Source organism: Mercenaria mercenaria, chromosome 3, assembly GCF_021730395.1.
Source record: "Mercenaria mercenaria strain notata chromosome 3, MADL_Memer_1, whole genome shotgun sequence".
Taxonomy (NCBI): domain Eukaryota; kingdom Metazoa; phylum Mollusca; class Bivalvia; order Venerida; family Veneridae; genus Mercenaria; species Mercenaria mercenaria.
Genome location: NC_069363.1, coordinates 41,363,234 through 41,507,412, shown reverse-complemented (window position 1 = coordinate 41,507,412; position 144,179 = coordinate 41,363,234). Strand labels below are relative to the sequence as shown.

The following is a 144,179-nucleotide window of genomic DNA, read 5'->3' as shown; positions in this document are numbered from 1 at the left end:
GTTATAGTCCAGACACAAAAAATGATGTCAATTTTCTGACCTCTAAATGTGAAGTTGTCATTTAATGAAAAAAAGACATGTCGGCTTCTTATAGTGAATAATTATGTCAAATTATTTGAATATGTATGCATGCTTAAAACGTTCAAGAGCGGACAAGAATAATGACCGTTATTTAGAGATGGTACCTAAGAATTCAAATTGCATCGGATATTACTTTCTGTTGAAAAATTAATACTGGAGTACCTCAATTATATAATTGTTTAACTTTCACACTTCGTTTTTCATGCTGAAAGGAAATATTTAATCAAAAACATTTGGTCCTACTTAGAAAAGTGAAGCCAGTGACAGATAACTCTTCTAGGACTATTTAGTTATCTGAACAAAGTATGCATAGATTCGGATGTGTTTCCCAAAGCTATAGTTTACTTCAAGATCGATGAATAATCATTCAAACAAAAAAGTTGAGCACTATCTTTCATGTTCAAACGAACTCATTTAAAGACATTCTTTTTATTTATTACTGCCGATAATTTACATGTATGGTATGATCATAGAAAATAAAACATTATACATGAGGAAAAAATATAAATAGACTATATGAATTTTACGACATCGAATCCCTCAACAATTTACAAAATTTGTTTGCCAAGAATAATTTATGCCTCAAAATGTATGAGTTAAAAACAGAGCGATATAAAAATGTATAATCTATCTCATGGTCACACCAAAACCATACCAAAAACTGTGCCGAAAGAAGTTATTTCACTTTTTATGACACGCACCTTGTGTTTACAAATGTACCTAATTTGCATATTGACCGAGGCGTGCGGAATCGCATTTACCTTGCGGAATTTACCGTTACAGAAACTTCGGTTAATATAATGCAGACATTCTTTAGTATAAATAAAATGGTAGTGTTAATTAGTAAGAAATGACAATCACCTTTCGTTAGCTAATCAACCAAAAACAACGAAGCCGATGTCGCTGTCAAAAATCCCCGTATTTACGGCACGGTGCTATGTTAAATTATTGCAAGTGTGAGATAAGCGATATGCGCTTCAGTTTTGCACACGATTTGTTGTTGTTGTCGTTGAATACATAGCCTTAGGTACCATCTCTACGTTATTAATTTGATTTTTAAGGTATTGGACCCCTAATAGAATTGTTTTAAAAATGGCATTTGCTTGGTATATCCTTAAAGTTGACAGTGTATCGCACTGTGTTGCAATTTTTCAACAACTTTTACCGTGCCGTTTTTTATAAATTTTGTATAATTTATGGTATTTCCTCAAGCTAAACTAGAGACACATTTCAAAGTGATGGCCACTATCTATAACGTTTGCAGAGAATTCATTAAACCATTAATTTTGATAAAAGAAACATCAAACTATTGGTAATCAATTATAAAACACAAAATAAAACTGTTATGTTTTCTAGGGTGCCTCAAGTAAACGATCTAATGAGACAGAATTCTAACTGCAACATTGAAAAATTAAAGGCGGAGTCCTACGGGTCTGTTTTGAATTTTGCTCACTTCATTCAAAAATAACCTTCACAATTTGTAATCTAAGGAGTGAAGGCAAAATAGAGAACTTTTACCGCATGTAACTCAGTATTTTTCAAGATGTCTAACTCTCCCCACTTCTGTTTCAGAGGTAAATTCACTTTGAACAGCAAGAAATCGCTTATCAAATGAAATGTTTCCACTTTGTACAATAAATCAATAATAAATCTTGGAAGAAGAAAAAACTTACTAAAAAGGGGAAAAGAAGGCGGGGGGGGGGGGGGGATGGTCCCAGTGGGGCTTGAATCTACGCCCCCTGATATTTTCAGTTCTAGGTGTGTTTCAAAAACAAATCATTCGCACAATCATTCGTTTCATCGCTCTCATGAGTGCATTTTACAATAAAACGTCTTGAAATGTATTTTTGAAACAATGACATCTAGATTGGCATAAATGTTAAATGTTGCCGGCGAGACTTTAGATATCAAGGGATGATATCTACATTTCAGTGATTAATTTCAGCTTTTTAGAAAGAAATGCCAAGGGAATGGACGTATATCGAAAAGTAAAAAACTAAGTTTTGTGATAACATTACATTGCTTTATATGCAAACATGTGTAAACATTTAAAAGCAATTTGTTGGAAATGATATTCCAAACACGCCACTTTAATTTTATACGCACGATAGACTGTTGTTATTGTTATACATGTACATGTTATAAATGTACATCCTATAATTATAAATACAATAAATGTAACACAATGCCTTGAAATATAATCAAATTTGGTGGAAAGGTTGCTCTGGTTCCATGACATAGAGTTTATCAATTCAGGTACAATTTCTTTCATCAAAACAATACAATAAACTATAATTATTACATACCACGTTACTTATTCTCTTACTTTTTTAAAAAGAAAGAAAACGAAAAAAATACATTAAACGTTTTCGAAGTTTCATTTTTCATTCATGTAATGCATGTCAATTAACGTAACAAGCGTCGATGCATTCTGTGTTTTCCGCAACAGACAACTCTCGAAAGTTAATCAGACTAATTGTTAAGAATAACCTTTTGAATTGCTAAGAAATTCAATTCATGGCCTTATGATTTTAACCGTTTTGGTCTATTCACTGAGAAAATAGATAAAACATAGATTATAAAAGCAGCTATATGGGAGACCTGATAAAATTCACGGAGCCGAATACATAATCAAAGTTCTAGCTACTGTTATAATGACCCTTTTATTATATACCTCCATCTATTTGTTTGTTGCTTTGTTTTTGACCAAAGGAACATTGAGTTTTACTGGTGTTAAAATAGAAGTGAGTAGTTTTTGTATGTGCGCTGTTTATAATACTGTCAATGGTCATGAATATTATTGAAAGTAGTCAGGCAACATTCACAAAACAGGATTTAGAGAACAATACGTATTGTTCTCTGTCTGTTCATATCAACGTTTAAAACATAACAAGTCAGCTTTGACTATCCACATTGTTTTGTCTTAAATTATTTTTATAGCTGTAGAAAAGCAGTCGCCTATTAAAAACATCACTTACCACGACAGTCGTCACATTGGCTTGCGGGAGGACGTTGGGTCTAAAACGTGGTGCTCGCCCATGCCTGATAAAAGATCTAGCTTGAAATTCATAATATGACCTAATTTTGTTTGTTTTGTTTTGGGTTTAACGCCGTTTTTCAACAGTATTTCAGTCATATGATCTGATTGTGTCGGTACAACATCGAACATGATGGAACATGTTTTAATGATTTAAGTGAATTGTGCTTATCCTTTGAGTAAACAGCTGTCTGTTTCTTATTCGTCTCAACTTGATTTTATATTGAAAATATTACAACTTCGTACAAATGTTTTAAATCTCACTTATTAATTCTCAAACTTAATTGTTAAACTGTCTGTATATGTTACAATGATATATATCTTAGCTGAAGCATGAAATGCAAATAATGATATCCATAGTTTGAATATATTTTTTTTTGTAATGTAAAAACCTTAAACCTTATCAGGATATCTGACTAGATATGTTGCAACACTTTTTATAAGTATATACTAGTATGATCTTAGACAATAACTGCATAAAATGTTATCATTTCATTTTCATTTTTTTCTGCTATGAAATGTTAAGTAAGCACTGAGCCACACTATATAGAACAATAATAACTTATACATACACCCTGCACTGGCAAAATGTTTTTAGAAAAATAAGATTAAACATATATATTTCATGAATTCAAATGCTTATGCTATCATGGAACTGACATAAAACACATAAAATGTGATATATGCAAGACAGAAAGTCCTTGAGCAACTAAATGCCTAGAACAACTCGGTAAACCTTAATAAGATTGACTTTTGGAACGTGGCATTCCCTGTTTGATTTTTATCCTGGCTTTTTGATATGCTACAGCAAAATAAAATACCATATACAAAATATGTCCCGCTTTCTTTGTAGCGGCGCCTTAAGGACTAAACCGGATTGACTAGTTTACTTGTGTAGGAAATGTTACCTACAATCATGGTCGTACTGCTCTAAGACTTTTAAGTTTTGAGCTGTCTTAGTAGAACAAACGACAGTCCACAATCAAGCATGAAGAACAAATCACTGAGCAATCAGTCTGGATGGGGTCAAGTCGTCTTTATCAGAGAGATAAGGATGCAGCATCACAAGAGTAGTTAAAGAGTGTGAACATTTGATTGATGCATATATGCGCATATAAAAATACATACATATCATTTGATACTTGCAAATAAATATATTATTGATGCAACGTAAGCTCGATCAATTCTATTGTGGTAGACGACAATTAAGAGGTAACAGTCCCATTTCAATGATCTATATAAGCAATGTACAAAAGTACATATGTGCGATACATAACGAAATTGAGTTTTACTTCACATAATACAACATTCTCTTCAATTTGTGAACCAGTTGGAGAACAAAAAACCCACAGTGAAACAAAATCTATCCTTGAATCAGAGCGGTTATATTTCGATCACTTCTGATCGTTCAGCACGACATTAATGTTGTGTTAGTGTACTGTTTACTTTTTCAGCTTGAACATTTCGGCTTGGGTTGTTCCAATACTCCCTCTTTAAAAGCTTTGGTTATTGTTTAATCACCCCTTGGATATGGTGCCTACATTTTAATTTTGTCTCTTTGGCAGTTTCTGTTATATGCAAGCTCCATAACCTCAGATCCCCTCTCTAAATTCCGGTTTGTTTAGTTCTGCTCATTGCTTTCTCATTTAGGGCAAAGCCATTATTTTATTTGGGGACGGTATGCCGCTTTTCATGGAATTGCACTCTGTATATCATTGAAGGTTCCATGTGCACCGCAGTATGAGTACATCTATGGATGTCTCTAAATTATATTCTTTACTTATAACATGTGTAAATGTTGAGTTCTGCTCAACCTGGGGCTAGAGTGCTTGGATGGTAGCTTGCATTTTCACTACCGTCCATGAACAGGCTCAATCAAACCGATCCTGCAGCATTTTCGTTTATGTCGCGTTGGGCGACCTGTGGTTTTCCACATTTTACATTGTGTGTCAAAATAATTACAATTCTTGTCTTTTTGTGCCTAGAACTTTACTGTACTGTTACTCTACGGGACGAAATATCAATAGTTCGCTGGCTTTTATTTTGACACGAATGAAAATCCCATTGAAAGCCCTTGAGCAGATTGCATATCTTGACCGCAAGTATACAGTTTTTAAATCTTCCTTCTGTTTGATCTTTGTGCTTTATGGATCAGAAAATTCATCCGTCTGAAAAGAAAATATACCACTTATATGTTTAAGGATCTTCTCATAGGTTTTATCAACCCTCACAACAGTAATCTTAAAGTGTCGTGTGGTGGCCCTAAAAAGTCTTTCCTGTACTTGGATTTAGCTTTGTTATATTGTCTGGTCATTTGGGATCATGCAGTTCTGTCAATACTTGTGTAATAGAATTCCGCTTAAGCCGGTGCTAGGGGGGCGTGAGGGGTGTTGCATTTTCCATTACCTCTCATGAGCAGAATAAATCAATCCGGGTCTGCTATTAATTTATTCGGTCGCACTCTTACAGTGCCGTGTGACGTCTGTAGAAGATTTCCTTGTACTTGGATTCAGTTTTGTTATATTTACTGATCCTTCGAGTTCATTGAGTTCCATCAGTATCTGTGTAATTTCTCTTTAGACGGTGCTAGAAGGCGCGAGGGATATTACACTTTCAATAACTGCTCATGAACTGAATTAATCAAACCGGGTCTGCTATTGTTTAGCTTGGTTGCATTTTATGTTTTATAGATATTATTAATTAAAGTGCATTCAGGCCTGTATCAAATATTACTCGCACAGAAAGACACAGTGGCTTTTATGTGAATTTTAGCATTTGCAATGTATTAAAATAAATGTATGTGCTTCAGTATGATCGAAAAATACAAGCTTGACTGATTGTACATCGCGTGAGTATTCCGAAATATCATTAGATTTGAATATAAAGTACGTTTTTGCAATGGTAATGTTCCTTTTGACGATTCCATATGATAAAACTTTTACCAAGGGTTAATGAACTGTACAATCATTTACATTCTTTTGGCTGAAACATTTATTTACACATACACAAGTTTATTGAAATATCTGGTTATTTAGATAGTCTTTGCTGTTTCAGATGTTGATCTGTAGATAATGATGATCTTGTTATAACAGAACTAAAACATAAATGATAATCAGAAGTTAGCTGGACTGGCAAACATAAAAAGATGGCATTGAAAAACGCATATTTTTTATGTAACATGTTTTGAAAAAATAAAAACCTAATATTCAAACAAGACGATCTTTTAACAAGATTCTCATGACAAGGTAAAGTAGATCTATTCATTAGAAAAAAAAGTTAAACAAATAAAAAGTACAATGTGAAATACAATGTACGTTAAAACAATGATAAACTATGACGAAAATATTCTGATATTGATTTGTAGATGAAATTAGTTAGTAATATAGTCATTTAAATGGAATGAATAAGCTGTGTAGCAAAATAATTTTCGAATAGTACAATTTGTTTTTATCACTTACAAAGAAATCGTAGAAGCTTATATGTAGTTATTGAAAGTTAGTCTGCACAACAGATTTGTGTAACACTTCCAAACAGATAAATGTGTGTGAAAATCATAATCGATATTATTCATATTGTTTTGCCATTATTAATTTACAAAAAGCATACGTACGACATGAAGACAAAAAGGTTAGAGTATACTCTCATCGCAATGTAGGCCACGTAATAAAAACTATAGTAGAAAGATGCTTTGCTTCAAATACCCATCAGCTTGTACATTTTAACTATATGAAAGATATACAAAAGGGATGGGATGGGATAAATAATGATGGATCCAGCGCTGTACTGAACTTTTTCTATTCATCAACTTTTTCCCCTTTTTCCTCCTTCAGTACTTATAGTTTGCTATTTGTTTCCACTTTGTTCAAGGCTCCATTTAACTTTGTAAATGAGTCTTGCAACAGACTCTCACTGATCTTGTCTCCTTTTTACATGTTTTTTTATGTGGGTTTTTTTTCGCCCTTATATGTCTTCCTATATCATAAATTGACAGAAGTAGTGGTATCCTTTTACTGTTGTAGTGTACTGTCTTTGTTTTTGTTTTTTGTGTGTATGTGTGTTGTCCGTTCTTTTTTGTGTAAAAATTGGGTAGACATTTATTCATAAAAAGTTAACATTAAGATCTGTCAAAAGTAACATGGAAATCGGCCTAGTTTGAAATGCTTTACTATTATCTCTTAAATAAAAGCAACTTTAATGTAATACAGTTGTATCATTCGCCTTTCACCATCTATAACAAATTAATGTCTAATAGTAAAGAACTTATTTTATAACTTAGTATCTCCCTTAATGGTTGCTTGAAAATATATACTTTTGGTTTACATCTTAACCCTTGACTAGCTGGGCGCGGTTGGATTTACCTTGGCTGGCTGTGTGGAGCATTGTCAGACTGCATGGATGTGCAGGCTGATTGTGATCTGCACTGGTTGCGGGAGCGGAGCCAACAGTGTCCAGCATGGTGCAGTCTGATGGTTGTTTGCATTGATCTCTATTCAGCCAGTACCTTTTTTGGTAAACTCCCCTTAGAACACATTAATATGGTACTCTGCACTTAAATTTATTACAATTATAATGTTTCCTTAGAAAAAAAATGACAAAAAGTCATTTTGGAAAAAAAATTTGCTCCTGTGAAAATGAGACATGATAAAGGTGATCAAGGTCAGTTTGACATGTACATTGCTTCAAGGTCCGTATTTTTTTTCAAAACAATATTTCCTTATCAATGATTAGCCGCCGTGTTTTGGGCAAAAGAATAATCCTTCAGAAAAACCTTACGTCAAAGCCTAGTTCCAAACCGTTTACGCATCACGAGCGAGCAACGGCGTACGAAGCGATAGTGATTTCTCCAACCGAATAAATCCCACATATTTTTCACACCGAAGTCTCCCCCTAAAATATATCAAGTACTTCGTCCCAGTCAAAAATAACGTTACAGCGGTCAGAGCAGGCCAAATGCAAACTAACAAGAACGAACATCAGGTTCAACTCTTCGTAATTACTTACAAATTCGCTGTTTAACTTTTTTGCTTTCGCAAATCGCCCCCGCCTGCCATGATTTTCGATGACAAGACGGGAGATGTAAAGAACGTTTTCATTGGCGAAGACGATTTCCGGATTGGTTCCTACGTGCTTCACTGTACATTCAGGTAAGTTCGGAATCAAGTAGTCCCGCCTTGTGACGCACAATCGGTTTGTAAACAAGTAAAAAAAAGTGTTAAACCCGGAACTTTAACATGCAGTAGATTTGATGAAACGTTTATATAGTATATAAAAAGAAAATCGCAATTTCAAAAATTGCGGATTTGAATTTCAACAAAATTTTGCGGCCACATTTTTAGTGCCCGCTAAATTTGAAGGGGCAAGGGACTTGCCCTTGTCTGTCAGTCAGAGTGTCCGTCCGTCAGTCCGTTCGTCCGAATTTCTCAAAATGTATTTGACCAAGAGTCCTGAAATCTCACATAATTGTTATTCAGCACAAGAAGCTGGCATCAGTAGTACTAATTCGACGCGTTCAGTTTGTTTTATATTGTGCAGTCAAACTAAAATTAAAAAGCAGCCACTCAGCGACAGTATGCTTCTCTACTGGACCCAGGGGCTTAAACCTGGATCAAACATTGCCAGGCCAGTTTTATGGCCCATGATCTAGTAAAATATGCCTAAAAGGCTTAAGTGTGTGTCCCATGTATATCAAAAAGTTTTTTTACCCAGTTTTAAGAAAAATTAAAGGACAATTATTCAGCATATAATATTGGGCACTTGGGGATCCTCAGCAAGAGTTCTTTGACACATAAAAAGGTATAAAAGTTGTGTTTCAGATATCTCAAAAAGAATTTGACCGCCCTTTTTTTATTGATCTAGGGTCAAGAAACATGTAGAAATATTATTCAGCATGTGAAGTTGTGTATGTCAGACAGACCAGAGTTAATGTCCTTGACTGTCAAAAATATGGCATTGCATAAATGTGATACCAGTTATGGACCATAACTTAGTGAAAAATACACATAAAGTGTTGATAACATTGTGTTGTATATATCTCAAAAAGTTTCACCTGGAGTATTGAAACCATGTAGAAATATTATCCAACATGCTTATTTGTGCACTTGAGTATTTTTTATTTCACTTTGCAAGACTGGAATTATGGCTATGCACTTTGACAAACAATAAAAGTTTGTTCCAGGTGTATTTGAAAATGTACTTTATTTACAGTCATACAAAATAATAATATGCAGTTGTGCAACAAGTGTTCTCTTTGGGATTTCTCTCAGCTAGGCCACTTATGGTCCTCCAAATAGTGAAAAATACACATAGTGTTTTGCATACATCTTAAAATCATGTGCAGTGAAAGACTGTGTGGGGGTGAGGGACCTGTGTTCTATGGACATGCATCTAATTTTAATTTGCTAGGTCCAAGTTAATACCATACACCTGACAAAAGGAAAACTACACTGCACATTCAGGAAAGTTTTTAATGTACTAAGAGAACTGGTTTACAATGATATTTATTTCAAGAATACTAGTTTCGGTTCTTAAGATGTCAGTTATGACTAAAATGAAATTAGTTAGATGTGTTATTAAACCAAGCAAAGTAAACATATTAACAGGAAAAATAAGAGTTTTCATAAAATTTGATGACTGTTGTCTTTATTTTCTAATCAGTATTACATGTTACTGAATTGTTATACTTTTGACTTTTTGATAAGTTTGTTTCATTTTCTGTTTCTCAGATTTTTTAAAGAATTTCAACAGAATGAAGTGGTGGAGAGAGAAGAAGAAATATTACTGAATTTTACTGAATTTTACTGAAATACCTCTCAATGTTTAACGTTTATATGGTTTATAATTTAATTTTAAAAGGCATATTTTCATGGTAATACATTGGAAACTTCATTTCACTACAATAATGAAATAGTTTTAATATCAAATATTTAGAAAATCCTGTATTGTTCTATTTTGTATAATTAGGTCAGAATGTCCGAGAAACAAAAAAGAAAAAATCTTATTTACAATGGTGTAAAATTGTTATTAGAGCAATAATCAAACATCTCTGAAATTGTCTTCCTGAAAAAAATTATGTTTAAAACATATCTACAATAACTGAACATATAATATTCTAGCAATATGATTTCTGACATTTTATTATACTACATGTCACAGTAACATGTTACATTAGCTATATATATATATGCTATATTTTACTACTTCAGCCTTTACCCTACTAAATTTCTAAAGTGGACTGGTCCATCATTCAATTTGGGCAGTGCCTGTTATTATTCGAAGGGGTGTTCAATGAAAATTTACTGACTGAATAGTGAACAGTGCAGACAATGACCAGCCTGCACATTTTGGTATGCACTGGTCACAAAGGCAGAATAATTTGCTAACATTATTTAATAACCAAACAGAAGAAATGATCTAACAAAAATTGTCTTATTAACTTCTTCTTATGCTAAGAAGAAACTATTCATTATACTGCTGAAGCATTGTGATTAGACAGTGCCTAAACTAATTAGAACTGTATAGCACATTAAAACGTCTGGTGAACAAAATGCTAATAAAGAAGTTCAAGTCACAAAGAAATGTTGCTTTTAATCAAAGAAATCTTTTTTTGTAACCAACCTGTTAGTAAATCATCATAAGTTATATTATTCTATCTTATACTGAAAGCTGGCTAGTAAAGTAACAGGATGTAATTAATATTAGTGTCAATTATAAGAAACAAAGAAAATACTTAATGAGTGGCATTTATTTCTGTTTTGTATATTCTTCAATTTGATCATAGTAAGATGATAGTCTTTTTTGGTAAAACCTAAATTTAGTTTGTCAGAAAATGGAATTAATAATATGTCAAAATGAAATGATATTGGTGCAAAGTATATATATATATGAGCCGCGCCATGTGAAAACCAAGATAGTGGCTATGCGACTAGCATGGATCCAGACCAGCTTGCACATCAGCGCAGTCTGGTCTGGATCCATGCTGTTTGCTTTCAAAGCATATTGCAATTAGAGAAACCGTTAGCGAATAGTATGGATTTTGACCAGACTGCGCGGATGCGCAGGCTGGTCTGGATCCATGCTGGTCGCAAACACACTGTGTTTGTTTTCTCATGGCGCGGCTCATATGTATATATCATAGTGATCAACAGTTATGATGTTTTTTTTCTTGTTTTTAACAGGCATTAGCATGTTACTTATTTCTTTATTATATCTTATCCATATGCCGTGCTCATAAAAGGAACATCTTCCTGCTGAAACCTGTCCAACTTAGCTTTTGCTCTGAGGCCAGCACAATTTCTGTGTAACCAGAGGTTACAACCATCACACCGAATCCACTGAATACCTTTTCTCCACTTTTTCTGGCACACTTTACATAAGTCCTCATTGTTTTCATATGCAGATGGACTGGATTCTAATGTCAATGTACTTTCCGATGGCCCTGGGACATTATATCCTGAAGTACTTGGTTCTGGTTCTTGTGTGTCAGTGTGTAACTGCAGAATTTCTGTGTTAGACATGTGTTGTGACTCAATAATTCCTTTGGTTAGAATGTCAATTATTTCAGATTTTTTAAGCTTTGATCTTTCAGGAATATGATATGCTTTACATAACAGGTTTAACTGCTGTTTTGTCATGTGCTCCAAGACTGCTGACTTTCTCAGAAGCATTCCCTGCAGTAAGGAATGTGACATTTGTTTTTGTTCTGTATTGTCATCAACAATGTTTTTAAATGTTAGAGACTTTACAGAATCTTCTTGTTTCTTTTTCCTCACTTGGACCTGTTTTCGGTGAGACATTGTCTTTGCTACATCAAATGCCTGTAGCAAATCACTCCTAAATTGGACTAACATCACAAAAAAGAAATTTTCTTGATACAACTCTGAAAAGATCTTCTGTGATGGTATGCTGTCCATAACTTCTTCAATTTCTTTACTTTCATTTTCAACCAAGAGATGGCTGGAAGACAATTCACATCCCTTACTCGAACATGCATGCATAAATAGTTTTGCAAGCTTTGTTGAATTTAGGATTTCTGATAAACAGTAATCAAACAGAATTTCAGCTTTCTCATTTAAGTTCTTGTCAATCAGGAGATTTAAACAAGTTTCACACAGTTTCACAAAAAGAATGATAGAGTTTATCTGATATCAAGGGCTTAGAGCGAAACTGGTCTATCTGTATATAGAAATAGAAGCAGATAGACCAGTTTCGCTCTAAGCCCTCGATATGTGTGTGGGTCCTTTATTTACGTACTGCTTCCTTACAGTGTCCATTAAAGAATCTGGATCAGATGTAGTTGATTTTAGATACTCCTCCTTTTCTCGGAAGTTGTCAAGTACCGATAAAATATCACATGCTTTCTGATATTTTTCCTGAGAATCTCCTGATTTAGAGTACATATGTGTTTTTAACATAGAGACCTGCTCTCCTTTGATTTTATGGATATCCACCTACATATCTAATTCTACCTTTTGATGCATTTGTTACTTCTCGTTTAGCTGAAGGGAATATTTTTTCTTTTCTGGATTAAAGAAATTGTCTAATTGCTACAGTTAGCTTATATGTAATATACCAATGTGCACTGAAAATGTTTTGATTTGGAAAACACAGCATGCAGTTTAACCTGTACTGAGCACTTATTTGGTGTTAATGGCACTTTTCAATGAAGTTCGTGATGGTTCAGGTTTTACAGGCACTGGGTCAGTAATGTTCATTTCATCCATTATTGAATTAAGCACACTAAACTCTTTTTCACAGAAACGTTTTAGTTCCTTCAATGAACTTGGAGTCAAACCCCCTATGATTGTATTCACTTCCTTCTGCTTAGGTGTAAGAAGTGGTTCAACTGCTTTTACTGATTCTAATGTGGATGACACACTGAACCCCTCAGGAATTTTTGGAACCACTGGGTCTTCTGTATCTATTGTCTTTAGAACTTCATTGAACTCCTCGTCAAATTCTTCCTCAGAAGCATCCAGATCATATGGCTCATAGTCTGCGTCTATAGTAAATTCTGTCTTATCTTGGTGAATGTATCTGAAATACATGTATATATTGTTACTGTGTTCAGCATATTATATAGGTGTAATTTCATATTGAATTCAATTAACAAGTTGCATCTAAGTATTTAATGTGAGGCTCTGCTGAGCATTTCATGTAATTTATTAAAAGAGTTTAATAAATTCAATATAGAAAGTCGCATAATATTCATTATTAATACACGGTACTTTTTCCTGCCTAAATATAAAAAAAATCTACTTTCTGTAAGTATTGTAAACAAGTCAATTCAACCGATGTATCCTGAACACTGATGTCAAAGCTTTATTACACTAGGGTATAATCAATTTTATATAATGGATTGATTTCACTCCTGCGAAATCAAACGTGATAAAACAAAATGTGATAAAACAAAATATTTGAAATGCATTTTTTGGGTATCTATACCAAAAAATCATTAAAATGCTACAAAAAGTTTTTAAAAAATATAAAAAATGTACCAATTAGAGAATTAATCAGCACACAAATTGAAATTGCTTGTTGAAATTCTTTTAAAACTAAATGATTTCCTTATGTGTATAAAACCATTAAAATATTTTCTTTTAATTAAAGCTTTAAAGTATTAAATAAAGACATTTTTTACAAAGTTTAAGTCTTAAAATGGGACAATGTCTCCATTTTTTGCAGGTATATTATAAACAGATTTTCCCAGTAATAGTATTTAAAAACTATGTACCTGTGCAACAAAAAAAAAATGAATTAAATTTCTACATCCTGTCAAAAGATGATGAACAGATATAAACATTTTGCTGCATTTTGATTATAACTGTAGGGCCCAAAACTTTGACAAAATATTACACTTTTGAAATGATGTTTATATTACAAAGGAAAATAACAAATGAAGTAAAAACTGTAAATGATATTAATATGACATTGTATTTATTACATGAAGAACAATTATGTTCTTACTTTGTTTAAATAGCCTTATTTATATAATAAATACTAATGGATCTGTTTTATTTCTGTAAATTTCAATGTTACTATTCAAAAGTGTACAAGTCAGAATGCTTATTAACTCAAACTATAATTTCATTTCAGGCTGTTATCAAGGGTGGAAAGTTCTGATGGTTATATTGAATCATCTCAGTTATTTGAAACTTTTAAGTTTGAAACATTGGAGGCAGGGTTAGAAATGGATTTGGAAAAGCGTGAGTTTTCAGAGATAGTTCTACATTTATTCGATGTGAGGAAAATTACAAAAAGGATAAGCCCAGAAAAGACAATATCTGTTTACCAAGGACTAAAACTGAAACCACTGGCAGCCACGGTCACACTTACAGACAACTCAATCCGAGACATGAATGAAGTTTCAAAATACAAACCAGAACATGTTAAAGTTATTTCATGTGATAGTAAAATGGCAAGTTTTTCTTTGTGTACACAATACACATCAAGTGGAAACAGAGTTGAAAAGGTTGTTACATTTAATGAAAACCTTCACTGGAAGATAACAGTTTGTGAAAAAGAAATTGACCTTAAGTCCTATGGTATAAAAGATTCTTTTAATCTTGATCTTGAAAGTATTCAACTTGTTTTTGATATTGTTGAAAAACTGAAAGTCTGTTCTGGAATGTATATTTAGAAGTCTACAGTATGTTCCAGATTGCACAGTGTGGAGAATTGGAAGAATACAGACAGTGACACCTCCACTAGAATTCGGAGATCAGTTATGTGCTCAAGGGTGGTTAAGGTTAATTCAAGAACCCAGACCTGTAAAATATGTCAAAAAAATGACTATTGTTAAAAATAAAAATAGTGATAAAGAAAATGCTAGTGAAATCAACAGAGAATTTCTATTAGATAAAATTCCATCTGCTTCGAATGAAATGATTGAACTTCTATTAAGTCAGGTTCAGAATGTAGGTAAACACCCAAAAGGGAGGCGATGGTCAAGGGAAATAATAAATGTTTGCCTCCAATTATATACAAGAAGTCCAGTAGGGTACGGACTGCTGAGAAGTAGCCAAATGCTAGTCTTGCCATCACCACAATTGCGTGTACTGTATAAGAGTCGGGTACAGCACAAGATTGGATTTCAGGATGAGATATTTAGGTAAGGTTATCACCATTTTTATTTCCATTTCACAAGTTACTAGATGTTTTACTTGGTAGACACATCACACTATAAGTAAAGAAACATTGCATCAACTTTTACTTTATTTTGACTATTTCTTTTAACATCATCTAATTAATTAATTAATATGTTATTTTTTCATTTTCCCCAAGTAGATAATTGCTCCTTGTATTTAGATTAAAACCCCTGCTGATACTGTATTGAAAGTTAAGTCCAAAAAATTTAGAGTTTTCAAAGTTTAAATCTGCTGATTTTTTTTAATTAGGTGAGCGGCCTTGCTAATGAACTCTTGTACATGTCAGTTAATATTTAAGCTCTACTGCACACATGAACATTACACTTCTATTGTGAATCAGACCTGGATTTACCTACCAGTGGCAAATTCCACTGTTCGACTACTGTAAAGTGACACACGTGTACACATGCATTATAGATTGATGCACTCTGTTTCATCCAACAACTTTTACAAGTACATGCAATTAAGAGAAAAGAAAATCACAAATCATATTAAATGTAAAAATAAAACAATGGAAATTATTTCTATATGAATATACAAACATGTGTAAATACTAAACAGACACCTACAAATAAAGGCCACCACTGCAAAACAAGCTTATAAGTACCTCGTTTTTCTACTCACAAGTTAACCGACAGAATTTTCTAAATGTTAGCTGGAGTCATGCTGTTACTTAGAATTAAAACATTTGAAGTCACTTATACACTAAATAATCAATTCAACATAATTTCTTTGTATACAGTCATAACAGTATTAAGTCAGCTTATGCAGATATTTCTGTAGCAACTGTGAAAAGCTCATTCATGCAAATTTGCATTTCTGTATATACTGGTTGATCAGTGGTAAATAAGCAAAATCAGAAAATTTAATGATTATTTAACTTATAGTGTCTGTTACAGCATTCTTTATATTTTTGATATTTTACACTATCTGATTTAACTCCCTTGAAAATGCATTTTTGCTCTTTTAAAGCAGTTCCTTCAACATTTTTTTTAAAAGCAATCGTTTTTAAATTGCATGACAGTCTGTTTATGCTTATTTCAATATAAATTATTCTAGCTTGCATAAAAAAATGTTAATGAATACAGGTAAATTGCAATTCATTAATAACAATACTTTTATTTCATACAGATGGATGCATACTGAAGCGCTAAGACTTGAAATTCCTGTTTATGGCTGGAAAGGAGGTATCATCATAGACGAAATGGACATACAGAAAGACGTTCAGATTCAAAAAAAATGGTGATATTGTTGAATTAGTGGGCTTGGTAATAGGACATTTCAGAATATGAACATTGGTAAGGACCCACAGACAATGACTGCACAATGCCCAGAGGACCCAGACAATAGTGTAGTTCTGATGATGGATGTTTCTCATGTCATCAAAAAAATTAAGTCTGGTATAAGTAAGGGTTGTACAAGAAATCTTATTCTTCCAGATGATTCATCTGTCCAATGGCAAATGTGGGTAAATGCATTTGAGTGGGATCAAATTAACAGTCTGAGAATTCATAGGAAATTAACTAGAGAACATATATACCCATCAACCCAGTCCAAGATGAGGAATCACCTAGCAAATGAAGTTCTCAACAAAGGCATGCTTTATTTAATGTGTCAATATCAGGCCAGTTTGGAAAATGGCTTAGTTTTAAGTGGTTTTTTAGAAAAAACATCAAAAATTATTGAGATATTTTGTGACGGAATGCCAGTTCGTTCAAAAGATGACAGCAGGTTGAAGGACTTGTCTGAAGTAAACGGCTGGTTTAGTGCTTGGAGCAACAAAATTAATTCAGAAAGTATAAGCTCTGCTGAAAAGTCAAAGATGTTAATGTCAGCTCAATGCAGAGATGATTTACATTCATGTCTTTTGGGGTTTTGTGAGCTCTGCTTTAAAGTCCTTGCATGCAATGATTCTGCTTATGTAACACCATCTATTATTAATTCAGATATTATAGAAAATCATTTCTGTCAACAGAGATCAACATACAATGGGGCAAATACCAACCCAAGTGATCTGCAATATCGTAAAAACCAAAATGCAATAATCCTTGGACAAAACATTATTTCGAAGAAATGCAATGCTGGAACAGCAACGCTTAAGCAAGCAGCTCAGTCATTCAAGTTCCAAGACATTAGTAATAACAAAAGGAAAATAAGCAATCAATCCGGCAGTGATCTTAATAAAATAAAAGTATTGAGAATGTTATGTTGTAGATAACCTTGTACAAAACATTACCATGAAAGACATGTTTCTTTCTATTGAAACTTAAAAGCTCAAAGCTGAAATCTGGATTAACTAGATATTACTCAAGTTAACTCAGCTATACTTTTTCAGATTCTAAGCATATGTTGGTAAACAAAAATGTTCAGAGAATGTTAAGAAGCTTCTTGCCAAACTTATGAAGAGAAAATATTATTTACCTTAGTATTTTGTTCATTTTGATCAATAACTTGTATAAACACATTAATAAGCAGGGTATATTAAAAACATGCTTATTTCTTTTTTTTTATCGCATCTTGATCCAAAACATGTGGCAGGTTGCTTTATATCATATCAAGAAGAAAATGTGTTTGTTTTCAGTATGCTTAGCATACTGAATTTTATGCATTGTTTTTAAATCATAAGTTGTCAATATAACAGAAAATTAATACCTGGAATGTTTATATCATGAAGTGTCATGAACTGGATCCTTCGAAGGTTCTTGTAGAAACACGTCAATGGAAAATGGCTGAGGTAGACAATACTTGGGATGAAGTTTTTTTATTCTCAGACCATCAGCTGTTCTAACCTTGCCTATAGCAACTCCTAGTTGTTCGGCTTTAAAAATCTGGTTGCAGTCAATCTCAACACTTGCGACCAGAATTGATCCAGACCAGCCTGTGTATCCACGCAGTCTGGTCAGGATCCATGCTGTTCGCTAAAGGTTTCTCTAATTGCAATAGGCTTTAAAAGCGAACAGCATGGATCATAAACAGACTGTGTGGATGCGCATGCTGGTCTGGATCCATGCTAGTCACAAATGCACTATGTTGGTTTTCTCATGGCGAGGCTCAAATGTTCTAAGAATATCGCAAAAAGGGTATATTGATTGACAGAATGATTTTAAGTTATCAAAGAATAGTCCACATTGTTTTTGTGAAATCATTCAATTGTTATAGCGATATCATTACATAAATATAGATATCTTAATTACGATTAGGATATCACTAAATGTATTATTATTGTATGAAAAGTAAATATATTTTACAGCATCCTCCATTCTATTCTATGATATTTTATACATATCACAAAATAATTAATTGATATATTTTAAATAGAACTAAGAATATCATTAAACTGAATGGAGGGTTAAAATAAAACTGATTTCAGAGGAAAAAATCTGATGAAAGATTTATATGATATAATTGATAAAATGTTAATAATACTATTTATTCAAATTATTTTATGAAACTTTTCATATTTTTGGTAAATGTTTTCAGTGAAATAATTGATTAATATCAATCTGAGTACGAAAAGCGTTTGAATGAAATATTTTATCGGCAAAATTTTTAAAAAGAGCACCAAACTCTTCTAATATTGAAAGTTTTATTCTAGTAATTGAAATCAGAAGTTTTTATCTGAAATAGAAGGAATTGTGTTGTTCTGTGAATATATCTCATTAAAGTTTATGAAATATCAATTTCTTTGAAAATGACACAGGTTACAAAGACCTTTCTAAGATATTTTTTGTAATAAATGATAAGGTATGTTAACATTTTGCCAAAATGCTACTGTGATATAGTGTGAACCTTTGTGTACCTATCAAGAGTCATTCCCTGTGCTTTATGAATAGCCAAGGCATATGCTAGCTTTAGTGGTATCTTCCCTCTTGTTGCAAGGTTTCTTCTCATTTTTGGACTGTACACTGATAAAGACATTTATTACTATGAGTATAAAAAAAATAGCTATGAAGAATTGTGTCTAAATGTTTATTATAACCTCATTTCGCTAAGATTTGATAGTTGATTGATGAAGCTTTTTTTTGGTTTAAATTGAGAATATCTTTGAAGGAAATGTCAATCTGCAAAATGTATAGAAAAGGAAAGTTCTGATATACAGGTAATATACATTTTGATTTATTCAACAACCCATTTTAATATAAAATCAAAGGTATATTTTCTTCAAATATGTCTTACTTTTATATATATTGTACTTCAATGTATTAAATCAATAATATATTAAATATATTGACCTGAACATTACCAGAACATTCTGTCTTTTTTATTGTGATTGTAATTCTGACTGAAGGAAATTCTACAACAGGTCCATCTGGATCAAAATCTTTAACAGTTCCTGTCAGTCCATTAACAAGGACACTAGAAATGTTTCGAAGGAGGATCACAGGAGATCCCTGCTTCAGCCATAAAGTTTGTTGAGCACTGATATTTACCAAATATCTCTTCTCACCATGGTCTATTGCCTTAAATTCCAGAGTATCTCCATCACTTTCCGTTAGTTTCGAGCGATTGTATGTGTCAACAAGAAGGTTGTTTGCAAAAAGTTTAACTAATGAAGTATCATCAATTGGTCTTTCTAAAGATTTTAAATAACTTATTGCGCAATCATTGAGATGTCCTCGGGATACTTCACCAATAACCTTTGCAAGATCTTCATTATCTTGTCTAATTATTTTGGTAAGAATTACTTTGTGAGGAACTGCTCCTTTGAAGACGTTGCTTTCGAAACAAAGTTCCCCATGGTCATTATATTCTCTATTGAGAACAGGTGGAAGCTGGTGAAAGTCCCCACACAATATGACCTGAAGACCACCAAAATATTCTTGAGACTGTCTTACAGATGAGCAAATAATCTCCAATTGTTCGAACATTTTTTGGACAGCATATATATTTCGTCTTTTATAAGTACATGTGTGTTACATATCCTGTTTAACGTCTGGTGAAACTGAGGGCTTGTCTTGATAAGTTCAGAGGTTTCTTCAGCCGCATACCTTCCATCGTCCAGTCCAGACCACCTATAGACTGTTATTGCCTTCAGGTCCTTAGGAAAGCATGTAGAAACAATACCAGTTGTATTTGTTACCTGTACATTTTTACCTGTACTTGCTCTAGCAATTTGTGATAATAAAAATGTTTTGCCAGTACCTGCCTGTCCTGTAATGAAAACATTGTGTCCACCAACACGAATGCAGTGTTTCATTTTCAACATGGTTTTGTTGACATATGGCTTGTTTCCGGATTAAAATTCCCACGCTGTTCGTAAATCGTTACAGTTAACTTAAAACTAAACGTATGACTGGAACCAGCCGTGTTGTCATCAGACACGTGTTGACATTGACCAATCCGTGGCGCGGTTTCATATTTTTCATTACACAATGATAAAATCCGATTCTAATCCGAGTGTACAAACAGCGATGGCAGGCGGAGGCGATTTGCGAAAGCAAATAAGTTAGATAGCGAATTTGTAAGTAATTACGAAGAGTTGAACCTGATGTTCGGTCTTGTTAGTTTGCATTTGGCCTGTTCTGACCGGTTGTAATGTTATTTTTAACTGGGACGGAGTACTTGATGTGTTTTAGGGGGGAGACTTCGGTGCGAAAAATGTGTGGGATTTATTCGGATGGAGAAATCACTACCGTTTCGTATGCCGTTGCTCGCTCGTGATGCGTAAACGGTTTGGAACTGGGCTTTGAATTAAGGTTTTTCTGAAAGATTATTCTTTTGTCCAAAAGACGGCCAATCATTGATAAGGAAATATTGTTTTGAAAAAAAATATGGACCTGGAAGCAATGCACAGGTCAAACTGTTTAATTTTGTCTTTTGGCAGTTTCTGTGATATGCAGGTTCCATAACCTTAGGTCCCCTTTCTAAATTCCAGTTTGTTTAGTTCTGCTCATTGTTTTCTCGTTTAGGGCAAACCCATTATTTTAACTGGGGACCCATACGTCGCTTTACATGGAATTACACACTTGTGTAGCATTGAAGGTTCCATGTGCACCGCGGTATGAACACATCTGCGGATGTCTCTTAAATTGTTTTTTGTACTTTTAGCATGTGTAAATGTTGAGTTCTGCTCAACCCGGGGCTAAAGGGTGTGGACGGTAGCATGCATTTCCACTACCGTCCATGAACAGGCTCAATCAAACCGAGCCTGCAACATTTTCATTTTTGTTGTGTTGAGCGACCTGTGGAGTTTCCACTTTATCTATTACTTACCTTTCTCATGGCTCATTGTCATTGTCACAGGTGCAATTTTTTTTTCAAAATGGCTTTTTGTCATTTTTTTCCTAAGAAAACATTATAATTGTAATACATTTAAGTGCATATGGCTCATGGACCCATACTGTGTCCTAGGAACGTTACTGCCACCTGTGCTCTTCCCATGATTGGAGAATGACAGGTCCATTATAGAAATTTAGCTGTCTTTATAAAAAAATATAATAAGAGGTAGTATGTAGTGTTATGATATTTTAACAAGTTTAAGTAGTTCCATATCAAACATTGTTAATGTAGTCTTTTCAAAAGCCATAGAGACTGTATGTTATTATATTTATGTGATTTGTGGAATAAAATATATGCCCATAAAAAATGAAGATGGAAAAGGTTAAATGAAATGAGAATGGAGTGCTTAAAAGTGGATGAAAAAGAGGATGAGTGAAGGGAAGTAGCACTACCAGCATACAAGACAATATAGTAACATATAAAAAAACAAGTTGAAAATAAGGGAACAAACTTGGAAAGGTCAGTAACCTATATAAAGGAAACTAGATGTTTAAAAAGCGTTCTGAACATCCAAACTCACATCCAGTGTTCAACTAGTATTACAAGACAGTTAAAAATGATTCCCAGCTAAGATAAGCTTTAACGCAAGTGACAAAATACTAGACCGTATTAGGTAATACATAATTCTAAAGGCCGTCAATCCAAAGTATCAGTACAGGAACGTACACAATAAATCTTTAGTCTGAGCACCTAAAGCATGATTTTAAGGGCACGTTAAGGCATGCTCCAAGACAAACTAAACTCCCTCCGTCCGTTTGTTGTATGATTCAAAAGAAACTGATCGCGTAATCTCAAAGGTAAGTAGCCATCGTACCATCAATTACGAAAAAGTAACGAACAACTGTAGAGGAGTCATGCAGTCACCAAACATAGACTGAACTTTCCTGTTTTTGGATTGTATCCTCTGTTTCTAACAAAATGATAAAATCGGGTTTTACCAAGAATATTTTTGTATTGGTTGGTAGACTTAAAGGCACTCGCTACAGTTTTTCCGGACGGGTCGATATTTACCCCAACACCGTGCCAATTTGGTTTCGATGTAGCTCACTGCAGTGTTGGTGCGGTCTTCTGCGCATGCCCGGAAGTGATTATCTAATGTCGTGTACGGCAAAAATTCGCAAATTATTTTATGTTCGCATGCATTTAATGTACAAAATGTATAATATACTGACTAAAGGTTAGGGTACGTATCACCATGGTTACAAAAAATATACATTTAAAGAACGTTTAGTTCAAATTGCTTCAATCTGACATATACTGGAGTCTGTTATTTATACCAACGCTCCAACTCTGCATAGAGTCACAGCTGTTTCTAATCCCGTACCGTACCGGTACCGTACATTCGTAAACTATAGGTTTTGTTTAAAAAAAAAAGGCGGAAACTTTCATCGTTCTATGCCATCAAAATGCTTCAGAAACACCTTAAAATCCGATTATTAAGAAATCTGCCCTTTGATAATTTTATATATACATTTCTAAGTCATTTGCTCAAACACTGAACGAGTATTTCGTGCCAACCTGCGTTGTATAAATGCCGGCCACACCCCACCTCGTTGTAATTTGATTTAAGCGAAATCTAATATGGTGACCTATCAATATTCTTTTTGTTTTAGATAAGGTACACATAACCAAAGGTATGTGCAGAGTTTGATTAAAGTCTATTATGTGAAACTAGATAAAATAGCAGAAGTACCAACTTAAAACTGACAAAAATATGCAAAAATAGCCCTTGGGTCTGCTGAACAAGTATTCCTTTCTTTACAAAATCATGTTCTTTTGATTTCTCTGAGCATGTTTCAAATAGATATATTGTTTTCCGTTATAAAAATGCTTAGATAATCAAATTTATGCTGATTATTGTACTTAACTGAAATATATTTTAGGATTAGAGAAATTTTGAAAAATGTTTAAAGTAGCACCATATCTAGGGGCAAATTAAATTGGAACAAAGCTGGTGACCTAGTATTTTTATTTCATTTTTCAATACATCATAACATGATCTTTTAATACAAAACATTTCATCAAAATCTATTATTGAAAAAAAAAATACGAAACTGTAGCGAGCGTCTTTAAATACAGAATTTACATCTCGCAGCAACACGTGATGACTCCTAAATCAGTCTTAGCTCATATATTGGGCGTCTATTACTGCAATTCATATAAGTGGATTTGAGGACGGTTTCATTCTTCTAGATGCAATTATGTATAATTTATACTCACACTATGTTCTTTAAACTACAACGAATGGCATACAAAATAAGTTAATATATATCTGTTCCTTTAATCGAGCATTTCTATAAAACATTTAATTATGTTTACTTGCTTTAATGTAAGAAAATTGATATTGTCTGGCGGAACGATATTACCGTTTTTAAGAAAGCGAAAGGCATGTGATTTTGTACGAGGAAAGAAAAAATAAAAGGTCAAATGTTTTGTTTTTATTCTGTTTAGCATTTGTGTTCTGTAAACATCTCTGAAGCAATTCCTGGAAGTACTGCAGTCCTTGAACAAAAGAATTTGTTTACACAATCGACAAGTCGAATATTACTTTGAGAGAAACGGTTGATCAGAACGAACCTGATAATCTCCCACTTTTCAGTACAATTTCGAGACGTAAACGGCTATGAAACGTTTTTCTGATTACCACAGTGTATATTATTGCATGACTCCTTTTATAAACCTTCGTATCATATTTTATTCTATGTCTTTATTCAACAATTATTAATTCTAGTATAAATTAGAGAAACATAAATTATTAAATTTTGTTTCTTTTGTAATGTCATAAAACACTTATTGAATGGCCTTCCAGTCAATAGTCAATAGTACTGACCAAAAGCTATTCAATAAGTAAACACTGGAAATATAAAAGACCACTTGTACACGCATCTTCAGAGAAGCCAAGACTCTTTTGTAAACAAACATATAAATCATTACATGCGTGGCCTTTATTATTTACATTAATTTCTTTGCCAAATAAAGAGCATGATAGCCACTGTTCTTAATTTTATGATGATATCAGCATGTTCGTTATTTAAAGAATTTGCGTGCTACGAAATAATTTGCATGTGTTATTTTATTTTCATTTTGTTACGTTCGAGTGATTTAGCACTCCTGCAGATATGTTTATAATGACAAGAGTGAAATCATAAATTGTTAAGTAATACAATAAATGATTATATGAAAATTGCTCTAGGCTAAAGCACACACAAGGGTAAGCAAATGATAAATATTAATGGTAAACAGCACGTACTACTGGTAGAGAGGGTAAATTCAACAACCAGTGAGTTTTCAGTATAAAACCGTCATACTATTCAAAGCAAAGTGGTGGTTAAATTTAATCTGTTGTTAAGACAACTTCAAAACATAACGCAAAGTAGACTATGAATAAGATTACAAAAAGTTTTCAGTCCCTGTGTAAAAGCAAGTTTTTTCGATAGATGCTAACACTAAATTACGCAGTCTCGGGAATAGAAAAAATAGATCGGATACGGCAATAAATATTTACTGAAATTAAAAGAATATAAATGTAGAAGGACAACAACAGTGAACTAGAAAATGCGCAAATAAATCTCATTTTGATATTAATTGAAGTATCCAGGTATTTAAACCAAACCAATAAGTTTTAGTTTTCTCTATAGATGTGTTTAGTATAAACATTTTAACAAGTAGTTGTGATATTAAAACACGTACTGTTCTGCCAAGATACCAACAGATACAAATTCAACATTTGATGACGCACATACTATAGTTTTATCCTGTCATTTGTAGCTGCAGCCGTAAAATATTTTTCGGCGTTAGCTGTTTAACATGGACTTTTGGGACACAAAACAGGTGCGCGATGTAAAGATAAACTATTTATTAAGTCTTAAATGACATTGAATATCAGAAGACACATATTAAATGGAGGATAGTTAGTAGTTTTGATACCCAAAATTAAAATTATTTATCTAATTTTAAAGTTTTTAGTAATATATATCATCGCAAGAGAAATCGAAAGTAAACTTCTTCCCCTGTTGCGTACCTCGCTTACTGATGAATGAGTGGTGGCTGGTTGTAACTGTAGTCAGTGTAGCAGGTTCCTGTACGAGGTTTCGCACACACGGCAAATGCATGTTCTTCGTGAAAATAAAGCAAAACATTAAACAATTCTTTGTTTTTTTTTCATGAAACTGAGTTATTAACTACATAATTTGACACCAGCAGTCGCTCACCACTGGAGCCTTGCAGTATTCAATCTTCAAATCTAAATGAGTTGAAATCAATGATCCCGAAGGACCAGAAAATATAACAACACTGAGAAGAAGTCGGGGCGACTTTTTACGGCCGCCACACAGCGCTTAACACCCGCTGTTCTGAATTAAAAAAAATCTGGAAAGTAGACCACTCGGAAGCACCGAGAACACGGCAAACAGTGAAAATTGTGGACTCGGTTTGATTGAGTTGATGAGCAGTAATGGAAAATGCAACACTGTCCACGCCCCCTAGCACCGGCTTAAGCAGTATTCAATCTTCAAATCTAAATGAGTTGAAATCAATAAAACATCTTCGCACATGTAATATGAACAAATCTTAATTTCTGCTCAACCCGAGAGCATGTGGACGATAGTATGCATTTTCACTAACGTTCATGAACAGGCTCAGATAACTGAGCCTGCGACATTTTCATTTTTGTAGAGTTGGGCTACCTGTGGAGTATGAAGATTAACTCTGTATCCGTCTCTTAGCCTCTTCGGAGAACATTGTTAATAAACTGAAATACTTTCAATGACACAGCTTGGTGATTATGCTTTTTAAACCACTCCCAATTTGTCTGTTTGGTTTAATGACAACAAAACAGCAACTAGCCGAAACAAGAAATAAGATCTGTTAGAGAGTTCTTTTGAAGGAAAGAATGCACCCAAGCAAAATAATAGCAGACTCTATTAAATTGTGTGTGTTTATGGGGGAAAATGAAAAATGCAACAACCCGCACACCCCCTAGCACCGGCTTATGCGGAATTATATTACATTGATATTGAACTTACTCTATGATCACAAAGGACCAGCAAACATAACTACACTGAATCAAAGATGACACAAAAGCATTTCTTCAGGCTTTCGCAGACAAGATGGATGGCTTTTTCTCATGCATCTCATGAATGCGGATTGAACCTACCTTTCTGGTGAGTATGTGATTCAAGTCATTCATCTTAGCTCAGTGATCCAAAGGACCTTCTACTGCCAATTTAGTATGAACAATTGTATGCTACCATCTTAAATAAAAACTAAGTAAGTATAATTTAATCTAGATAATTCTAAGCAAATTTCCTTTTGATTCAGTTTTGATTGCGATATACATGAAAACAAGATTGTTTACACCCAATTTTTAATTTCTATGTGAAAACGACAATGGTTTAAATTATACGTTGTTTAATAAAATTCAGACAAACGTGGCTTAAATGCTGTAAAACATTTTACTTGCACATATGATCTGCTGTATATGACAAAACGAGTCCCTAGTGATCAGACCGTGTCATATGAAAAGAGAAGTTGTGAATTACTGTAAACTGTATCTTTTAATTGAAACTATGTAAGCAACAATATTTATAATCTATTGAAAACATATCATTTGCCACTTATAATAATCTCCTGGCCAACACCACATCGGAGACAAATCTCTTCTGGGCACTTATTTCCTGTTTTCAGTAGAATGTTTTGACTTTCTCGTTAAAACTACCACTCGACTTAGCTTCCACGCACGAATTACATTGAAAGGAATTACTAATTCAACACTTGTTTCAATGTTTGCTGATTTGTACTCTCTATTTATCTCATTAGTATACACTGATCATTCTTCCCACTAGTGTGTTTTCAGACACTGATATGTCCACAAAAAAATATCATTTTATTCAATATTTGTAAAATTGCAGTCATTAATATCTGCTATTTTTCATTCAACTGATTCTTACTAATTTGTACTTATTGGCATTGTTTATGTACTATTTTCTTCTTACCTGTTCAGTTGATTAACATTCGTATTTCAAATCCGTCACAAAATGTATCTATTTTGTTTCTTTGATTATCTAATCAATTTTCCCTCTTTACGTCTTGTCACTATGCAGTGTGGTATATATTTGTTGTTATGTTTCCTTTAGTCTATTTTTCTTATTATACCTATTCAATTTCATGATGACGTATTTACTTTTAAAGCTATCCAAAGCTTTCTTGTAATTGTGCGAATTACAGTTAACATTTATTCTTTAACCACTTCTACATTCCTTTAGATTTTGATGTTTTCGAGATATTAAACTCTTTTCATAGAACTTCATACTACATATGCCTATAAGGATTAGTTTGTTTATAAAAACATAATTTTAGTGCATGTCCTTCTTTCAATGTCTTTGTTACATATTAATGATCATTGTGTTAGAGAACAATACGCTACGTGTATCTAAATATAGTATCATCGCTATATAAAGCTATAATTTTCATAATATATATCATTGTTAGTGTTTTTATAACTTGAAAATTTAACTATCTTATATGTAATAAAACAAAAGTTTTACTCGACATAATATTGTTTGATTAACATATTTACACTTCATTAATAGTGAAGTGAATACAAGGTCAAACTATGATATGGTGCTAAACGTATTGAATACTCATAACCAATAGACCATATAACTGTTCTTTGAAATACTATTATAACTTTGTACCTGTAAATTTGCTGAACTGTATTTGTTTAAGTTCACAATATACAGTGCAGCGGTTAAAATCTTAGAGCAAAAAATTATGTTAGGTGTGGGAGGTTCGACATATCAAGTGATATATTTACAGTTATTTTATTATTTTCAAGTGCCAACAATTTTAATAATCTATAGCAAATCAAACACTGTTGCAATATCATTTGAGTAAATATGGTTCTTTAGCAATTGTTGCGAATACTTTTGGCATGACAAGAACTTTCAATCTTTTTTTTTTAACTTAATACTGAAAAACTAGGATCATAATTCAGCACAGTATTAGATTTGTATCGAAAAATATGCAGTTGTATTGCAAGTGCGAAATATCGCGAAATTTAAGGACAATACAAATCTAATGATCTTTTATAACATACATGTACCATCTACACTCATGATTATTATATAAAATATATTAGTTTTTCTTTAGCACGAGTTAAGATGAAAGTATCGTCTTGAAATCAATTTTACACGCGACGACACACATGAAACTGACGTCATAAATGACGTTACACACTAGAAATAATATGGGGGGGAAATGACGTTTCAGGCCAATTGTAACTTAGTGGAATTTATAATTTAGTAAATGATAAATAGGTTTGTTAAAGAGGTGTGATTCATGTATTAGATTGATTGCTCAGGTTTGATACAGACAGGTTAAAAAACAAAGTGAGTTGGTGACGTTTTCACACTATTGTATGGTAGGGCAAACTTTATTATATAAATATAATATAAATATGTTAATCAAGCTGACGAATAGAGCAAACTTACATGTACCTATCTTTAGCTAGAAACAATTCGATGATACAATGCTGGAACACTCATCGGCTTTAGGAACAGCAATGATAATTCGGTAAAGACGATATTTTATTCTTAAGATATTTCCAGTAAATTGCAAACATTCTGTAAAATTGCAAATAAACTAACAGAAATTGCACACAATTTCAGTAGAAAGGCATTAACTAAATACTTTAAAGCAAGCACTTTTGCAAACATTCAATAAATCGACAAATAAAAACTCCAATCTTGTAAATGTATGGCAAGAGTTTGCAGCCGTTTTCTTCAAGAAAGTGAGAGGGGTCGAACTCATCAAAATTAGCATGCAATGTCAGCTGAAAATGACATTTTTCTTCGAAACGAACCAAAATCCTGAAAGCAAGCTCAATTAACGAATGCACGAATGTTAAACTGGTGTGACAAACAAATACAGAGTTTCAAATAAAATTTCACTTTCTTGCATCGGTTTGTTTATTTTAGGAACACTATCTACTACAAAAGATATCAAAAGAAAAATCTTTTGAACACTAATTGTTCATAGCATCACGATGAATTTTGCAAGGGTCCAAACTGAAAACCAATGATTTACTCACCACTTGATTTTCTCATATGTTGCTGCAAACGCAAAGACGCATTCTTGTGAAAACCGTCTTCTGAATGGACAGAAGATTATCACCCATTCAACATAACATTAGGTCGAGAGGGCCAAGACGCTTTCCTACGAAGGTGAAGGGCCCGGGTTCGATTTCTGGCTAATCCAAGTGATGTGCATTTTGGTCAGGCACTTTAGTTGAACGAGCTTTAAATAGGTGCAAGCAAATTGTTGGGGGTATTTAACTTGGTTTAACGGTTCTTAAAATAAGGTCACTCAAAAGCTATACAGAGCCTATGTTTATTGTTTCAAAAACGACTTAGGATGACCTTTTAGGTGCTATGCTTTTATTTAAATACATATACAAAGGCTGTAGCGTAGCTGTCAGGATACGAGTTATATGACCCAGGGAAGTGCCTACGCCTTCATATCTTGAACAATGAAATCGATCCTATCGCTAAGGTGACTATGTCTTAGACTACCTGACAAACGATGTAGAATGTCCTTTGTTAAAACGTATAGCTGGTGAGACCAAATATCTCGTATATAAAATTTTCCTCTGGCTACCTAGCCTAAATAATTCGTGTACCAATGATTCGTAAATGATTTCAGTTATGAGCTAGATAATTTCAGGGATCAGGCAAAAATTATTCAATGTTTCAACTATCAACCTTCACCTCAAAATCAGCAGCTTAAACTCCTATAGGCTGGAGATACTCTACATGACTGGTCTTTGTGTCGAAGTTCTCTTCAGACAATGTCTTTGAACAACAACGTACGAGTCCTATCGCATAGATGTACAGCCTATGTTCTCTTAATTAAAGCTGCAACTCAATAAGATTGCCCTGACTCCTGGATGCTCAGCGCCTATATGCTATCACATGTAGCATTCAACTACCATACAGGTATATCCCCGATGGCTTGGCTGTACTTCGCCAATAACGCTGAACCGTCTATAAGCTGGAACTCTCCTACTATCTCATTAGATTACCAAACTCTGGGTATCTGTCTCAGCTTTCCGATGCTCAGTTTATATTTGCTATCGTCTGTAGCATTCAACTACCGTTAAGGTAAAACTCCTATGCGCTGGCCCTATAGCGCGAAACCTTGTTGAAATTCTGCAACTCTTCTTTACTCTATGAACTTAAAACGTCTTCTTTTTAATAATTTATCCGCCCTGACAGTGTTGTTGCAACAACCTCCTTATCAAGGTACTGGGGTAAATTATTAGTTGATTCCTTGATATGTCTTCGATCGCTGGATACCGAATGATCTCTCTGTCATCCATCTACCTATTTATACCTTAGCAGACGTGAGCTCTGATTGGTGCTATTTACAGAACTTGTTTCTGATTGGTCCAAATTTGTAATGTGTGATGATGGGATCCAGCTGTCAACATAATGAACCCAAATCAGCTACAAATGACCGAAATCCTATTATTAACAGCAATGCAACAATAATTATAGCAATGATAGCATGAAAAGGCAGTCAAGCACTATATGTGCTTATGTGTTACGTTATCAATATATCAAACATACAAATTATTCTGACAGTAGCTTTATATTTGTATTTTTCTTACTACCTGATCAGTACCACAATTGATGTTACTTTCATATAGCTGCGGTATATACATATATTTGAACAAGGCAATATTGATACAATGCTTCAGAGATGATGCTGCATTATATAGTTTAGAAGCAGTGGAGTTTAGCTTTTAAGAAAACCCTTTTTCTCTAAGATTGTGCCAGTTTCATTTAAAATGAGCAAGCAACCCAAATGCGTGAAAAAAATACAAGGCTTTAGCTTGATACCAACAGTGTGTAAGGTTTTATGGCATTTTCTGTAACATAAGACAACGCATCAGATTCTGCCAAAAATAGTTGTCGCGACATAATTATCAATCAGTTATCCTAACTGTAGCCTAGTTTTGTCCTGTTTTATCATTTTCTACTCTGATATGCATACAAATTACGCATTTAAACTATTAAATATGTTCAATTTTACCTCTGACTGCTAGAAATTAGCATTCTTTAGGCTACAAATATGCTGTTTTTGAAACAAAAAATACACACAAAACAATGAAAATGTGATATTTTTAGTTTTATCCATATTTACAGCAAAATTGCAATATATTCGTCATTTTCTATCAAATTCTAATCAAAGTAGCCCATTTCAACCCTCATCTGGCCAGATTTCAATTTTCAACAATGTTCCTTTATATAAGAAAACCTTTTTTCTATAAGATTGTGCCAGTTTCATTTGAAATGTGCAAGCACCCTAAATACATGACAAAATACAAGGCTTGAGCTTGATACCAACAGTGTGTAAGGTTTTTTGGCATTTTCTGTAACGTAAGACAACGCATCAGATTTTGCCAAAAATAGTTGTCGAACATAATTATCAATCAGTTATCCTAACTGTAGCCTAGTTTTGCCCTGTTTTATCATTTTCTACTCTGATCTGCATACAAATTACGCATTCAAACTATTAAATATGTTCAATTTTACCTCTGTCTGCTAGAAATTAGCATTCTTTAGGCTACAAATATGCAGTTTTTGAAAACAAATACACACAAAATGTGGTATTTTTGTGTTTTATCCATATTTACAGCAAAATTGCAATAAAGTTGTCATTTTTATCTAATTCTAATCAAAGCAGCCCATTTCAACCCTCAACTGGCCAGATTTCAAGTTTTGCCAATATTCCCTTAAAGGTTACAACACACTAAATTTCTGTTCTACTTTATTCTATATAAAATTGACATATTTCCAATGGCTGCAGCACACATCAGGACCAATTTTTAATGTCTGTAACTTACATTTTCTTGAAGAATATTGTCAGTGCTGAATAAAAATCAAAAGATATTTGGGGGTCATATTTGATGCAAGAAAAATATTTTCAGTCAAACACACAAACTGCAAAATCAGCTGAAAAATGTGACCCCAAATTGTAGTGGTGGTGTATGATCTATGTAGCCATGACAAATTTTGTCACGTTATTTTTCATTATGAAAATGCTACCTACATGTCAAGCATATGTCTGTCACGTGATTTCAGCAAAAACAATACAATGAAAGTAAGGAAAATAGCTCTACAAAAAATCTGAGGACTATTTGAATCCGCCATTATGCGATTTAGTGTCTGTATGCCTATAAGAATATAAAATGTTATTGTGTGACAGAATTAGTTTTGACAAAATTATTGGTCATATGGCGACTTGATTATGAACATTACAACTTCAATATATACTCAATTCATTTCAGCGATAAATTTGTGTATGATACCATGTCGTTTTTTGACCAGTTTGAAGTGAACATTAAGACTAAAGCAATTGGATTTCATGACACATTGCTTTTATTTTCTTAGGTTTTCACTTCAGTAGATTATTTAATTGATATAAATAAGTGTATACATTTCAAAGTTCGCATTAAAAAATAATTATTTCTGAGAAATTTCTCAAAGAGTCTCTTAATTGTAAATACACATTTTTTTATTTTCTTAATTGACAGCTTATTTCTTTTGTAATTAATAAGTAAATTCTATCATATGCATCAGAAACAAACGTAAAAGTCATGGGTTTAAATGCTTTTTATATCAATACTTCTCAAATATAGGTTCATTTTTGCCAGGGGCGCTAATGCCACTATCTACCTACCTTCCATCCTTTAGTGTTTGGTTTGTAATAAAAAACGTCATTAACACACGTTTTCCAACAAACGCTTACAAATGTTTAAACATAAACTGGGATTTAAATGTAATTGTTATTCGCAGCTACAATACCCACTGTGTCAATCCATAACGGATACCTCATAGCGCAATTTACCGTGCCCAGTACCTCGAAGCGTAGGCACCGGAGTCTTGCAACTAAAAACAAGCGAGTTGTCAAGAACGACACACGTAGTAAATAAAAGTTTACTGTTTTTTCACTTTTTCACAGCGTGCCTTCACGGAACTTACAATATATATTTCTTATGAATACATGGCTAAAAATGAAACTTTAACAATTCAATTTCATAAAATAGTGAAAACAATTGACAGGTGTAAGCTGTAGTGGCTGTGAACACGCATATTTTTCCATATTATTTCGATACATGTCACGTTTTCGTCAAGCTCATTGGTGCCGGTATACAAACTTAACTTGTAATAATAAACGATCCGTGCTGTCGTTTGAAGAGCTACAGCAACATGCAAATTGAATCCAAACGAAATGGCAACGGTACAGGAGTCCTTTAAAACTATTGCACCGGAGTCCTTTAAGCGTGTGATGTTCAGTTTAGTGAGCTTAACTGCCTATGTACAAGTGTTTTAATATTGATGGTATTTATGCATTGTGGACATTTCGGCCGAAGTTATTATTGTCATTTTTGGTTTCTTTTGAAACATGCACTGAAGTTTCTGCCCCAAACATTTGACAGTTTAAAGACAAACTGTCAGTTAAATGCATTTTACAAACTTGGATGACGTCAGAAAAGTCGTATATATAAGCAGTGCATAATGACGAAAACTGTGCACTAACTGGAGTTTTATTTTTACAGTTGTTAATCTATCGAAAATGCAATCTTGCTATATTTGTTTCATGGGCTTTCCCTTTCTGGCTGTATTCTGTTGCGTTGTTTTTGCGCTATTGACAAATTGATCACTCAATATCTCTTTGTCTCTTGTTATAATCACGTAACTATTTAAATTTTATAATTGGTCATTAGCACCCCCTCTGTCATTTATACGCAACAGAAGACGTGTAGTTCATATAATTCTATATGTTACTATAAATGGTGTTTTGTATGTAATAACCCCGTGGTGACGAGACAGTTCCTCGAAAAATGACATACAAAGCCTATCATTTTATAATTATAACCAGTGCGGGAAATCAGTTTATGGCTTTTCTCTACTTCCTGAACTGGAAACTTGTTACTGCGAATATAGTAACTTGTTTCCCGTTTGGGAAGCGAAATCATCATTTTTGACTTGCTTCCATCACATGGCCCGGTGCATAAGAGTAGCCTATACATGGCGTCATTAAATGAGATATTCTAATTAAAAGTTAGATACTTTATCTAAATTTCTATCATTCCGATTTTTAATGTCATAACAAAATTTTGTTATTTAACTTATATATTTTTTTTCAAAGCTTCCCGAACCGGAAATGTAACTTCCCGATCGGGAAACAGATATGTATATTTATATTGAATCTGTATTCAGTCCTTTCCACACAGTTTTTTTGTTATTTGCTTAACTTAAGTACTCTTTGAAAAACGAATAATTCAAGATAGATCTATATCATGAGCTTTCCGATGAGGGAAGTTACGTTTCCGTTTTGTGAATTTTTGAAAAACAGTAATTTCAATGGTTTTTTTCTTAGGATACTTGGGATATATGCATCGACTGGGTTTTTGCATTTTTCTCTTCTTAGGTTGCATACAGCTATTTTCTCGTTCTAAACTGTTAAAATTTTTTCCAGTCTTACATTATTTATTTTTTTGATTTATGCAACAACAGAGTGAACTTCGTTTTCTTACATTGAATCTAAAATAAAACAATGTTTATTTTTAAAGAATGAGAAATCGGTATTGTTCAAGGACGTTTATTTCAGTATGTTAGAATTTGGACACACCTAAATAGCGTTTGTATAATACATGAGTTCACTCATTAAAACAGCTAATGAAGCAAAGATTTTGTGAGTTAGAAAAACCAACGAGTTTCTCTTTATATAGAACACATTAAAAATATGTAAGTACTAGATATTTATATGAAAATCAGTGTGTGTTTTTCAGGAACGCGTATGTTAGCACTTTTTCTATACAACATATAATGTCAAGTCAATATGTTATTATGTGTTCGAACTTTTTTGTGAGTGAAGATGTAAAATAAACAGCTTAGGCCTGATTCTATATATCGTGTTTCATAGACTCTCAACAAGACAAAACACGGCATTTACCTTATCTAAGTGTTTAACATTGTAAACAGGCATCTTTTTCATTGCATTTGTCTTTGCTTTAAGGTAGTGGATCCGTAATGGGAATCGGCGATTTCCATGATTTCCATACATTTACGTATTATCCATTTGTGATGTTGGCATTCTCCGGTTGTTACAGAAAGCTTTGTGTTCGTTGAGCTATTTATCCTACCCTCATATAAAATATAGCACAATATCGGACTGCCTAATAAACTTTGCTTTATCTAGTCAGTGTCAAGATATCACTTTTGCGGGAACTTTTGAAATCACATATTTTATCATATTTTTGACAAACCTTAGTTTTGGATGGATAGAAGGTCTTGTGGTCAACTCTCTGAAATAGTAACAAAATATCACAATAAGTTTTCAGGAGAAAGTTTTGTCTTTTAACACTGTTTAACTCTTGAATGAAATGTTTTGAACTACTAAGATGAACTTTTACGCCAAGCTCTTTCAATGTCCGTCTTAAATGTCCGCGTATTTAAGTGTTGCAGACTAACGGCATTAACTGCCCTAAACCTTTGACCTTTACTTTGATCTAGGCACTGAATAGGATGTATATTCCGATACTTGAAGCATATATTTCTGTTGGAGGAAGTTTTTATCAAGTTATTTTAAGTCACATCGATTCGTAAACAAAGGAGAATAACAAACACGACAAAAATATTTCACTTATTAACCTCTCTGTGTTTACAGAGGGACCGAAATTTGAATCTTAAAAACGTCACTTTAACTTGTTATAAAGAATGATTACCAATCATTTTTAGAAATAAGTCATTCTATAAAGTCTTCAAACATATGCACAAAACTCTGGGTTATAACTAACAATATAGGTAATATAGTGTTACATATCCACTTTCTGTGATACTGCTTGATGTTTAATGTTTTATTTGTTTCAGCAATGATATTCCTTTTTTATATTAACCAGCTTTATTCAGGGAGAAGTCATTTATATAGTGTCCAGTTCCTGTTTCATGGAAATTTGTCATTCTAGTATTCTAGTATCGACAAAACGTCCGTCGCATCTTCTACTTCAAACAAAATGAGAAATATTAACCTTATTCTAACTAGCCACCTTCTCCTAGCGAAGTCTAATTATCTACTGGCCTGTGACGTGGAAATTTCTGTTACGGAATAATAATGACTTGTGGGAAAACCGCAGAAATGGGATAAGTTATACTTGAGATACTTGCTAATGTTAACAAATTGATATTTGAAAAGGAAAGTGATGTGACAGATGACCTTGTCCAGTATTTCTGTTTAATTTATACAATATTAATTGTTTATGTCATTATGTTCTTATAATGTTTCCAATTTATATTGTTTTTAATCGTACATAAAACGCAGGAAAAACTTACTTTTAGATATTATATTTAGTTTACATGACACTACCTAATATCCCGCAAATTTCATAAGCTACCTTTTCTTCAAAGACTTACACTTTAATGCTTACCTCAACTGCCGTTTTTGGCACACTGATCAGGCTTCAATGCACAAGCCAAAAACTTGTGATCAAATATATGACTCAGTTTCTAGTTAGAAGTAACCACCCGGAAATGCAGAGAGTCATGTAATATTTGGGGGAAAATGCATTTACAAGTTCCGGAACCTATGTCTTGCGCTTTTATAATGATTTGTTTTGTGTTTTTAATAAAATCATGATGAAATTGCAAAACTTCTCTAGTGTAAATTGAAAACAAAATTATCTACAACCCAATATTATGCCTGTCTACCAATAAAAGTGTAAAACATATGCATATATATATGAAACCAATTCTTACCGCCTGAAAAAATACAGGATTTCCTTCTTTGTTCATTTGTTTAGAGTATTGTAAAGATAATGTTCATAATGTTACTAACGTCTGTGTATTCATTGTACCACTAGTATAATCTAAACGTCTCAAATCATATAAATTGGCATAAGATATTAGATATTAATGTTAGAAATATTATGGATACATCCTATTTCTCAGTGTTGCTTTGCACTATATGAATATAGATCATAATATAATTGACTTTTCATATATGCCAAGAGGTTATATAACTGATGACTTTATTTGCTTATGTATAGAGACTTTTGGGATTTCAGATACAATAGTTAAAACATTTCAACCTAAATATTTTAATTCCAAACTATTGTTCGATGTTTTTTGATTACCAGTTATGTCGTTATTTCCTATTAATACGGGTTTTATTTATATTCGTCGTCTAACATTACGCCTCCTTGATATTATCTACCTTTTTACTAGTATAGCACTAAAACGTCGATAAAATAAAACATAAACTTATTGTTAATATCGTTTCTGTGTTTATGTTCCGTAACATGCTAATGACAAACAGCAAAGACACTGAATTTAAAAGATAATAAAATTACTTTTTGATATTGTCTTTGATAATTTTACATACGGGATGACAAAAACAAGGCTGACGAATTATTATTGTTGTCTAGATTTTGACTGCCACGAAGAAGTACTTTTCTTCAATCAAACCAGTGTTTAATAAGGAGAAGAAAGTGCTATAGGTACAAAGTGGAATTTGGGTGGGTCGATGCAATTGTGTTGCATCTTTGGCGGTTTTTACTGACACGCCTAGGCTTCCAATTTATTTGTATTAGAAAGACATTATTTAAAGGGAATTCCTATAGTTTTTTATGCGCATCTTTCTGCGCAGCCGACACTTTCTATGGAAAACTGAACTGAGGTCAACATTTGTTGAAACATGTTACAAACTGTCTTGAATATGAGGAATCTTGAAGGAAATAACATTTTTGATAAGTTTTATCAGTAATTAAATGTTGATACTGGTTTATGTTGTATTGACAATTATCATACCTGACACGTATCTTGCTGTTTTGTGGTTGTGTTTTCACATCGCATTTTAGTACAAAGACAGTGTTGTTCATATAATGTAAGATAATTGACTTAGTACTGATAAGACAATGTCACCTTTCAGATTATTTAGTATTCAATTATTAAAGAATTGAGAATTTTAAAAACTTTTTTTAACTTCTAGCACACATACATGTAATCAATTTGGCCGGTTCGCGCCATTTTCCGTCCGCACAGGTGTTGTATTCTAGCGGTCTTAACATAAAATTTAGCCTGTTACCCATACATTTTAGCCATTTTTATGCTCGCAATACAATTATCTATACACAAGGAAAACAGGACAAAATTCTATGAAAGAGTTTTTTTTTAAAATTTAAAAAAATATTCTGCACTATGGGTATTTTTCACTGGAAAAAGTTCACAAAAGTAAATATGAAACACTATTTTCTTTTCATTTATACCCATTATTGTAAGGATAGCGTATTACAAATATGACTATGATATCAAATAAGTATATAATTAAATCTATAAAAAGAAAAAAACCTTATTGTGCTGTCATGATGTACATTTTGGTTGGTAAGCAGAAAATTATGAAAATGTTGAAAAATCGCTGGCAGTTTCAGCAACAGTGGGTGTGTTCAAAACAATTTTTCATAAAAACAAGCCTGGTGATCTATTGTTTTTATTTGTTCATTATTTTCAGCACAAATTTTCCTATCATATACGTGAATTTAAAAAAAAATCTATGACAGGAAAAAAACTATAGTAATTCTCTTTAACTGTGAAAAATTGAATAACAGTTTCTCTTGTTGTCTGATATTAATGCACATGTCATGCATTTTTACTCACATTGTTTTACTCTGTAAAGTAGATGAACTTATTCCTTGCAGCCGTTGTTCATTACTGCCCTTTGTTTTTGATGAGGATATCTTAAACAATGAGTATGCCCTGTCCAACTGACTCAATTCAAATAAATTAGCTCTAAAATTAAATCGATTATCTGCCACAAATCATTACATATATGTAATATGTTTATTGTATGTATATACGTAAATTCAGTGCACTCTATTTTTCTATTCTGTATTGAGAAACGGATCCTTCTGCTTATTTGCGGTTATGTAAAGTACACAAATACTAGTAGCTATACTAGCTATTACTTTCAAAATGATCTGCTCGGAAAGACAACTTTCTATTTGAATTTGAAATGATTAGCCGGTGATCACTTGCGTGAAGATGGTGGATTCTAATTAGTTTTGATATTAAAATGATGTAACTGATATAAGAAGAGCACAAGGTATTATAAAGATATGCGACATGAGAAGTGATCTACATATATTGGAAAGCCAGTAAAATGTCTTAAGCTCCAAAACCTCATCACATGCCATTTAAATTGCTCAAAGAAGATCGATTGCAGGGATAAATGTTCCTTAAGATCAAGATTAACAATATAAAATCGCATTAACTTGCAGAGATTGTAGTTGATTTCACAGAAAAGAGGAATACGTTACAGATTTTTTCTACCGAACATATTAAAATTTTGTGGCTATATACTTGATTTGATAAAAGTGAAATCATTCGTCCTCCACCTCTGTTTCCTGTGGGGACGTTGGCGGTTACTTGTGGAGAACAGGTTTGTACTGATACAGGAACACTGGTTAGGTTAACTAAACTGACCGCTGTTACATTCTGTGTAATCTTCTTCTCTTAGATAATATAGGTAGATAATATAGGCATACATTATCTAAGAGAAATATTTTTCAGCTTATAAGTAAAATATCGATAGATTTGTACGAATTCTCTGAGTGCTCTAATGTTTTCCGAGGTTTTTGACACGGAAAAACTGAGGAAAGAATATGTAAAGTGCAATATCTTGATTATATCCGAATGTGTAAAAGCACTCTTCGTGTCTGCATTTTACAGAATGAACTACAAATATTCTCATGTTATATGACTGAAACTTTTTTTATTCATTTTATACGTGTAGGAGTATCCATTAAGGACGTACGGTTAAGTGCATAATGTGCGTAACAGTTACATTACATGTAACAATAAAATTACTTTTTAATCATTTTCAGAAGCTGCATCATATTCCCAGCTGAAATCTTTAAGAGAATACTGACATTTCCGAAATGTTTATAGCTTTTCAAACATTAGTTTCGTATTTGAATCTGGTGATCAATTGCCATTATTGCGACGAATATTGTAACTGTGGAATAAATCACATGCATTTCACTCCTGACTCGGTGTGAAAAAGGGAATGTTTAAATACCTTTAATGGTTGTACTACAACTTCTTTAATGCTTAACACATGACAAATAAAACCCATTATATAAATATTCAACTATACGATTGTGTATTATCCAACAAAGAGAAATAGTTTAAGATGAAAATAATTGAAGACCTAGTGCATAAAAGAAAGGAATTCAAAAACTCTTTAAACATCTCTATTATATTCCTCTTTTATTTTTGTTAGTTTGTTTGTAACATAGTAAATAAAATCTGTGAAATAGACCCTTTGGAAGCATAGAACACAAACAATCAACATAATATTAGACTAGATTCATGTTCATGTGAGGTATGGAATGAGAATCACCCCTCACGGCCCTAGCACCGGCTTGAGCGAAATTCTGTTTACAGTAAAAATGAATGTACTCCATGCTTACAAAGGACCAGAAATTATTAAAACACCAAGTTCAGGTATGTGGAGACCTTTAACAGCCGCCACACGTCACTTAAAAACTGTTGTTGTGATAGCTAATCATATCTGTGAAAAGATCCTTTCGCAGCACAGATCGCAACTAAGCAACGAAAGAGCAGACTCAGTTTCATTGAGGCTGCCTATGAGAGGTAATAGAATGTGCAACACTCCTAACGCCGGCTGAAGCGGAATTCTATTACAGTAAAAATGAATTTACTCCATGATTCCATGCCATGAATATACTACCACTTTAGATTCCCTACAGTTTGTTAACTCAGCGCAGGGTAATATTGATGAGTACAGCCAGTCTATCTAGCTGTCTACCTATCGGTTTCTTTGTTATATTACTGACCACCCTTGTTACCCAGATAATACGAAATGATATGATAATTCCAAAAAACTACAAACTGGATGAACTGTCAAACTTGGTAAGGACATTGTTTATTTCAATATTTTCTAATTACTCATTCTGATCGTTTAAAGTGTTATAACCGATTCAAAATAGTTTACAAGCTGTACCATTTGCACTAAACAATTTGCATATGGGACATATTATTCACTTTGGAAACCCTTTATCAATGTTTACATTTTGCTTTTGAGAACGAGTTTGGCGATTCAAACCGTTGTCAACCTCATTTAATGGACTTTTGGTAATGAATGTTATTTTGTAATTTTCAGTTATTATATCAATGATATGAACATGTTAGGAAGTTTTTATCTTAGATCAAATATCCCAAATATATAAGCATATGTATTAGTCGATGGATACTGACCAAAGTGTTCACAAAAATTTCGAAGATAAAGCCCAAAATGTTATATGGATAATAGTCAACATTGTAAACTGACACGAAAAAATAAACGCAACAAGTATTGTAATAGTCAATATTATAACCTACTGATGTTTAGCCATACAAATTTATATGTGTAATCAAAGTAAACATAACAGAAAAAAAAATTATCATCAAAAAATGAATATCGTCTGTGATCATATTTCTTTCCATGCTTCAACGTCAGTGCAGTCAATAACGCGTATAGCCACTATTGCTCTGTATGACAGCCTATACAAGGGTGGACTTGAAGGTGGAATTTATTGTTGCCCATACTATGACTCTGCCACCATTGTACGGATAAACCTCACGCACACAGTTATTTGCGAAACGTTCGTTGCGGCGTCTGTATATTCTGACCTATCCTTCAGCGTGATGGAGATTAAATCTTGATTCGTCGCTAAATACAACAGTTCCCCACTGACGTCGTCGGTTATTTAGAGCCCAGCGTTGCTTTTCTTGACGATGACAAGAGCCTGACATCGAGCTGGACGACGGAAATGAATCCCGAGTTTACGCAAACAATTTATAACTGTGTCATGGTGAATTGGTCGTCCGGGATTTCCAATTACAACATGTGACGTGGATTGCGTGTGCGTGTAAGAGAGATCTTGGTGTACCAATATGTACACCTAGGTATTCAGAATGTGAACAGGATTTGTGCTATTAGTGATTATAAAAGGTAGTTGACAATCAAATACATGTATGTATTTTATATAGAATATGGAGACCATGGGGTAAAAAGGGACAGCGGGGGGGGGGAGGGGGGGGGGGGAATAATACATATGCACATGTGTACTTGATACAAGGAAGGTGCAAGTATTACACTGTGCCTGTTACCAGCATAAAAATGTTAACAGGCTCATATCATCATGTTGTTACAAAGTAATTTATCAAAACATGTCCACGCACACCAAACTGGTCAATCTGTTATGGAATGTCAATGAAAAAATCAATTTTGGCTATTATCCACTTCCAAAGACAACGCATGTAGGGCATTATCCATGGTCATTTTTGGCTATTATCCATTTTTCATACACAGATCAATATAAATGGTTTTGACATTAAAACGGCAAAAGTAAACAACTTACTGTAAACTATGTCAGATAGTGAAATGGTAGAGTCGTATATACAGTGAATTACAAGCATGAAAAACAATTGTAAATATTTTTTTATGATTTTTCAAACTAAACTTACATTGTTTTTGTAAACTATTTAACATATTGTGTATTGTATTCACAAAAATACAGTAAAATAGTTTGAGTTCCATGGAATTAAATCGCCATTCGTTCTTTTTGCAACATCTGGGGGTTAAAATCTCTTATCAAGCCACAGCAACTTACCGAAAAACGTGAAATTTTCAAAATGTTGATCGGCCATTTTATAGCATGTTGGAGTTATCACATAATTTTGTATTATCCGGGTAACAAGGGTGCTGACCCGTAGTCGTAAGTATCGTAAGCATAATTGTAAATACATGTACACTACTGACTAGTGCACAAATTAAACCCACTAGAGCTAATGCGGCTTAATATATTATTCTTTAATTAAGTTATTAAGTATATACCTATTTCGTGAATTTTAACACAAACACTTGATAATTTTAGTTTTTTTTTTATCTATTAATAATCCCCTTACATCTTAAAACGATGTTTCAGCAAGTAACTTTTTATTTACACTACAGTAAGTTATTTGATTTTTATGCCCCCGAAGGTGGACATATTAAAATCGCACTGTCCGTCCGTCCGACCGTAAATTTGTAAATTCTTGTCAGGGCTACAACTCTGCCATCCATGAAGGGATTTTAAAATAATTTGGCATAAATATTTACCATAATGAGACGACGTTTCATGCGCAAGACCAAGACCCCTAGCTTCAAAGTCAAGGTTACACTTAGAAGTCAAACGTTTATAGGGTCTGTTTCGTGTCCGGTTCGTAACTCTGCCATTCATCAAGCACAATCAGACAATGTGTCATGCGCAAGACCCAGATCCCTAGCTCCAAGGTCAATGTCATACTTAGAAGTCAAAGGTTAACAGGGTCTTTTTCGTGTCCGGTCCATAACCCTGTCATCCATGAAGGGAATTTGAAACAACTTGGCATAAATGTTTACCATAATGAGACAATGTGTCACGCGCCAAACCCAGACCCCTAGCTCCAAGGTCAATATTCACCTCAAAGGCATGTTGATGTGTAGTTTTAATACATTGCTGAGTGGGTAAGGAGAAGAGTGCGTGTAAGACAATGTGCATTGTCTGACTCCTGCTTTTCCACTAGACAGTGTTTGGTAATACATGTGTGTTTATGTAAAAGCTGGGTCATATTTTGTCTACTGAGTTTCCACTGAGTTAGCGGCTGTGTAAGGGATACAGAGTTTTTTAAATAAATGATATTGTTAATGTTTTTTAAGAAAACTGACAAATAAATTATTACTATAAAAATCTTTTTTTCTGTCAGCGTTATTATTTATGAAATCTGTTGTGAGTTGGAAGCCTGGCTGAAATGGTGAAATTGTTATGGTACCTTGAACTGTCTATGACATTCGTAGAGTCTAAAGTTAAAAGTGTCTATATACTTACCAAAACTCAGTCGCCAGACACTAGTACCGCTTTTGAATGATATTGCCATTACGTTTTACAATGTGTATGGCTTCCATTTAGATATCAAATTTCCCTCTCCAGCCATTTTGACATTCGGAGTTACTTTTCCTAATAATAGCATTTACGTGCTATTAAATCGGCCTCAGTACAACCTCTCTTACTGAACTGAATACAAATTCTAGATTGAATAAAGAACATTAAAAGGATGAAACCTGTCAAAGTGCCTACTTAACGTCTTCCTCACAGCAAGCAACGGATTAAATGCATTTCGCAATAAACTCCTAGTTTAACTTTGAGAGATAATGGGCATATTAAATGCATCATTGCTCTGATATATTCTCCTTATGTTAAAAGGAGAGGGTTTGATGTGCTTTATATCTTATTGAATCCATAAATGACAAAATGCACTACATAGTTTAAAACACATTTGATTTTCAGGGGAAGCTATGCTTGGTGATTTATTACATCGAAACTTCTTGCTGTTTTCAATCTCTTTTACTTAATATTGTAATAGACCATAAAGTGGTATAAAACACGTGATGAGTAAAATAATGATGACTTTGGAATTGCATCTTTTAAACGATTTAGCCTGTCCAATAGTAACGCTTTGAAACATCTAGTATGATTCATAACATATGCTTTAACTGCGCAAGTCATCTACATTTTCCACAGTTAAGGAAGAAAATCGTACGAAAATATTTTTTCAAACCTGTTTTTTTTTTTTTTTGTCTTTTTTTTTTTTTCTTTGCTTTTGTTTGTGACACTGTCTCGGATGTATACCATAGAAACTAGCAGTACAGTTCCACATGTTTGTCTGCTGTCACTGCTGCAAACTGCTTCGGTAGTAACTAAGTGTACTGTTGCACAAAGCAGACGTTTAATTCAGTGCAGCGGTTATTAGTATTTGTATTGTTATAAGATACTTTTGTATCATTGCAGTCTATAAAAGCGTTTAATTGTTCCAATTACTGACGTGTATTTACCTGATAAAATTGGATATTGATAAATTGTAGCATTCTTTCACATGAATTTGCCAAAATTCAAAGCAATTTGGCTTCATTTACATACAAAATAACAAATATAAAGTATTTATCAATACGATGCATTCTGTGTGTAAGCAGTCACACAACAAAACGTAACCAACAAAAATGTCGTATTTGACAAGTAACTGTGAGTAAATAAGGACCTATTATATTAGTATATTGGAACTGTTTAGTCAGGACAGGAATCATGCCTCGAAGTTCAAACTGGTGAAAACGGGCTCATTAAACGTTCCATTATGTAAAATCTTCATGAACTTAGCGATCTGTGAAAATGATTCTGTAAAACTGTACATTCTAAGCAATAAATTCTACAATATGATACTTTGTAAGCAATGAAACGCTGCCAAGCGAACAAAATCCAGAATCAGCACGACTGAGTCTGTGCATGACGGCTAATAAAATATGCAGTTATACTGAATCGATTCTGCACTGTAAAATATTTAAAAAAAAACTTTGAACAGACACTGATCAGCAGTATACGCGATCTTTATAAAAACAGAAAGTGCTCTTAAGTCTATATATATGGTCATATTTTGCTGAAATATGAATATGTGACTGAGTACAATATAGTAAGTGTGAATTCGATCTTAGAAATTTCAAACGTAAAACTTAATTTATTTCATCTTTTCGAGGACGACGTCACTACCGTTAAATCGACGTCATTATGACAGATATCAAAGAAATTAATCAACACCATTTGCGATCACCATTGATTTGCAGTTACGCCATTAAATGCATTCTCTGTATCTTCAATAGAACAAATATCAACTGTTTATAAAATATTGCTGTAGTATGGATGAAACCGGACAAAGAACCTACCAATATCAAAGAGATAGGTAATGAACGTTGTCGTTTCTGACGTCAACGATATTCTCGTGGTCAATTTTATACATCTCGGCACATCAAAGGTTTTTGTCCTTAATATTGCTATTCAGAACACAAATTATTATCTCTGATCTCCATTCTACACTCATTTACAGGCGATGACCAAAAACAGAATGTCTGCGAAGCATTTTCTTTAAGAAGGCACTTTTTATGTGCATGTTGAAAATATATGTGCAAGTGATGAAATTCCTTTGGTTGCTTTTCAGACAATGATTTACAAATAGATATAAATATGTCTAATTATTAGAACGTAAAAGAATGTTTATTTATTTCCGACAATGGTTTCCTATATTATAAATTACATAAGTTCTTGATTGCTATTCAGAAGAAGCAAATACATTTTGTAGGCATAGGAAATAGTGATCAATATCAATATAATTGCACCTTTACTAATCCTACCTGTTCTGTATTACAAAAGTGTTTCTATTGTGACATTTTGATACAAGCAAAACTGTATTATCTGCACTATAAAAAACTTTCTGGTATTTCAATTTATTATTGGCTTGTTAAAAGTTAATTTTTCACCATAGGTAAGCTGACAACGTCATATGAAGCAGGTTTTAAATGGTAAATCAAACACATGAATAAATCCTGAATGTTTTTATTGTGCTAAAAGGTATGATATTGCGTCTTAAACCGTTTTTATTTTCCTCTCAATTGTGTTATTGCAAGGGACGTAAATAAGTACTGGCCTAAGGCAAAACATGTCATTCTTTGCGAATCCCAACTATAAATTAAATATCAAAACTTCTGTTGTTGATATTAACAAAATTATCAAAAATTCACATTTTAAAAATCATTTTTGGTTATTTCGAGAACTTAGAAATCAATTTCTAGACTTTATTTAATGTATTTCTGTCGTTGAAAATTTTAGGGTCTATTTCTACATTTGGTATTGACAATACTATTCGGCTTTCCAAAGCTGAAACAGTAGAAAATGTGACTTAATAACTCCATTTGAAAGATTTATTGCAAATTCAATGACCTGACAAAGTACTACGTCCTAATCTCTAACTTGTCATCCCGCATGACTTGTATTACTAATAGAAGACGAATTGTAGAGGTATTTTGCTCAAATTGAATTTAAATGCTATGTTATCACATCAGCTTGCACAATTTGCAGCTATTCTGGGCTTAAGGGTAATATCTGATAGAGGTTTCTACAGAATGCATTAATATTATTCCGGTTATTTAATCAATTGAAACAGTGATTGATCACTTTTATACTACCAAATATTGATATTAAGATCAATTTACTTTTGGGGGGTTATTTCCTATTTTTGATCTTACTCATATGCAAGTGTATTAGCTTTCCTGAACATACACATTCTAAGATATAAATAGCCCTCCTCCATAACACGCATTCAGATAATCGCACTTCTCAAAAGACAGTAATGCGTCACTGTGATGTCCCACAGAATTTTATTATTTTACCAAGCAACCAATACGCTGAAATTTCAACACGTTGGTCCACCACCTTGGAGAAACTCCGACGACGCAAATCTGCACTAGGCCTACAGTTTCGCTGAAAATAACACAGATTGTGACTGGATTTGATATTCTTTTACAATAAATTATTGACATTTTTTCAGGTAAATGATGTAAAGTACAGGCAAACTTCTTGAAAATCAGATCACGCATTTTCCGGACAATACAATGAGTATACAGCATCACCAGGAACAAAGTAATGTTACAAGGTAAAATCTTCAAGTCATCATTTTCCTTAACCTAGAACAGAAAGTATGTTATTCTTCAAAGCTTTAACAGGTATTATGAAATAGATTTTATACTGATTCTGTTTTGTATAAATTGGATAGTATGACTGACATTTCGGTTGATATTATCTTTGGTATATGGATATTAAATGCACATATTAATTTTAAGAGGATTTCAGAAGATTAGTTTAAATCGTAGCAAATCTCAAGAAGCTAGCTGTCCTTCTGTATATTAATTCGAAACTAACAAAATAAAAGGTAAGAGTAGATTTCCCGGAAACACAGAGCACCCAAAACACAGCCTTAGAGCCATGCATCGCAAAGTAAGCCTACAACAAAAGAAGCTGTAACGGAAAAATATTGTAGACAGGTTGCCTCGAAAATCCAACAACAAGTACATTATAAATATATGCAAAATACAGGAAATGGGGGTTGGGTAATAAGGGGTAGATAAAAGGGTCGGGTGGAGCAAGGATGAATATTTTTAAAAACAGGGAAAGCCACGTTCCTTAAACGTAGTATTCATACAACGTCGCAGACACGCACGTACAAAAGACAAACACACACACTCACACATACAACTAACATACACCGATAAACAAACAGACAAGCAAGAAAAACCATCACTGTGGGGCACCGCCCATGACAAACAAGGTTGAATACGGGACCACCATTCTTTTATTTCATTGAAGCATCAACAAAAATGTGGAACACTCATGGCTTTTATATGCAATCATTCTACTGTATAGCTGGTTACAAATAAAAAGATAGGAAAATAGTGTATACCATTATTTAAGTTTTTATATAAGATGTATTTATAAAATGCACAAAAAAAACAGTGATATCAACTCAAGTCTTCGACTGTAATTATATTATTCAAACGATATGGACTACAACTGGAACAAAATTGTATCCAGAAATAAATGAGAATGACTAACGTCATTCGCGAATATATTCTTGAACGATGACTTATGAATGCATTTTAAGGAAATTGTCAGGTGATATCGACTTACTATCTTTTCCTGAAGCTTAACAGAGATGAAAGTTCTCTAAATGTAATGACGCACATAACGATTTATCTTCTTAATGCAGTCTAAGAGAAATCGTCAAAGGTTCGAAGCAGCTTTGTTGTGCGCCTCTAATAAATATGTTTTTCTTGTGATTGGCGTGATCTGAAAAACATTTTGTTTATCTCAAAAAATTATAAACATGTGCACTATCGTCCAAGGTTGCATTGCAACAATTAAACTGCTGAGTAATTGCTTGTAGTAAATAAATAAACGTTGTTACCATTACTAGAATGTACAAATATTATTTGCAAATGTATTACATTTTATTGTCTGACGTCAAACATGTGATAAATATATATATGTGACAAATTCTCGTATTTCTATACAAAACAGATGTGTTTAAGGAAATTCTTCCATTTCTGGTTTTTGCAGATGATTTAGAAAAATAACTTTCACAATTGTGTTGAATTACAATTGTTACAGGTTACAATTTATGTTCAATTCTCAGACTGTTCAATTTTGTTTCGAGGTCTTTGACACGGAAAAACTAGTAATGGTATCCACCAATGAGATTAATGTGCTTGATTATTACGTCACGTGCTTGTCTAACAATAAAAAGATTGTAACATATTTAGAAGCAGCACTGGTCAGTTTTTCCATACTTCCATTAAATCAAACGAGTTAATATTAATTTTGCATAATTTCGTTAGCTAACGAATCGTTAAATCTTTAGTTGTTCAAGTAATTAAAAGAGAACGGACTTTTCCGATATTTTATATTTTCGGAACTGATTCCGATTATATTTTTCTCATGAATAAAGTGTTCGAGTAGTTCACTTGCAACTTAGATTGAAAGAAAAAGTACATAGATATCTTTATATATAAATATCTTTATTTGCGTCTCATTCTTGCATATAGGTACTTCATACAATTACAATGTAATAAAACATAAAATCGTATGCAAGACAATTCTATTAAAGAAATATTAAAGAATTATAGGAGATTCTAACACGATCCGTAGCAGCTGCTATATAAACATATAGCGAATTCGCCTATACAGGAATCTACGATAAAATATAACTCTTCCATTCCGCCCTACGATTGTAACTCTACTCTGCTTCCATTATATACAGTATAATACCGACTAAATATTCGACTTTTTCAGTGCTAGTAGTAATAAAAAGTACATCAAATTTTCTGAAACAAACAATTTCTAACTGATGAATTTATTTGTTGATATTTTTACCGTAAGAAAGTGTTTCAGCCCGGTAAGTTTCAACTTCAACACCAGTGCATCTATGTCTGGTTGTGTGTGTAGTGTACAATTCCTGCGTTGTAGCTAGGCACCACAAATGTCAACTAGATTCTTCTTTGACAGTAAATAAATCATAATTCATGTTCCAATCTTCCAGACTCAAGTGTTTACGTGTTTATATGCCGCCGCAATGTCCTAGCCTGTATGTTTCAGTGCCATCAAGTAGGTGACGTGTACTATTTTTAGAAACTGCATGTATAAACTCTGAATTAAGTATTTATCTCTGATTTCTATATCCGACCTTAGATGTTATTAAAAATAACATTTTCACGGCAATAACTACTTAATAATTTAATTAAAATTTATTGAATATCGGAAAATTCCGTTTGATGCAACGCTTTCCATTCGTGGGGAGGTTTTTATAATAGCATATGGCCAACCGAATGACATATCGCGATAAAATGTAGTGCTGTAAAATGCGAAGAATTTGCGTGGTTAGAATCGAAATAATAAATATGTTCCAATAATTTTATCAGTTAATAAAATATGGGCAGTCGTTCGGACGCGAATATTAAATCACTCGTGCTACGCACTCGTGATTTAATTATTACGCATCCGAACTCCTGCCCATATTTTATTAACTGATAAAATATAGGCACATATTTATTATTTCTTAACTAAACCAATTACTATACATATCACAAAAATCTTCAATAACATAAATGCTATTATTTCAGTGCTTAGCATATGCATATGACTAGTAACACAAAACACACAAAATGTATAAATGTTCAATAAAATTATACTGTTTTTGGCATTGAAAGACTTATCGTCCACTTAATTTTACATTTAATCTTTCAAGTCTGAAATATCTAAACTGGTGACGGTTTTCCTGCTTTGGTGTGACGTGTTCTTTACTTTTTTCTCGTGGTACTTAGACGCCTATATATATATATAAGTACCACGAGAAAATTATATATATATACGTCCATTCAACGAGAAGAACAAACGCTATTTCAAACATTTATGGACGATTTAAATAAAAAAAACATACTACAAACAAACTTAATTATCTTTGAATCAACATAGAATTACAACGGATATTTTTTTTATTACATGGCTGAATAAACACGTACTTTATTAGTTTATATATAATAGTCTATCTTTTTGAATTACGTAAGATTTCACAAAGCATGTAAACAGTTTTTGTACGAAAAATTGAATTAACATGAATGAATAATCGACTGACATAATGATATGCAACTACAAAACTTTCAGTCCGTTTTCGAATAATCATGACCCTGGGGAAATATTATGAAAACAGGAACAATCACGTACGAGATTTTGTTGATGTTAAGAAATTGAGATTTGAGTAGTGGATCAAGTAATTCAAGCCGATATTGCCAGTCGGGATCTTTTGTAATCAATTTCTATTTTTGTCGCTAACAGAGAATTCTGTGTATGTTTGTTAGAGAACGTTTTTTTCTATACAAGACCAAAGAGGTATATTCATGCTACCTAACCATGTACACTACTGTGGTAGTTTAATTTTGAACAGTACAACAGAACAGAATGAGTTAAGAATGAAGGATACCTTTTACGCAGGATAGATACAATTTTTTTCATGTTTGTTTGTCTATATATTTTCAAGTAAAACATTTACACAGGTTTGAAGGTACCCTGTAAAGGTAATTCATATTGAAAGAAGAAGGAAAATCTGGATATTTAACACTTTTCAGTTTATATCGACTTAACACATATCCGTAAAAATCTGCGATGCAGATATTTCTATGAGTAAATGCATTACCTTTCTAATACAAGCTTAACCTATATATGTCACTGGCTCATGTTTCCATGGTGAAGCATTTTCTCACAATTTTAAGCAATTATACATCACTGCGGTTTTTTGACGGTTTCAGTGCTATTTTCCTTATATAACCTAAATTAAATACTAGGAATAAAATATGAACAGAATATCAAACACTTCGCATTGTGTTTTAAAGTTATTAGTAACCATTTCAACAGGGATGTTGAAAATAATAATTATCACATGTTCGACGTCGTTGGACTGAAATAAAGCCATTATAAAAAATTGATAATAAAGCTTTGACGTTGACGTCGTTTATTTATAGGAGACGTTGGTTGTTTTATCTGCATTTATTGCAAAAGAAAGTCCCCTCGTATTCCTTTTTTTATATGGAAAATTATGAGCTCTTGTAATCATCATTCTCACAGGCCATTTTGAAATATAGTTATAAAGTTGAAACTGTGCTCCTTAAATAGACCAGTGTTAAAGCCTTTTCATCTTGTACTTAGATAGTTCGTTATCGTAGTAACATTACTTTAGGTCACGTTATCAATATTTAGTACTGAAATTTTGACAATTTTATCATACTGTTATTTAAAATACAAAAGTAACAATGAAACCCGAAAAATAGGTATTATTAATTAAACAGCTTAATATGTAATTACAAATGTCCCTAATAATCAACCTTGCACCCGCCTTTTTTCCAAATAAAACCAAGCACCAATATCTATTTGCTTATATTCCGCATTCCAATACAAAATACATAAAAGCTGCAAAATATTGTGCATTATCCAAACCAGAAGACTCTTTCTATTTTGGATAGAGGTAGCTTTTTTTGAGGTTAGTTCAAATAAAAACAAAATGCTCAAAATCATATATTTTCAAGATTAAAGTTTTTGCACGATTACGGACACGTAACATTATGACGTATATTACGTCATTTCTACGAAACAATATCTGGTAGCGTTTCTGCTCTAATTTATTCATTATTTTGACATTTAGCATCAAATCAGAGACAAGTTTTGTAATTGTCCAAAAGAATTAATACACAAACATAATCAGTTTATCGTAGATGTTGTCGTAAATTATCACATTCGCTTCCGGTCAGACATGCGCACTTTCAAATTTTATGGTTTACTAATTGTGTCTATTATCCCAGTATCCTGAAAATGAATTTTGATTTTACTGACGAAGTCTTTAAAACATGTCAGTTAATATCCAATATTTTGCTCCGACTGTAAAACAGACTTTACGATGGCTCAATACTGAAACTGGAAATTGCTTTTACTTTCAGTTAATTTTATAGCAAAGTGTCATTTTCTTACATTATATTTTAATTATTGATCTCATTTGAGGATACAGACCCTATTAGACACTCCCGATCGGCTTGGATATCTCTTGATTTTTTACAATCATTATAAAAAAATGTTTAGTGAGTGGTTCAATACGGTATTGTCATATGTAATATACTGACGTTTTTCAGCAAAAAAAAAACAACAACTAGACTTGGACATTTCCAATGATAATAAATGCGGATTTTGTCGTAAATTGATCATATTGTTTTAGGCGGATTCTGAATATTTCTCAAAATATCAATACAAATAAACTGTCTGTCTTAAAACCGCTTTCTAGCATGTCTGTAAAAGCAGCAATTCCAAGGATCAAATCCAGTATACTTGTAGACATCTTCAGAACCATACCGTCATAGTAATTTCAAGAAAAGTCATTTGTACAAAATGTTACGTCTTTCAACCATTAGTATATAACGGTTGCGCCGGGGATTTAAATATATCCTGTAAGAAATAAAAGTTCTCTTTGTCAATTTGATACTGTATCATCAGCATATGGGTCGCAGTACCATCTAAGTCTAGAAGTTCATTTATGTATGAATGCACCTACAAACAGTAACTCTTCTGAGCTGACAAAAACAAATTTGTATTTTCAGTAACAGTGATTTAAAACATCAAGAAGTTCTATAATAAATCAATTAATTAAACGATATTTCAAAATAGAAAAATTAGAGTTACATACAAGACAGTAGTTTTCGTCATGGAATCAAATGTTAATTCTATCGCAGATTAAAAAAGAATGCCTAAAATAGCATAGTATTAGTAAAGCATCTACAATCTATTGTTTTACATAGATATTAATTGTCAGATGTATAATGTAGAAATCTTAATTCAATGACAAAGAAGCAGAAGAATTGAGCACCGCGGCCCATGTCTTACACTGCAAAGACGTTCAACTGCATTGCATGATGGGACACAACGCTTGACATCTTATCTCGACTGTATGTCGTCATGAGCTCTGTGCAGTATGTTGTGTCTATGTTTTAAGGCTTAAAACCTTGGAGTTAGTGCGGATTCCAGCAAGTGTGTGTTCTGTCCCTGTTTTTTGTTGGTATCGTCTTTGCGGTACCCCTTAATGTGTGTTTGATTTTTATGGAGTTTCAAGTCAAATCGACATACTTTAGGTCATTTTCTGACTTCCGGTCCCATTATGTGGGAAGAAGACTACAGATGCTCTCCGGGTATTATTTCAGGTAAATTTGGAGGTAGAACCATCTTGGTGGCTTCCTTACATGAAATGTTTCTACATCTCGAGCAAGTTTCCGAACTCACAACCTTAGGAGTCAACTTCTAAATATTTACATACACAGTATATTTTGTATAGAAAAGAAAAGGCTACTTTACGTATACACATCATTGGCGTAACGGTATCAAGTAACCTGACGTCACTTACAAAACAAAATGGACAAAATTGCGTCATTCGAGAATTTCTTTCAAAATTCGACGCCAAAATTTCAAAAAGAATAGTGAATGACAGCTAAAATTATTTTTCTGACGATAAAGATCAATATTGTGTCGACACAATATTGTAGGTTTTTCTCACTTGAAATAAAAACCAGTAACTGTATTTTATTGGAACTTTTAAGTTTGATACGTAAGTGATATTCATTGAATTTGTAGACATTTATAGTTTAAACATATTTTATTGCATATCAATTTATATAATATTTACATCTCAAATACAAAACTTAACAACGGTATATGCAAAAGGGTTGGGTAACAAGTTCTCTCAACATTATTACATACCCTATATATGACAATGAAACTATTCAAGCTTATTAAAGCATCAAAATCTCAGGAGGACACTATTAAAAAGAAAAATTATCGATGGAATCCATACTCAGCCCACGAAAAGACATGTCCAAATGTTTCTGTCGTATGTTTTAAAAATGTATGTGGCCGTTTAAAGAATTTTTAACTTATTAGAGAGTATTGTCTTTATTCTTTACGGAAATGAGAAAAAGTCTGAAATTATAGTATCACCACATCCAACATTGTGCGTAGCTTCTACTAATATATCATATAAATTGCTTCCGACTTTGACATTAATTTTGGAAAAATAATTATAGTATCACCACATCCAACATTGTGCGTAGCTTCTACTAATATATCATATAAATTGCTTCCGACTTTGACATTAATTTTGGAAAAATAAAGATTCATTTGTTCCTGCGAATTTAAAATGAAGCAATTATGATAGTTTTATCGAATATATTGGAGAAAAACACCAATTAGATATTTGCATCGGTTTGAAAACAAGAAAATTCGTGAGAAGAAAAGTTGTGTCAACCAAAGTGTTGAAATGATTAAGTTTCATTATACACTGATTTGTGTATATACACAATGTAGTACATGCTCTGATATACTTTTCCATAACAGTCCAACAGTTTTAAAAGGGCCTTAATTCGGGGGTTGGTGCGAAGGTTTTGGTTGGTATTTGCACGAGATCTACTTCGCCATGAAATTACATAAATTCGGCCTCTGTAAAACCTCAAACACTGAAAATAAACACAAATTCTGCATCGAATATTGAAATAAGAAGAAAAATAGAAATATGCCTGTCAAACGTCTTCCTCACTAGCATTAAATAATAAAAATGTCACAATGTTGGGGGGAAAAGCCTGTAAATATAAAAGTGGTAGATTGTCGATGATTAATAAACTAGTAAAAGCGCTTTTTTGTTTTTATTTTATTTGAATAGCTTTTATTAAGCATAAATATACCTTTAATTTCAAGAAAGCTTATCGTTATCTACAATTATTTATTACTCCGGGCTTCTTGCTACTAAAACTTAGATTGTCCTCGGGTTAAAAGAATGAACTTTGAGGACTTCTACAACCCACAGCAGTACATGCATGGAAGTGAACACGAACAAACACATTAATCCTTACCTTACAGATTGACTTCTTTATAACATAAATCATAGGTGATAATCGGGCATTCATGTACAAAACAACTTATGGCGTTTCGATTTTGACAAAATACAGCCGAAAACAACTGAAATCAAATGCCCGCAGTCTCTACCTTAATCCGTTCCGTTTCCAGTGAAAGTCCTTCCACAACGAATAGCTTAGAACCAATAACTACGTTGAATGCCTGCTTTAAATAGATTAAAAGTCTTAATTGCTAACAGATTCAGACTATAAAAATTGAGAAGAGGTCGCCCAAAACGGTCTTCGTACCGTTCCGTACTGAAGTTGAATAGAATCAATTTTTCTTCATTAACCTTTAGCCTGCTTGAGGCAAGTGATTCTGCATTTGCAACCAATGCAGACCAAGATCAACCTGCACAGACACGCAGGCTGAGCATGGTCTGCTGCACTGTTTGCTATTCAGTCAGTTAATTTTCAGTGAAACCCCTTCGAATACTAAATGGTACTGCCTAAATTGAATGATGGACCAGTCCATTTTAGAAATTAAGTAGGCTAAATGTTAAACGTTGACAGTCATAGTGGGTGAGGGATGATAAAATCACACCGTCTGGAATCTTGACCCAGTACAAAATGAGTAAAAAAAACGCAGTCTGTCTGCACCTGCCATGTAAAGTCAGGGCGACGTATAAAGCCAAAATGCACAGGACAACCCGATTTTAGCGAAATAAATTCAAAGGGTAGTGGTAGGGTAAAACTTTCGCTAAATGTTTTGCTGAAACTTCCTATACATTTTATACATTTTTAGAGTGCCTATCAATCTGAAATGAACATGTTTCATAGCTTTTTTGCAACGTATGATCATGCTTAACGTTTGAGGAAGGCAACAATGTTATACTAAGGCACCTCAAGTAGTAAAAGCATGACCGAGCGGTTTCAAGTTCAGTAATTCAGTTCGACATACCATGGATTCAGCGCGAAACTATTATATGTATTTCTTTAATTATATAAAGCTACAGTATTTTACGTTGAGCTCTCGATACATAATGTCGTTGTATGTCGATTTTGAATTAAACGGAGTGAAAATATATACATTAAGAAGAAGGTTTGCCGAGATTTGTAAATGTCTTCGATATAGCCGGAATTTCGAAATAAGAAAGTTCGAGATACCAAGTTTCAACTGTATATGAGCCATGCCATGGAAAAACCAACATAGTGGGTTTGCGACCAGCATGGATCCAGACCAGCCTGCGCATCCGCGCAGTCTGGTCAGGATCCATGCTTTTCGCTAACAGTTTCTTTAATTGCAATAGACTTTGGAAGCGAACAGCATGGATCCTGACCAGACTGCGCGGATGCGCAGGCTGGTCTGGATCCTTGCTGGTCGCAAACCCACTATGTTGGTTTTCTCGTGGCACGGCTCATATTAATTACGTTCACTGAAATTCTCAACATGACTACACGCTCTGGAAAACCAAAAATAATATTGGTATGCATATCCCTTACGATCTTGCCTGGGATACATTACATCAAATAGCGGCAAATTTACATATCCAGACTAAAATTAATATCATCTCTCTTCTCATAAGTTGTATGTATAGTTTTGTGTAATATGGAGGGATGTAAATAAAAAAAAATGCTATGGTATCCAAACTGCTAGTTTCATTAAACGGGAGCTCCCGTAGGAATACGGTATGCACCATATTAGCAAAACAAAAAGAATAATTCATATTAAGAATATCATCCAGATAGCGCGATGTCTTGTGAAATACAGTGATAATATTTGCCTACGTCTGCCAGCGTATTTGGAGAAAAGCTCAATAAAAAGTCTTTTTATAACAATATAAAAACAAATCTGCGGCAAGAGGTATATAATTTCTTTCCACGGGAATACCAATTGTTCAAATGTTTAAATGTCGAAACTGTATTTGACTTCAGTAATCAATTAATCATAGAAGATGAAGATCAGAGTTTGAATGGTACCCACAGCAGGGTTTTGATTCACATGCATTTTCTTTTATATCATGACACTTTCTCAATATTCATGATGCAATTTTTCGATACCTTCAAACGGACTCTCCAATTTCTCAGGTTTGTCTTTGACACCATTATTTTATTTGTGACAAAGAGTAAAATTGCGGAAAACATGTATTTTTATTTGGTAAAACATGACTGATATTATCGTAAGAAAACGTAAAGAAGTCAAAAACGAGTGTTTAATATTTCCATTTTAAGTCAGAAATTTCCATGCATCAGCAATGAATGAATGAATTAATTAATTACTTGTATGACACGTCGCATGTCATTTTAATATCAAAACATTTCATCCATCAGATATTTCTGTAAAAAAAGGTTTACACTAGTTGGAAAGTATGCTGGCTATATTTTAGAATTTACCATATGCTTCGTGAGAGAATTTTTTTATATAAACAAATTGCAACACAATTCTATTTGACAATTTTGACATAGTCTAAAGGAAAGTATGGAATTGCACTAATCTGCAATGTATGAAATTACCAAAAGAGGACGGTTCCGTGGGAAAAGCACTGTTTTAGTCACATTATAAGGGACCATCTGGACGCTTTGTTGCCAAATGAGATGCCGAGAAAATTAACTCCCACTTTTTAAAAAAAAAATTATAAGCATTCATATCACTTAGTCGCAAATTCGATTACCAATTACGCAAAAAGAATATATTTTCCCGATGTATAAAATACAAAAAAAAAGAGATAACCTTTTCTAAAATGACGACATTGATATAAGAAGGCGCTGCTCTTGTAGTGTAATTTTCAAACACATTTAATGAGATAATTACTTACAAAATTGCAGGTCAAGTAACCGACAAGACAAGTTCGAGACACAAAGAAAGTGCTTATCTATTTTTAGACAACTTCTTTCCTGATCTGAAAATGAACGCGCGGAGATTGAATTACTTTAAGACAAATGGAATGTGAATGAACTAAGGAGAAATGAGGACCAATATTCTGCTTTTTCTTCCGTGTGATTTAATACCAATGAAATTGTTACATGTGAAGTGTTTCCCATTGCAAAACAAGTATTACACATTAAGAAGTTTGACACTCGTAACGGCAAATGCAAATTTGGCGAAAAATACATTTTATCAAATCAAAATACAAGCATTAGACTTATTTTTTTGTATTTGCAAACAACTGAATTCAATTGAAGACAGTTCTATTTATATGGTAAACACATTGGATGATAAACATTAAGTGTTATAGCAGGTATGTCAAAGGTAAATATCACTTAATAATGTCAAAGTTTCTGATTAATAATCCTTCTCCAAATTATGTTTGTCTGAAATGGTAAAGTTTATTTTTCATTTTGAATATGAAGATTTTCATTTTTTGTCATCACTTTATTAGTGCTCGACAACAAAAGGTTAAATTGTCTTTGCAGTTCTTGTATATAAGTACTGTATTCTGAAAAATATATTTAACAGAAAGTAAAAATGTTTATGTTAATATGTATTTATTTCAAATATCTAGCGGATATTTTCCTTACAAAAGAATTGATCAAACATTCTGACGATCTAACGACATTATTTTGTTGGCCTCTCTCTTGTCACTGACTCATAGCGCCATTAGACATAAATACAGCACAGAATGAAGGATTCAAGTTTTTAATTAAATCTAGTTCTTACTGGGCAAATCGTGTTCATTTAAATAATGTTGACGCCGCGCCGATATGCTTTAAATAGCGACTAAAACCTTCTAGTTTTACAATTGGTCTACTGTTTAACCATAAAACCAAGCAAAATAGCAAACGTATGTCTTAGCTAATGCCAATATCCCGAAAAACGTTTTTACGCCGCACGGAATAATTGACTGTGGCTAGCCCAATCGAAACTACGAGACAACAATGAATAAAAATACACGAATAGAGCCCACCATGAATGATTTATATAAATTAAAGTATGATTAGAGTTAAAAACAAGGTTACAATAGCCTGAAAGAGAAGCCAAAGAAGGTATCTTTATCTTGATTTGCTACCGACACATCTTCGAACTTGATAACAAAACACGACTACGTCCGAATACACCAAACTGCATGTATTAGATATCCATCGGCATGTTTCCTTTACTGCAATAGTGAGAGCCGTCACAATACAAAGACTTACAAAAAGTAATTACCTATGTTAACTGAGTCTGATGGTTACAATGTGAAGCTCAATTCGTATGCTGTATTGTTTGCTGTATGCATATACTTAAAGAGGTATGGAACCAAACTCTAGACACCTGAACCACTTTTATCTGGAGCCATGAAGGACAAAAATTAGTGTGGTTCTACTTACTAGTAACTACTATATTTCATTACTTTTATCTTTTGAAATGAAACATTGTTTCTACTTTCCTGTGCAGCAACTATATGATGCCCTCAGTGATATCTTTGGCGTTTTAAAGAGTTACCAATAAGATGCTTCAAATTTGGTCAGTTGTCTTTCGACCAAACGTCGTGCACCGGCACCAACTACCCTAGAGATTAACATTGACGGACCGCGGTCTTATCCCATCAGCAGACCGGAAACAGCTTAAAATCTTGTTTTTAATTCCATGTCATTATGCATTATGCAATTATATTTTCTTTATTACATGTTTTTCCCCAGTTAAATATTAGGGTGAATATATCTTGCATTTTCGCAGTGAAAAAATATCAAATATTTTTTTCACTGGTAAGAAACTATAAAATGGGTAGATTTAGTCAAAACATGAAATAGAAAGAAAATGTGATTGTTTTACACGTAAGAACAAAATATCTTTCAGTCATGAACACCATATCTTACATTTTCGCTTGTGAAAATATTGCATCTGGTGTTCACTCGTGAAAGATATTTCAATGTTACACTGAACAAACAAATATCCTCCATATCTCTTTGCTGTAATTTCCGCAATAACTCAGTTCTTCAAATTCAAATTAGCCCTGCACTGTGAATGACAATAGAAGAAAATAACTGAGCCGTGCCATGGGAAAACCAACATAGTGGGTTTGCGACCAGCATGGATCCAGACCAGCCTGCGCATCCGCGCAGTCTGGTCAGGCTCCATGCTGTTCGCTAACAGTTTCTCCAATTCCAGTAGGCTTTAAAAGCGAACAGCATGGAGCCTGACCAGACTGCGCGGATGCGCAGGCTGGTCTGGATCCATGCTGGTCGCATACCCACTATGTTGGTTTTCCCATGGCACGGCTCAACTTATTTTCAAATATTCGGAAGTGCTTGGTGCAAAAAATATGCCCGTTCAAAGGCAAATAGTGACATACTAAATTGCATTGTATTCCAATTTAATTTACCAGAAGAACATCACTGAGGCATAAGTGTACAGAATTCTAATTCGAAAAGTGGAGAACATTTTTTACAAAACAATTTCTTCCGTATTAAAATAAATTGAAAAAGAAGCTGAACTTTATTGCTCAATTCCGGCATGTTCATTTACATTCAATTCATTTTTAAGTAATTTAAACACTGCAGACCATTCTGAAATAGAACAATCAAACAACAAAATGTTACAGGGTATTTTATGGTCTAAAAAAACATCACCGTAAAGTCAGCAATGATTTCTGTAAGTTCTTAGCAAATTCTGCAAAAGGAACAATATCAAGAAAATGTACAGATAATGCTTACTGAAGGAGTGCATATATACCCAATGTTCCGTAGGTACTTTCCATTGATATTCGAACATAAACGGTCCTGAATTTTAGTTCGAGATGACACATGGCACTGTCAAGTACTTATTGCTGTGTGTGTAAATATCAGTCTACCAGATCATGAAAATGACATACCAGTAATGTGGGTATGCTTTCTTTAGTCCTTTGTACTCTGTCATGAACATTAAAAACGTAGTGTTAAAGACTGCTGTGGAATGACCGTCTAAAATATCTGTGTACTTGCGCCGTCAAGTTAGAAATGAGAGCTGATAAACATGCCGGACTTGCTTGAAATGGTGAAACTTCTGCAAATTATTTCTAACTCTTTTAAAAATGAATGCAGGCTAAGTATTTAGACCCTTCAAAAGACATAATTCAACATATGTGGGTGAACGAGCAATTTCATTCTGACTTCGGAGACATAAACAGGATTATGCAGGAGCACAATGGAAATATTTAAGTATAGTGAATCCGCAGTAACAGCCAGCAACATTTGTTTGATAATACGGTTGTTTTCTGTATGTGCTTTGGGCATTTTTCGAGCTTTTAGAGAAAATACGATTTTTGTGTTTTAATATAATTAAAATATTAGGAAGTTGAAATTTGCAAAAGTACACTCTAGAAAACTGTTTTCAAGTTCAATCTGTCTTTAGAGCAATCGTCGTCGTCTTAAATGAATTTTCACTGTTATGGACGGCTCTTAAGTGATGAGCAAAACATTATTTGCAAGGACTTCATTGCATTTTCATTTATTAAATTAAAGTTACCTTACAAGTACGCAGTAGAATCAACCTCGTTTTAACAATTACGAAGCACAAATTACAATCTGTTACCAACGGAAATTTGACATTCACCCCGTCGCACTCATGTGGTCTTTTCTAAACACCACGAAAATTTCCATTTTTTTTTATTACTATCACTTACTTTCTGAAAACGCGCATACATGTAGATATGTCATTCCATTAAAAATATTGAACAGTACGTTTGGTCACTACCCAATCCAAATTTCATTAAACATGAAAATTTGCCTTTTTAAGATTCTATAGGACTGCGTTTTACTAGTTGTTCTTTAAGCTGATGATAAGTACTCTATGTTACTGTCCTGGGTCTACAGTTTCGACAGAATTTTCCGTTTTTGTTGGGTTTTACGTCGCACCGACACAATTATAGGTCATATGGCGACTTTCCAGCTTTGATGGTGGGGGAAGACCCCAGATGCTCCTCAGTGCATTATTTCATCATGGGCGGGCACCTGCATGGGTAGAACCACCAACCTTAAGTAAGCCAGCTGGATGGCTTCCTCACATGAAGAATTCAACGCCCCGAGTTAGGCCGAACCTACATCGATTAGGGGCAAGTGGTTTGAAGTCAGCGACCTTAACCACTCAGCCACGGAGGCCCCTATAGGTTAAACAGATCTTGACCTTAATTTGGAATACTCATGTAAAGGCAGTTGCAACAAAGAATCATATTGTCAAAAACGTTTTTGATTGCTGCGTTATCTTCTTCAGATTTCCCTATTTTTCTACTACGAGCAGTGGCAATGGTATCCGATGTTGTTCATCCATTGATAACTTCCTTCGTGCTAATGGGACAACCTACGGTTCTTTTAAAAAGCGGTCTGAACAGCGGACTGGTCTTATCCTCAGGTTTTTTTAGGAATATTTTAAAACTTAAGCTTCATGTAGAAATAAGAAAATATTTTGTAATTGTTTTTCTATAGAAAGTTGTGTAATAAAGATCAAATGATATTGAAATTATTATTGATGAAAATTTACAAAAAAAATATATTTCCCTAACCCAAATATTTATAAAGCCAATATACAATGATATAGTCAAGTTATTAAATTTTGTTGTTTTTTTTTCCCTTTATTACCACGTTGCTGTTAAATTCCTTTTCTTCTTAAAATGCCGTTCCGTATGAAACGAAGTGTTTTGCAGTAAGACACACAGAAATGTAGATCTGGTTTGGGATTTCTGTTTCATGATATTTAGTAATTGAATTATCTCCCAGTTCTTTCTTCCAAGATATTAGTTTCATTTGTTTCCTCAGATATTAGTTTCATTTGTCAATTTCACACGATATTTTGTTGCATATTCTAATGCCTTTAAAAATAACGGCTTCACTCTTATTTAGAGAAACGAAGATGCTATAATCCACAATGATCTGGTATTTCTGTTTATTTCAGCTGTGATACTTACAACGCATTTTATTTCATTACCTACCAACAGATATCTGTTGTGGTGTTGGTTAATGCAATTCATTACATAAAATTTCTCATTTCCGTCATATAAGGTTGTAGAGTGGTTCCAGATTAGAAAAAAAATGAGAAGAGCATCTGAAAAAGGACAAAAAATATTGCAAACATTCTTGATAGACCGAAACTAGTCAGTTTGGCCGACATATTGTGCTAAGGACGACTTTCTGTATACCAGGAGAGGATATCTCAGTCTGCGTATTGATGAGCTTTATTCTTTATGCGCCTGTGTCTCTGCATCTGTACGCGCCTGTGTCTCTGCATCTGTACGCGCCTGTGTCTCTGCATCTGTACGCGCCTGTGTCTCTGCATCTGTACGCGCCTGTGTCTCTGCATCTGTACGCGCCTGTGTCTCTGTATCTGTACGCGCCTGTGTTTCTGCATCTGTACGCGCCTGTGTCTCTGCATCTGTACGCGTTTGTTTCTCTGCATCTTCTGGCTTGGATTTTGCTTCCGTGACAGACTTTACCGAGATAGGAGATTCGTTTGTGATGACTTGTAAGAACGTTTGCTTTGTCTTTATCAGTTACTTTTAAATAGAGTATTTATTTATACATGTATCATGTTGTAAGAGTGTGCACTGTTTTTTTCTTGGTTTTGTTCTGCATTGTAATCTCTACTTTAAATATGCTTAAGAAATCTTTTTTTTTTTTATTCAACACAGGTGATATTCAACACAGGTAATATTCAACACAAGTGATATTCAACACAGGTAATATTCAACACAGGTGATATTCAACACAGGTAATATTCAATGTAACTACTATTCTGTGCAGGTAATATCTGACTACAAGTTTCTATATCTTCTTTTTTCAAAAATGATACCCTTATAAAAAATATAGCAAGATCAAGCACTTGTTTAAAAATAGCAGGATCATGTACAACATTAATATATAATAGTTAGATCAAACAATTAACAAAATAAAGTTTATTCAGCAGCGATGTCTTAACAATGTGGTGTCATAAACATGTTACATCCATTACGTTGGTTCAAATCTATCAGCCTCTGCAAGTGGCCCATTTTCACAAAAATGCCGAGACCTGTTGAATTTAATAATAAAACAACTGTTACTTATATAATGTTATCAACCTGAGAAAAGTGATATGAACCTCCGGCTATACCATTGGTCAATCTCGCTTTTCCCAGGTGGATAAACCCACATATAACCTCACTAAAAGACAAATAGAGGATATTACATAAGTGTCTTTTCATATTGAATCCATTAAACAAGTTGAATAAAATGATAAAATGCGAGGCTCTGCCAAGCATTGTATCAATTTTATTCCACGAGTTTAACAAATCCATTATAGAAAGTCACAAATGTAATATGCTTTTTATCACATGTTAGTTTTTCCTGTCGAAACATAAAAAATTCTACTTTCTTTTACTATATAAATAAGTCAATATGACCAACGTTTCCAATACTATAAACGACGTCGACGTCAAAGCTTTATTACACTAGTGTATTATCGTTTTTATTTAATGGCTTTATTTCACTCCCGCAACGTCAAATATGTGATAAATAATTATAATACAATATTAAAGTATTAAAATACCTCCCTTTCTTCATACCTATTAACTTTCTACAGAGTTTTTAAATGACAAAATACACTAGGAAAAACAATCACAATCAGTTGTAAACCAGTAATAATACTTTTTTTGTCTAGATATAATCACTAAGAGTTTTTCTAATTTCACTTTATAGGTACTGCTACTGATATTTCAAGACTAGAATTCCTTTTAAAGTATAATAGTTGTATACCAGGACTTGACTAATCCAAATGTCTGCTGGTAAATACCACCAGAAATCAACCACAGGCATTATAAGTGGAGCCTGCTGTAGTACTCGTCCTGTAGTACAAGACTTAGTGTGATTTTTAACCAAAAATAGAATAAATAAAATTAAAACAGAGTCATGCAGAAGCTGGATAACTAAGAGATCTAAAAACTGAGCCTAATTTTTTGATCGCAACTCTACAGTTGTCCCATTCTGTTATAGAACTGCATCATGATGACTTTAACAACACACGAGTGTTTTTGTAAGTAATTTTTTGTATATCAATCCAAGGGCATGCCCCTTTAACAGTAGAGAACGAGGAATAGTTGAGGTAAGATGGGCACCTGTACAGAACCAAAGACCTTCTGAAACCCAGTAAAATGGCTTCTACACATGAATATCTTTGTGTCTCTGATGCAGTTCGAACCCACAGAAATAAGGGGAAAGTAATACAACTCTAACAAATCTGATCAGTGAGACCAGTGTTAGGACATAAAAAAATACAAAACATTCCCAGGTGGCAGTATATTTTAACAAGAGGGTCATGATGACCCTGGATCCCTCACCTGAGTAATGTGAGCTACATGTCAGGTAAAAAAGTCAAATGTAAGAAAGCATTGAAATCTTTTCCCATTTGTGTGAACATGTTTCAAATGTCAAATTGATGCTAAAATATTAAGGAAGTGGGTCAGTAGGTCACATTTATGGTTACTGAAAGTCAGTTTTAAAATCGGTGCACAAGACTGTACATGTCATCCAAATTTCAAGGCTGCATCTTAAAAAAAACCAAGAAAGTAGGTCAGTAGGTCAAGGTCACAGTTATGTGACCCCTAATCACTTGGGGTCATCAGGTAATTATAATTAAACAGTCTAGGAACTATGACCTGTTAATTTTTAAAGTATTTTTTCCTATATAACTCATATAACAAGTGACCACCGGGGCGAGGCTTCTATTCACCCCAGGGGTATAATTTGAACAATATTGTTAGAAGTCCACTACACAATGTTACATACCAAATATCAAAGGCCTAGACTATAAACTCTCTGACAAGAAGATTAAAAAAAAAAATCCTATAAAAGTCTAAGTAAAACTTGGGACCCCCCAAAGACTGCTCTTTCCACCCCAGGGACATAATTTGAACAATTTTGGTAGAGGACCACTAGGCAATGCTACATACTAAATATTAACGGCCTAGGCCTTCCAGTTTCAGACAAGATTTTTTAAGTTTTTTCTTATATCAGTCTATGTAAAACTTGGGACCCCGGGGATGGGGCCTCTTTTCACCCCAGGGTAATAATTTGAACAATCTTGGTAGAGGACCACAAGGTAATGCCTCATACCAAATATCAAAGGCCTAGGTCTTGAGGTTTCAGACAAGAAGATTTTTAAAGTTTTTTCCTAAGTAAGTCTACGTAAAACTTTGGATCCCCAGCGCAAGGCCTCTTTTCCCCCAAGGGGCATAATTTGAACAATTTTTATAAAGAACCATTAGATGTTATTATAGCTCACTTTTGTCTGTAATGATAAAATTCCATTTCCCGAGAAAGAGATATTTTGACTATCAGAAACATTTTGACATGTGACTAAGCAAAAGTGACTGTCAGGTCATTTGACTGCACTGATATTTTGAATGTCGTATAATAATAATAAGGGCAAATAACTGCTTCAAATTTTTAGCCAAATCATGAAATGATTAACTCCCTTGTACACATATAGTATATTATGACATCATTATTCAATGTATACACAGGCGATTACCGAGCTAAGATGAAACAGTTGAATTAAATGAATTAAAACATTTTTTAACTTTTTATGTGCTTAATTTTGTTCAGTATAATAAAATATGGCAGCATGTGTGACACTGATATTGTCAACCCTTGCAACAGAATGTCACCACTCGGCTTTCGCTTCGCCCTCTGGTTGACAATATCGATGTCACACCTGCTGCCATATGATATCTATATAATGTTACATGCTAAATATCAAGGCAGAATTTTAGAGCTGTATAAATATCTTTCATGAGAGAACATCAGATGCAATATTTTTACAAGTGGTATAGCCACAAGTGAAAATGTAAGATATGGTGTTCATGAGTGAATGATATTTCAATCTTACATGTAAAACAAACAAACATTCTTTTCATTTCATTTTTTTTTTACTAAATTTACCTATATTATAGTTTATTACCATTGAAAAATATATCTGATATTTTTCACTGTGAAAATACCAGATATATTTCACTCTAATATTTCAAAATTCATGGAAAAACATGTTATAAATGAACACTTGAATAACTATCAAAAAGATTTGGGCCAAGCCAATCTGAAAGATCAATTGTAGCTCTGCAAACAAACACTTTTTAAAATAGCATGGCTAACATGTATTATATAACAAAATGAACTGAAAAATTAAAAACAAAAACTGCTTTGAAAATTTTATATCTGAACAATAATTCAAATTAGAATAAATTACCTTAACTGATTTCATTCAAATGTTTTACATACAAAAGTTAAAGCAATTTCCACAATACTGAATATATTTTTTTTTATAATTTATTTTTAATATAATCATCACATGATACATATTAATACATATCTAGCTAAATATTACAGAAGAATAATAACAAATTTCTTTTTTTAAGTTCTCAAAAATATCGTTTTCTATATGTGATGAATGCTTAAGAATGTATGCATTTTTGTTTCTCTGAGAAAGAGGTGTTTCAAGCAGAGGTATAACTTTTGGTAGTTCATTATAGTCCTCTGTTTTCTTCTGCCTCGTTTTTCGTATAAGTGTTTTAGATCTAATTCGATCTATGGTAATTTGTTCCACAACTGGTCAACACAGCAATTACTATATTTATCTGTTTCACACACACCCATGTGAGCATGGTCAAAACAAAGTCAGAACAGAATCTCAAACAATATTAACAGCTTTATTATCATAAAATTTCATATTAAAATTGACTACAAATAAACATGAAATGACTAAAAATATCAACTTCATTACAACAATTAAGATGTATTTTAATAATTAAAATGAAAATAAAAATAAACTTAAAAGACGAAAATTAATACTGAAATCAGCAGTCATTTTCAATTTACATCAATAATGTACAATACTGTGGAATCAGGTTTTATAAAGTTAAATTTGAAGCACTGACATACAACATATTTCATTATACACTTTTCCAAAAATTAACAAATTTAAAATCAACCTTAATGTAAACACTTGACAATCAGATGTACGTCACACACTATTAATCTCTTTTTCATTAGATCTTTCCAATTTTAATACAATTATTATAAACAAGTATAAATAAAATTGTCATATAATAATAACTGAATACTGGTTACAACTTCATGGCACAGAGAAAAGTAATCAGGACAAGATAAGCAGTCATTACTATAGGGGTTCTCCACCAAAATGTGGTATTTATAAAAATATTATGTACATATTATTTTGATAATTTTTTCATACCATTTCGCGAGATAAAAATTACAATGAAATTACGATTCATGAAACAGGAAATAACTCACATTTGTTTCATTCTTCAGGCAACTTCTTTATTAGGTTTTATAAATAGTTTGTGTCTATTTTCAGTGTGATCGTAAAATAAGTGATACCCTTACACCATTTCGAAAACTTAGTGACAGTAAATAAAAGCAGTCAAGTAGAGAAAGTTTCCTGTCCATACGAATCACAATGCATATTTGCTTGGACCCCAACACATTTACACGGTTTGCATATACCCACATTTAACACATTTATGCATATATCTTTTTAGACAAATTAATATTTATGTACATATATCACAATGAAACACTGAGTATTGGCAGTTTATAAAATACATGCATCAATTCATATTTTAGTGCAAACAAGAGCTGTCTCCATAGGATGACACATGCCCCCGATGGCACTTTGAATGAATAGTTATGGCCGATGTTAGAGTTTAGGACCTTTGACCTACGGACCTGGGTCTTGCGCGTGACACGTCGTCTTACCATGCCACACATTCATGCGTAGTTATTTTAAAATCCATGCATGAATGACAAAGATATGGACCGGACACACCCATCAATGCACCATCATGAAATATGACCTTTAACGTCTAAGTGTGACCTTGACCTTTGAGCTACAGACCTGGGTCTTGCACGCGACACGTCGTCTTACTGTGGTACACATTCATGCCCAATAATTTTAAAATCCATGCATGAATGACAAAGATATGGATCGGACACACCCATCAATGCACTATCATGAAAAATGACCTTTAACATCTAAGTGTGACCTTGACCTTTGAGCTACGGACCTGGGTCTTGCACGCGACACGTCGTCTTACTGTGGTACACATTCATGCCAAGTTATTTGAAAATCCATCCATGGATGACAAAGATATGGACCAAACACGCCCATCAATGCACTATCATGAAAAATGACCTTTAACGTCTAAGTGTGACCTTGACCTTTGACCTGTATCAAAATGCACCCTTGTCATTGGTCAATTTAAAGAATGTGCTCAAAATCAACCAAACAGCTGATAGTGTTCAAAATGGTATTCTGGCTCAGCTTTTTTAACATTGAGCTTTGAAAGTTTGGTTTGAGCTTTCAATATCTGTGGGCAGATCAGATTTTTCTGCACAACAAATAGCAATACAGGAGGTTAAACTATCTTAATAATCATCTAAATCAATACACTTAACTAAATTTCCAAAAGGGCCTGTTTAGAATTGACAATATTTATTTCAGAATATGTATTTTTCACTTTTATCAATCGTTTGTGTTATTTTTATTGTAATTGCAAACTGATCACTTACAGGCTAAGATCATTTTACTTGTAAGAGTTATTGCTCATTGTATTAAAATTGTTAATTAGTCTTTAAAATCACATGTCTGTTGTATAATATTACAGTTTCAATACAGAAAAACATAGCAATTTATTACAACTATACTGGGGCCCGTTTTATCATCGAGGTCGGTCGTAAGGCCGGTCGCATCGTAAGACAGATATTTAAGATTTTTTCTGCGACTACGGCCGAACCGTTTTATGAACACGGTCGTACATCTTCGGTCGCAGCTAAGACTGTTTTCCGTCGTACGACCTAAAAAACAGTGATGCAGTCTGAAATGTAAACATCCGGGTCACGTGACTTATGTCAAAAATCGTCTGTATCTAATGACAAGATGTCCGCTACAAAAGTAAAACAAGCAGAAAGAGTAATTGGCAAGTAAACGAAGTCAGCGTCCTTGTCAACGGATGCACAGACAATGTGTCTACCATTTATGGTAGGCACGGAGACACAAGTGAAAAGGAAAAGGGGCAGTTCTGGAGGGATATTTGTGAAAGGTTTATTTTTCATTTCGTATTTCCGCGTCTTTCTATATTTCTAAAGTACTGTGACTGATCCTATTGTTGACAAAGACATTCGTTAGCTGAACAATTTTTTTTTATTTAACGTCGCACCAGCACATGATAGGTCATATGGCGACTTTCCAGCTTTAATGGTGGAGGAAGACTCCAGGTGCCCCTCCGTGCATCACACAAGCGGGCACCTGGGTAGAACCACCGACCTTCTGTAAGCCAGCTGGATGGCTTCTTCTCTGTAAGCCAGCTGGATGGCTTCTTCACATGAAGAATTCAACGCCCCGAGTGAGGCTCAAACCCACATCGATGAGGGGCAAGTGATTTGAAGTCAGCGACCTTAACCACTCGGCCACGGAGGCCCCTTAGCTGAACAAATGCTTTTAAAATAGCGTCATACAGTATAGATATAATAACTGCCTTTTGACTGTCGCCGTCCCTTCACGTCTTAGAAGGATGACCACTTAAAAATATCGTATAATATACATACATGGATATCTATAATATATACTGGTTTGCGACCCAGAATTTCGGACAACCCAGAAATTCGGACAGTCGTGTAAGTACATATCCTAAAATAAGTCATCCTGATAAGTCAAATGAGTAAGGCTACAATTATAAGGATTACAGTAGTGTTGTGCAAATAATTTCTTAATACAATGCAAGTTTAGGTTTAGCTAGTTTCGGATGGCCAGTCTTGGGCTTGTGTCGACACCCGTCCAATGAAATAGCCAGCCGGTGTCTCATTGAACCAAATAAGTCTGTAGGCTACCACATATGCTACCACATATGTATATATTTTTCATTCCTTTTAACTATCATGGTTTACCACAACATGCAAAAAATTTAAAATCAATAAATAGCTGCCTGCATGCTAATCTTCAAAAGACGAAGGTTCGAGATCTGAATCGAGAGAAAAGGCATACTGATTTCTTCATTTGCAAATGCTGTAATTTGTGTTTGTGAACACAAACACTGTTCAGATAGATCTACAAATGACCGATGAATTATAGAATTATGTAATCAGTTATAATAAAAACAAACTTGAAAGTGTCATGTATAATAAATACAAGACAAGACAAGACAAGACAAGACAAGATAGGTTTAATTTTAAGTCAACAAGGCATATAAGATATAACAAAACAACATAAGCTCTGACTGAGTTTTTAATTGACTACACTAGCTGACTTTTGTTTTTTTTTACAATTAAACCAATACGAGGGCTTGGCGCAAAACTATTGTATCTTGTTCTTTATTTATATATACTTACAATAGTTTTGCACCAATTATATTATAGTATTTTTATATTTTTGTATGGTCAGATTTATAAGTAGATAAATACTAAGTTTGACCTTCAGTTTGTACCCAATGCACTCATTTAATATCGGACCTTTAATATTTTCTTCCAGAATTAACAGTATTGGAGGGTCAGACAGGTCGGTAGAGGAGGTGATGAAAAAATGGAAGGATTTGAAGGTATACTCTTTGAATTTCATTTCATCATCTAAAAATTGATGAGGAATTATAAAATACAGAAAATCTCTGCGGGGTCAGTCTTATTACAAAAGATCTATTTCTTTAGCTCTTTGTTCCTCATTTAATAATTTACTCAACTATATATAGTAACCATACAGTGGATCCCAGTTTAAACCCTCATCTAGAATTACAAGTTTCAACTTCCTGTGTGAAACTGATTCAGCTAACTGGGCTGGCAATAAAATATATGTTTTATATATTTTTGTTAACATTTATATTTCAAACATCATTACAATGTCTTATGTAGAGTCAGACAAAGAAGAAGGAGCAGATCAGGAGGAAGGAAATGGGGAAGACAGGTGGAGGTGGGGCAGTGAATTCATTGAGAGATTGGGAAGAGAAGGTATCAAAGATTGGTAACTTATAATTTTAAGAAGTGTTTCATTGAGGAATCCTTGAGGATGCTTATTTTTTCTTGTATTTTAATATTAATGATAATTGGAGAATAATATTCAAAAGCTAGAAACAAATCACCAACATTATTACAGTAGCCGAAAGGAGCTAAGGTACAATTATTGAGAAGCAAATTTGAAGTTTCAGTAGTCTTAACTTAACACCTTTTAAAGAATTTTATGATTGTACTCCATTCTTTCTGCTTATTTCCAGATAATATCAGTAATACCTTCTGCCGTAATAGATGGACTCAATGATGGACAGGACATTTTCAAAAAGAATGCTGAAGGTTGTAGCATTTGAACAGCTTTGAATTTTTTTTTCAAATAAAGGAATATAGATAACAAATCATATGTTGCAGTGTGTAAATTAAAAAACTCCTTTACTGGTAAAGGGTAAATTAACAAATGAGCCGCGCCATGAGAACAACAACATAGTGGCTTTGTGACCAGCATGGATCCAGACCAGCCTGTGCATCTATGCAGTCTTGTCAGGCTCCGTGCTGTTCGCTAACAGTTTCTCTAAATTTCAATAGGCGTTAAAAGGGAATAGCATGGATCCTGACCAGACTGTGCGGATGCACATGCTGGTCTGTATACATGCTGATCGCAAATCCACTATGTTGGTTTTCTCATGGCGTGGCTCAAATATTTCATTTGGTATTTTGTTATTGTCTTGACAGTTATCATATAAAACAAACCCATCTTAATTAAAACAACTTTATAGCTGCAAGTTTGAAAGTACTAGAAAATAGAACTGCACTTAACCCCATCGGAGTATATTCAGCTGAAAACAGTTATTTCAAATTAACAGGAAGCATTTGCATTTACTTTTAATTTTATAATATGAAATTAATTTACAGAGTATACAGATGGTTTAACTTGTGTTTGTGGTCACCAAGATTAAACATCTATTCATCTTTATCAATCGATGATACTGTTATTATGTTTTATGTCACTTTTTTAAGAAGCAAATTGTATAAGTTGCCACTTTTTAATCTTAATACAGGTTTAACTATAGATATACTCTTTTCATTTCTATTTAAGTTACATGCTGTAACTGTTTCATCTTTGCACTCATTCAACATACTTAAGAGGATTTCGTCTAATAATCAGAAAGCTGAATGAGAATTGCATTATATCACATGAGTTTGAAATTCTACCGATAAGAAAGACTTCATATATATGTAAAAGTATACACAACTTCAAAAAGGTTTCTTCGATATTTCAATTCCAAAGTTTAGACATTTAGTTAGCCTTCATTAGGGAATAAAATGTCTGCATACAGTAAAAACACAGGACATTATTAAGTGATGTATAAAGTGTTTATTTTGTATAAAGTGGGTATATATTATTTTCTTGATGACAGTCTTCCATGGTCTTATTGGCTGAGTTTCAAACTCCAGTGATTATATTATATATTAAGAGACTGAAATAGACTGAATTATATATCTTTGTCTGTCATTCACTGTAAGAGTAAATATTTATTACCCACTATCAATAGGTGTCAAGGAAACATGTGTGCAACCAAGTACGAGTGAGACCGTTGTGCAGGTGGAGGGGGAGGAGACAGTGGTAATCCACCCAAGTACTATTCATGTACAGGTATCTATATAATGTTATCAAGGGCTGTCCTTTGATTGAGAAATGGCTAAAAGTTAGAAGTACATATTATTTAGTTCAGAGGCATGCAAGCAGAAAAATGTCAGGTGGAAATGAAGTCCTTACGAAATCCCCCAAAATTCAGCTATGTTCACACTTTAGTTTGTCTGTTAAGGATTAGAAAGCAATGGTACAAAATGCCCAAGCAAAAGATGTATTATTTAAAGTTTTAAGGGCCCATTCAACATATGTGGCGTCTCATTCAAGAGACACAATTTCTTCTTTTACATGTCAGTGTTTATATATAGGTATAGCACCTATATATGAGACATTTTTCAGTATCTTGCAAATTGAGTTAACATGTCTGATAATAAAATTTGACGTCATAGCTTGTTAATGTAAAACTGTGGGAAATATAATTCCATCCCAAAAAAACTGATCTCTATGAAAGAGGATTCCATCTGATAAGGACCTAAACCTAATATCATTCCATTTTCTTGGAATTCATGCAATAACTTAACAGTCTGTATCTTCCTAATGTCCTTTTTTGTAAAAGACACATCTGAATGAAAAATGCTTGTATTGCAGGTTGAAAGCAGAAAAGAAGTTGTAGATGAAGTGAGAGACAGAAAGAAGAGGAAAAGGTATTTTTACTTTTTAACAAACTATCAGTGACTTCGAGTGGTTTATCGTCTAATTTACCACAGTTAACTAATGAAGCATCTGAACTCTAAACCTTGGTAAATGAGAGGATAAATCACAAGAAGGCCTTGATTATTTTCATTCTGACATGCTCATTGACATACCTTAATAAATATTATGCTGGACTTTATTTTCCTGCGGAGAAATGTAATATAGACGTCATGTGGCAATTTGACATCATAATTGATGTCATAATGTTCTCTTACGGGTCTGCGCATATGGACCTTGTATGTAAAATAGATAAAACTAGAGTTGTCACAGGAGTGACGAATTATACTCCCACAATATGACATTGTCACAGAACTAAGCGGTTTTTAGGCCGAACTTGCTTGACCTTTGACCTACTGACCACAAAATCATTAGAGGTTATCTGCTATTTATGATCAACCTCCCTATAAAGTTTCATGATCCTCTGCCCAAGCATTCTCAAGTTATCTTCCAGAAACTGTTTAACTGTTCCAAGTCACTGTGACCTTGACATTTGACCTACTGACCTCAAAGTATAACTTGACCTGTATTTCATGATGTTACACTTGTGTACCAAAATTTATGATCCTAGGCCCAAGCATTCTCAAGTTATCATCCGGAAACCATTTAACTGTTCCGAGTCACTGTGACCTTGACCTTTGACCTACAGATCTCAAAGTCAAACCTGACCTGCATTTCAGTTTATGATCCTAGGCTCAAGCGGTCTAAAGATATCATCCGGAAACCATTTAACTGTTCTGAGTCAATGTGACCTTGACCTTTGACCTACAGACCTCAAAGTGGAACTTGACCTGCATTTCATGATGTTACACCTGTGTACAAAAATTTTTGATCCTAGGCCCAAACGTTCTCAAGTTATCATCCGGAAACCACTTAACTGTTCCCAGTCCCTGTGACCTTGACCTTTGACCTACAGACCTCAAAGTAGAACTTTACCTGTATTTTTTGATGTTACACCTGTATACCAAAAATATTTAAATTGGTCAAGCCTTTCTTGAGTTATCATCTGGAAACCATGCAAAACCAACAGGCCGACCGACCGCCAAGCTCACTCCTATATACCACCCCCAAACTTTGTTTTGTGGGGGTATAATGATGAGAATTTAAGGTTGTATCAATAAAGAATACACTGAATATGAACTTAACTACATTGTAACTAGGACATCTTTTAGGGCCTTATTGTTGAAATCTGTTTGAGAGAAATAAACTTAGTGTTGCATTTGAAAGTTGGCTATGTCATTAAGATATGATTATCTTTTGTAGTGTTTACTTAAAGGTGGATAATCAGATTTTGGCCATGTAACGGATTTGTTCGAAACTTTAGCATCTGATCATTTACACTCATTTACGTTCACTCAACACTTAATACAAATTAGATTTTCACTGGAGGTATTTTTAAAATTTCATTTTCCTATCCTGGTTGCCCAACCAAGATAGAGTTATTTTATCATAAGTATAAATTTGATAAACATACTTTGCCGAAGGAAATGTATAAATATTAGACATATTGTAATATATTTGTAAAATATTTGCATTAAAAATTATGTATTTAGATGGAATTCATTAGAAACGCAAGTTTGAAAAATTATTATTACCTCCCTTTGCCTATCTTGGTTGCGCAACCAAGATAGATTGGAAATAAATGAATTCAGAAGCTGCACACAGCTTTTAAACTTGCATTTTGATTCAGATTGTTCAATAGTTGATATGTCTATCAAATGCAAATGTAAAACTAGACATTGTATCGAAATAAAAAGAAATACCCAGCTTTTTATATACTTTCATATTAAAGGGGAGTAATTACAAAATTTTATAAAAATAATAAAATATACATTTCAAATAGGAATCTAACTCTTTGTAATTGGTCTTTTTGTTCCTTAAATAATTCTCTACCAGAATATACAAAAAGTAAAAAATGTCATTAAATGTTGTTTAAATGTGATTGACCACCTTTAAGTTGTTTCTTGTTTTATTTCATTAGATCATTGACTGAGTTAGAAGAGGCTCAGTTAAACTTCTATGAAGAAAACACTGCACTCTGCAGAAGTCAGAGGAAGGTTGCAGAGCAGCAAGTGAAAACCCTCGCTGTGCAAGAGGAGTTTTTTAAGTTAGCAACCAAGACACTGGCAGAAAAGAATGACTTGTCTGGCATCCTGGATCTTTTTACAGAACAGTAAGTTTACTGTACTTTAAATGTCACAATTCATTAATATTTATAAGGTTAACAATAAGCATTTATTTTATTATACCTCTCTTTTGTCTACAATGATAAAATCCAATTACCCAATACAGAGATATATGATATCAACAAAGGAAAGCGTGTGATCAGTGACAAAATTACATTATAGCTAGCCTGATATCAAATCTTTATAAACAGATCTTTACCTTGTATTCATAGTTTTATGCAACAACAGTAATTTCAAATTATTTCATTTCCTTTAATTTGATTTAAAACACACAGTTTTATATCTATCAAGTCACATTCACACACTATTTAATTCCGTTCTTTAGATTTGCATGAAATGTGCAATTAAGTCGCAAGCATTTATGCCGTATTTAAAAAAAAGTACAAAAAAGATAGATTTTCAACACTATGTTCTTTTTTTCTTGTTTACTTCAGATAACAGAGGACAGCATATAAAGGAGGATGAAATTTCATGTACACAGTTTAAAACTGAGATATTATAAAGTAAATCTTGTAGCACTTATTTACTTTGTTGTTTCTTAATGGTTTCAGCACATTTCTGTCTACCAGTGAAGGCAGAGGAATATAGCTGTGGCTTTGTCTGGACTGCCAACTTTTCATCCACCCAAAACTATATCAATTACATGATGTGGAGTAATTATATAAAACATGGTAGAATTTGAAATTTAAACTCAGCATAGGGAAACGCTTGTCAAATTGTATTAGTACGACAAGAGGTATAGTCCTTTGTTCATGTAAATATCATTGTGGTTTAAACCGTTTTCTGTCCTTCCAAGTAAGAATAGGAGGATTTCAATTAAACTTGGTAGAAATGTAAGTTGCTGCAGGGCAATGCTTCCCTGCACTTTCTTTCAGATTTGCTAAGGAAGTTTTATAACCCTTTTAATTGTACATAAGCATATAATTAAATAAACCCTTCCCATACTAAAATTCTTTAATGTGCTTGTCCAGCTTTCAATTTTGACAGAGTTATTAACAGTGAAAATGAATGCTTACCTAAATAAACTGACTCAACAGTGCAGATTATGTTCAGAATACACAGATGTGCAGTCTTATCTTGATCTGCACTGGTTGCAAAGTCAGAATCAATTATGTCCAGCATGATGAAGGTAAATACATTTGTAGTCAGTTTAATAAGTGTCTGGATTCATAACATTTCTGAATTACAATGAAACATATTGGAAATAAAAACTGCTATATGACGAACCTTTATCATGGTATCTGCTAAAAAAGGACTGATACAAAAATTTAACCAAGATGCAACGCTGATGCTGACATTGTGTAGAGTAGGATAGCTCTACTTATTCTTCGAGTAGCCGAGCTAAGTTTACTATTATCATTGATAGAAAAACTGCCACAGTTCAAATAACTGAATACACTTCAACTTTAATAATTAAAAACAAAACATTCTGCATGTGTTTTTTATCCTATTATTTTGTCCATTTCAACATATAAACAATACAATTCAATATGTTTATTTTGGCATCAAATATTGTTTAGTTAATACCACATATGAAATATTGGTGTGCAAACAAAAAGAACTATATTCAGATGTAAATAGATGGTAACAGATGTACCATGAAATTCAGAAAGTGAAAAATAGTTACAATTTATAAATACAGTTTTATCAGATGTTGGCTGGATCTCAATGAAACCAAAAAATGACATGGTTACAAAATTTTTCAAAATTATCAATCAATTTTGTTGACATTTACAACTTACATACTTATAAAGAAACTTAACTTATTTTCAGTTGTCGTAGGCACTAAGAATTTTACTAGTAAAAACAAGTGAATGAAGTATTGCCATGCAATACAAAGTCCCCTACTGGAAAATGACTATAAATGTCTCAGCTGTAATAACCTAAAATTTGAAAGTAACATCTATGTTGTACCACAGAAAAATGGTCTTGGTTTTTTCTAACGGTCAATTTTAAAAAAGTTACAACAAAGGGAAGTAATTCTAAAGAAGGAACCTGCGCATGACACTTCGCCTCATGATGGTGTACAATTGTGCCAATATACATCAAAATCCCTCCATGCATGAAGAAGAAATGCTTAAGACAAATTAATTTTTATTTCTGACATTTGACCTCTAAGTGTGACCTTGACCAAAGACCTAGGGCCTGGGGTTTGCGCATGACATGTTGTCTCACCCAGGGAAGTATATTTCCCAACTGATATTTAAATCCTATTTTGCATGACAAAGTTATAGACCGGGCAGGAAAGAAATCCTATTGATTTTTTATCTCAAACTGTGACTTTGACCTTTGAGCTAGGGGTCCAGATATTGCGCACGACATGTCGTCTCATCATAAGGAACATTTGTGCCAAGTAACATTAAAATCCCTTCATTGATGGCAAAGTTATGGACCGGACAGGAAAAAAGCCCTGTTGACCTCTTGACCCCAATTGTGACCTTGACCTTTGAGGCAGGGGTCCACATTTTGCGTATGACATGTCATCTCATCATGGGGAACATTTGTGCCAAGTGATATTAAAATCTCTTCATAAATGACAGAGTTATGGACTGGACACGAAACAGACCCTTTTCATGCCATGTTAATATTTGACTGTCAAGTGTGACCTTGACCTTTGAGCAAGGGGTCTGAAAGTTGTGCATGACACATCATCTTATTAAGGTAGTTCTGCACGTTTGATAAACCGGAAGTGATGGCGTAACGTCATTTTTCCGGAAAACGTAGAATATAGACTGGATTCGGTGTACGGAAATGAAAATCATTTTATGGGTTAATCGCAACCTGTGAGTAACTTTATTAGTGGCTCTGTTGCTATATTTCTAAAGTCGAAATATGATATTAAAACATATCACACGTTAAATAATTCAAAATAATTTCTTAAAATTAGCGTGAAATGTCTGGTTTACTTTAATCATGGTCAAATATCTGAAAAATAAGAACACGGACCTATACATTTTATTTCATCAAATCATAGGCCATGTCTTTATTTACAATTGTGAGAAGTTTCATCAAAATCTACATTGCAGAAAAATGTCTATACACGAAAATGTTATGAATGTTATGATTTTCCCATAGACTCCCGTTATGGAGTATTTTGTGAGGTCCCTATTTTTCAAATCAGTCTAGCAAAAAATCAAACACACGACCCTATCTTTTTATTTGCTGAATTTTCTAGGTATATTCTGAAGTTTTTAAAAATCAGAGTTTAATCAAATTCTACATTGTAGAAACAATTTCGATCAAAACGTGCAGAACTACCTTAAGAGGTACATTTATGCCAAGTAATATTAAAATGATGCTGAACAACTATTTTAAGTTTGAATCAAATCTATTCAGTAATAGAGGTAAGAGTGAAAGTGCACCAAAACTTTAACCTGAAATTGTAAGTAAAAAGGGGGAATAAATCATGAAAAAACGGAGCCAGAGTTATGCACCTTGCGTCATATGATGTGGGTGATGATGTTGGTTTGAATCAAATCCATTCAGTAATAACAGAGATAGAGAAAGTGCATCAAAACTTTAACCTGAAAATCTAAGTGAAGAGGGGGATAATTCATGAAATATTGGTGCCAGAGTTATGGCCCTTGTGTCAGATGATGTGGATGATGATGAGGAATAAGTATTTCAAGTTTGAGGTTAGAGACCACCAACTGTTTTCCCATAGACTTACATTGTAACATTATGGCGTGTACGATATCAACATCACTGATATGAAGTTCAATAAGTTTTCGTTGATATCTTAAAAACCTTTTGAAATACACTTAACGCCACTAGAAACTAAAGTTTGGCACAGTATTATGGTTTCAATCTTAGTACTGTCAAACTGCAAACAAAAATCTTAATTTGCAATCTCAGTTAATTAATACGTATAAAATGGCAAAAACAGAACTGACAATTCTGAGGCCATTATTGATTATCATCCCGCAGTACAGTGTAGACCTCTCTCAGATAATGTCCATCTGTCATTTCACTTAACTTATGTCTCGATCAAAAGTCTCTATGACAATCGTATTACAGACTCCAAAACGCTGTTGTGTGTCAGACAGATGTTTTGTTCCTTATCTGCAGTGATCAGCTACTGATAATGTCCTTATGTTCTTTAAAACAAAAAAACAAAAACAAAACAAGAGGACCATGATGGTCCTGAATCGCTCACCTATCCCCACATGACCCAGTGTTGAACTGAGTATGACGTCGTTATTTCTATTATTTGACAAAGTGACCTAGTTTTTCAGCACATGTGACCTAGATATCATCAAGATAAAAAATTCTGACCAATTTTCATGAAGATCCATTGAAAAATATGGCCTCTAGAGAGGTCACAAAGTTTTTCTATTATTTGACCTAATGACCTAGTTTTTGAAGGCACGTGACCCACTTTTAAACTTGACCTAGATATCATCAAGGTGAACATTCTCACCAATTTTCATGAAGATCTCGTGAAAAATATGGCCTCTAGAAAGGTCACAAGGTTTTTCTATTTTTCGACCTACTGACCTAGTTTTTGACGGCACATGACCCAGTTACAAACCTGACCTAGATATTATCAAGCTGAACAGTCTCACCAATTTTCATGAAGATCTCATGAAAAATATGGCCTCTAGAGAGGTCACAAGGTTTTTCTATTTTTAGACCTACTGACCTAGTTTTTGACCCCACGTGACCCAGTTTCGAACCTGACCTAGATATCATCAAGATGAACCTTCTGACCAATATTCATGAAGATCTCATGAAAAATATGGCCTCTAGAGAGGTCACAAGGTTTTTCTATTTTTAGATCTACTGACCTAGTTTTTAACCCCACGTGACCCAGTTTCGAACTTGATCTAGATATCATCAAGGTAAACATTCTGACCAATTTTCATGAAGATCCATTGAAAAATATGGCCTCTAGAGAGGTCACAAGGTTTTTCTATTTTCAGACCTACTGACCTAGTTTTTGACCGCACGTGACCCAGTTTCAAACTTGACCTACATATCATCAAGGTGAACATTCTGACCAATTTTCATGAAGATCCATTGAGAAATATGGCCTCTAGAGAGGTCACAAGGTTTTTCTATTTTTAGATCTACTGACCTAGTTTTTGATCCCACATGACCCAGTATCGAACTTGACCTAGATATCATCAAGGTGAACATTCTCACAAATATTCATGAAGATCTCATGAAAAATATGGCCTCTAGAGAGGTCACAAGGTTTTTCTATTTTTAGATCTACTGACCTAGTTTTTACCCCCACGTGACCCAGTTTCGAACTTGACCTAGATATCATCAAGCTGAACATTCTGACCAATTTTCATGAAGATCCATTGAGAAATATGGCCTCTAGAGAGGTCACAAGGTTTTTCTATTTTTAGACCTACTGACCTAGTTTTTACCCCCACGTGACCCAGTTTCGAACTTGACCTAGATATCATCAAGCTGAACATTCTGACCAATTTTCATGAAGATCCATTGAGAAATATGGCCTCTAGAGAGGTCACAAGGTTTTTCTATTTTTAGACCTAATGACCTAGTTTTTGACCCCACGTGACCCAGTTTCGAACTTGACCTAGATATCATCAAGGTGAACATTCTGACCAATATTCATGAAGATCTCATGAAAAATATGGCCTCTAGAGAGGTCACAAGGTTTTTCTATTTTTAGACCTACTGACCTAGTTTTTGACCCCACGTGACCCAGTTTCGAACTTGACCTAGATATCATCAAGGTGAACATTCTGACCAATATTCATGAAGATCTCATGAAAAATATGGCCTCTAGAGAGGTCACAAGGTTTTTCTATTTTTAGACCTACTGACCTAGTTTTTGACCCCACGTGACCCAGTTTCGAACTTGACCTAGATATCATCAAGGTGAACATTCTGACCAATTTTCATGAAGATCTTGTGAAATATATGGCCTCTAGAGAGGTCACAAGGTTTTTCTATTTTTAGACCTACTGACCTAGTTTTTGACGGCACGTGACCCAGTTTCGAACTTGACCTAGATATCATCAAGGTTAACATTCTGACCAATTTTCATAAAGATCCCATGAAAAATGTGACCTCTAGAGTGGTCACAAGCAAAAGTTTACGGACGCACGCACGGACGCACGGACGGACGACGGACGACGGACGCCGCGCGATCACAAAAGCTCACCTTGTCACTTTGTGACAGGTGAGCTAAAAATCAAAAAAATTGAAACTTACTGTTCAACACATAAAACTTCTATCATTGAATTTCAGTCTGAAATATTCATCATAACACATGTAGATAAACTTTATAAATAATAATTACAATGTTTAATGAGAATGAACAGCCAAGTTTCTTTTTTTCAAAATTACACATATTTGTTATTTCCCATACTCAGCTCTGCCTTAGAATGTAAAATCATGATTGTTCAAATAAACAGCGTACATTTTCCAAAAACAGAACAGCATTGCATCTTCAAAAACGTAAAACAACCTGACATTTGTAATCAGAAAAGAATTATTATTTACGGAAGACAAATCTTTTCAACAGAATACATTTCTATCAAAGTTAGATGAATAAATCTATTCTTTAGCTGCACAAGTCCTCAGGCTATTCTGATTTATCACATTTCAACTTTAATCTGTAACAGATATCTATCAGGAAATCTCTGTTGTACAGAAAGTAATAGACAATGGTGTTAATTAATTGTCTTTCTGTTTCTAAGCAGAGGTTCATTTTCATCGTCACTGGAGTCGGCTGATTTCCCAGATTCTGAAACGGATTCCAGCAATCCCTGGGCACGTAGTTTGTCTTTCTTGCTTAAGTTTAATATTCCTCCCTGTAATAAAAAAGAGAGAAGAAATGACTAAATGCGTACAATCTTTTGTTTAGTTGGATTTTTAGTCACACATAAACTGTTTACATCAATATAGCATATTTCAAGCTTTAATGGTGGAGAGAGACCCTGGGTACTTCTGCGTTATTAGGTTCAGAGTTTACACCTTTCTACAATCATTACCCATCCACAAACCAGCTTTAATTAACTGTTTCTGGACACGAGAACATTCTATGTATAAACGGTGTTCGAACCAAAAGCAGCAAGCAATCATGCAAGTCAAAGTCAATGGCCATACTGTAGAGACACTGTGTTTTCTGAAGGAATCTTAAAAATCAGCCTTCTTTTGAAGTATTGTTCGTGTGTGAGACCTGTTAAATAAAATCATATCTGTTTACATGTTGGTCATGTTCAAGACAAGTTCTGCCAATTTAGCATCAAACCATTCATCATTTACCAGTAAATAATTCCATTTCGTGACTCTTCAGATAAACTCATCTGCTTAATATACATGAGAAAATAATATCTTCCCCAATACAGTAAATATCAGTCTCCATTACCCATATCATGATTTCCCATCATAAACAATCAAACAAGACAATTATCTTATGCATATAAATCAAAGTCAACTAGAGACCATTGGTTACAGGGAACATCCAAAAATGGCTAGGTTTTAAGGTGGCAGGAGACCTAAAACAGAATATTGCAGACAGCAAGCCAATTTGAAAATATGCATTTTTTTCTTTACGTGAGCAAAATTGAATTTTAACAATCAAAAATACTCCTAATCATTAACTGTGAAATCATACATATCTGTTAGTATAAAACATCAGGCAATAACAGTACATATATGTTGAATATGAGTATTTGTTAAAACTTTATACAGTGAATTTCTTAGATTAATTTTTCACTTCCAAATAAATTACTGTCATAGAGGTAAACAATGTATCTGTTATCTTATTTCTAAGGCCAAAGTAAACGTTTCAACAAATGTATCCGAGATTGCTTTAAAAGAAAGCAAATGTCTCCCAATACTGTTTCACTTAAATGAAGGGAAAAACTGATCTGTACTATCTAACTATAGCACAAAGAAGATACCTGACCTTGAAGCAAGAAGACTAAAATTGACCTTACTATGGCAAACATTTGTGCCAAGTTATATGAAAATCCTAAAGATACACAGCACACATGAAATACAGCATATTTGACCTTTGATCAAAATGCATGCCCTTGACAAGTCAAGCTGCTTCATCTGCCATTGTCTCATGGCAAACATTCCTGTCAGTTATAAATTGTGTCTGACTGTGTCAGAGCTGTCATAGGAGATGGTGCACTAAACTATTTCAATGCTGGGTATTTGAGAAAACTAGAGCTATCATGCGAGTAATTAATACCCTTCAATACTGCTTTGTAAAATATTTCATGTTTGTGAAGTTTCTAAACTAAAATGATGATTGACTGATTTATTTATTTTGTTGGGTTTAACGTCGCACCGACACAATCATAGGTCATATGGCGACTTTCCAGCTTTGATGGTGGAGGAAGACCCCAGGTGCCCCTCCATGCATTATTTCATCACAAGCGGGCACCTGGGTAGAACCACCGACCTTCCGTAAGCCAGCTGGATGGCTTCCTCACGAAGAATTCAACGCCCCGAGTGAGGCAAAAACCCACATCGATGAGGGGCAAGTGATTTGAAGTCAGTGACCTTAACCACTCGGCCACGGAGGCCCCTAAAAGGATGAAGTCAAGTGAGAAAGAAAATGAGAGTATACATGAGGTGACCCAAATGACCTTGATCTGTATCAAATATGACCACATGAATGATAACCAATGAAAACTTTTTTTTAGAGGGAGGGCAGCTGGGGTGTCTCATCTTCTGCTGATATGTTTATATCTGAAACAAATCCATTCAGTAATAACAGAGATTAGTGAAAGGGCATCAAATGAAAAGGGGGCATATTTCAAGATATTTAGGTACCAGTTATGGACCTTGCATCATGATGGTGATAACATGAAACAAATGTTTTAAGAATGAAGCAAATCTATTAAGTGATAATAACAGAAACAGGGTGAAAGAGCATCAAAACTTTAACCAAAAATTCTAAGTGAAAAAATGGGGCATAATTTAACAAACACGGGTTTCAGAGTTATGGACCTTGTGTGATATGATGTGGGTGATAAGGCTGATCAGTTATTTTAAGTCTCAATCAAATATGTTAAGTAATAACAAAGATACAGTGAAAGAGCATCAAAACTTAAACCAGAAATTGCATGAAAAGGAGACATAATTCATGATATAACAGTTACAGTTAAGGACTAGTGCCACATGATGTTGGTGATGATGTGGTACAATTGTTTTAAGTTTAAATCAAATCCATTCAGCAATAAAAGAGGCAGAATAAAATTTCTTCAAAAATTTAATCTAAAATTATAATACATGCCCCTTGAAATTGCTTGACAGAATAATAAAGTCTACAACAAATCTGTTAGTCAAGAAAATAAATAATCAGACATGGAAGTCCCACAAATATGCTCATATCCACTTCATGTTAATGTTGTGTACTAGTTTCATTTCAACTGGATGGAAACTGTAGGAGGAGCTGATTGTACAATGTTCTTGTGTAGTTGTAATATTTCAAAATCCAAAAATAGTAATAACTCCGCATAAAAAAAACAACAAGGAAGTCCAAAAAAGGGACTTTTGTCTACTTTATGTTGATGATGTATACTGGTTTCATTTCAATCAGATGTTACAAAGTCTGACAGATGGATGGAATGACGGATGGACAGTTTATAACACTATAAGCCTCCTCAGTCTTTGAATGCGGGCACAATTCATCAAATATAGGTGGCAGTGGTATGGAACTTGGGTCATATGATGTGGGTGATAATGAGGAACGACTAATTTACGTTTGAAGCAAATTCATTGACAATACAGAGACAGAGAGAGCATCAAAACTCTAACTTGAAATTCTAAGTAAAAAGGGGCATAACACATGAAATATTTGGCCAGACTTAGGATCCAAGTCCAAGCAAATCTGTTAAGTAATAACAGAGACATAGTGAAGTTCCATGAAAAAATTAAAATAAAAAGGGACTCTCATAACTCATGACATATTGGTGGTAGAGTTTTGAACATTTAGTCATTTAATGAGGGTAATAATGTGGGACAAATGTTTTAAGTCTGAAGTGAATCTATAAAGTAATAACAAAGATAGAGTAAAATTCCATCAAAACTTTAACCAGGAGTCTTGATGTAGTCTCAGGCTTGGACCCTGATACAGGACAAGGCTGTGTAAGATATTTTTTCATAGACTTCCTACAGTCAGACTACAAATCCTTTAAAAACATATTAAAATACAGAGCAGACACAGACGACTGAACCAACCAATAACAATGACTTCCTCCAGAATTTGGGAGTGATCGATATAAAATTACTGTGTTTTTGTCATTATATCTCTCATAATTGACGCAACTTTTCCCAGCATCATAACAGCAGTTACTCCAACAAATTTGTGTAGGGTAAACGACAACCTTTTGTGAGTAGACAATCATTAGACAGAACCAGCAATTTTGTCTGCAACTACTAATCACAGTCATCAATCACAGGCTAGTTACATATGTCATAGTAGGTACCTTCATAAACACTGGATTGTTTGTAGAGTTACCTTTTCATGAACTCTGAAACTTGAGATTTTGCAATGTTATAGGATTTCAATAGTTATGGATCTAGGGGCACGAAATATATTTGTTTTTAACTACCTTTTACATAAAAGTTTGTAGGTTAGTATTTATATTCACAGACACCCAGATACATGTGCCAAATATTCTTTATGTTTCATTAATTGTTTTTTTTATCAGTCAGAATTAAGCTTTTGTTTCCATATGAATTTTTTTTATTGTGTATTAAATGAGCAGCACCATGAGAAAACCAATATAGTGTATTTGCGACCAGCATGGATCCAGACCAGCCTGCGCATCCATGCAGTTTGCTAACGGTTTCTCTAATTGCAATAGGCTTTGAAAGTGAACATATTCAGACTGCATGGATGCGCAGGCTAGTCTGGATCCATGCTGGTCGCAAATGCACTATGTTGGTTTTCTCATGGCGCGGCTCATTTATATTTGGCTCATTCACTTATAACAGACCTTTAGTGCAAAGTTCTAATGCAATATTCTTCAAAACGATGAAGTTGCTATTTCATACTTGCATATGTTTAATACACATGTCTAAATCTACATGTGTAAGACTACAAGTACTACTTCATAATTATTGAAGTTGTATAACTTAATTTTGTGAATGTTGCAATATCCTGAAAGTCAAAAACTCTTATTATATTATATTATATTATACCAGATTTATATAGCCCCCTTTTCATGATAAACACGTTCAAAGGCACTTTATATGCAATGGCAGCCACTCACAGTCTGAACTTCATCCTCTACTAGAGCAGACACGTGTGATCTGACCAGAGGGACAGAGTGAAAGAAAGCCCCTAGCATAGACAGAGAGAGAGAGAAATCTTTTAGCTACAGGCCTGTTTGGCCCTAAGGTTATAACGCACATCTTCAGACAATTAACCCGTAATCGGCCAGTGCATTCAAGTATCAACAAATACTAAATCTGGAGGCATGTCCCTGAAAAAGTTTGAGAAAATGTTCTTTTGTCTGGATCAGCCTTTAATTCATTTCAGCAGATCAATCACTGTTATAACAAAAACAAGCAAGACTTTCATCACAGACAGTCATGTCCGGATATAGAACTTCCTTATCAGATCACATAACTTTTATGTAATTGTCAGATAGGAGACATCCATCTGTGATAATTGTCTTGAAGCTATATCAGTTCTGATTAAAAGCTTTCTACAATAAACTTATGTATTACAAACATGCTGAGGACAACAGCATGCATTCAAGATAACCAATGCCCGCCTTTCACTAAAATATTTTATATTTAGACATGTGCCAAATATTCTTTATGTTTAGTTAATTGTTTTTATGTCAGTCAGAATTATGCTTTTGTTTCCTTATGAAATTCTGTTATTGTGTATTAAAATTTATATTTGGCTGATTGACTTATTACAGACCTTTCTTGCAAAGTTCTTATGCAAAATTCTTCAAAACAATGAAGTTGCATTTTCATTCTTGCATGTGTATGTGTAGTATGCATAATTATGTGTAACATTTTTGCTAAATATGTCTAAATCTAATGTGTGAGACTAAAATTAGTACTATCACATATAGAACTGTACCACTCAATTTTGTGAAAATTGCACTGTCCTGAAATCTGATATACCACAGACACTTTTTATATCATACCAGATCTATATAGGCTAGCGTCCTTTTCATGATAAAACATTCAAAGGCACTTTATATACAAAGGCAGCCACTCAGAGCCAAAACTTTATCCTCTACTAATACAGACACAGTGTGATCTCAACAGAGAGACAGAGTGTGAACAAGCCCCCAGAACAGAGAGAGCGAGAGAAATCTTTTAGATACAGGCCTGTTCGGCCCTAAGGTCATAATACACATCTTAGGCAATTAACCCGTAATCGGCCAGTGCATTCAAGTATCAACAAATACTAAATTTGGAGGCATGTCCCTGTAAAAGTTACAGAAAATGTTCTTTTGTCTGGATCAGCCTTTAATTCATTTCAGCAGATCAATCACTTTTATAACAAAGACAAGCAAGACTTTCATCACAGACAGTCATGTCCGGATATAGAACTTCCTTATCAGATCACATAACCCTTTATATAATTGTCAGATAGGAGACATCCATCTGTGATAATTGTCTTGAAGCTATATCAGTTCTGATTAAAAGCTTTCTACAATAAACTTGTGTATTACAGACATGCTCAGGACAACAGCATGCATTCAAAATAACCAATGCCTGCCTTTCACTAAAATATTTTATCTTTAGACACTTTTTTAAAATGTAGGAAATCCTCATCAAATGTATTTAACTTGGTTAAGTAAAACATAACAGTGTAGCTATATTCTTAATGAAATGTCATGCAGTATCAAACATTGTTTCAGTTTCTTTAGTGGTAGCACATATTCATATGTATTAAGGTAAACGTGTAATACCTACACACTCTTTAACACCTAATAACTGTGTTATTACACATAAACATGTAATCTTTATGTTCACTATATGTAGTCATTGTTCAAACATGAAATTTATGTCTAGTATACATTTAATGTATTTTTTAGCCGGTATCATCACAACATTGATGGTTTTTTTTTGGTTTAACATGACAATGACACAATTATAGGTCATATTGTGACTTTTCAACTTTTTCTGCTGGTCACAAGAATTCATAAGGGCTAATTTTCATGGATTTTAAGGCCACATCAATCTGTCAGATTAAATCTCAATGAACAAACAAACTTCCAAATAATTTATTCTTCTAAAGTTCAAATCTATAAATTCATACCCTCGAGAAATACCTGTTTGGGCCACAACCACAAAAATAAATGATTTAACAGTCATATATTAACCACTAAATCAAATTATATTACAGTGATAAGTTAATTTCTTCACTTCTGTCTTCAATTTTGACCTCTTTCTTAGTGTCACTGAATTTGGCATTAAAGTAACATATTTTGTTTCATACTATCATGATCTATTTACTGTCAGGGGCAGAAACAGTGACTTCCAAATTCAGAAATGAAAAAGTTTCTGGATATCCTAAAAATATAAATTAGTACTGCACCATTATGCATCACTATTATCTCATGTCTTGTTAAATCTATAAATTTAGGCTGATTCTTATTAACTATGGAAACAGGCATGAACAAATGAGCTGCGCCATGAGAAAACCAACATAGTGGCTTTGCAACCAGCATGGATCCAGAAGAGCCTGCGCATCTGCGCAGTTTGGGCAGGATCCATGCTGTTCACTTTCAAAGCCTATTGCAATTAGAGAAACTGTTAGTGAACAGCGTGCGCAGGCTGGTCTGGATCCATGCTGGTCACAAAGCCACTATGTTGGTTTTCTAATGGCGCAGCTCAAATTATAACAAAACTTCCCATTATTTAAAATATAAGCAAATAGTTTACCTTTTTTTTAATTAAAATATTCAAAACAAAAGAATGGTAGGAAAAACACAAAGAATGCAGTCTGAGAAACAGCAATATCTCCTCTGCCATTGCTTTTACAATGGAAGGGAGATAAATCAGTAATTATCAAAACTGATATAATCATAAAGTTAGGTTTCTTTTTCAAAGTAATTGTTCTGTCTCAAGGACATTCAAAAATGTTTTGCCAACAGAGAAATAACAATGTCACAGGAGACAGCCCGCTTGACTATTTTGATGCTGGATAGTGAAATTGGGCACATCTGAGGAAGCTGAAGCTGTCACTGGAGTGTTTTATGACTCAAATGTGGATGAAGACTCAAAACATTAAATCAGTATAAAAGGAACATAATTCATGGAAAACTTCTGCAAAAGTAATGCAGCATGTGTTATATCATGCGGCTATTTCGGAACAACTATTTTAAGTTTGAATCAAATCTATTAAGTAATAGTCTAGAGGTACAGCAAAAGTGCAGCGCAATTTGAACCGGAAAATCTATTAGTAAAAAGAGGGCTTAACTCAAGAACAGACTGGTGCCAGCAATATCAAACTTGTGTAATATGATGTGAGTGATGATGTGGAACAACCATCTAAAGTTTGATTAAATTCATTTAGTAACAACAGAGATATAAAAAGCACAAAAATTAAACTGAAATTCTAAGTAAAAAGGGAATATAACTCATAAAATATTTGCACCAGAGTAACAGACCTTGTTTCATATGATTAGGATGATGACCTGGAAAAACTACTTTAAGTTTTAATCAAATTCATTAAGTAATGCCAAAGATATAGTGAAAGTCCAACACAATTAACCTGAAATTCTAAGTAAAAAGGGGACATAATTCATGAAATATTGATTCAATAGTTATGGCCCTTGTATCATATGATGCAAGTGATGATGTGGTACAACTATTTTAAGTTTGAATCAAATCCATTAGGGAGATAAAATGAAAGTGCATCAAAATGTTAACCTGAAATTTTAAGCAAAAAAGGGAGATAATTATAAAACAAGAGTTCCGCCAAGCAGGGCAATATATGCCCGAAGGATTACATCATAGGATGGGAGCAAAATTTAAAGAACTTGACTGTTGTAGCCCAAAGGAGTGGAACAATGAAAGGAAAACTTCAAAAAACAAATCTAAATCCACAAAAAAATATTCAAAGTCCACAAAAAAATCCTTATCAGGTACAGGTATGTAAAAATACACCTAAAAATTAGAGGTACCATCCATGTTGTACCACAGAAAAGTGGTCTCGGTTTTTCCCTACGGCCAATAATAAAAAAGTTTCAAAATAAGCTATTTATAGTAACATAAAAGGGAAGTAATTGAAAAAAAAATTACTGTAAGTGAACAAAAAAGAGATCTGCCAAATAACAAGAGCTGTCCGTAAGACAGCCAAGCTCGACTATTCAAAATATTGTCCCAGAAGCAGGAAAATATTACCCAAAAAGGTTAAATGTCAAAAGAGTTTTAAGTTCAAAAGGGGGAAAAGTTTGACCAAAATGCATATCAGTTATGGGACTTGCTGCTATCAACTAGTTTTATAACCCCGAAGGCACATGTGAAGTTTCAATTCAATATCTGCATTAGTTTTGGAGATAATAACTTGCATGTAAAACTTTAACCAGAATTTTCAAAGTCTAAAAGAGGGCATAATTTGCCTAAAATACATGCCAGAGTTATGGGACTTAATCCAGTAAGTTTAGTAATTGATCTAGAAAAACAAAAAAATAAGTTTTAAATCTATATGCCTTTTAGTAATAGCTGTATGTACTTGCATGCAAAACTTTAACCAGAATTTGCTAAGTCCAAAAGGGGACATAATTAGGCCAAAATGAAGGTCGGAGTTATGGGACTTGCTGTTTTATAACCCTGAAGACACATGTGAAGTTTCAAATCAATATCTGCATTAGTTTTGGAGATAGTAACTTGCATGTAAAACTTTAACCAAAATTTTCTAAGTCTAACATAATTTGCTCAAAAAACATATCAGAGTTATGGGACTTGACCCAGTGAGGTTGGTAATTGATCTAGAAAAAAAAAAATAAGTTTCAAATCTATATGCCTTTTAGAAATAGCTGTATGTACTTTCACGCAAAACTTTAACCAGAATTTTCTAAGTCCAAAAGGGGGCATAATTTGGCCAAAATGAAGGTCAGAGTTATGGGACTTGCTGCTATCAACTAGTTTTATAACCCCGAAGAAACATGTGAAGTTTCAAATCAATATCTGCATTAGTTTTGGAGATAGTAACTTGCAAGTAAAACTTTAACCAAAATTTTTTTAAGTCTAAAAGGGGGCATAATTTGCTCAAAATACATGTCAGAGTTATGGGTCTTGACCCAGTGAGGTTGATAATTGATCTAGAAAAAGAAAAAATAAGTTTCAAATCTATATGCCTTTTAGAAATAGCTGTATGTACTTGCACGTAAAACTTTAACCAGAATTTTCTAAGTCCTAAAGGGGGCATAATTTGGCCAAAATGAAAGTCAGAGTTATGGGACTTGCTGCTCTCAACTAGTTTTATAACCCTAAAGACACATGTGAAGGTTCAAATCAATATCTGCATTAGTTTTGGAGATAGTAACTTGCATGTAAAACTTTAACCAAAATTTTCTAAGTCCAAAAGGGGGCATAATTTGCTCAAAATACATGTCAGAGTTATGGGACTTGACCCAGAGAGGTTGGTAATTGACCTAGAAAAAGAAAAAATAAGTTTCAAAGCTATATGCCTTTAACTGATGGCTGTATGTACTTGCATGCAAAAACTTAACCAAGGTGTGACGCCGACGCCGATGCCGACGCCAGGGTGAGTAGAATAGCTGGACTATTCTTCGAATAGTCGAGCTAAAAACAAGAGCACTGCAATGCAGAGCAATATACACAAAGCAAAGTCATATATGACCTTTGACCCTTAAGTGTGACCTTGACCTTGAAGCAAGTCATCTGGAACATGCGCTCTGCACATCATCTCAGTGTGGTGAACATTTCTGCCAAGTTTATTTGAAATCTTTCCTGCAGTTCAAGAGTTACAGAGCAGACATGAAACAAACTGATATGACTTTTGACCCCTAAGTGTGACCTTGACCTTGATGCGAGTCGTCTGAAACATGCGCTCTGCAAATTGTCTTGGTGTGGTGAACATTTGTGTCAAGTTTCTTTGAAATCCTTCAAGAGGGTTCAAGAGTTACAGAGCATACACGAAACAAACTGATATGACCTTTGACTCCTAAGTGTGACCTTACCTTGAAGCGGGACATCCAAAACATGCGCTGTGCATTTCGTCTCGGTGTGGTGAACATTTGTGTCAATTTTCCTTGAAATTCTTCAAGGTTCAAGAGTTACAGAGTGGACACGAAATTGCTAACGGACAGACAGACGGACACCAGCGTCATAACATAATACGTCCCTTTGGGCGTATGAAAATGTGCAAGAGTTATTGTCCTTGTGTCATATGATGTGGATGATGATGTGGTACAACTGTTTAAAGTTTGAATCAAATCCCTTCTGAAATAACAGAGATATAGTGAAAGTGCATCAAAATTAACATAAAATTCTAAGTAAAACGGGTGCATAATTCATGAAAAATTGGTGCCAGATTTATGAACCTTGTGTCATATGATGTGGGTGGTGATGTGGAACAACTCATTTAAGTTTGAATCAAATCCATTCAGTAATAACTGAGATAAAGTGAAAGTGCACCAAAACTTTAACCTGAAATTCTAAGTAAAAAGGGGGGATAATTCATAAATTATTGGTGCCGGAGTTATGACTCTTGTGCCATATGATGTGGGTGATGATGAGGAGTAACTATTTTAAGTTTGAAGCAAATTCATCAAGTAATAACAAACATAAAGGGAAAGTGCATAAAAACTTTAACCAAGGTGGGGACGCGGAAAGACGCCGACGCCCGGTTGAATAGGATAGCTCTCCATACTTTGTATAGTCGAGCTAAAAATGACAGAAAACTGTGAATGCAGTAAAAATGGAGCATATCTCTTTATCTTCATGTATGCAGGAGTAGGATCACAAGTTTACTAAGAAACAATGAGTAGAAATTTTTTTGCAGTGAGGGGGAACAGTATTCTGGGGTTATAGGGGAAGGGAGTTAAAAGTTGGGTTAGTGAGGAAAATGTAGTAAAATATAATTTTGGGAATATGTGTGGGGGGGGAAAGGAAATGGTGTAATCGGGGAATGGGTAGAAGAGGGGTAGGGGTAGTGTAAAGGATACTAAGAAATATTATGAGATACCAGATATAATTTTGTGAAAAATGTCAGATAAATCTTTCTTGGAGCTTGGGATATTCCAGTATCAGATTATGTTATAAAACATAAAACAAATCTTTGTTGGTGCGGTGTTGTTGAGTGGGTGCAACTTGGGAATGTCTGAGGGACTCTAAGAAACAATATATGTTAGTTTAAGAAGATACAGTGAAACTGAGAAGTGAAAACTCTTAATCAACACTATTACAATATCTGTGACCTTGTCCTTATGTGAGATTTGATGATAACTGGGGCAATAGATAACAAGATGTAGTAAAATTAAGAAGCTTACAGTATAACATTAACCTAAGTCGAAGTTGACGGTGACAATAACCAAGTGCAAAAACAGAAATAATTGAAAACCTTTTTCTAGATTTCAAGACAGAGTTATGATTTTTGTGCTCTGAACATCATCTGATTTCCATTTATCAAGATATCAAGTTTTGTTACATTTTCAACAGCCTTTCCAAAATTATGAGGGACAGTCTGACAGATGAACACACAGCATTTCTATATCCCATTTCACTTCCCTGACCTGGGTTAACAATGAAAACTACCACTTTTTTATCAACTATATTGCAACAAAAGGAGTTAAGAAATAACAACTTACCTTTCTTTTGTCATTTATATTAAGGAATAGAGATGTAAGAACACAAGCCAGTGTGTTGGCTAGCAAAAATATCATCACATACTTCCACCTCAACAAAGTCTGGGCATCTGTTAATCTGAAAATTAAACAATTTTACTGTATTTCTATTCAACTGCTTCATCTCAGTTGAGACGTGCCTTTAAAATTATACATAAATAATACTTTTATGCAATAACTTGTATTATTCAGCTTTTAAATATCTCCACTGTTATAAATGACATTAAAAAAGTATCCATAGGGCATGAATTGCAGTATTATATAAATTAATAATAGGATATAGCTCAGGGCATTTCAGCCTCTTCAATAATTCCTTTTTTTCATGTATCTCTCTCATTTCAAAGAGACATCCATGAACCAATTCTACATAATAAAGACGATTAAAGGTTAAATTTATACATATAGTCAAAAAAGATCTTAAATTCCTATAAAATCTCAATGATAGTTGCCTAAAAAAAACCAAAAAAACATAAATGACAAACAGAAGTTACTATAGTTCACAGTTAAAGACCTGCTCCAGTCCTATCTTTTAACCTTAAACTGTCACTGAAAAAGCCTGAAAATCCTGACTATGAACAGTGACGCCTGTCAAAATAAAGTCAGGGTATAATATATACTGAAACGAAGTAAACTACCTGTGCTAAAGTGTGGCATGTGGTCGTTAACTGTTACCTACTGTAATCATGGGTTGCCTACACACAATAGAATTTGAACAGCCACGGAGCAGGGCTTTAAAAGGTCTTTTTCAGATACCTTCAAGGCGAGTTTAGGATGCATATCTCATATATGACTCCTGTAAAGATAATGGCTTTCTGGAACTTACCCCTGACTTTTACCAAGAATCTGTCCTACAACAAGATTAGATATTCCAATACCAATCATTTGTATTGAGGTAGTTAGACCCATAGCAGTACCTATAGTTGCCTGACTGACTACAAGTGGAATAGATGGCCACATGCTAGCCTGGAATATAACAATAAAAACAGTAATTTGTATTAATGTAGTAAGCCTAACAGCTGAACCTAGTGTTGCCATACTTACTGCAAGTGGTCGCCAGATGCTAGCTTCAAATATAACAACAATGTAAGATAAATTACAATATTAGGTATATGAATAACTTATCATGACTAATGTACCTGAAATTGCTTGTAGAGAAACAAATGGTTAAATGCTAGCCCGATTTTGATGGGTTAGACTGTCTTAAGGTTATAAACAGTGGTCAGTAATCCTTAGCAGTGTTCCTGAATTCCTTTTAAAGAGATACTAAGGTATTATTTGCAGATTTATTTATTCTATTTTACAAAATGAATTAAAGTCAAATCAACAATCTAACTATCAAACTCTTTAATTATCTCACTTTATCCATGGTAAAAATGAAAGACATCAAAAAAGAAAATTGAAAGGTGACATTTTATGGCAATTTTAGGTGCTACCCTCACCTGGCATACATGGGTTAGATTAGCAAAAGCATGAAAATTATGCACATACATCATCAAAGAATAGGTTTCTTTTTGATGATTTATCCGAGCTAAAATAGATGTCAGTAAAATGTTCATCCACATTTTCACCTGTAAATTCCTTTAATCTTAATTAAAGTTCCCGGACTCCTTATCCATATAAGCCTTATCTCCACCAGTACTTTACAACTTTCCTACATGAATTAGAGGTGAAGGAACAACTGACATTTAAGAAACATCTTCTTCAGTCCAACCTCACATGTAGTATATATGCTTTGCTCAGGACTGAAATCTACAATCTTGCCCAGGATTAAATTCCACTACCTTGCCCAGGACTGAAATCTATAACCTTGCTCAGGAATGAAATCTAAAATCTTGCCCAGGATTAAATTCCACTACCTTGCCCAGGACTGAAATCTATAACCTTGCTCAGGATTGAAATCTACAATCTTGCCCAGGATTAAATTCCACTACCTTGTCCAGGACTGAAATCTATAACCTTGCTCAGGATTGAAATCTACAAACGTGCCCAGGATTGAAATCTACAACCTTTCCATGGAATAAAATCTATGACCATGCCCTGAATCAAAATTTCTGACTTTGCTGGGGACTGAAACCTTTCAGTCTGAAGTCTTGTTTTTTAAACAACTGGGCAATTCTGGAGTATGATAACCAAGCAAGATATACAAGTCAAATACTCAAGAAGTAGCATTGGATGTGACCAGAGTAATTGTTTGACACCTTGAGGAAGAATCTGTAATATACTAGCTAGTATCATATTATGTGAAATCGGACTTATTTGCATGTATTTCAGAGCTTTGTCAATATGGCAAATTAAATACCAATGAACAACTAGAAGATGCTTTTGTAGAAAAGCGCATGTCTCCCCAAATGTATAGTAGTAATAGGCAAAAAGTCAAAAGGGGACAGGAGCAAAAGTCCAAGAGACACTGATGGTTGGCTGCAATAGGGATCATCCAATCATCCCAAGAAGTTTCAACATTCTGGGCCTAGAGGTTCTCAAGTTATGGAATTGAAATGGTTTTCCATGTTCTGGCCCCTGTGACCTTGACCTTTAATCGAGTGACCCCAAAATAAATAGGGGTCATCTAGTCTGCATGTCCAATCATCCTATGAAGTTTCAACATTCTGGGAAAGAGTTTTCCATGTTCAGGCCCCTGTGACCTTTGCTCAAGTGACCCCAAAATCAATAGTAGTCATCAACTGTGTAAGTCCTATCACTCTATGAAGTCTGAAGGTTCTGGGTCAAATGGTTCTCAAGTTACTGATTGGTAAACGGTTTTCCAATTTCTGGCCCCTGTGACCTTGACCTTTAACAGAGTGACCCCAAAATCAATAGGGGTCATCTGCTCTGCATGTCCAACCATGCTATGAAGTTTCAACATTCTGGGTAAAGTTGTTCTCAAGTTATTGATCGGAAATTGTTTTCCATTTTCAGGCCCCTGTGATCTTCACCTTTGATGGAGTGACCCCAAAAACAATAGGGGTTGTCTACTCCATTAGCCCTGCCTCCCTATGAAGTTTGAAGGTTCTAGGTGAAATGGTTCTCCAGTTATTGATCAGAAATAAAGTGTGACGGACAGACAGACTGAGTTGATGGGGGGCGGTGAGGAAGAGACATAATTCATAGTCCACGTTGTTTTATTTTCAAACAGTGAGATTCACAACTCATGTCCTTATGAAATATTAGTTTCGGCCAAAATCATAAAATCATCAAATTTTGTGTTCATGAATTAAATGATTTTACAGTAAACAAATGTTATAAGACATCTGCACTGTTACAGTTTGACTATTAAAATGAAAGGTTCTTTCTACAAATGGTCAATCCAGGAGAAAACACTTACTGCAGCTATACTGTATGTTATTCCCAGCCATAATGTGGGTATCAGTGGGTACACATGACTGAATGCCAGTAAACCAAATACTGGGATAGTAAACAAAGCACAACCAATGGCAAGGTAACCTCTCTTTCCCCGTACATCCTGAAACAGAAAACAGTAAATTTGACCATTGCATATCTTGAGCAATATAAAACATTTTGCTTTTCAACAGTATTTCAATTACTAGTATGTATGAGAATTAAATAACCAAACCAATGATCCTGAATTTCTCATAAATCTGTTTTGACGATCTGCTCTCTGCTATTAAGTGACAGCTTCCACACATGAACCTCAGGTATAAATCAAATGATAAGGAATTCACCTTTGGTACAGGCAGTCAAAGGTTCAAATCCCACCAGGAGCCATTGTGATATGCCTCTCACATGAGGTAATCATACAACCAACTGATTCAAAATCTTGCGCTATATCTATTGACCCTTAACAAGCAGGCTGATGTTAAAAAGCTGTACAAATGCTGGGCAAATTATCTGTAGGACAGTTAAGTTACATTATAGTCATCTTATTCAAAAGTGACCATGTTAAAATCTTTGTCTGGAAACATGCTTGCAAAATAATATTGTCATAGAACCTCTATCTGCCAAACCTGCTCTTAGCCTGCGACCTCGTACCTATGAAACAGAACCCCAACCTACTTCTGGTCCATTCTGAAAATGCATGTTTATGCACATCTTATTTAATAATAACGATTATATTATAAAGTATACTCACAATGACACCTCCAAGGAAAGGTGACAATATCATGGAAACATCGTACACTGAGCCAGATATATATGATGATGTCTGATCACTGAAACCGTACTTCTTAGCAATGAATTTACTGTAACAAACAAGAATATGTCTACATTACAACAACATTTCAGATTGTCATCATTTTTTAAACTGATTGTCTCAATGTTTTCTGTTTTAACTAGGGACCATGCTTTTGTTTTATTCTAATCTACTTCAGAAGTAACTCTCAGTTGGTAACAACTACTAATTCTTAATTTAAGTACTCAAATTTTTCAGTTTTTACATTGCAAACTGGTATCAGATACCACTGGCACCAGACCAGAAAGAAAATGCAACCCCTAGGTATAATATAAGAACAATGGTCAAGAAAGGGAAAATGTACTAACCAATTTCAACCGTGAAAATCTCACCTTAAAGACGCAGATCGATAATGGGTACTTTTCTATCTATTTGGAAAAAGTGGTAATTAAATTCATCTGTACTATTCACACTGTATCAAATTTGGCGTGGCGAGAAAACCATCATAGTGGCTTGAGTCGAATCCAGCATGAATCCAGAACCAGTTACAATCCCACAGTTTATATGTTCCAGTTGATTCACGTAATCAGATTCTCCAACGAATGGCTTTGAAAAAACGAAATTTCATGGCCCACAAAATTAACGGATTGCACGTATTGATCAGTGGTGCAATACTCCACTGTGTACTATTCACACTGTCTCATTTCATATCACAGAGACACTCTGCACATTTTATGCTTTTGTCAACGTTACAGAAAAAACTTTTACTTCCCTAGTGAACTCCCGGTCTAGACAACACGGCCATGTGCACATGTTTTTTCACTAATACTAACCAATACTCGCACTGTATTAATATATTAACATTAGATAGCCCCTAGGAAGATTTCTTACCTTTTAACAGTCCCAGATTTAAAAATTGTTCAATATTAAAGATTGTTCGTAATCGAAACACAAGAGTTGATCATCTAACATGTAACCTTCTTTAAACTCGAACACATTATGATAGAACAATAGAACAGTTAAACCCAGGAACAAGTAATCGTTAGAAAAAACACCTTACCTAGAATCAGCTACAAATGGAAATACACCATTATAGAAGAACATAATGGTCAAAGCCAGGAGCCAGTATGATACAGAAAAGTAGCGGATATCTGTCACCCTCTGTAAGTAAAAAACAAAACTATATACAAACTAATGATTACAAATTACATAAATTGCTACTAATTAGTCTCAAGGACAAACATCTACAATTATTCTATAAATTTAAAATTTCCAAATATAATTTTTTAAAAATTGCACAGGGATGAATTTGTGGCAAGACGGACTGTCTTCATTATTATTTAAACAAAAACACATCTTGGACTACGGGAAAGAACTCAAAACATATACAGGCTAGATAACTATAGTTAAAGAAAATAACTATATAACCTGCCTTCTGGAAGTGTTTTTCAGCTGATTTCAAGAAGGAAACTTCAGAGGAAAGCTAGATATCATTTTAAAATCAAAAGATTTCCCTTAAGATTGTTTTAATACTCTCTGCTACAAACAGTATTTCTTACCACTTTCTTGGACTCTGTCCTAAGGTTATCAGCATCACCAAGTTGTTTGACACCATAAATATCCAGAAAACTAACAATGATTGCAGAAATAAATCCTAAACCACACAGCATAGCTCCTGAAAAAAATATAGCACTTTGTAAAAAGGACAAAAGATGAATAATTACAAATATTCTTCATTCCACAGTATATAGTCATTCAGACAGTACTGAATCATCTCTTCACAACATCTCACCACAGAGGCACATATCTTCTTTCCAGTTAGATAAAATTCTCTGTAAACTAGGGCTGCTTTTGAGAAAAGCGCATGTCTCCCTAATCATCTGAATAGTAAGTCTGTCTTTATATACTCTTTACTTACAGAAAATATACCTTTGATAGTTTTGGAGTAAGTGTTGGAGTAAGCGGCCTATCGGATAAGTGTTGGAGTAAGCGTGTTGGAGTTAGTGGCCTATTGGTATGTTGGAGTAAGCGTGTTGGAGTAAGCATGTTGGAGTAAGCAGCCTACCGGTAATTCAAGGGTCATAATTCCAAAGTGTCTGGGCCATTTTGGCTAGTTATCGAACTTGGCCGAGGACTTATTGGCAAACACGTTTTGTTCAAGTTTGGTGAAGATCGGATGAGAAATATTCGACTTAGAGTGCAGACAAAATTTGTGACAGACAGAGTGACAGACACACACAAACACACAGGAGTAAATCAATATCTCTCATACACCACTGTGTGGTGGGAGACATAATAACTGCTAATGAGTAATGCCTAACAACCTGCGTACAACAAAGATATTTTATCCTCCCAGGGTTGCTCTATTCTTCCCAGAGTTGTTCAACTGTATGGGCAATCTACTATAATTGAAATATTTTGGTTAATTAACTTATAATTCACTCTAGATGGAAGAATTAGCTCCATAATGTTCAAGTATTATACGGGTGTATATAAAGTTATATTTCAAAGATTCTTAGCTTTACTTCTTTTATAACTTTAAAATCTTCATATATTATATGTTGATTGAATGAATTATTGTGTACCTCCCCACAGTGTCCACGAAAGTCCATATTGACCTTCAAATGTCTTTGTAAGAAAGAAGTTGAGAACACTTCCAAGTCTAGAAAATGCGAGAGTTATACCAAATGCCAAAGCCAGTTCTTTATTCCTGAACCAGTAAGCTGTCAAACGATTCTGTACAACTGAAAAACAACACCAGTAGCATATCTGTTAAATCATAAACGTGACCATACACATTCAAGATTTACTAAGCTAGATAAACATTCTTGATTCAGTTAAGAATGAAGGGACAGGGTTTTCACGAGAACTGATATACTTCCAGGTCATGGAATGTAGCTGACATTTTGGTAACTTTGACCACAGAATACTATCTATAAAATAGGACATGTAACCATTCTATACCTTTTTCTGATTAGAACTGTCTAGTATAAACACAAACCTAATGTTTGATCCAGCTTTTCTGTTCAATTCTTTTATGGATTTCTCTTTCAATATAAAATATACTACTTACATTATGCACCATTCTAAAAAAAACTCTGAGGGAACATTCTTAAACTGGTTAATCAGGTTTTAGTATAGTAAAAGATTTTTTGAAAATTTAACAACTGATCATTTACACTTATTTTTGTTATACAAGTTTAAGATCTGATTTCCTGAGTTATTTTAGCATAAATATAAATTTGTTAAACAAACCTGGCATAAAAAATGGTACAGGAATTACTGTTCTACATTTGTGAAAAACCTGCACTGATAATTATATATAACCGAAATTAATTAGAAATGCAAGTTTGTAAAATCATAATTACCTCCATTTGCATATTTTTGACTGCAACCAAGATAGATCAGAAATAAATGTATTTGGAATCAATACATGGTTTTAAAACTTGTCTGTTGGTTCAAATTGTTAAAAACACCAACAAATGTAAAACAAAAATCATACTAAAGTAAAAAAAAAATACATCCTTTTTTTTTAAATTTTTTCATCAGTAGTAATGAAACATATATTTCTAAATGGAATCTATGACTTAGACATTTTTGTTCCTTTAAGAACAAATTCAACAACAAGAGCACCGCTGTGCGGGTGCTGACGCTCATCTGATTTTTTTTGTATAATAGAAATATTGTCCTACCCATGATTTTCTAAGTCTAAAAAGGGCCATCATTCTTGCAAAAAGCAGGATAGAGTTATGTTTCTTGATGTACAGTGTCCACTTATGATGGTGAAAAACTGTTGCAAGTTTTAAAGCAATAGCTTTGATAGTTTATGAGAAAAGTTGCCTTAAACATAATACTCAACCAAGAAAATGATTTTCTAAGTCCAAAAGGGGCAATAATTATTGCAAAAAGCAGGATGGAGTTATGTTGCTTGCTGTACAGGGTCAGCTTATGATGGTGAACAAGTGTTGCAAGTTTCAAAGCAATAGCTTTGATAGTTTAAGAGAAAAAGTTGACCTAAACATACAACTTAACCAAAATATCTGATATTTTCTAAGTCCAAAAGGGGCCATAAATCTTGCAAAAAGCAGGATGGAGTTATGTTTCTTGCTGTACAGGGTCAGCTTATGATGGTGAACAAGTGTTGCAAGGTTTAAAGCAATAGCTTTGATAGTTTAGGATAAAAGCTGACCTAAACATAAAACTTAACCAAGAAAACTGATTTTCTAAGTCCAAAAGGGGCAATAATTCTTGCAAAAAGCAAGATGGAGTTATGTTTCTTGATGTACAGGGTCTGCTTATGTAGGTGAACAAGTATTCCAAGTTTCAAAGCAATAGCTTTGATAGTTTAGGAGAAAAGTTGACCTAAACAAAAAACTTAACCAAGAAATCTGATATTTTGTAAGTACAAAAGGGGCCATAAATCTTGCAAAAAGCAAGATGGAGTTATGTTTCTTGCTATACAGGGTCAGCTTATGATGGTGAACAAGTATTCCAAGTTTCAAAGCAATAGCTTTGATAGTTTAGGAGAAAAGCTGACCTGAACATAAAACTTAACCAGGCAACGCCGACGCAGACGCCGACGCCGACAACCGCTCAAGTGATGACAATAACTCATCATTTTTTTTTCAAAAAATCAGATGAGCTAAAAAGAAAATATTCGAAAAGTAAAAAATGTTAAAGCATCTAAATTAGTTATAAATTTATCATCAAGAACAATTTTGATAAGGTAATATTTGTTTGTGAACTTTAGCTTTTTTGGAAACCAAAAAAGTTTTAAAATTTCAATTTTGAGTACTTAGTGCTGAATTTTTGCTAAATTGTCAGGGTATCTTAGTCTGCATGAACACAATATTTATGTGCAAAAGTTCTGCAAAATTTCAGAATTTTTTTTTTTTTTTTCAAATATTTTCATGGACAAATTGGGGTTCATTGTCAACTATACTTACTTGTCATAGACCCATTGCCTGATCCAAAAAGGAGTCGCCCTAGTAACATAACCGGCAACATAGCTTTGGTTCCCTTCAGCATGGCACCAGCTGCAAATGTACTGGATCCCAGCACAACAAGGAAGGAAAACAGGAATAGACCAACTGTAATGTGAGAATGAAACAATGCTTCAAACACCAAGAGAACCACCCTGATGATGGTATAACTACTGTGAACAATAAACATTTATTCTAAAAGTAAGACACATTTTGTTGTAATGCACATCACTTCAGCACAGCTTTAAAACCAATAAAATAAAAAAAAGTCACACACTAAATATGTCTGCCTATATGGATAATAAAAAATATAACAGAATAGATATTTCTGCAAACAATTTAGAGGCCTGAAATACTGGCAATAGCGAACACTGTGAATTTCTTATTGCTCATGAATATATAAAATGAAATGGTTTTGTGACAAAACTTTTATCAATACAAAAAATTAAATCCAACAGTACAAGTTCAAACACATTTCATCTTTGAATTGTAAAACCAATGATTTCATGGCCCCCCCCCCCCCCCACCCCACCCTTTCCCCCTGAAATGGATTTTCCACTGAAACTAAAAAAAACAAGAGGACCATGATGGTCCTGAATCGCTCACCTCTTCCCACATGATCCAGTTTTGAGTATGGCGTCGTTTTTTCTATTATTTGACATAGTGACCTAGTTTTTGAGCTCATGTGACCCAGTTTTGAACTTGACCTAGATATTATAAAGATAAAAATTCTGACCAATTTTCATGAAGATCCATTGAAAAATATGGTCTCTAGAGAGGTCACAAAGTTTTTCTATTATTTGACCTACTGACCTAGTTTTTTAAGGCACGTGACCCAGTTTCAAACTTGACCTAGATATCATCAAGGTGAACATTCTGACCAATTTTCATGAAGATCCATTTAAGGGTATGGCCTCTAGAGAGGTCACAAGGTTTTTCTATTTCAAGACCTACTGACCTAGTTTTTGATCGCAGTTGACCCAGTTTCAAACTTGACCTAGATATCATCAAGATAAACATTCAGACCAACTTTCATACAGATCCCATGAAAAATATGGCCTTTAGAGAGGTCACAACGTTTTTTCATTATTTGACCTACTGACCTACTTTTTGAAGGCACGTGACCCACTTTCGAACTTGACTTAGATATCATCAAGGTGAACATTCTGACATATTTTTATGAATATCCATTCACAAGTATCGCCTCTAGAGAGGTCACAAGGTTTTTCTATTTTTAGACCTACTGACCTAGTTTTTGACTGCACATGACCCTGTTTCGAATTTGACCTAGATATCATCAAGATGAACATTCAGACCAACTTTCATGAAGATCCATTGAAAAATATGGCCTTTAGAGAGGTCACAAGGTTTTTCTATTATTTGACCTACTGACCTAGTTTTTGACGGCACTTACCCACTTTCAAATTTGACCTAGATATCATCAAGATGAACATTCAGACCAACTTTCATACAGATCCCATGGAAAATATGGCCTCTAGTTAGGTCACAAGGTTTCTCTATTATTTGACCTACTGACCTAGTTTTTGATGGCACGTGACCCACTTTCGAACTTGACTTAGATATCATCAAGGTGAACATAATGACAAATTTTCATGAAGATTTCATGAAATATATGGCCTCTAGAGAGGTCACAAGGTTTTTCTATTTTTAGATCTACTGACCTAGTTTTTGACCGCACGTGACCCAGTTTCGAACTTGACCTAGATATCATCAGGATGACCATTCAGACCAACTTTCACACAGATCCATGAAAAATATGGCCTTTAGAGAGGTCACAAGGTTTTTCTATTATTTGACCTACTGACCTAGTTTTTGATGGCACGTGACCCAGTTTCGAACTTGACCTAGATATCATCAAGGTGAACGTTCTGACCAATTTTCATGAAGATCTTGTGAAATATATGGCCTCTAGAAAGGTCACAAGGTTTTTCTATTTTTAGACCTACTGACCTAGTTTTTGATGGCACGTGACCCAGTTTCGAACTTGACCTAGAAATCATCAAGATGAACATTCAGACCAACTTTCATACAGATCCCATGAAAAATATGGCCTTTAGAGAGGTCACAAGGTTTTTCTATTATTTGACCTACTGACCTAGTTTTTGAAGGCACGTGACCCAGTTTCAAACTTGACCTAGATATCATCAAGGTGAACGTTCTGACCAACTTTCATGAAGATCTTGTGAAATATATGGCCTCTAGAGAGGTCACAAGGTTTTTCTATTTTTAGACCTACTGACCTAGTTTTTGACCGCACGTGACCCAGTTTCGAACTTGACCTAGATATCATCAAGATGAACATTCTGACCAATTTTCATGAAGATCCATTGAAAATTATGGCCTCTAGAGGTCACAAGGTTTTTCTATTTTTAGACCTACTGACCTAGTTTTTGACGGCACGTGACCCAGTTTCGAACTTGACCTAGATATCATCAAGATGAACATTCTGACCAACTTTCATAAAGATCCCATGAAAAATGTGACCTCTAGAGTGGTCACAAGCAAAAGTTTACGGACGGACGGACGGACGCACGCACGCACGCACGGACGACGGACACCGCGCGATCACAAAAGTTCACCTTGTCACTTTGTGACAGGTGAGCTAAAAACACATGGCAATGAAATTAAATAAAAAGTTAAGATTAAAAGTAAGATTGATGTTTACCTCTGTTGCCCAACTTGTCAATTAAAAATCCAGCTCCAATCACAACAAATGCATTCCTGAAATGTAACAAGACTGCTGAAGAAAACTTATATAATTATGTTCTAAACATAGTTCTTTCAAGACAAAATAACATCAGTTCCAACTGAAAGTAGTTATGCAAGTCTGATAAAATGAAGAAAAAAATGACATAACATCATTTAACAATAGAATGTAACATCAAGCATACAGAAAAGAAAATCATCCTTTGACTTAATGGCAACCAATGTTCTAATTGATAAAAATGGCAACTTTACTTTCTTAAGATAAAACATAGTTATAAAAATGTTAACAGGTGATAAAATTCCAAACAATATCCTAAGTTCTCTTGAACTTGGCATATCATGAAAAAATATCTAAAAGATAAAGATATGGACTTATATTTTTTATTTGAAAATACAATAAAACAGACATTTATAAGTGTGAGACGTTTCATTAAATTCTATGGGCCTCCATGGAAGAGCAGTTAAAGTCGCTGACTTCAAATCACTTGCTCCTCACCATTGTGGGTTTAAAACCTTGCTTGGGTGTAAAACTCAAAGGATTTGAAAGGAAGCCATCCATCTGGCTTACAGAAGGCTCACTCATATGAACTGTACATGTACCTCTGTTGGTTAAACATTAAACCCAACAAACACAAACAAAGTCATTAAAATCAATTTTAAAAATTTATATTTGGGACATTGAGCCTAAATTGTGATTTCCCATAGATTTCCAGTATCTAATTGCCCTTATCCACCCAACACTCAATAGGAAAGAAGAATGTTTTTATGCAAGAAAATTATTTTCAAATGCAGCTAATTTATTGAAGACTGGTTATTCTACCAAGATGCACTTCAATGCCTTAAAGACCTTGGGTCTTACTCCACGATTAATAAAATCTGTAAAAAGATCCTTTGGAAGCAAAGAATGCAACCAAGAAGAATAATAGCAGACTCGGTTTGACTGAATCTGTTCATGAGAGGTAATGAAATGTGCAATACCTTTCACGCCCCCTAGCACCGGCTTTTGTTTGTTTGTTTTGGGTTTAACGCCGTTTTTCAACAGTATTTCAGTCATGTAACGGAGGGCAGTTAACCTAACCAGTGTTCCTGGATTCTGTACCAGTACAAACCTGTTCTCCGCAAGTAACTGCCAACTTCCCCACATGAATCAGAGGTGGAGGACCAATGATTTCAGACACAATGTCGTTTATCAAATAGTCATGGAGAACATACGTCCCGCCCGAGGACCAAACTCATGACCCCGCGATCCGTAAACCAACGCTCTTATCTACTGAGCTAAGCGGAACTCTATTACACATATGTTGAATGCACTCCATGATCCCAAAGGACAAGAAAAATTAACAACACTGAAAAGCTGTCAAATCCTCTAAAAAATCCAGCTGAAAAAAATCTCTATAACTTAAAGTATCAAAATAGTATGTGAATATCAAAGGCTTGTAACTTACGTCCATGCATAAATGGCATACAGTAGGTTGTAACTATCATCTGACATACCAAGACAGTCATCACAGGTCACATTACAATATGGTGTAATGTTCATTGTTTTATTACCATCAGAACAATTGCTTTGTGTCTGGAATAAAAAGAATATCTATTCTGCAAACAACAAATTGACACAACAAAACTATACATCTGTGAAAACTTTAGTATGCTCCAATCACAGGTTACTATTTTTAAATGGGATACAGACATGCAGAACTGAATAACAAGAGGGTCATGATGACCCTGAATTGCTCACCTGAGTAATATGAGCCACATGTTTAACAAGAGGACCATGATGGTCCTGAATCGCTCACCTGTCCCCACATGACCCAGTTTTAAACCGAGTATGATGTCGTTTTTTTCTATTATTTGACATTGTGACCTAGTTTTTGAGCTCATGTGACCCAGTGTTGAATCTGACCTAGATATCATCAAGATAAAAATTCTAACCAATTCTCATGAAGATCCACTGAAAAATATGGCCTCCAGAGAGGTCACAAGATTTTTTATTATTTGACCTACTGACCTAGTTATTGAAGGCACGTGACCCAGTTTCGAAATTGATCTAGATATCATCAAGGTGAACATTCTGACCAATTTTCATGAAGATCCATTCAAAAGTATGGCCTCTAGAGAGGTCACAAGGTTTTTCTATTTTTAGACCTACTGACCTAGTTTTTGACCGCAGTTGATCCAGTTTCAAACCTGACCTAGATATCATCAAGATGAACATTCAGACCAATTTTCATATAGTTCCCGTGAAAAATATGGCCTCTAGAGAGGTCACAAGGCTTTTTTGTTATTTGACCTACTGACCTAGTTATTAAAAACACGTGACCAAGTTTCGAACAAGACCTAGATATCATCAAGGTGAACATTCTGACTTACTTTCATGAAGATCCCTTGAAAAGTATGGCCTCTAGAGAGGTCACAAGGTTTTTCTATTTTTAGACCTACTGACCTAGTTTTTGACCGCAGTTGAACCAGTTTCGAACTTGACCTAGATATCATCAAGATAAAAATTCTGACCAATTTTCATACAGATCCCATGAAAAATATGGCCTCTAGAGAGGTCACAAGGTTTTTTTGTTATCTGACCTACTGACCTAGTTATTGATGGCATGTGACCCAGTTTCGAACTTGACCTAGATATCATCAAGGTGAACATTCTGACCAATTTTCATGAAGATCCATTCACAAGTATGGCCTCTACAGAGGTCACAAGGTTTTTCTATTTTTAGACCTACTGACCTAGTTTTTGACCGCAGTTGACCCAGTTTCGAACTTGACCTAGATATCATCAAGATGAACATTCAAACCAATTTTCATACAGATCCCATGAAAAATATGGCCTCTAGAGAGGTCACAAGGTTTTTTTATTATTTGACCTACTGACCTACTTTTTGACCGCAGTTGACCCAGTTTCGAACTTGACCTAGATATCATCAAGATGAACATTCTGACCAACTTTCATACAAATCCCATGAAAAATATGGCCTCCAGAGAGGTCACAAGGTTTTATTATTATTTGACCTACTGACCTAGTTTTTGACGGCACCAGACCCAGTTTCGAACTTGACCTAGATATCATCAAGGTGAACATTCTGAATAACTTTCATGAAGATCCATTGAAAAATATGGCCTCTAGAGAGGTCACAAGGTTTTTTTATTATTTGACCTACTGACCTAGTTTTTGACCACAGTTGACCCAGTTTCGAACTTGACCTAGATATCATCAAGATGAACATTCAAACCAATTTTCATACAGATCCCATGAAAAATATGGCCTCTAGAGAGGTCACAAGGTTTTTTTATTATTTGACCTACTGACCTAGTTTTTGATCGCAGTTGACCCAGTTTCGAACTTGACCTAGATATCATCAAGATAAACATTCTGACCAACTTTCATAAAGATCCCATGAAAAATGTGACCTCTAGAGTGGTCACAAGCAAAAGTTTACGCACGCACGGACGCACGCACGGACGCACGCACGCACGACGGACGACGGACGCTGCATGATCACAAAAGCTCACATTGTCACTTTGTGACATGTGAGCTAAAAATGGTAAACTGATGCTTAAATATTAGAAAGTAAGTTAGTAGGTCACATTCATGGTCACTGAAAGTCAGTGTTAAGATCGGTATGCAAAACTGTACATGTCATCCAAATTTCAAGGCTGTATAATCTTAAAAAAAACAAGAAAGTAGGTCAGAAGGTCAAGGTCATAGTCAAGTGACCCCTAATCCCTAGGGGTCATCATGTAATTAAAATTAAACAGTCTAGGAAATATGATCTGATAATTTTTGAAGTATTTACTCCTGTATAACTTTTATAACAAGTGAAACCCCAGGGCGGGGCCTCTTTTCACCCCTAGGGCATAATTTGAACAATCTTGTTAGAGATCTACAAGGCAATGCTACATACCAAATATCAAAGGCCTCAGGCGAGCTAAAAACAGGACTTTATGTAAATAATACTACGATTAAGAGTTTAAGAGACAAAACATTTGCAGCCAGCTTACAACTGGAAAAATAAATGCTGTTACATGTATCAAAAGAACAGAATAACAATACTTACAGCTCCAGTGAAGGTGTCTTGTAGAACACTTGGCATATCAAAACAGAAATACGACCCAAAAGTCAGCAAACAGTTAAAGAACAGCAAAATAAATCTGTATGCACCTGAAAAAGAGGTCAAAGGCATAATAAGAGTTTGTCAGATAAACTAATCACCTTCCTACTTCATTCATGTATGTGGTGGGATTGGGGAACACCATGATTCCTAAGACATTATTCCTCCTGACTGAGCAGAAAGAAAACATGTCTTAGATCACAAAACTGCTTTTTCATGACACATGAATCATTATAATCATTACCCTGCTACATTTCTCAAATGAACTGGTCCAACATTCAATTTTGGCAGTACCACTTATTATTCAAAAGAGTATTCACAGAAAATTTACTGACTGAATAGTGAACAGTTGCAGACCATGATCAGCCTTCATGGGCATGTAGGTTTATCTTGGTCCGCACTGGTCACAAAGGCAGAATCACTTGCCACCAGCAGGCTAATCTTGGTCTGCACTGGTCGCAAAGGCAGAATCACATTGCCGCCAGCAGGCTGATCTTGGTCTGCACTGGTCACAAAGGCAGAATCACATTGCCGCCAGCAGGCTAATCTTGGTCTGCACTGGTCGCAAAGGCAGAATCACATTGCCGCCAGCAGGCTAATCTTGGTCTGCACTGGTCGCAAAGGCAGAATCACTTGCCGCCAGCAGGCTGATCTTGGTCCGCACTGGTCGCAAAGGCAGAATCACTTGCCGCCAGCAGGCTAAATATATATTCAGAAGTTGTGGGTCATTTGGTCAATTATTAAAATGAAAGATCAAACAGAGCCATTTGTATTTGTGAGTTGAACTCACAGACACATTGAAATACAACCAGCATATTGACACATCACATCCAAAGCATCACAATTCCGAGAAGGCAGTGGCTAGGGTTACGGTACCGTAATCCTAGCCTCCGATTCTAGGATTACGGAAGTTCCGTATTCCTAGACAACCCTTTGAGAATAGGCTAGGATTACGGAAGTATTTAAGAGAAATCAAATATATACGTTAGGACATGCAGAAATGATGTTGTAAACTTACTTGTATCACTTGAAACAGCGATTTTTCATGTCTGCCACATTATTTCGTGTTATCGATTCGCCCTTTTTGAGTTAGCAAAATTTAGGTGGACAATTATTTATGCACTGTTGATGAATGATTATGAATGATGAAAGTTAAAATCTTAACGAAAATATAGTAGTCGCAACTTGACCGCGATGGTTGACCTTCGGCTGATTATTCATGTCGATTATTTCATTGTAGAAATAAAGGGTGATTAGGGGGCCATGTATATTTATATGGAATTAGTTTGTTTACAGAGCATTATCAAAGTATGTATACTTACATGTGATCAGTTAAAACTTTTCAATACACTAATTTATAATTTCACAAATTTAAAATTCCACTTTCTCATGCAGCTCGTGTTTTACGTACACTCCTTTTCAATAATAGGTTGTGCCTCATTATGTATTATGATAGAAAAGTCAACCATCGCGGTCAAGTTGCGTCTACAATAGTAATGTTTCAATGTTTACATAATTGTCCAACTATATCCGGGCCACATCACGAGGAGGCGCTCAGTTCATGGCCCATTTCTTTTTCTTTTCAATTTCTATAAAAAAATAATCGTGTTTTTTTTGTTTTTGTTTTTTTCAAAAAAAAAACAACATTGTTGTGATTTTGATTTTTTTTAAAGTACGTTATTATTTCATAGTCATGATTTTGCATTTTTTTCTTTCATTTTTAATCGTTCTTCTTTATTTTTTTTCTTTTCTCTTTCTTCTTTTACTAACCCCAAATGGTGGATCGATAACCCGAAATAATACGACAGGCATGAAAAGTCGCAATTTTAAGTGAAATAAGAAAGTTTAAAACATCATTTATTCATGTCCTAACATATACTTGATGCCTCTTAAATACTTCCGTATTCCTAGCCTATCCCCATAGGGTTGTCTAGAAATACGGAACTTCCGTAATCCTAGAATCGGAGGCTAGGATTACGGTACCGTAACCCTAGCCACTGCCTTCCGAGAATACTCATCTTGAGGTTTGGAGTTCAACGGAAGAAGAAGAAGAAGAAAGCTGAGTCCCTGCTTTGAAGCTGAAGCTGATTAAAAGTCACGGAAGTGGCTAGGGGTCTGGTACGAGAACAAACTTTTGACCCCTAGCCACTTCCAAAAGTCACAGGTCTGCCTCCCCCTTCCTTCCCAAAAAGTGGGGAAAACACAAGCTTTAAGGCAGTTGCACCACTAAATACTTGAAAGGATACAAATTTTGATTCTCTCAGTATATTCTTGCTAATATGATTTTCAGATTTAGCATAATGTTCGTATATGAGCACAAAAATCTTAAGTATGTTCAGACTTTATCCGGACTTCATCTCATCCGAAAATTAATACCATAAGGATGCATCGTTTCGATGTCGCAGTCTCTAGATAATACTTACGATCTTGTGCATGAAACGCCATCTTTATCAATTATACTATCAAAGTTGCAAAATAATAGCTTGCTGTATATACTAAAGATGTCTAATTCGCGTTTTGAACTTTGTTTCTATTGCTCAGCTGATCGGCGTGTTTGATTTGTATCGGGAAAAAAATCAATGTGCTCCCAGAACTTAATCGATGATTTTTGTCTGTTCCACTGATCTGTCTGGCAATACAGTTATATGTAGCATAAACGCGTAGAAGAGTCTATCAAAAAGAATACATTATACATTCTTAGAAAAAAAAGTACATAAACTATAGATTGATGAAAATATCTAGTTTTGTACAGAATAAGCATAGAGAAATGGGGCATGACTGAATAGCGATATCTAGTAGATTTCGCGAAATATATCAAATTAGCGAAATCTAGACATAAATTTAAACTAATATATATTTTTAAAAATCCTTTTAAGCTTTTATTAAAAATATAAATCTACGGGTGCACGTCAATTTTCAAGAAAAAATATTTATATTAAGGGCAGTTTTGAAGCGAAAAACGTATAAGGGTCTTGATTTCGCCCGATTCTACATGCACGGAAATCTCAAGTGAAGGTAAAATCGAGACATAAAATTTAAAGTGGTGAATTTTCTTTTTTAAATCTTTTTAGGCTTTTATTAAGAATATATTTCTAAGTTTGCATGTCAATTTTCAAGAAAAAATATTTATATAACGAAAAACGTATACGGGTGTTGATTTCGCCAGAGTTTATATGCGAAGAAATCTCAAGTGACAGGCAAAATCAAGAAATAAAATCTAAAGTGATGAATATTTTTTAAAATCCTTTTAAGCTTTTCTTAAGAATATATTTCTACGTGTGCATGCCAATTTTCAAGAAATAATATTTATATTTAGTATTAATTAGAAACGAAAAATATATACGGGTGTTGATTTTGCCAGATGGTCAGTGACATAGTATATATGAGCCGCGCCGGATCCATGCTGCTCGCTTTCAAAGCCTATTGCAATTAGAAAAACCTGATCCTGACCAGAATGCGCGTATGGTATTTGGTTTTCTCATGGCGCGGCTCACATATATAATAGGCGTTCCACGAGAAAACATGTATTAGTGACAAAAGTTCCAAAATTGAGATTGCAAAACATTTACGAAAAACTCTCTTTTACCTTACTTTTCAAAGCTTTTAAGTAGTCACGGAAGACAAAATATTTTGAGTCATAAAAGCAGTAAGGCGTCTTCGTGCATTGCGTGTATTTTGCATGTCATTAATGGAAACAATTATGCGTATTAGTTACTAAACATCATGACAACACAAAAACATTTATATGAAAAATATGGTAGAATAACGAGCCTTGGATAACTGCATTACAATAAATTAGTTTCTATTTTCTGAAAAAAAAAACACATAAGAAAACAATGATTTTCCAGTATTTTAAACTACCAATTATGCAAAAAATATACCATGTCACCAATACAGGTTTTCTCATGGAACGGTCCATATTAAAATGGATTGTTCCAAGAGAAAACCTGTATTAGTGACATAATATGAATTTTGCATAACAAGAACTTTAAAATACTAGAAAAAAAATGTTTTTTCTTATGTTCGTGTAGAAACTAGAAACAAGTTTAATGCAATATCGTTATTTAAGCTAAATCAAATTCTGCCATATTTTACAAATAATTGTCATTTGTGTTTTCATGGCAATGAAAATTCAAAAACACCCATGCTTCATGAAAGTATAAAGGTGTGTAGATAAAGGCCCTTGATGGAACCAAGGATAAACAGTTGAATCATTTCAACTCTTAAGAGTGAAGATAATAATGTTCTTTATGAATATATTGTTATCTCAATTTTGATTTTTATGTCACTAATACAGGTTTTCTCATGGAACGACTCATATCAGGAAGGTCTAATACGTATCAGTTGTTCCAGCTCATATATAGCATATGGGAAAAATACTGTCAGATCGGGAAAATTTCAGTCGTGTAATTTAAATATTATTAAAAATATCGCAGTTATAGCCGTGACCGGTTTTAAAAGTCTATGAGGGTATAATCAGTACACTAATATTTAAACATCACTTAGATTTGATATTAAGATTTTATCACGACGAATATCAAACGATGAATATAATCCCAGATGTATCTAGATAATGCGACTGTGTTTTACGCCCGTTCCAACAATTTTCACGGAACTGTAAAACAAAAAGTTGATTAGTTAATGAAATTAAATTAAATCCAATTAGTTAAGCGGGGATAAACGATAATTTAATTAAAGGTGATTTTCTCACACGTTTGAAGAGGAGTGAAATGCAGCAGGTAATCATTCGGTCAAAATTGTGCCGATTTATATCATCTGACAATTATTAGGTTAATACATGTAACAAACAGTAATTATTCAGATTTGCAATTTTCATTGCTTTTCTTCTGGACCGCCGAGACGTTCACGTCGTGGAGAGGGAACATATGTCGCTAACTAGGTCAACATGTATATTGTCACGTATATTGTCATACAGCCTAGTTAGCGACACATGACTGACATCGGCGGTAGTGACCTTAGAAAGGGAACAGCAATCAATCCATGTGCGGCTGACCATCTGATGTGGTGTTGGGCCTCTTGCCGGAGATGAACAACGCTATGACACGCTGCTGAAAACTGGTGGCTCGGGGTCCCATGACACCCTCCAGACTCGACACCGGATTTCCATCCCTGAGGGTTTTCATCTGGTTTTTATCTGGGTCTTCAGCTGGTTCATAGACGAGGATAGACGCCAACACTCCGGGACCTCGGTAGTGGCACACAAAGGGAAGATGGCGGGACATATGGACGATCGTCAGGGTTAACGCTCGACGGGCTTTCATGTACCCCGATCCGCGCCCCGGTCTCGAGGGCTTGGTGAGTTGGAGTCTACCAACTCTATGCCGGATTACCATCTCTGAGGATATGAAAGTGTTTGACCTCAGCTGGATGTCGACGACGGGATGAAGATATGTACGACGCCGGGACATCGGGCATTCGAGCATATTGGTCAGCTACAGATGGATTGACCAGACGTTTTATTTAAATTTAGTAACCAGAAGGCGTAGTACATCTCCACTTAAGCTAGAAGACGGAACTGGAGTCAATATAATAACGTTAGAAAACAGAAGACGAAGTACATCAACTAAGTTAGAAGACATAAATACAGTCGACATAATGACGTCATCAAAAGTCTGACCATCAAGTATGCCGTGAGATGACATGAGAATATAACGACATTAGATGACCATAACATTAGAAGATAACAACGTTAGAAGTTAACAATGTGAGACGTAACTTTAGAAGACATAATGATGTTAGACGAATGCTCGCCCATATGGGAATACCCGGTGGCGAGGATAAACAAACGTAAATACACACACACACTCATTGCTTTCAATCAACAGTGCCAAGGAGTAGTGTCACGCGTAAATGAATAAATGTCTTTCATGATTTTTGCATAATTACTACAATCTATTTATGACTTTGATTGTAATAAAAAATGATGACATACAATTTGTGTATTGTATTGTATATTGCCGCCGCGTGCATTGCATGTTACACAGTCCCACAGCAACACGGTCCAATTATTTATTGATTGTATTACCTTACTATTATGAAAATAAGTAATAACTTTAAAACCCAACTTAGATTCAATATCGGAATAATGCATCAAGATACACCCGTATACGTTTTTTTCTAAACAATACTATTTTTCGACATATACACGTGGAATTATATTCTCAATAACGGCTTAACACGATTCCAATAAATAATACAAACTTTTAACTTTACGATTTGATTTTGCTTCCGTGCAGAATAGGACGAAATCAACACTCGCATAGGATTTTCTTTTCAAAACCATGCTAAATATAAATATATTTTCTTGCAACTTGACACGGACACGTAGAAATATATTCCTAATAAAAGCTCAAAAGGATTTTTAAAAATATTCATTACTTTAGATTATATTTCTTGATTTTACCTGACACTTGAGATTTCTGCGCATATAGAATCAGGGTAAAACAAGACCCGCATTCGCTTTCTTTTCAAAACCATACTAAATATTATTATTCTTTCTTGAAACTTAAAATAGACACGTAGAAATATATTCATAAAGGGTTTTTTAAAAATATTCATTCCTTAAAATTGCCTCTCAGTTGAGATTTCAGCGCATATAAAATCGGGCAAAATCAACATCCGTATAAGTTTTTCGTTTATTAATCACACTAAATATAAATATTTTTCCTGAAAATTGACATGCACACGTAGAAATATATTCTTGATAAAAGCTTAAAAAGATTTTCAAAAAATATCCATCAGGCCACACCAAATTAATTTCTTGGTCATCGGAATTTTTCCAAAAAATTTAGGAGCGAGCGAGCGAAATAAAAATAAAAATATTTGTTTTTGGATTTCACCTACTTTTGGAGCGTGCGAGGAGCGATCTGAAGAAAAAAAAAAGTTGTCACAAAAGTCAACAAGCACTGCAAAAACATATCAAAATGGCTTGGAATACATAAAAGAACCAAAGATCTTTAAATGTTGAAGGTTTAATTACAAACTGGTCCCAAAATAGATGCTTAGATTCTATGTCACTACATACGAATAAGAAAGCTGTTACTCTCATGTAGTGTATAACAGAAATCATTATATATATATATAAAAAATTCTGCAATCACCTCACGAGTACATTAGGAACTCTTGACCTATATATCATAGTGTCTGTCAACTTTCAATGCAATTTCACCAGATTCCAGGAAATCCATCATCCACTGATGGCAAAATTCACTTGTAAATTCAATGACAAATTTTGCACTTTCTGTTGTTCTTTGATTTCACATTTAACTTAAGCAGATAAGAAAAGACTTACTTTTGATGATGCAAGTCTTAACAATAAATGCATTATCATCTTCAGTTTCTTTTTGATAAATAGATCTGATGGTACCCATTAAACAAATCTGAAAAAGGATCTATAAACAGTTATATAATATTCTTGTTTTTCAGCTCTACTTGAAAAATAAAAAGTAAGCCTTTAATGCATGTTTTCTTGGACTGTGAGTTTGTAAGCTCTTTAGGATTCCTTTGCCCTAATAAAGTTCCATGTGCGTACCCCTTCTCCGTAAGAAAATTGTGTTCATTTTACATAGCTGATAGAAGCAATGTTCCAGTCCTTTAAATCAAAGTTATTTCAACAATACATTATTTATGATGTAACGCTGTATGTGAAGTCCAAACTGAATTATACTGCCTGTTCATCATTTAAGTACTACCAAATTACTGCTGATATATGTGTATAATTTTAAGGATTGCAGCAAAACGTTGTTTTAATCACCAGCCATTATTAAATGACACTGTTTCAATTGATGAGAAATTGATGTTCATCTTGAGAAAAGAAATGTTTTGCGGAAACTCTTTCATATGATCTTTCGAGGATTTATTTACACAATCTAACTGTCATTTCGGCTGTCAGTTTTGCAAACTGGAGCAACACAGAGCCTCAAACATGTTCTTCTGGTGTTTTAATGGACAATTATGATAAAAAGTATTAAATTTTAGGAATTACAGTCGCTTCACAGTGATAATAAGGCCCCTAAACAGTGAAAACTTTGAAATCGGTCTGCAAAAACTGAAGCGAGCGGAAGCTGATTTTCAAAAAAAAAAATATTTGTTTTTGATTTTGGAAAAAAATTGAGCGTGAAATCCGTTCACCAAGTAATCAATTTGGTGTGGCCTCACTTTAAATTTTATGTCTTGATTTTACCTGTCACTTGAGATTTCCGCGCATGTAGAATCGGGCGAAATCAAGATCCGTATACGTTTTTCGCTTCAAAACCACCCTAAATATAAATATTATTTCTTCGAAATTGACATGCACACGTAGATTTATATTTTTGATAAAAGGTTTAAAGGATTTCGCTATTCAGTCATACCGATAGAAATGCATTATAATTATGCCAATCAGAAGAAATCTGGCAATGTCAAGACCGGAAATTTTAAAACATGTACATTATGTCGGTCAAAAGCTATACATAGCTTATGTTTGTAATGTTATTATGTTTACCGACAAAATAAATAAATGTTGAATTGAATTGATTTGACGCATTTAATAAATTATAAACACAGAAATTGGAACGCCAAGTGTACTGGAAGTACGTAGAGAACCCCATATAGACATTGCAATTCAGACGTAGACATCCGACCTAAAAAGCAAACGGTTTTAGAACTACATAAAGTCACTGGAGAAAGAAAATTGTAATTCGGGGCCATTGAAAGACAATGGAAAATTGCATAGCTACTCAATAGATAAGGCCAACATACTCGACCGGCGATACCAGTCAGTCTTCACTGAAGAGGATAATTCCTCCATACCTAAGCCAGACATTGCCATTTCTACAGATTCCATCCTCAAACTTCTAAGGAAGCTTATCCAGCAGCAGACATGCAGCAGTGCATGGTATGATGCCTGCAGGAGTACTAGAGGAATTGGCGGAACAATGTGCCAAATACCTATGCAGTATACTAGTATATATGAAGTGTTTGTCAGCCGCGGGGATACCAGATGTCTGCAATGTCTTGACAATATTCAAGGCCAGCAATTACAGACCAGCTTCCCTTGCTTACATTATGTGACACTTCGACAAACATCGAATCCTCACGGATTGCCATTATGGCTTCAAGAGGAGATGCAGTTGTGAGATTCAGTACTCCTGACATTGGTTGATGAGCTCGTGGTACCATTGGACTATCTAGAAAACAACATGATCTCGCAGTTTTGAAGTTTTCAAAAGCGTTCGACCGGGTATAACACTGTCGACTCCAAGCCTGGCTCAACCATTATGGAATTAGAGGAAAGACACTAACATGGATTCAGGCCTTCTTATTATGCAGAATAAAGCGTGTGTTTGTTGATGGAGAAACAACTGAGCCGTAACCCGTTATCAGTGGCGTCCCCTAGAACGGTGCCCTCGGACCAATACTTTTCCTGTCTTCCGTCAATAATTTGCCCTTATATGTGTTATCAAAGTCTCGACGCTTCGCAGATGACTGTGTGGTACACCGAGAGATTAACTCTGAAGCTGACTGACATCAATTTCAACAGGATCTACATAATCTTGCGGTCTGGGAAAACCGATGGGGTAGCTCTTTTCACTCTGAAAGTGCAGTCTCCTGCGAATACACCGGAGGAGTTCCCCCATCATGTACTACTACACCCTCAAGGCCCACAAACTTTATTCTGAGGCTTGCACAAAATACAAATGTCTGCACATGACGCAGAACATCTCCTGGAAACACACACATTGACAAGGTCGCCGAGAAGAGGAACAGTACTCTAGGTTTCCTTCGTCGAAACCTCAGAATATGTGATGAGAATACTAAGACCGCTGCATACATTTCGGCATACTGTCCAGCCGTAAGGAACGAACCCCTACACCAAGGACCAGGCTAACAGTATAAGATAGCTATGTGACATGTGTATAAACTGTCCGGAGTAACTGCCCTGACAGTTGAAGAATTTCAGTACATGTTCAGTTTAATTATATTTTATTGTACATATATACAGAAACACAAACAACAATCACATACATCAAATATGTCATATATACAAATGGGTTGGGCCAAAAGTTATGGCAACATTATCGAGGGCCCTTCCAAGATTCAGTACATGTTTAATTCCCGTCAAGTCCTCAAGTGTTCACTGTATTTGTAATTTTCGTCAGATATGAGTAAATCTGTTCTATAACGCAATAATGAATGTTGTAAATATTAACATTTGTCCTGCTTGCATTTTTAATGAGATTCAACTCATGTTTTACGAGACTGGCAGTAAGATACAGATGTATATCTTTGGTCCTATACCCTCGGTATATCAACTGCCTACAACAGCTATTTCATTATGAACTGAAAAGGCATATTCAAACAAAAAGTAACTGCAGTTCTACACTATTTAACTTCTCTTTGTTGTAAAGTAATATAAACCTTCTATACTATATATTAAATTTGAATGAACACAGAGGTTCAATTAAGTTAGATATTTACGATATATACATGTGACCTGAATGGCTAGAACTTAAAATAGTCTAGCTATTCTATTCATCCTCGTGTCGGCGTCGTCACACCTTTGCTAAAGTTTTGCATGCAAGTACAGATGGCTATCATTTAAAGGCATATAGCTTTGAAACTTTTTTTTTCTTTTTCTAGGTCAATTACCAACCTCACAAGGTCAAGTCCTTTTACTCTGACATGCATTCTGGCCAAATTATGCCCCCTTTTGAATTTGAAACTTCTGGTAAAAGTTTTGCATGCAAGTTTCTATCTCCAAAACTAATGCAGATACTGGATTTAAACTCTATCGATATTTTAACATTTATGGTAATATTCCTGCTTCTGGGATAATATTTCAAATGTCTTACGGACAACTATTGTATAATAATACTGTCAGTTATACTATTTGGTACAATTTCATTTCATATATCTTCAAAAAATAATTTAATATTTAGATAGCGAATATACACCAGGGCAGAAGTCAAGGTAACGAAAAATTTCGGATAGTAACGAAGGTTTCGTTTTACTTCTGACTGCTATGAAGAAATGCTAATGATGCCAAAGAATGACCGAAAACGACAGGCAGGAAAAGATGTAAAAGCTATGTACTTACAACTGCATATAGATATGTAATTATCATGGAATTGTATAACTTGTGAAATATAGGATGATCACTTTCATTGCACATCGGAAATTTTGTTAGTATTGTGTGTGTGTGTGTGTGTGTGTGTGTGTGTGTGTGTGTGTGTGTGTGTGTGTGTGAGTTCGGGTTTAACGTCTTTTTCAACAATTTTTCAGTCATATTAACGACGTTGTCTACTTGTAGCAGTGAGCACAATGCCCAACTTTATAGTGCTGCCTCACTGGAATATCACGCCGTAGACACGTGACATGATACCCAACCCAGTCACATTATACTGACACCGGGCTGACCAGTCCTAGCACTACCCTTTTAATACTGAGCGCCAAGCGAGGAAGTAACTAGTACCATTTTTTACGCCTTTGGTATGACGCGGCCGGGGATCGAACCCACGACTTCCCGCACTCGAAGCGGACGCTCTACCACTAGGCTACCGAGGCGGTTAGTATTGAGTAAAGTGCTCTTAAGAATAGGTAATGTAACTTTTGTTCACTTTTTGTTTTCTACTAGTTGTTATGTTTATCAGTTACAAGTAAATCCTATTCACATTTTATTTTAATCAACATGACTTTTAACGTTCGTTACTTTGAACTTACGTTATTCTAATTAATAAAAAGACTTTAAGTAAGAGATGTTATATATCTTTATATCTTTTATTTTACTAGTAAAGACATGGACATGGTGCATAACAAAAAGAAATAGTTTCTTACATCGACTGCACAGACACATTGTTTAAAATATGAAATTAAAAGCAAATTATTCATAGAAACGCCCGAAATATATTTAAAATGTTAACTAATGGATAAAAATTGAAAACGGTACATAAAATATCAAAATATAGTTCTCACTTCTGTTTTTTTTTTTTTTTTTTTTCAAGTTTAACCTTGTTTATGAAATATGTATGTTATAAAATCAATATCATCAAACAGCTTTGTGAAAATAAACACTACCTGGCCCTTCACGAATGAATAAAGTAAGTTTATATGTAATACATGTATATAATATATCATCATCTTATCCATGTTTTATAAACATGTAGCCTTAGCAATTACGAAGTTTTTTCATCTATTTCTCACACCAATACCTGACTTTCTTTAGTATCGTATAAATTTGACATCATGAGGATGATGCATTAGAAACTTTAGAGTAATGTTTCTGGAACATAATGTTTCGTGTCCAGGATGTATCATAATTTATTTCTACAATAAAGATTTTTTTCATACTATGAAGCTTGAAGAACATAAGTTTCTTAGACATATAAGAGAAGAAAAACCAAAGGTCATCGCGCGTGTTTTGATTTAATAGTGCATTTTCTTCTTCCACTGTTAAGCATTTCTGAAATTAAGTAAAACTGAAAAAAATGGGGGTACTCTATAAAACATATAATATCCGTCTTAATGTTATAGAGATTTCAGGCCTTACAGGATACAAGGAATACATGGTGATAGCAGTATAACGTATGTCAGAATAAATTGTGTTTTTGATGTATTGAAAACGTGATACATAAGCACAGGTAGTGCTTGATACATTTTTCATGCTATCAGTTGAATTGATCTTAATAATAGGATTTGGGTTTTATGGTTGATTTGCCGGCTTGCGGCTCCAACAGCCCTTGTCCGGTCGACTTGCGATATATCCAGTATTGCCTTGCAACCACGTCTCGGGTCTTTGTCATTTATAGTCTCATTAGCCGTGACAGAGATCCATTTTTGGCTTCAACAGTATTTGGACTTTTGGCTACTAATACTCTACGGTAATTGCGTAGAGGTAAATTTTCTTCACCACTTTGGCTTCTAAAATTATCTTTAACGGCATGCCTGGTGACATGCTGGGGTCTATACTCTTACATAGCGTAATGCTATACTGTTCCCGAAAGAGCGGATAGACTCTTGTCAAACATAAACACTGACTGACTGACTGACTGATTGAATGACTGACTGACTGAATGAATTCATTCTGTATCCAGCGGTTAATGTAGAAACATCGAGGATCCAACTAATAATTTATCCCAGTACCTTGATGAGAAAGTTATTGCAGTTACGCTGTCAGGGCGGATAAATTATTAAAAAGGAGGCGTTTGACGTTTATAGACTAAAAATGAACTGCAGTATTGTAACTAGGTTTCGAGCTTTAGAGCAAGCGCATAGAAGTTAAACCTTTATGGGATAGACGATAACAAATACATGCTGAGCATCGGAAAGCTGAGACAGAGACATATGGTTTGGTAATATACTGAGGAGGAGATATACAGTAGAAGAGTTCCAGCTTACAGACAAGGTTCAGTGCTATTGGCGAAGTACAACCAAGGCATCGGGGCTATACCTATATGGTAGTTTAATGCTATATGTCCAGGAGTCAGGGCAATCATATTGAGTTGCAGGCTCAATTTAGCGGACATAGGCTGAACATCTATGCGATATGACTCGTATTTGTTGATTCAAAGACATCGTCTGACGGGAACTTCAGCGAAAGGAGAGTCAAATATAGTATCTCCAGCCTATAGCAGTTTGAGCTGAATATCATTTTTTGAACGTTGTTAGTTTGAAACACTGAGTGATTTGCCTGATCCCTGAAATTATGTAGCTCATAATTGAAAACATTTGCGAATCATTGGTACACGAATCATTTAGGCGAGGTAGCCAGAGAAAAAATTTACATATGAGATATATAGTTTCACCAAATCTACGTTTTAACAAAGGACATTCTACATAGTTTGTCAGCTAGTCTGAGACATAGTCACCTTAGCGATTAGACCCATTTCATTGCTCAAGATACTAAAGGCGTAGGCACTTTCCTGGGTCATATAACTCGTATCCTGACAATGTAAGCATAAATGTTGCAAACAAATCTCTTTCCATTTTCCATGGTGAACTTTTAAAACTGGTGAATGTGATATTTTTAGCTCTTTTTATTTTAATTTATACTTCCTAGATAATATAAAGTGCTTTGTTGAAAACTTTTGTTATAAATTTATATACCAGTCAGAAAAATAGCAGAACTAAACCTGATCTATTTAAATAGATATTTGAAATTACCGACCCCTACCCCGTTGTGCATCTTACATCAGATTAAGGCAGATATTACGGTGTTCCGTTGGGGCCATCGCAGTTTCGCGTTGTCGTCCTAGGGGCGAAATCGCGAAAACGCGATATTTTTACGTGAAAACGCGATACTTTCACACGAAAACACGAAGCAAAAATATCGCGTTTTCGTGTTGTTAATATCGTGTTTTCGCGTTTTCGCCTTTGATCTAACATCGTCTTTTCTTGTTTTCGCCTTCGTGGTTAGTAGGGCGAAAACGCGAAAACACGATATTGATAGCGCGAAAACGCGATATTTTTGCTTCGTGTTTTCATGTGAAAGTATCGCGTTTTCGCGTTTTCGCCCTGCTGACCGCGAAGGCGAAAATACGAAAACACGATATTTTAATATCGCACTTTAGCCTTCTGGTTTTGCATGCGTAAACATGGAAAACGAAGTAGACTCACATGTCCGAGAGTACTTTTCAGCCGGTTTTTCATTAACTGATACACTGACCTTGCTAGAAATTAAACAAAATGTTATTCTTAGGTAAGTTATACGTCTAGGTGATCAAGGTGTGATTGAACTACATGCATATATCATTTATAAAATGGGATGATGCAAAAAGTTACCAATATCAGCAACTTTTAGCAACAAAAATAGATAATGTTAAAAATCTTCATGATAAAAGACAAATAGTTTTCAGTTTGGTAACACCTACATACAAGAAAATATATATGTAAATTTCTAATGTATTTATTGTTGCAATATATTTAGACACACTGATGAGCCATTCACGGCGAAACTAGTTTGTGACTTTTCTATCAAAGTTTAAGAAAATCTTAGCGAGCGTGTGAAAAAAACTAGAAATAAATTTGTTAAAAATAGAAACAATGATGAATAGCGCAGACAGTATGTGACTATAAAAACAATATAATAAAACAAAAGAAAAAAATAGTTATTAAGAAAGAAGTGATCTCAATAAACGTATTAAATCAAAAATCGAAAATATTTGAATAAAAATTAGACGTAAATATGCAAAGAATTTTATACAAGCTAAACGCTTTATATGAATATTTTAAATTATTGTGCGACACGGGATTTTGACGAACATCTGATTGATAAAAACGGATCTCTCTGGGACACCGCAGTATAGTTATGAGCTAAAAGTGCAGACACGCCTCGATGATCTATATATAATACGCAGGTGCTCGCTGTGTTAATCACTTAACATACGGATGAAACACTCTTACGCTAGAATGATGTCACGTTAGTGTACGGTGACGTCAATGGTTTAAAGAGCGCTACTATATTTTATCTAGTGTTTTATATTAAAGGCATATTAGCATCGAAATAGTTCATACCAAAGCCGTATTTTAACACTATTTTTACACTCGGTGGGCCCTCGTGAAATTATTACGCCAGACGTACGCCCATCGTGCATAAATACACTCATTTGCTATAAATTATTTCTTAAAAATTAGATCGGGTCATGTTAGAATGTGTGGTCCCTTTAAAGATTTCATCTTTGGACATCAAAGTCGTTCATTAGGATAGTCTAACAAATTTGACGCGATCTTAGGGTATTTGGAGGGTTCTTTTTTGTACAGACAATAGATCCACATTTCCATTCAGGGATATAATATTATGTGTCATTTACTTGGTATGAAACAAGCGCATATGTATTTATAGCCAAACATAAAATTGCGCAGAACTAGGTTATGTAGAACAGTGCTTAAAATTGTTCATTTGCATATACCCATACCTTTTAACTGAATTAAAGGCACTTGAATGCAATTTTACCCAGGCATTGTCTTGTAATTGAAAATGTGTCTAAAACTTATAATTGATTAGCAATGGATTGAGCTAGCTAGGACTACGTCAATAAAAATGAATAAAACAACAACCAAATAAATAATGAATAGAATGAAATTTAATACATGTTTATTTTAGAATCAAGTTCACATTGTTTTCGGTCACTTTTTGAAAAGGCCGAGAAGGTCAATAAAACGGGAACAATAAAACAATTAGTCATATTTCAAATGTGTTTTCACTAAAAAGGTAATCACATAAGATATACAAATATAATTATATACACGCTTTTACCAATGTTTGCCATGATGTTTTCTTTTAACTTTCCTTATATGGAACTTCTCTGGTCAAATAATGCTCCTCGGAATTTTATTAAAGACTTGCACATGGCATATCGCCATGCAACATTTGTCACAACCTGAATTTGCTGCTTTTAGCTCCCGCTAGTTGTCACAGGGTATTTGTTCATTTTAAGGACAAACTACCGCAGACTCCATCTGTAGTAAATGCTATACAAACATACATAAGTATATAAACAGACAGACAGGCAGACACAAAGACAGATACATAGACTGACAGACAAACGACACACAAAACGACACCCAATGTATGGATAAAATATAGAGAGAGCATTTTAAGACACTGGCCTTATTCTCAACTGATCACGAAACTCAAGCTTACGTGCTATTTACAATCTTTTTGGAAATAATCATTAATAATTATTGCGATTTGGGTGGTTATTTTATTTCTACCAGTAGTGTGAAAATGTAAAAGAAAAAGGGGTCAAAATGGCCAAGGAAGGGTCGAAATGGCCAATGAACACCGTAAGTTGGGGTTGAAATGTATCGGGTGGAATTTACGGTCTCTAAAAATGTATTTCATGCGTTTGCGCAAGTCAAACCAGAAGACGAAATTACGATATGAAAATATCGTGTTTTCGCGTTTTCGCTATAAAAATATCGTGTTTTCGCGTTTTTGCCTTTGTGCGAAAACGCGAAAACGCGATACTTTCACATGAAAACACGAAGCAAAAATATCGCGTTTTCGCGCTATCAATATCGTGTTTTCGCGTTTTCGCCCTACTTACCACGAAGGCGAAAACACGAAAAGACGATGGCAAATCGAGGGCGAAAACGCGAAAATACGATATTAAGAGCGCGAAAACGCGATATTTTTTGTTTCGTGTTATCGCTTTATAGCTTCGTGTTTTCGTGTGAAAGTATCGCGTTTTCGCGTAAAAATATCGCGTTTTCGCGATTTCGCCCCTAGGACGACAACGCGAAACTGCGATGGCCCCAACGGAGCACCGTAAGATATACCAGTCAAAAGTAAGTGTGAATTTTGTTCGCAACTAGTAGACTCTGTTTGGTTGAATGGTATATTATAAGCCATATTCTGATGATTTAATTAGCATTTATTTTCGGAATAAAGTTTGTTAGGAAGAAATAGTCTAAGAAACATTTTGTCATATCCTCATGTTCTTGCGTGACAACTCCGCTAGCACGAAGACTATAGAACAGTGTGCCGATTAACATTGCAGAAAACAGTCGTCGTCACAATAATTTTGTTTTGTCCTCATACTCTCATGTCCTCCTACTGCACAACGAACATTTGTTACAAACAAATATATCATCAAAGAACATATAGGTACTATTAAATATATATGTTTATATTTTGTTTAAATATACGTTGAACACTGCGATACCACTGTTATGATAATTCAGTTTTACAAAATCGTTATAAACTCACAAACTTAATCAGTGTTTTACGGCGATCGTTATTACTTTATCAGTACTTGTATACGGAGCTTCTTTACAAATTTATTCAATCTATGCAAGTAAATACTTGTTCTATTTTATCTTCCTCATTCTTTATTTTTAGAACGTACTTCTCTGCGCATGTGTCGAGATGACATGTCTAAACAGTGATGTATTTATATACGAAACCGGTATATATATAATGTGTATGACTTAAACTGAAATTTGATTTAACGGAGCAACAGAAGGTACGTTTTCTTTACATGTTACATATTTGCAAATATAGATAAATAACATGGTCAATAGCTAGCTATATTAGCTAGGATAGTAGGCAAATAACAGGAGCGCGAGTATTGATTTACCGGGAGGATACATGTAGTGATACGATAATGAGTTAGGCTGGACAAAAAATTCCCTTGTTTTAAATAAATGCTTGTGTATGAGAACTTAAAATGATGTTTGCCAAGACAAAAAGCATGATGACATGTAAAATTTCTCCACCTTATAGATCTACATGACATGCGTGCAGTTAAGATGTTGAACCCGTATTGATAAACGGCAAATAACGTACTTTCCGTCGCGATTTCGGCATTCTTCGGTTTTACGGAGTCATTTGCATCTTTAGCTACATTTACGAACGAGAGTACTTAATAATACGTGATTACGGGTCCATTATCTTAACGCTCCAAGGCCATTTTGTTGTATGATTTTAGTTTTACTAGAGATCTGATCAGAATTTATCAATACATTTGAGTATTGAGTATTATGCAATAGACTGTAGTAAGTAAATAAATGGAACCTATGCAAGATGACTGAGTACAGTACAATATATTGTTATTATAATTATAAAGTAAATATTATCAATACCCGTTTGAAAGGTATATTGTACTATTTATTTGAATAGTCAAAACATGTTTCTGGCTTTCATGTTAATGTAATATAGGTATGAACAGGCTATAATGAAAGCCAGGAACATGTTCTGACAGTTCAAATAGGTAGTACAATAACATGGTCGTGAGAGTCGATACCCTTATTGTAACAATGTGCAAGTCGAAGGTCATACAATGTGCAAGTCGAAGGTCGCAAGTAAATGTTCAATCAGGTTTAAGGCATGTTACAAATGTAACCAGATATGAATTTTATAAATTGTATTTTAATTTGTATGTGTGTGGGCGCAATTGTCGATTAAAAAACGAAATAAGTGTAATTACAATTAGAATATGACATGCCACAAGTGAGACAGCCTCCTATTAGACATTTGCGAATTAATCCGATGCCGAATCCGAATCTGACTCCGGGTATACTGTAGGGACTTTCTCAAAACATTTAGTGGTTCAAATGATAAAACTAGTTGTTGACTAACATTTTAACATTGAGCTGTTTTTTTAGCCCACCATCATCAGATGGTGGGCTATTCAAATCACTCTGCGTCCGTGGTCCGTCGTCCTTCCGTCCGTCCGTCCGTCCGTCAGTCCGTCCGTCCTTCCGTCCGTTAACAATTTCTCGTTATCGCATCTCCTCAGAAACTACCTGGGGGATTTTGACCAAACTTTGTCAGAATGATGTATTGGTACCCTAGTTGTGTCCCCCCGAAAATCAGACTGGTTCAACAATTTTTTAGTAAGTTATGGCCCTTTGTTTATTTCTATAATTTACATAGATCTATATAGGGAAAAACTTTGAAAATCTTCTTGTCCAAAACCACAGAGTCTAGGGCTTTGATATTTGGTATGAAGCATCATCTAGTGGTCCTCTACCAAGATGATTCAAAATATTTCCTTGGGGTCTAATATGGCCCCGCCCCGGGGGTCACATGGTTTATATAGACTTATATAGGGAAAAACTTTGAAAAACCTCTTGTTCAAAACCACAGGGCCTAGGGCTTTGATATTTTGTATATGACATCATCTAGTGGTCTTCAACTAAGATTGTTCAAATTATCCCCCTAGAGTCAGATATGGCTCCGCCCCGGGGGTCACATGGTTTACATAGACTTACATAGGGAAAAACGTTGAAAATCTACTTGTCCAAACCACAAAGCCTAGGGCTTTGGCATTTGTAATGTAGCATCATCTAGTGGTTCTCTACCAAGTTTGTTCAAATTATCCCCCTAGGGTCAAATATGGCCCCGCCCTGGGGGGTCACATGGTTCATATAGACTTATATAGGGAAAAGATTTTAAAATCTTCTTGTCAATAACCTACAACATTCAAATTTGGACCACATGTATGGTTTTGAGTGGCAAGATGAACCTTGACATGAGTTGACCTTGATTTCAACCTAGTGACCTACTTTCACATTTCTGTAGCTACAGCCTTCAAATTTGGACCACTTGCATAGTTTTGTGCACTGAAAAAAACTTTGACCTTGACTTTGACCTAGTGACCTACTTTCACATTTTTGAAGGTACAGGCTTCAAATTTGGACCACATGCATAGTTTTGTGTTCTGAATTGGAATTTGACCTTGATTTTGACCTACTGACCTACTTTCACATTTCTCAAGCTACAGCCTTCAAATTTGGACCACATGCATAGTTTTGTGTACCGAAACAAACTTTGACCTTTACATTGACCTAGTGACCTACTTTCACATTTTTGAAGGTACAGGCTTTAAATTTGGAACACATGCATAGTTCTGTGTTCCGAAATAAAATTTGACCTTGATTTTGACCTAGTGACCTACTTTCACATTTCTCGAGCTACAGCCTTCAAATTTGGACCACATGCATAGTTTTGTGTACCGAAACAAACTTTGACCTTTACATTGACCTACTGACCTACTTTCACATTTCTGTAGCTACAGGCTTCAAATTTAGACCACATGCATAGGATTGTGTACCGAAACAAACTTTGACCTTGACATTGACCTAATGACCTACTTCCACATTTTTGAAGGTACAGGCTTTAAATTTGGACCACATGCATAAATTTGTGTTCTGAAGTGTAATTTGACCTTGATTTTGACCTAGTGACCTACTTTCACATTTCGTCCTTGAAATTGATCTAGTGACCTACTTTCACATTTCTCAAGCTACAACTTTCGAATTTGGACCACATGCAAAGTGTTGTGTACGGAAATGAAATTTGACCTTGAGCTAGTCAGTAAGTCTTGAAATTTGGAACACTCAAAAATGGCACATTGGTGGGCGCCAAGATCACTCTGTGATCTCTTGTTTTTTTTTTGTTTTTTTTTTTTTTTTTTTTGATTAACCATATATTTTTGTGCTCCCTGGAGGACAGTCATATAGTTGTCGCTTTGTCCGTCATTCCGTCACACTTTTGTCCGCAGTATAACATGGAAGGTATTAATGGCGTTTAATTGAAACTTCACATAATTATTTTTCTGGAAGTGTTATCGAGGGCTATTAACGTAGAAATGGTAAAGAGCGTTATAGGAGCTCACGGAAACTTGTCCGACTTTTTGGTGCGAGCGTAGCAAGTAAGAAAAAAATTCATATTTTATATATTTTATCCAGAACAAGCAATAAATTACTTATGCGAGCGTAGCGAGCGAGATAAAATGCACATTTATATTTTTCACACAGAACAATAGATAAATAACACATGTGCGCGGAGAGAGGGAGAGAGAGAGAAAGAGAAAATGTATATTTTATATTTTTCACCCAGAACAGAAGTCAAATTATTTGTGCTCCGGCGATTTTAGGGTGGGGGATGGGTCAAAGAAGATCTCAGAAATTTACTCTGTTGCTGTTTGAGGAAACCCAGCTCCACGCCCTGGCAGTCACATTCTTTAGACTCACAAAAGGAACGTTTTCATGGAAACATATTCAAATCAGCTTAGCACTCTTGTAAAAGGCGATTCTCAAAAAATCAGTTATGGTTATAGATTATAAGGGAACAATTTTTCCCCTCAAGGCCATATTTACCATATTTAACATAGCCAATGATCTGACGGCCACCCAATAAAAATGTATGCAGAACAGCCATATATAATAAGGAAATCTGAAAGATTCGAATATTCTATACAAGTAACTTGCGGTCAGGACGTAATGAAATTAGGTTGAAGGTAACATTGCTTCTAAGTAGACTAAGTGTTGAAAAGGGAGTAAATAAGGAGAATAATTCTTTATTTGGTTTGCCATCTCAACTCTGCATAGATGACCCAATATTTCATGTATTGAAAGAGCAACTACAACATGTACAAGAATTTCTTCTGTTATGTCTGGATAAATCTGACTCTTTTATTAAGGAAAAGATGCTCAAAACAATAAGTAAGGGGGCTGATGACGGATGTACGATGGACATCTCATAATCACAGAAACACCACCAATACGGCATGATAGGTGAACTTAATATGTCCAGGATTATCTGTGAAAGAAATAAGAATGTAACTATAACATGTTTTCGTGTTTTGCAAAATTCTTCATTGAACCTATTTAGAAAATTAATTGTTATATACATAATGACGTAAAGATCCGTAAGAGTTAAAAAAGAAACATTTTTATTTGCCCCACAGAACTACAAAGGTATCCGGGTAATATGCATCCCTTATTTAAAACTTAACAATGAATTCACTTAATAACGAACGGAATGATGCCAGAATTAGGGAGAAAGATGTCTACTGTCCGCCCTTTTTGTTTTCACGGATAATAGGTCATAGCGTCTGAGACATGTGGCTTTTTCTTAACACTTAACAGAATAGTGTTAACCAAATTTCATAATGACCAAACATTATGAGGCCTAGAAAAAATATGTGCTTCTGGTTTCCCGACCTACACAAGTTAATGTAACCTAAATGTTTTATGGCCCTTGAGAATATTTAACAGTCTTTGAACAGTGTCAGTGATGTTAGAATTCAACTTATTGACGCTCTAAAGGTACACTCTCTTATTTTTATTCATTTTATAAAACAAAAATAATTTCCGAAAGGTTCAACTCAATTGAAAATTATCAAAAACACCAAAATTACCGACCTACCTGCCCAATTTTGTGAGCATGTTACCAGCAAAAGAAACAACTTGATATTATTTTGTTAGCTCTAACTACTAAAAACAATAGATTCAAGTTAAAAACCTCATATTAAATCGACCAACACTTTGCTGATATTTCTGATTGATTTAAATTATAGCACATAAATGTTTCGAGATTATCCCTCAAAAAACAATATGAATATCGGATTACAATCTCGGATTCGGTATCGGATTAATTCGCAAATGTCTATTAGGCATAATAAGGTACAAGATTAAACATTATTAGCTTATGAACCTGCCACAAACAGAGATACCGAGCTAGGGGTCTCTATCAAATTCGCCTGCTGATGCGAGTTTATCACGGAAATTATCACGAGATAAAATTATCTGAAGAAGGGTATCATTAACTATCCCAAGTCTTCTCTCCTTTTCATTAGTCCGAACGCAATTACACACATTCTTTTTAAATATGTTTTATTGTGTTTATTGTTTACAGTACTTTTGAAAACTTAGATTTTTCAATGGCTGGTTTCTCAAGCATGTGAATCTTCGTTCAGCAGCTATCGACTGAAGACATTAACATAGACTAAAACAGTCTTTGCAAAATTTTCAGAAGGATTTTAAAGCGTACAAATGTGTAGTTAATTTTGTTTTGTTAGCTACCATAGATGTTTTCAACTTTGTTTTTACATTAACCAGGTTAGTTTGATATGTGTGTGGTCATGTCATATTTTAACTTGTAATACAGTTGATGGATGTATTAAGCTTAGAAAGTAAAGTTGCTATCATTTCAGATTAAATTAGATACAGCAAAATGGCTATGAGTTCGCAACAAAAGGCGGCGATGAAGCGTCTAGCAACCGATTTGAAAGAGCTTCAGGAACAACCTGTAGAGAATGTGTCGGCGGCCCCGCTTGATGAAAACATGTTCGAATGGCACTGTAACTTCAAACATGATGAAATCATCTACCATTTGATCTTGTATCTACCGAAGCAGTATCCTTACGAGTCGCCTAGCGCAGAATTCGTTCCTGTTGGATTCAGGTGAGTTCCTTATTTAACCCAGATTCGTTTACGATATACAAATGCACTAGAAATATAACGGAGATGGTTACAGATATAGATGTGTTTGTATCCATACAGTTGTAATGACTTACACGCATTGTTGATTTAATATCGCGTGATATGAAATCATACCGGTATTTGCAGCGATATAGAGTTTCAGGTCGTCTCAGTTTACAAAATACACGTAGTAATGTAATAATGATACTTCTATACATGCAGACAAAACATTGTGTTCATGTTTGTCGGTATAAACATTGATATAAGAGATGGGTCTGAACATGAAACCATTTCGAGTTATTGATTAATTACAAAATGCCATCATAGTCTTTCAATAACATTCTTAGGTTACCACTTCAGTTTAGCTACCAATAAGATAGTTTCATTCTATAGCAGTTTATTTCTTAGACGGAATCCATAGTAAAGCAAGTACACAATGTAGTAAAGAAACCGTATGCTCCATTAACATTTCTTTTCCATCGACAATAGAAAATGGATGAGTTTCAGCCTTTTCCGTGTTTGTAAAACGTTTCTTCTACGATATTTAAATACAAGTGACATCTAAAATGACATTTAAGTAGTTTTTCTAGTTTACATATTGTATAGTATGATCATTAAATTATCAATACAACAAATGCATGTTTTATTCCAGATACAACAGCGGTGCAACAATGCCAGGTAAGAAAGGAACTAAAGTCTGTCTGAACATATTCGCCGATTTTGCATATATCCACACAGAATGGAAAGACCAGAAAGGGCTAGGATGGTCTCCAGGATACACTGTACAGACCATTCTAATGAATGTGGTCGCATTTCTAGCCGAAACTCAATCAGGTGACAATGCTTGGATGAAAGACACTTCCGCCCATAATCTTAAACTGTCAAAGGACTTCACGTGTGCTGACTGTGGACACACGTACAAGAAACCTTATCCACCTCTTGATGGAGTAAAACCATCACTGAAAAAAGGCGCATCCAAAACCAAATCGGCCGATACAGGAAAGTCAAAGGGACCACAAATTATTGATTACATGTCGAAAGAACATTTTAAAATTGAAAAACCCAAGACAGATGATGAAATATATGGGTATGGTCTAATTGTGTCCGGACCACCACATCGTCCAGCTCTTACTACTCCTTGTGAATTTCTACAACAAGGATCATTCAACAGTATGAAGAAAGCTGTTGGTACAGTACACAGCGTCCTTAAAGAAGAACTGAAGTATTTTCTACCACTTTATATACACCCAAAGCACGGGGAAGGGATAAAGCCCCTTTTTGAAAAAGTGTTGAATAATGACATTGCAGCGTTGTTGCCAAAATGTAAACCAAACAAGACACCTATTGAAGAAATGGTAATAAAGACTATTCCAAACCTAATGAGCGCAACAGTCGTAGAGTTCAGCAAAGGGACACAACACACGAGTGATAACAGCTTAAATGGGTATTTTGCTCTGCATAGACTGCTGTTGTGGGCTCTGGAAACATATCCGGACCTTGCAAAAATCATAGATGAACGGCTACAGGTAAGATGTAATAGATGTTATTGAATAAAGTAATGATAATTGGTTAAAAAAGTACAATTGTACCTAAAATGATTTAAATCCCAAAGAAGACAGCGATTTAAGAACAGATGTTACAGCACCGTCTAAAATCTAGTCTGTCTTTTAATTAAGCTTAAAATAATTAAATCAGATGCTGATATGATTTAGTTGGTTTAACTTGAAAACGAAATTCTATCTTTCAGGTGTTTATAGCCGATGAAGCCAACAGGACAAAGAAGGCATGTCCACATATCGGAGAGTGGCTGATGCTGTTGTCAGCCTCATGGAAATACAGGTAGTACTATTGACTTACTCATTCTTTGGGATCATTAAGCCCATTTAATATACTAGTATGTTTAATAGAATTTCGTTCAAGCCGGTGCTAGTCAAGTCGGAGTGAGTTTTGGGCACTTTTCATTACCTGTAATGAACAGAGTCAGAGTCAGTCAAACCGAGTCTGCTATTATCTTGTTTAGTTTCATTCTATGATTCCAAAACAAGATGATTTTATAGCAACAGACTTTCATTTTTTATTTCACATTGCCTTATTTACTTTTTAAATTGATGCTTCTAGTAACTTGATAGATACTATTGTGCTGTTACAAAAGAGTTATAATCAATCACTATCGAGTTTTCGCTCATGTATTGTAGATGGGAGGACGCTGCGGACGCCTATCTGTCAGAGAGTATGCGGAGACAGGTGATGTGGTATGTGAAGGATGATGCTAAACTTGGGATGTTAGATACTGACCAAAAATACAGGTTGGAAAATACGCTAGCGAAAACTGCCGTGAGCAGGAAACTGCTTGCATTTCAGGTAATGAATGATCTCAGTCTTATTCAGTTGTTTAATTCTAGTTACATGTATAATACATTGTTAGGTAATGTATCACAGTTAACTGATATGATAAATTTCCTCGTGATGTAAATGTGATCTTATAGTGACGTATTAAACTCCTTATTGTTATATTTGAGGTTTTCTATGTAAACGTTAATGGCTGATATATGTTGTCTCCAACTAACTTTTATAGAATCAGATATCCTGTTAAAATGGTAAAATCCAGTGTGTATCTAATCATTCGCTTCACTTTTTGTGAAAGTTATCTTAAAAGCTTTGGAAATTACCTCGTTCATATTTTGAGAGAAACACTGAATTTATTCAATATATTCCGTCATGTTTGTTTTAACAACTTTTTTAACACAGAATAAGTGAGGTATTCTAGTCATATGATGTGCAGCAAACTGATAGATCATAACATGGTTATAAATAATATAAATCACCCTGTACAAGAATTTATCAATATCATCTAAAACTAATTTTGCAATGGTTTGTTGTTATCCGCAGGTATTATTCTTGGACATTGCAATGCCAAAGGGCAAAAGCAGAAAAGATTTGATAAAGCGTTATGATGATAACCTAGGGTTTCCAACACCAGATATGGTGAAGCAGATGAAGGAATCTGTAGATACCATTAACAACATGAAAACATTTGCAGACTGGTACAAGGTAAACAAAAGCAACTGCAGTTAACACCAGTTATTGAACTCTAAAATAGTAATCTTACATAAGTTAAATATAATGACTTTTCCTGATATACTAAACCCAAAAGCTTTGAAAGTAATATTACACTGAATTAGTTTTATTTTTTTACGTATTTGCTATATTAAATACTGTCGTTTTCTACATGCATAAGATGTACAATTCTGCGATTCACTTAGCAAATAACATTTATATTTACAGGTTTTGAAATTAAAACCACCGACCGAGAAGGAGTTATTTGATAAATATGTAAAATGTGTAGAGTACTCTATCTGGACGGATGGATATAACTGGTCATTCTGGAAGACAGGAGGAGGCTGGGGCGAGGTACTTAGACGGTATAAACCATACAAACCCAAAGAAAAGAAAGAGGGGGATGATGAGAAACCTGAGAAGGGAAAAGGAAAGGCACCTGTCAAGGTTTAAAAAAGTTTTGCTAAAATAGGCTTTAAAGTTGTAAATATATTATACCGTGTTCAGACTACGTTTTTAATCCTACATTAACTTGGGTTTATTTTTTAAACTCGTTTGCGTCCACACTATATGTGGTGTAAAACGTGAATTTTGTAAAGGTCAAGTGGTTTCTGTAATGTAGCATTAAAACTACCTCGGGAGGTGGTTTTAATACTACATTAAAAAGTAATGCTACATTATTTTACAAATGTGAACGCAAATGTGGGTTATAACTGGTTTTACAATCCCAAATCCACAGGTCTTACTTTTTGGAGGAAGAATACCATGGGTTTCTCTTTTGTATCAACAATTGATGCTGTGGCTGGCAAAAGTAATTGGACTGTTGTTGAAACAAAAACATTAAATTGCGATATGGAGTCATGCTGACGCTCAAAATGGACAATAGATGGAATGAACAGAAATTCTTAGATGAACACAGAAGTTTAAATATTGATGACCCCTTCTTGTTTCTGTTAGCCTCAATTCTTTGTAACCTTTTTTGCTTATTGCAAGATATTTATTAACTTCCAACATTGCATGTATATATTTAAACCACATTTCTTTGCCTAGTGTGGACGCAAACTAGATTATATTTTGATGGGTTTTGAATGTCAAATACCAATTATAGCCAATTAGTGCCTAATAAAAATAAAACCGTTCTGCTAGTGTGAACACGGTATAAGATAGATTAACATTTACCGTTTATTTCTTTGACAGATCTATAGCGTTTCATTCAGTATGCATTTCTGTGTTAGATAAAACACAATTATGTTACTTTATTCTCACATACATGTAGGCATAGGAAATAGAGATCAATATAATTGCACCTTTACTAATCCTACCAGGTGTTCTGTATTACAAAAGTGGTTCTATTGTGACATTTTGATGCAAGCAAAACTGTATTATCTGCACTATTATTTACATACTGGTACTTCATTTTATTATTGGCTTGTTAAAAGTTTTTTTTTTACCATATGTAAGTTGACAAAATCATAGGAACCATATCTTGAGGGGTAAATCAAACTAAAATGAATAAATCCTAAATAATTTTGTTGTGCAAAAAAGTATGATATTGTGTCTAATACAGTTTTCATTTTCCACTCGATTGTATAATTGCAAGGGAAGTAAACTAATAGATCTCTACTTATAAGTACTAGCCCAAGGCAAGAGTTGTCATTCTTTGTGGATCACAACTTTAAATTAAAAATTAAAACTTCTGTTATTGATATTAACAAAACTATCATAAACTTCACATTTGTGAAATCATTTTTGGTTATTTCAAGGACTTGGAAATCAATTTCTAGACTTTATTTAATGTAATACTATCATTGAAAATTTTAGGGTCTATGTCTAATACATGTTGATTGCCAAAGAGCTGCTATGGTTCCCCCGGGATGAAGAAGACTTTATTATATATGAGAATGTGTAACTTCGATTTACTTTGACACAGTATTGTTATATTGTCCAGTTCTTTGGGATCATGGTGTCCACTCAATTTTACTTGATAAAATTCCGCTTAAGACGGTACTAGGGGGCATGAGGGGTTTTGCACATTTCATTACTTCTCGAGAACAGACTCAATCAAACCGAGTCTGCTAATATTTTGTTTGCTTGTATCCTATGCTTCCAAAGGATCTTTTTTTATAGGATTTATTACGTCGGTTTTTAACGTGTCAACATTATCAATAAAAAAATATATAAACAACTGCAAATATGATTTTAAGATAATAAAAATCATTTATACTACAATATGATCAAAGGATTCTGAATCACTTACATATGTCAGAAATTAAACGCTTATGATTTTAATGCGCTAAAAGAAGTTCTTTACAAAGTCACATTAGAACTTGTAACACAGATGTTACTTGTTTGTTATTAGAATTGCACCGTCTTTAAAAACAATTTATATCAGGTTACATTATGTAGAAACTGGTAAATAAAGTTGTTGCCGACAATACAGCGTGTTTTCAACAAGGTGTAACTAGCTTTTTATGATTATATTTGTATCAACAAAAAGTTAGCCACAGAGACACTTAAAACTTGAATTCAATGGCATAGTATTACTTTTGTAGCTGAACTTGCCTAGCTAGTCTCTATCTTAGAATTACCTTATCCGTTATGTTTATGAGCTTATCAAATCTTATAATACATATGATAATTTCTACTTCGAGAATTTAAATATTAACGTACGTCAAAGTTTAGCTTATACTAGTATCTTATTTCATAAAGGGACCTGCTGTCGTGAAGGGAAAGGGTCGTGGTAAGAAGGCGGCCGAACCAGAGCCAATGGACGAAAGCGAAAGCGAGGAAGAGGCTAAACCTAAAGGCCGAGGTCGTGGTAAATCACCAGCAGCTAAAGGTAAAGCTGGTCGTGGTGGTGGGAAAGCTGGGCGCGGAAAGAAAGTAGAAGACATCTCTGAAGATGAAGAATCAGAGGAAGAAGTTAAGCCGAAAGGTCGTGGAAGAGGAAGAGGAAAACGATCAGCTGATGAAGCTTTCGGTGCAAAAGCTGTTGGTAGGGGCGGCAAGAAAAAGAAGTAAACACATGATTCATCGTACAGTATGGCAGGATTCTTCAAGGGGGGGTGTATTTACTGGTTTTGTATTTTGATATAGCAGTGTAAAGAAAATATAGAATAATTTTTATTATGAACTTGTTCTACATTTACACATTTGTCAAGTATATTACAGATCAGCTTACATGCTTAATGTGTGTTCTTTTAAATGTATTGAAGCGTATGAAACTAACTTTTTATAGTGTTTCCTTTAAACCTTTATATCATATATATTATTTAAGCACTTTTAACTCACTAAATCTTGTTTTTATTGTTTTGCATTTCTGCATAATAACGTTTTCGTAACGTTTTGGTTCTTCAGTTCTACCGTTCATTTTGGGCATACATGCAGTATATTTATATGGGCAGTTTTTATTTTCCTTGTACATTTCTGTATTACTGCCGTATATTTTATTACTAACGTTTTCATAAAAGAGATGCTTTATACAGATGTGTATAATGAAAATATTTTCTTACAAAGTCTGAAATTCTAATGGATATATAACAAAGATTTGAATGATATTTAAAACTATATATGGTTTTGAAAACAAGATATAAACATGCTCTAGATATAACAAAAATAATATAATGTAAATCCTAAATAAAATTTTCTTATATTTAAACACATTTTGTTTGTCGTCTGGCCAAACTACCGAGTGGTTAATACGTCCATCAGCAGGAGAACTTTAAAGTGCTTTCTTGTATTCTTGCACTCTATCTTCCTTAAACAAGCAACATTTTAAAGTATCTATGTATACTTTTCCCTATAAGAGTTGCCAGCCTGCCTGACTATCTCAAGAAAAACACTGATCGACCATGATTTTGTGCCAGGGGCTTGGTCTTGAAACACATATTATGCACTTTCATGAGATAGAAGTATTGTGGGATATAAACACTGAAAGGGAAAATGATGCCATATTTGAAGAAGGCCAACAGTATATTGCTTGTTTTGATTGTTTTTTATTATTAATTAAAAAAAACAAAGAATTAAATGAAAAAGTAAGATACAAAAGTTGCAGGCGTGCGGGACGTTATATTGTTGCAGAATGATAAGCTACGTCCACATTTAAAGCAATTCGTTCACAATTTAGGATTGAAGTAAGGTACAAAAGTTTTAAACAACTATACTTTAAGATCACCGAAAACATATTTTTAAAATATGATATTTTGTAAAAGTAGCCCTGCCTGGTAAAGAACTGGGTTGTTTTGTTTGTTCTGAGTTTAACTCCGTTTTGAGCCAGCTAAAATGTGTTCCATCTCTCTTTCATATTCTCCCACAGCATTACCTACTTGAAATTGTTTTCTTCCAAGGTTTCATAATACTCTACGATATTAATAACATTATTTGCCCAATTTGATGTATTTCTAGAATATAAATTATTCGACCGACGCCGATTTTCACCGTTATTTCTGAAGGTCAATATATGTATATTTCTTTTTGAATTCTTTATAACCTTTTGTTATTGCAGACGACAATGAACGCAATGTTATTTTGCTGCATCTCAGCCCGCCTGCTTAGCTCAATAGGGAGAGCGCAGATCTACGGATCTCGGTATCGTGAGTTCGAGCCCTTGGCGTGGCGTATGTTTTTTTGTACTTATTTGTTTTACACGGGTTTTCTTGAAGAGGGATACGTTCTGTGAATGTGATTATTCATTTAGAATCAGGAGCTAGTATTCAATCCAGTTCTCCGGGTGACCCGCCCG

The 144,179-nt window shown here is 34.3% G+C and overlaps 4 protein-coding genes across 4 annotated transcripts; 2 read left to right on the top strand and 2 right to left on the bottom strand.

Moving 5' to 3' along the window:
- Nucleotides 1-19,029: 19,029 nt before the first annotated feature.
- Nucleotides 19,030-20,129, bottom strand: LOC123525813 (uncharacterized). Its single transcript, XM_045304965.1, has 2 exons — nt 19,505-20,129; nt 19,030-19,166 (listed from the first exon to the last, which is right to left on the bottom strand). Exons 1-2 carry the CDS (start codon nt 20,127-20,129, stop codon nt 19,030-19,032), a joined length of 762 nt encoding a protein of 253 aa, XP_045160900.1.
- Nucleotides 20,130-71,343: 51,214 nt separating this feature from the next.
- Nucleotides 71,344-79,325, top strand: LOC123564421 (uncharacterized). Its single transcript, XM_053538284.1, has 8 exons — nt 71,344-71,507; nt 72,932-72,998; nt 73,306-73,401; nt 73,665-73,740; nt 74,955-75,055; nt 75,641-75,696; nt 77,724-77,915; nt 78,480-79,325. The coding sequence occupies exons 2-8, from the start codon at nt 72,975-72,977 to the stop codon at nt 78,514-78,516; spliced, it is 582 nt and encodes a 193-aa protein (XP_053394259.1). The 5' UTR covers nt 71,344-71,507; nt 72,932-72,974; the 3' UTR covers nt 78,517-79,325.
- Nucleotides 79,326-82,053: 2,728 nt separating this feature from the next.
- On the bottom strand, nt 82,054-115,231 carry LOC123524981 (major facilitator superfamily domain-containing protein 1-like). The gene is made up of 13 exons (XM_053538283.1): nt 115,096-115,231; nt 112,619-112,722; nt 110,003-110,130; nt 108,517-108,572; nt 105,795-105,938; nt 103,434-103,592; nt 102,408-102,523; nt 101,909-102,009; nt 100,810-100,918; nt 100,045-100,182; nt 97,546-97,685; nt 96,687-96,801; nt 82,054-84,722 (listed from the first exon to the last, which is right to left on the bottom strand). Exons 1-13 carry the CDS (start codon nt 115,115-115,117, stop codon nt 84,582-84,584), a joined length of 1,473 nt encoding a protein of 490 aa, XP_053394258.1. The 5' UTR covers nt 115,118-115,231; the 3' UTR covers nt 82,054-84,581.
- Nucleotides 115,232-130,501: 15,270 nt separating this feature from the next.
- Nucleotides 130,502-143,096, top strand: LOC123524982 (uncharacterized). Its single transcript, XM_045303641.2, has 8 exons — nt 130,502-130,635; nt 136,114-136,363; nt 137,034-137,907; nt 138,129-138,220; nt 138,577-138,742; nt 139,271-139,432; nt 139,667-139,885; nt 142,148-143,096. Exons 2-8 carry the CDS (start codon nt 136,134-136,136, stop codon nt 142,457-142,459), a joined length of 2,055 nt encoding a protein of 684 aa, XP_045159576.2. The 5' UTR covers nt 130,502-130,635; nt 136,114-136,133; the 3' UTR covers nt 142,460-143,096.
- Nucleotides 143,097-144,179: the final 1,083 nt, after the last annotated feature.

Bases quoted from the DNA above. Each gene is read 5' to 3' on its own strand.
- LOC123525813 (XM_045304965.1), bottom strand. From the start codon at position 20,129: ATGTTCGAACAATTGGAGATTATTTGCTCATCTGTAAGACAGTCTCAA. The intron at 19,167-19,504 runs GTAATGTTCAGG...TGTCTTTATCAG, and splicing joins AAAAAAGACAGAATGTTCTG to TGTACAGTCCAAAAATGAGA.
- LOC123564421 (XM_053538284.1), top strand. From the start codon at position 72,975: ATGAAAAAATGGAAGGATTTGAAG. The intron at 72,999-73,305 runs GTATACTCTTTG...TGTCTTATGTAG, and splicing joins AAAAATGGAAGGATTTGAAG to AGTCAGACAAAGAAGAAGGA. The intron at 73,741-74,954 runs GTTGTAGCATTT...CACTATCAATAG, and splicing joins TTTCAAAAAGAATGCTGAAG to GTGTCAAGGAAACATGTGTG.
- LOC123524981 (XM_053538283.1), bottom strand. From the start codon at position 115,117: ATGGCGTTTCATGCACAAGATC. The intron at 97,686-100,044 runs GTAAGTGTTTTC...GTTATATTCCAG, and splicing joins TAACATACAGTATAGCTGCA to GCTAGCATGTGGCCATCTAT. The intron at 96,802-97,545 runs GTAAGTTCCAGA...TTTAATTTTCAG, and splicing joins ATTCTTGGTAAAAGTCAGGG to ATTAACAGATGCCCAGACTT.
- LOC123524982 (XM_045303641.2), top strand. From the start codon at position 136,134: ATGGCTATGAGTTCGCAACAAAAGGCGGCGATGAAGCGTCTAGCAACC. The intron at 138,221-138,576 runs GTAGTACTATTG...CATGTATTGTAG, and splicing joins TCAGCCTCATGGAAATACAG to ATGGGAGGACGCTGCGGACG. The intron at 138,743-139,270 runs GTAATGAATGAT...TGTTATCCGCAG, and splicing joins GGAAACTGCTTGCATTTCAG to GTATTATTCTTGGACATTGC.